The sequence below is a fragment of the Notolepis coatsorum genome (assembly GCF_963971535.1).
Source record: "Notolepis coatsorum genome assembly, chromosome: 1".
Classification (NCBI taxonomy): domain Eukaryota; kingdom Metazoa; phylum Chordata; class Actinopteri; order Aulopiformes; family Paralepididae; genus Notolepis; species Notolepis coatsorum.
This window is the reverse complement of record NC_140165.1, coordinates 293,788,185-293,903,735: the sequence shown is the minus strand read 5'-3', so window position 1 is coordinate 293,903,735 and position 115,551 is coordinate 293,788,185. Positions and strand designations below refer to the sequence as shown.

General features: G+C 41.8%; 3 protein-coding genes across 3 annotated transcripts; 1 reads left to right on the top strand and 2 right to left on the bottom strand.

Moving 5' to 3' along the window:
- Nucleotides 1–2,947: 2,947 nt before the first annotated feature.
- LOC311239814 (SR-related and CTD-associated factor 4-like) lies at nt 2,948–91,042 on the bottom strand. Its single transcript, XM_084328263.1, has 18 exons — nt 90,833–91,042; nt 87,100–87,183; nt 73,085–73,129; nt 72,796–72,957; nt 67,336–67,465; nt 64,064–64,200; nt 62,629–62,784; nt 61,761–61,834; nt 61,068–61,164; nt 60,137–60,220; nt 58,983–59,062; nt 49,041–49,228; nt 40,969–41,069; nt 40,386–40,499; nt 35,713–35,869; nt 35,516–35,610; nt 7,025–7,163; nt 2,948–4,494 (listed from the first exon to the last, which is right to left on the bottom strand). The coding sequence occupies exons 1-18, from the start codon at nt 90,860–90,862 to the stop codon at nt 3,959–3,961; spliced, it is 2,409 nt and encodes an 802-aa protein (XP_084184389.1). The 5' UTR covers nt 90,863–91,042; the 3' UTR covers nt 2,948–3,958.
- A 4,411-nt stretch (nt 91,043–95,453) lies between these two features.
- LOC311229187 (uncharacterized protein) lies at nt 95,454–101,648 on the top strand. Its single transcript, XM_084315247.1, has 3 exons — nt 95,454–95,899; nt 96,989–97,069; nt 97,164–101,648. Exons 1-3 carry the CDS (start codon nt 95,551–95,553, stop codon nt 97,460–97,462), a joined length of 729 nt encoding a protein of 242 aa, XP_084171373.1. The 5' UTR covers nt 95,454–95,550; the 3' UTR covers nt 97,463–101,648.
- A 3,693-nt stretch (nt 101,649–105,341) lies between these two features.
- On the bottom strand, nt 105,342–108,490 carry LOC311227504 (putative nuclease HARBI1). Its single transcript, XM_084313185.1, has 2 exons — nt 108,163–108,490; nt 105,342–107,390 (listed from the first exon to the last, which is right to left on the bottom strand). Exons 1-2 carry the CDS (start codon nt 108,403–108,405, stop codon nt 106,317–106,319), a joined length of 1,317 nt encoding a protein of 438 aa, XP_084169311.1. The 5' UTR covers nt 108,406–108,490; the 3' UTR covers nt 105,342–106,316.
- Between the last annotated feature and the right edge of the window lie 7,061 nt (nt 108,491–115,551).

Genomic DNA, 115,551 nt, shown 5'->3' with positions numbered 1-115,551 from the left:
TGTGTGTGTGTCATGTATGTCCCTATGTCATAAATGTCATGATGTCATATGTTGTGTATGTCATAAATGTCACTATGAATTGAAAATGGGGGACCCTGATGTAAATGTAACGGGGAAGCCCGTGGGTATGTCCACAGTCACGGAAACAGGTGTGTTGACGAGTGACTGTGGCAGTGCGGGCTGGTAAATTAAACTCACTTCCCCATAACAGGGTTAACAGACGCATAGGTACGGTAGTTAGGAGTGAATTCACTTCTTAGTGCAGCGGCCTGTGTCGTCGCCCGCGGACGCGGGAGCCCCCTGTTTGACTCCCCCTCGGGACATTAACATTTAACATCAAACACAACGCAGACCAGTATGATCCGTCACAGTGGTGCCCAGTGACCCGGATGTCCTGAGGGGCGTGAGTTTAGGGAAGTGAGTGTAACGGGGAAGCCCGTGGGTATGTCCACAGTCACGGAAACAGGTGTGTTGACAAGTGACTGTGGCAGTGCGGGCTGGTAAATTAAACTCACTTCCCCATAACAGGGTTAACAGACGCATAGGTACGGTAGTTAGGAGTGAATTCACTTCTTAGTGCAGCGGCCTGTGTTGTCGCCCGCGGACGCGGGAGCCCCCTGTTCGACTCCCCCTCGGGACATTAACATTTAACATCAAACACAACGCAGACCAGTATGATCCGTCACATAAACAAGACAAACGTCTTTCTCTGGTCTGCATTGTGTGTTTTGTGTGTATTGTGTGTATTGAGCCGTACTGTATTGTACCCATTCTGCAATCTGTAATGTATGTAAACTTAAACATTACGGATATAATTTGTTGGTGTAATTACTTAAAATTATGTCATTACTTACTACCCTGAGTAAGTAATAAGAATAAGAATACCCTGAAGACTAAACAGGAGCACTCATTCAAGGGTACTACGACTATGCTTGCACCTCAAAGGCGCTAAAAACAAGATTACAAACATCACAAAACAAACTGGTCAGACTACTGCTTGACCTTACTCCTAAAACCCACCTCACCCCTGCCCACTTTGACAACCTAGGATGGCTTAGAGTAGACGACAGGGTACAGCAACTTGCAATGGGCCTGGTCTACAAGATACACTACACCGCTATAAGGTACCCATGTTACATACATGTCGAAATACTTCCCAAAGGTCAGTGAATACCACGACCACAACACCAGAGGGAGTTCCACAATCATGTTCAACCCAGATTCGGCACAAACAAGGGTCTAAACACGTTTCGCAATTATGCCACATCAATGTGGAACGCCCTACACACAGCCGTAAAAAAAAAATTGAATCCCTACCCACCTTCAAAACCGCTCTCAAATAGCACCTACGGGAGGCTGCGATTTGAAACTGGCCCCCGTAAATGTCCAAACCCCCCCTCCTACTGTACAGTTTCCTCCCCCTCGTATGTATATATTATCTGATAGGATTTCTGTTTAACAGTACTGTATATTTGCATATCTTGTATGTCACAAATGTAACAGTACTGTATACCTGTATGTCATGTATTGTCATAAATGTCATGATATATATCTGTGGCCCCCGTAAATGTCCAAACCCCCCCTCCTAATGTACAGTTTCCTCCCCCTCGTATATGTATATATTTTCTGTTAGGATCTCTGTTCAACAGTACTGTATATTTGCATATCTTGTATGTCACAAATGTAACAGTACTGTATACCTGTATGTCATGTATGTCAGAAATGTCATGCTATATATCTGTATGTTGCGTATGTCATTAATAACACATTGACTGCCAGCCATTGTACTCATCAAAGTACCCAGTCTGCCACCATTGAAAGCCTATGGAGATGATTACTTTCTTTGCAGGGCTATAACTTTTTAAATTGTATTGCTATATTGACATTACTATGGCCCATTCAACATCGATTATCTATCGTTCAGGATGTGGGAATGTTATACTTTTTCATTCATACAAAAATACCGTCTAGAATATAAGTATGTTTTTATCGTTTTCTGCAGTAATTCCTAGAACGTGAGTTATAGGCCTAAACGCATAATTATCGATTGCCGTTTCTTCCCTAGACACGCTATATTAAAAAATTAAAATGCACATGATCTGTATAGTTATGCTTCATCATGCGTGAAGGAAAGGGGGGGAGGGGTCGTTTATAATTCCTTGATCGTCACTAACTGCTTTATGTAGTATGGGTTGATTTATTGATCAGATGGTTTGTAAATAAAGAAATATACAATTGGGCTGAAAATAACGTTAGTGTCCTCTTACCGTGCGTCAAAGAGACTGGCGGTGAAAGATCCCAAGTATAGGATGTCGATCGCCTAGGTCCATTTCCGGTTTGTGTCGCAATAAACGCCGAAATCATATCGATTATTAAGTTTAGAAAGCGATCCATTATGTACATTGTGTCTGTCGGGAGCCTTGCAACGATATCTGACGGCCGGATGAATTTAATCGACGCACAGCCCCCATATCCTGTTTGCCAGTGTAACTCACCCGACCATCCACCAGGTGGCGGTATTGAGCCGTCGTTGCCTTCACCTTTAGGGTCCAGCTGCAGCGTTGCGGGTGTATATATGAATTATGAAAAAATGTAATATTAATCTCAATAACGCTGTACAACGAGGTCTGGCGGTCAAAGCATGGCGGGCAATAACGCTTTAAAGCGTTTCCGGCGGTGGATGTGTTAATGTCATTATGAATTGAAAATGGGGGACCCTGATGTAAACAAGACGAAAGTCTTTCTCTGGTCTGCATCCCCTTAACTTGAGCCGTACTGTATTGTACCTATTCTGCAATCTGTTAATAAAGTTTTCAATCAATCAATCAATCAACCCCCCCCCCCCACACACACACACAGGCATTATCAACAACAGAAACAACAGGTTTATAACACAAGATAAACATTTATTTATCAATGTGTACACAAAATATGTGAATGAGGATTAACTTTTATTAGCCTATTAAAAGTTTACAAGAAAAGATAATTATACCAGATATCCTAATCATGCAGATTATGTACTGGATAAGAAATGGGACAGTGACATGTTGATCATTAAGATGCGAGTAGACTGCAAAGTAACATTCAATGCTTAACCCAAAGCAATGCAGGGTATTGAGCTGGCTGTGTAACCCTTGTAGTTACAGGCAGCTCAACATCACATCTGTCCTTTTTAATTTGTTATTTTATGACTCATGATTTCACTAGGTGAGACCTAGAATTATAATCATAGGGTGAGAACAGGCAGATACCCCATGGTGCAACAGTTAAAAAAAAAAAAAAAAAAAGTTGTTCTCGTGGTAACAGATGTCACACTACCCTCTACTGGTAGGATGTGGGATCTGTTCATCCGTGTCAACTGATTCAAATAAAATGCATTTTCCCCTCATGATGACAGGATGAATGAAAAATTTCTTTGTACGAAAATATTTTTTTTTATTACTTAAAACAAACTTAAATGCCAAAGTTATGAAGTAATAGGTTTTCACTCCAATATTTTATAAACACAAAATGTGTTAATGAACAATGTGTTAAAGAGCAACCATAAACATTTGACAGGTTTACTTTTTTCCCCCGACTAGGGCCTACTTACCGAAGTGACAGAGCGAAACGTAAAACTAAACAAGACCTCAAATATACAAAATTATATTGAACAGCTATAAGCCATAAACAGTATTTACATCAACAGCCTCCTCTGGCAGACATCAGGAAAAAAAAGTACTTCTATTGGCTGTTTCAGTTTATCACTTGAGAGACTGAAAAACAAAAAAGTTATTTGGTGGCGATTCAGGTCTCTGGGCCAGACCTTAACCCAAGTAGAGGCTGGGGACCCCGAGGCTTAGAGAGCCTTGACTTCTGCATCCCAACAGTCTTTGCAAACCAGGCATGTTCTTCCAAGACACAGTTCAAAACAGTCTTATCACAGTGGCTCCTCCGACTCTCCCCGACGAGCCGCCTCTCACCACCTGCCTCTTTGGTACGGCCCCCCGAACCCTGGCCTCCCGTTCCCGAACCCTGGCCTCCCTTCCCGGTTGTCCATGCCCTCCGGCCCCATGGGATGCCGCTGGGGGAAAGGGAACCCCCGGGGGGGGAACTGCATGGGCATCCTGAAGCGGTCGGGCGGGAACATTGGGCCCCCGGCCATCATGTGAGGGGGCATGTGTGGCATGTTGGGAGGCGGGAGGAAAGGACGTAGGTGAGGGTTCGGCATCCCGGGAGGATGCTGCATGCCGTGAGGGTGCTGCATGCCGTGAGGGTGCTGCATGGGCTGCATGCCGGGAGGGTGCTGCATGCCGGGAGGGTGCTGCATGCCGGGAGAGTGCTGCACGCCGGGCCTGGGACCCTGCAGTGCTCCCGGGCCGGGCGGGCTCATCACCGGGGCTCCCGGTGAGCCCAGCCGGTTGTCGCTGCCCGAATCCGACAACGCGCCGTTTGCTGCATCGCGGGACAGCTCCTCTTTAGGTTTGCCACTCGCTGCGGCGGCGGGAGGAAAGCCTGGAAAACGAGAACAGAAGCACCGACACGTCCAGTTCAGAACAAAGCATGCTGGGAAGTTCCTGGTGATACAAATATTTTTTAATATACTAGTACTTCCTAACCGCAAAGGGTTCATTTTGAGCAAACTTTGTCAAATCGGGTGGCAGGGTCCAATGCGTTATCTGTCTAAGGCTTATGTGGTAGAACAGCAAGTTCGGAACGCCCAATCCACATTGATATAATTTTTTTTAAACATAATACATGCAATTTCTTTTGTGTGGTGTTATAACAATAAATAACAAAATGTTCTAAAGAATTTTTTTTAGTTATTACAGAGAGAGTTAAGTACCGGAAAAAGGTACCGCTGGGTACCGATACGGAATTCCAGGAACCGGTATCGGTTCAAATGTGAACGGTACCCAACCCTAGTGATTACTACAGTTATGTGTTTGGTTTGCGCTTTAACTTGTTTACTGTCAAACAATTTTCCATTCTTGCAAACATATAAAATGTCTCCCTCTTTAGGCCATTTGTCTTGTAACACCCTAGATTGGTTCTGTGAGCTGGCTCCCAGCCACAACCGCCCAGCCACAACCCTTCACAATTTCCTCTTTCCTTCACACCACATCACACCAGACCTTCCACATCTTCAAGTAGTAAATCTTCCAGAGAACTCACTCAGTGATCGATCACACAAGCTTGTAACTTTCTATTTGCCAAAAAACCCTCTTTTCATCAGGCTACTTCATTCTAACATTAGTTCTGAGAAGAATGAGGTTTAATAATAACAATCAGTAGCACAATCATAATAGCGGTAATGCCTCCTTGTCTTGTGCGAGACTCTCGTTTCCTCGCGCTCTTGGACGATTCACATTCTCCTCTTAGTTGGTCAGGGTTCCCACACTTGCCTTGAAATTTGTTTCCATACTACCTCCTGATTTTCCAGGTACCATATTAAGTGATGATCTATAGGCCCCTGAAGTTTTCCGCCCTCATCCGCGCCCCCCTCCCCCTCACACACACAACCCCCTAGGACACCCGACTACTTACTTGATTTAAAAGATGTGCCAGTCAAGTCTACATTGTAAATGCTTAGAGATTATGTCATTGATAATATCAATGCATGAAATAATGCAACAAGCTGTAGATGAACAACAATTTATTGAACTGGAACACATGAGCACTGGGATTGATATATGTTCTCTCTTCCACTCCTCTCCTATCTCATCCTGTCCTCTTCTCTCTACACCTCCCCTCGTGTCCGCTCCTGTCTTCTCTTCCTACTCTTCTCAACTCCTCTCCACTGTTCTCCCTTTTCCTCTGTCATCCTCCTCTTCCATCTTCGCGGCCTCTTCTCTTCCTGGCTAACTGGCTCGTTATGAGAGCTAACGTTGGCTAGCTACTGTACCCGGCGCTGGCTAACTGGCTATCGTTATGAGAGCTAACGTTGGTAGCTACTGTACCTGGCGCTGGCTAACTGGGTCGTTATGAGAGCTAACGTTGGTAGCTACTGTACCTGGCGCTGGCTAACTGCCTCGTTATGAGAGCTAACGTTGGTAGCTACTGTACCTGGCGCTGGCTAACTGGCTCGTTATGAGAGCTAACGTTGGCTAGCTACTGTACCTGGCGCTGGCTAACTGGCTCGTTATGAGAGCTAACGTTGGCTAGCTACTGTACCTGGCGCTGGCTAACTGGCTCGTTATGAGAGCTAACATTGGCTAGCTAGTTTTTTTTTCTTCTTTTTTCTTTTTTTAATCGTTTTCCCCCTCCTTCTTTTTCCGATTTTTCTCCCATCCCACCCTTCCTGGTTGTTGCGCACTTTCCCCTACTGTTGGTCCGAGAGACCGGAGACTGTCACATGCTTTCCAGCCTGGCCGCGCAGATTCTCACTGGGAGAGTGTAACGTGTGGGAGGCCGCACTACCTCTCTCCGGATCCTACCTTCGCTGAGCAGGCGCCCCGACCGAACTGTAGGGGTCGCTGTCCAAACCCGCCAGCTTTCCCACCCTCTAATTTAGTGTGAACGGCCAGCCAAGCTGGTGACAACGCCGGGAGCTGGATTCGAACACGCGAATCCAGCATCTCCGGCGTTGGTGACGAACGCAATCTTGGCTAGCAAGTTAGCAAGATTGCACTGCTTACTAACCAACGTTGATAAACCCAGGTTTACCACACAGTTAAAACACAGCTACTTACATTTGAGGATAAACTTGCATAAGAAGTTTCACTCAAGTTTCACTGTAGATGCCAAGGCTCCCTTGGCTCACCAAGTTGCCTGCATCAAATTCCAACATCCAATATACCATATAGGATGCCAAGAGCATGCTCTACATCATGTTAATTCTGTGCTCAATAGTTAAATTGTATTACACATCATCCAATAAAATTTTCCAGGACAACTCTTTCTATTTCCATGTAATTGGTCACTTTTGCTCAGTTTCCATGCCTTTCCATACCTGGAAAATGAAAAAATTAATCCCATGTTTTCAATGTTTTCCAGGTACCGTGGGAACCCTGTTGGTGCTTGAACTCTCTCTCTCGCGTCTTACCTGGAGGCATCTTTGTAGGGTCAAATCCAGTGGGGATAAAAGGAGGTGCTCCTGGAGGTAGGGATGTGAGGGGCTGCACCATGGCTCCAGGGAAACCGGGTAAACCTCCAATGGGTCCTTTCTGTTGAACTGGGGACACCTAGAAGACAAAGACACAAAGAATGGCGTACCAATTAAAGCCAGTGTCTTTGTCGGAAACCGGAAACTACACGGAATTCAAACAAAATATAAATTTTACAATGTTATAGATAGCAGCTTTAAGTTTGAACTAAAAGCCAGGACAAACGCTTTCCTCGAGTCATGAACTGCTCATGGAAAATTAGCTCCAACTAGCTCCAATTAGCTCATGGTAGCTTCTCGATGTACAGATACACCCTGTGTGGAAGAGGCAGATTGTTTCAAATACCACAGGTTCACAGCTAGTTCTCCAGCTGGGGGTACCACAGGTTCACAGCTAGTCTCCCCAGCTGGGGGTACCACAGGTTCACAGCGGAGGCGGAAGATGATTTCCATTTTAAAAGAACAAGTTCACGGGGCCAAGCATTAATCCTGTCTGTACCCATTCTGTGTCACACGATGGGAAGTCTGTCAAAGATGCAGGATCGCCCAGGATATATAGGCTAGGGGAGAAAGGGACATTGCATCCAATAACTTGCTAAATTATTTCATGAATCTCCTACCAAAACTGTTGGACTTTGGGACATGTATTGTCCACAGTATATGGACCAATGTACCCTCATCATTTTGGCATCTCCAGCATGTCAGGGTTCATTTGAGTTAATTTTACCCTATGCAATTTGGATGGGGTCCAATGAATCATATTCAACATAATTGAATTGAATGCTTCGGGTTTTGAGTTCCCTGGACATCTTTTTAAAGTTATGCAGAATCCTGCTCCACCACCCCCTCTGTGAATGATACATTAAGATATATCTCCCAAAGTTAGCCTAAGATTGGATGAGTCCTTGTCTGAAATATTCAGAAGAGTCTGATAGTAGAGCGAGGCCTCATCTCCATTAATTGTGCCAGCAAGCCTACACTAGGGGGAGGTGTTGAGTGTCTATGCTGTAAATATTTCCCAAAAATTATGCTGTGGTTGGCCATATGGGGACCTTAGATCCAGATGAAAGGGTTTGAGTGCACCGACTTCATAGAGGTTCCCAAGCACTGTGATCCCCTTATCAACCCATGGCCAGTCCCCTATGCATAGCTTAGGGTTTAGCCACACCAAGGTTAACAGGTGGAGGTGAGGATTGAGATTGAACAAAAACATCACTCTTCCACACCCACTGCATGTGTAAGAGAATAGGATTAGTTTGTGCATCTTGCGAGAGTTTAAGGGAAATATAATGCATGGGGGTGAGCGTGTTAAACAGTGAGCTCTCGAGGTCAAACCATGGTGGGGGGGGGGGGGCTCTCTCGGGTGACAGGGTCCAATGCATTATCTGTCTAAGACCCAATCGACATTGATCTACTGGCCTTGCAGCCTACTCAGCTTTAGTCTGGGGTATTTATCATTCCAAAGAAATGTGTTACATAATAATGTAACATATTTAAGTGGAATCTTAATTTGGAGCGCTTGCAAAAATGTATTACATTTAGAGATGCAGATCATTTTTAGCACACTGGCTCTACCAGAGAGAGCGAGAGAGAGACCACCAATCTATAGGTCTTAAATGTATCTAGTAGAGGTAAAAAATTAACCCTAATAAGGTTAGGCAACAATGCAGGAAATGTAATACCTAGGTATTCAACACCAGACCATGGCTATTTAAAGTCAGTGGAATAGGGTGCTAGGACAATATGGGCTTAAAGAAAGCAATTATGATTTGACCCAATTTATTTTATATCCAAATATTTTAGAAAATAGGTTAATAGTTTTATAGAAATTATAATAATTTAAAAAAGTAATTGCAGGAAGGGAACATTGTGGTTCAGTTACAAAGACCAGAGCTTCATCAGCATAAAGCATAAGCTTGTGGACAGTACGGTCTATCTTACTAGGGAAATCAGGGTCTCTACGGATAGCTGCCAGCGGTTACAGTGCTAGCGCAAAGAGTAAAGGGCTCGCCGGGCAGCCTTGGCACTTGCCTCATGTAGCTCGAAAGGCTGTGAAATAACACAATTTGTTATAACTGAAACCCTGGGCTTGATATATAGGTACTTAATCCAGCAAATACACTTTGAGCTGAAACCAAACGCCTCCAAGGTGGAGAACAAATATTGCCACTACACCCTGTTGAAGGCCTTCTCTGCATCCAGAGAGGGCTGCTGAAGGGAATGACTCATTTCGGGAACACCACATGATATAAATTAGTCTTCATAGACTCAGATCTAAGCTTTAAGTCCCACATCAACAAGATGACAAAAACATAATTCTTCCATCTTAGAAAAATAGCTAAAGTACGACCATATATAAATCAAAAGGACGCTGTAAAACTGACCCTTGCCTTTATTTCAAGCAGACTTGACTACTGTAATGCACTCCTTACTGACCTCCCGTAAAAAATAAAAATAAAAAAACTCAGCTCATTCAAAACACTGCAGCTACAGCATTAACTAGAACAAAAAGGAGAGAGCATAGTAGTCCAGTTTTAGCTACTCTGCACTGGCTTCCGGTAACATTTAGAATTGGACATTAAGATCCTCCTCCTTATAGACAAAGCCCTAAATGGAACAGGCAGTTACATTGCCAATTATCTTGTCAACTACTGTATGTGCCATCAAGAACATTACGATCATCTACTACTGGTTTATTGAAGTTTCAGCCAAAAGAAAATCAGGGATGCAGCCATTGCTAACTATGCACCAAAGCTATGGAACACTTTACCTATGGACATTTTCAAATATTTTCAAAAGTACGCTAAAAATATATCTCTTCACCAGAGCGTTTTAATAGATTATATCACTTTACACTCATTACATCCACACTGTGATTATTGGATTGAAATTATAGCTATTTTATTGTTTATGTTGCTATTTTAATGCATCCTGCCACTTTGCACTCAACACTGATTATTGTATTGTAAATGAGAGCTATTCTATTGTATCAAACAGGGACTAAAGACTGCGTAGGCCTACAGTTTAAACTGTGGGTCATAAAAGGCAATCTAAACAGACAAATCTCAAAATGAATGTGTTTTTATGACCATCTAAAGGGGAAGACTCAGGTTTTAAACTGTAGGCCTACACATATGACAATTCAAATCCCTTTTCTTCTTGTATGGGTGGATACAAAAAATAAAAACAGTGTCAAGTTTCTAAATATACGTATGTACATTTATGTATGTATATGTATGTACGTATGCACAGTATGTGTGTATGTACGCATACATGTATGTATGGATGTGTGTATGTATCTGTGTATATGTGTGTGTATGTATGTACATATACTACACCTAAATGTAGTGACTTCATTGACACAATAAAGTATAAAAAGAAATAAAACAAAGGAGTGAATATTTGTATTATTACCTGCAGATTTTGACTTTTGCTCCATCTATTTAATGCACGTTATGTCTATTTTACTGCTGTGAAGCACTTTGAGCAGCAAGTCTTGTATGAAAGGTGCTATACAAATAAAGTGTATTATTATTATCAATGTAGCCACAGGATCTATCCCCTTGTCAAGCTGCACTGCTAAAATCCTGGAAATAATTTTACCCTGTCAGGCTAATTAGTCTGTAATTCTTGCATTCCAGCAGATCCTTGCCAGTCTTTAATATTAGAGAAATACAGGCCTCAGGCAGTGATGAAGGGATGCTCCCCTCACAATACACCAGCTCCTCAGCATACAGCTAGTAGAACTTTGCCATGAAGCCATCTGCACCTGAGGCTTTACCTGAAATAACCTCTATGATCTCCTCCTTAGTAATCAGCATGTCCAGCAATTCTGGTCCTCCGACAAGGTGGTGAGAGAGAGAGGAGTTAAGAATTCCTGTATCTCCTGCTGGTCCACCTGTGATTCCGACGAGTATAGGCCTGCATACAAATCCTTAAATCTCTTGTTTATGTCATTGGAATCAGACAATAAATCATTCTTCTCTGTTCTAACGGCTGGAATTGCGCTCAGTGCTTCCCTCTGCTCAATAGACCAAGCCAGTATGTTTCCTGCTTTATTGCCTTCTTCAAACAGTTTCTAACAAAACAAACAAAAAGGATTTCTAAGGCACTGCAAAATGTTGACTGCTTGAACTTGCACAATAAGTTAGACTTTAAGGTCATTACGCATTCAATTGACTTTTAACCCATTGCAACCGGGAAACACATGTGTGTGTATATAGAGGCTATATAATGCATTAGCAGCAGGCGTTTTAAGTCTAAATGGGTTCATTCAAAAACACATTCACAAACACACCTCTTCAAATCTGCTTTTAAACTGTAATACTGGTTGCTTTTTCCCCCCTCCTATGTTCCTTTGGTTTGATTTTGTTTGGTTGTAGTATTTTCCAAAATCTCAAAGCACACCTGAACTCATTCCATAGTTCAATAGTGTGCTTTGCCAACCTTGCCGAGAATTACTGGATGGTGGATATAACCTTATTTACAGAAAACTCTTTCCGAAGCAGCATTACAATCACCAGGTATGGAGTTCATATTTGTGATTTATTTTTTATTTATTGTACCTTCAGAATCTCACAGGCAATGAGTCTGCATACAGACGGGAGGTTGAGCAGCTGGTATCCTGTTGCAGCCAGAACAACCTAGAGCCATATGCTCAGAAGACGGTGGAGATGCTTGTGGAGCCCTGGAAGAGCCGTGAATCCTTGTGTTGTGTTAATTACAGCATCATGCAATGATGTAGATGTAAGACATAGCAATACCTCGTCTTATAGGGACTGCTACCTCATCATTTCATTGAGCTGTAATTGACACCACACAAGGATTCAATGTCCCAGATGAGACCACCACACCCATGGCTCATATTCAAACTAAACAAATGTGTGCAAAACTGTTTGGATGCATGTTGAGATTATGTGCAAAATAAATCAGCACAATATTTTTGGTGACGTGCCCCTTACAAAGAACGTATTGAACAGGCTCTATATACAGCAAATATATTCTTTGCACCCCTGCAAATACTAAATCATATTTATTACGCTCCTATTGCTGTATATTATATACAGTGACACTTCCCACATTGTATTTTTCCCACATAGCGTGCAGGACTGCTGGCCGCGGGCTATGAATGGCCACTCACAGAGAGTGATCTGCAGGGCTTCTCTAGCCCACGGATGCACAGGTAGCGCCATGGGTCTGTGCGGCTTCATGCGCGTTGACCCTTGATTGATTGATTGAAAAGTTTATTAACAGATTGCAGAATGGGTACAGTACAGTACAGCTCAATACATACAATTGTTAAGGGGATGCAGACCAGAGAAAGACTTTCGTCTTGTTTACATCAGGGTCCCCCATTTTCAATTCATCATAACATATATGACATACATGACATACAGATAGACAGTACTGCTACATCTATACATTTATGACATATCAGATTTGCAAATACAGTACTGTTTGTGATACAAAAGTGTCCAGAAAAAGAGTGTATATACATTTGGCGTAGAAACTGTACATTGGAGGAGGTTGGGTGGGTGGGGTGGGGTTGGGTGGGTGGGTGAGGGCTGTACATTGGAGGTGGGGGGGGGGGGGTTGGGTAGGGGACACACACATTTTACACTGTACATTGGAATACTGACAAATCCTTACTTGGTAATTTACTGTACAACTAGGTTAGGACATTTGTAGGGGCCAGTTTCGAATTGCAGTCTCACGTAGGTGTTTTTTGAGTGTTTTTGAAAGTGGGTAGTGATTCACATTCCTTTACAGCTTTGGGTAGGGCGTTCCACATTGATGTGGCATAATTGCGAAACGTGTTTAGTCCCTTGTTTGAGCCGAATCTGGGTTTTACATGATTTGTGGAGCTCCCTCTGGTGTTGTGATTCACTGACCTTTGGGAAGTATTTTGACATGTACATGGGTACCTTGGTCACGTAGTGTATCTTGTAGACCAGGCCCATTGCAAGTTGCTGTACTCTGTCGTCTACTCTAAGCCATCCTAGGTTGTCAAAGTGGGCAGGGGTGAGGTGGGTTCTAGGAGTCAGGTCAAGCAGTAGTCTGACTAGCTTGTTTTGAGATGTTTGTAATTTGTTTTTTAGTGCCTTTGAGGTGCTTTGGTACCATGAGGTGCAAGCATAGTCGTAGTACCCTTGAATGAGTGCTCCTGCTAGAGTCTTCAGGGTATTCTTGTTTACCAGAGAGGAGATCCGGTACAAGAATCGCGTTCGTTGGTTGACTTTTTTTTATTACATTGGATGCCATTTTGTCACAGGAAAGATTAGCCTCTAGGATGGAACCCAGGTAGGTAATTTCATCTTTCCTTGTGATAATATTGTCACCCACTGTAACCGAGAAGCCGTCGGTCTTGCTGAGTTTGTTATTTGAACCGAAGAGAATGGACTCTGTTTTGCCCATGTGTAATGATAGTTTGTTGTCGGCGAGCCATATGCAGATTTTGCCTAGTTCCGAGCTGAGGGCTTTTTCAACCTGTAACATGTTCTTGTCAGAGACCAGCAGGGCTGAGTCGTCCGCAAACAGGAACAAGTTGCAGTCACAAGCTGACGACATGTCATTTGCATAAATTGCGTTTGCACAATACCTGCTACAGTGCTTTTGTATTATACATCCGCTTGTTTAGCATTTACTTTTAAATACATTTTCAATTTGAATGCTCTATTTCTATATTCCTGATGTGTTGTTTTGTCTTCTTTGCGCAAGCAAGCGGCAAACCAAATTCCTTGTATGTGTAGATCATTGACTTAGTTAGTGAATACAGTATATTCAGGGCAGAGACGTGCACAGGTCAAGTCAGCGGTGAAACGATAGAGACAGTGAGTAGCAAAAGTATTTATTTATATATTGCTCAAAGCAGCCAAGGACAGCTATAGAGACAGACTGAAGGGGAGGCTACAGCCAACCAGAGAGGACAGCTATAGAGACAGACTGGAGGGCAGGCTACAGCCAACCAGAGAGGACAGCTATAGAGACAGACTGGAGGGGAGGCTACAGCCAACCAGAGAGGACAGCTATAGAGACAGACTGAAGGGGAGGCTACAGCCAACCAGAGAGGACAGCTATAGAGACAGACTGGAGGGCAGGCTACAGCCAACCAGAGAGGACAGCTATAGAGACAGACTGGAGGGCAGGCTACAGGCAACCAGAGAGGACAGCTATAGAGACAGACTGGAGGGCAGGCTACAGGCCAATAACACCAGAGAGGTGTGGGCGGGTGTCAGGAGGATCACAGGGTTTAAGCAGCAAGGCATGGCTGTGGAGGGTCACCCTGGAGCTATGTCCCCCTGGAGCTGCGCCCCCCTGGAGCTGTGTCCCCCTGGAGCTGTGTCCCCCTGGAGCTATGTCCCCCTCTGGAGCTATGTCCCCCTGGAACTGTGTCCCCCTGGAGCTGTGTCCCCCCTGGAGCTGTGTCCCCCTGGAGCTGCCCCCCCCCCTGGAGCTGCGTCCCCCTGGAGCTGCGTCCCCCAGGAGCTGTGTCCCCCTGGAGCTGCCCCCCCCCCCCCCCTGGAGCTGCGTCCCCCAGGAGCTGTGTCCCCGTGGAGCGTGCAAACGAGTTTAAGTTGTTTTTCAATAAGTTTGACCAGAGGAGCCTCTCGCCACTCCTCCCCCACCCTTCAACACTGGCACCCATCCGTGGCTGGGTGGCACAGCGGACATTGCGCTAGTCACCAACGCAAGAGACACCGGGTTCAAATCCGGCTGTCGGCGTTGCCTCCGGCTTGGGCCGCCGTCATACTAACTCAATTGGCAGAGTTAGCGGGTGGGAAGTCGAAGGGTGGTAGTCTGGTCATTGTGAACAGCGACTCCTACAGGTCGGTTGGGGCACCTGCACAGCAAAGTCAGGAAAATGGCGGGGGCAGTGTGAGCCTCCTACACGTTACTCCTCGCCAAATGAGTCCGTGCTGGCAGGTGAAAAGATGCGGCAGGCTGCCTCCACATGTATCGCCAGTGGGGGGCATATGCGAGCAACGGTCAGGACAGGACAGGGAGAATTGGCACGAGAGGTAAATTGGGATGGGGAGAAAAATCACAGAAAAAGGAGAAAAATAAAACACTGGCACCCATCCCCCAAGCACCCCACCGACACAACCCCCCCCCCCCCCATCACCCCAGTCACCAGCACACTACCTCTGGAGACAGCAGCATGGCTCCCACCCACCCTTGACCATCACTAACAGCCAAATGGTGAGGCAGCTCTCCAAGATCAGTGTAAACGAGGCCAGAGGACCAGACAACACCAAACCTAGGGTGCTCACGGCATAAGCTGGGAAGCTGGCTGCACCATTTCAGCACCATTTCAACCTCTCCCTGAGGCTGGATAGGGTGCCCCAGCTCTGGAAGACATCCTGCATTGTCCCAGTGTCCAAGAAGGGAAGCCCAAGTGCCCTCAATGATTACAGGCCAGTTGCTCTGATGTCACACGCCATGAAGACCTTTGGGAGAGACGGGTCCTGGTCCTGCAACACCTCAAGCCCCTGGTGCGTGACTCCCTCGACCCCCTGCAGTTTGAATACCAGGCAAACATTGAGGTGGAGGATGCCATCATCTACATCTACATGCTCCACAGAGCCTACATGCACCTGGAGAGCATGCAGCTCAGTGAGAATCATGTTGTTCGACTTCTTCAGCACCTTCAACACAATCCAGCGTTTGCAGCTAGTGGAGAAGGCTGGAGCATGGCCTGGTGGCCTGGATCACTGACTACCTCACCAACAGACCATGATATGTCAGATGTACTGGTGAGCAACACCGGCGTCCCCCAGGGAACTGTGCTGCAACCCTTCCTGTTCACCCTCCGACTTCTGACATAACTCGAGTGGGTGCCACCTACAGAAGTTCTCAGACGAGAAAGAGGACGAGTACAGGGCCCTGGTGGAGAGCTTTGTAGGGCGGAGCGACAGCAACCACCTCCAACCACAACATCAGCAAGATCAAGGAGCTGGTGGTGGACTACCAGAGAGGCAAGAAGACCCCCCCCCCCCCCTCACATCAACCATCCGAGGGGATGAGGTGAAGATGGTCAAATTAGACTGGTCGGACAACGCAGAGGCTCTCTACAAGAAAGGACAGAGCACAGGCTGTTCTTCCTGAGGAGACTCTGATCCTTCAATGTGTGCAATAGACTGCTGCTATAGAAATAGTCATTTTACCAGTCTGTAGTAGCTAGCGTCCTCTTTTTTGCCGCTGGGGGGGCTACAATCAAGGTACACTAACAAACTGCACAAGCTGGTGAGGAAGGCTAGCACGGTGGTGGTCGAGCTGGTCAAACTAGAGGTGTTGGCATAGAGGAGGAGAACCCCTCCACAAGGAGCTAGCCAAGATGTGGAGCATGTTCAGTCATACCCCGCACTCCACCAACCGTCTCGGCCGGTCCTTCGTGCCAGTGGCCATTAGGCTCCATAACAGCTGCAGAACTCGAGGACTATTAGGAATGTCTGGCCACTAAGTGACTCTGAAACCCACACAGACTATAACGTATGACACATATCATGCAAGTTAGGGTACAAACCATCACCTGCACCTTGTGTATAATGTTAATTGTTTTCATATTGTTATATTCAGAGCTAATTGTAGTGTTTATTTGTATTGCCTATATTTATGTCTTTCTTCTATTACACTGCCCATACCTGTACCTCCACTCCCCCATGCTGGTAGGACACCCACATTTCCCAAAGGGGATCAATAAAGGAATATCACATCTTATCTTATTTTATCTGATCTTATTTGCTTTGAAATATAGTAGAGCAAAAGCATAAGTTACTTAAAACTAAAATACTCAAGTACAGTACAAATCTAACATCTGAATCGGTCCTTCGCTGAGAACAATTCATCCGATCGACTTCACATTTGGTGGGTGTATTGCCGAGGACCCATGGGAGTGCAGTGTGAAGTTGATTGGATCAGCGGTTCTCGAGGACTCTGCAAGCAGCAATACCAAGGGGCCAAGCAATTGAGCCGTTCCGAACGGGCACTGCACTGGTACCTAACAATAAAAAATATACTTTTACAGTGCTTGAGTAAATGTACAGTTACCCCTGGAAACGATCCGGTATAAGCTGAGGAATGGTATTAGGAGGGCATGGTATTTCAGTTATAGTAACAGGAGGTGGACATTGGTCAGCCATCAAATCAATTGTACATCCACATTGTAGGAAAGAGTCCCTCTTGCAACTCTAATCTCTATGACGCCAACGGGCAATAAAAGGTATTTAAAATATTGTAAAAGGTATGTGAACAAGTAGCTATTGAGCTTGGATCTTTTTTCCTTGATTTTATCAGTGCATAGGATGCTTAGTTGAAATTGGGGGCAAATAAGATCACAATTAATAGCGGGACAGTGCTTATGCTTTCTATTTAAATCACAATCAGTTAAATGAGAATCTCAAGTATAGTGTATACTTGCCACTGACCAGTGGTGGAATAAGGAGGCCATTTGGAGAAACAATGACGATATATTTTGCTTTGCACAGAATCTCACATTATATCCCAAAACTCTGAACCATTTTGAATGCATTCATTTAGAGCTATCGAAACTCGATGATGAGGTTGCATGTCATCGGCGGGCAATGAATCCAATGTGTTGTGTTAATTACAGCCCAATGCTGTAATGAAATGAATGAAATGGAATGGAGATGAAATACCCAATGCTATCTACCGTTTAGAATAAAAAAGCACTATTTTTATGAATTGATGGCATGTCTTGAATGCAAAAGTCTTTTAGTTGTAAACCCATAAATAAATGTAATTGTGAGTAAAAAGATAATTGCCTCTAAAACATAAAGTCTAAAGTCCCTTGGCTACTTTCCACCCATGCTACTGACTGTATTTGGAGGGGGGGGGGGGGGAGCAGTTTATAATGACTCACATTTTATTCTTCCTGAGAGGAAATTATTCCTCTGCATTCGACACATCCTGAGCAATTAGGGGCTCAGTGTCTTGCTCAAGGACACGTCGACACGCTGCCGGGATCAAACCTGGAAACTTCAGATCACCAGACGACTGCTCTGCCGCACCATTAAAGTATCATTATACAATTATTAGCATAAACTTTTTTTGTAGATGAATTTTTTTTGCGGGGCCCTCAGGGCACCGGTCTATAAGAGTCTACACAGGTACAGACTAATGCCACCAAATCAGTGCTGTGAACGAGCACCGCATAGCGATGGTACAACTACACACAACTTTTAAGTGATATTGTGGCAGATGCTTAGAGCAAAGGGACCTCAATTCCCTTTTAGTGCCCATCTCTTAGTATGCATTTAATATCTTAAGTATGCATCTGTATATTCAATTCTGAACACTTGGAGAGTTCATTTAAAATCCTGTAGTAGTCAGGCTACTTTTAAAGTTGCACGTAGCACTTACACAACGGCGCACATCATCGTATCAAGATTCTTTTAAACACCCGGGGAACAGTTTGACCTTAAAGGATCACGCCGGGGGGACTCCAGTAGCACACCACATAGCGCGCTGAGTCACGAAAGCGGTCGTCCCGGGTTCGTTTCCCAGTCCCGGCGACCATTTGCCGCACGTCTTCCCTACCTCTCCTCCCGTTCTCTCTCTCTCGGTCCTGCGTGGCCAGAAAAAGCTGAAAATGCTATAAATAAAAGTTAAAAAAAATAAAATAAAAAAGGAACACGCCAACATTGGGAAATTAGCTTACCATCTTCTCCAGAGATAGACAAGAAGATAGATACCAGTTTCCTCTCTGTGCGTTCAGTAGAAAGCTATCTGGCCGTTAGCCTAGCTTAGCACAATGAATGGAAGCAGACAGTGCCGGTTAGCCATCGGGAGAGGTGTTAGTTGGACAATGCCTAGGCTAACCGGCCATATCCGCTTCCATTCATTGTGCTAAGCTAGGCTAACGTGCAGCCAGATCGCTTTCTACTAAACGCACAGAGAGGAAACTGGTATCTATCTTCTTGTCTCGCTCTGAAGAAGACAAGCCAATTTCCCAAAATGTTGGTGTGTTCCTTTAACACATTCAGAGCCGGCCGGATATGACCAAATTAGGGCTTGTAGGCCAGCGATTTAATCAATGGGAGGACGGGGATATTTGCGAACGCTTAAACTATATCTTAAATTATGGCTATGGGTCTAATACACCAGTCGCTTATCAATGACTTGCTTGCAGTCAACATGTACGAAACAGATTGTTTTTTTCATCTGTACATTTCCGTTTTATACCGTTTTGAATAAGAGTATAGTTTGAGATTTCTAGTAATTCCAGAGAAAGACGCGATAATAGCCCTTTAGTGGAATACACAGAAAACGTTGCAATTTTTCGGCCTATTTATGAATCGTTTTCAAATAAACGCTAGATTATCGATAGTACATGTGTACTTATGCACGCTAGAGAATCGAGCTGAAAAATCTATTCCCTCATTTCCTGATCAGCGGACACACACATATGGCACACGCTGATATCTCTGTGAAAACAGATCCGATTATCCTAAGACTGGTAAAATAGATTCCTTACCTCAGATCAGATGTTCTCCAAAAAGATTATTCCAATTCCTGATCGCCATTCCAAATATCGATCGCGTTTATTGATTCAGCGCTGGCTACTGGAAATACAGATTCCACGCAGTTCTGAGGGTCGGCGAAGACTTGAATCTCTTCGGCTGGCTTGCCGGATAATGATGACCTGTCCTGGGGGGTCAGCATTGCCTCTGCTGTGGGCAAAGCACAGCAGCGCCTTTTCTATCTTAGGAAGCTTAAATGGGCTAAACTCCCACAGGGACTGATGGCCAACTTCTACCACTGCGCAGTAGAGAGTGTACTCACGTACGGACTACTGGTGTGGTTTACTGGCTGCACCAGGGCAGAGAAGGAGGCCCTCCACAGAGTGGTCAAGGCTGCGAGGAGGATCACTGGAGCTAGCCTCCCAGATATCTCCACAGTCTTTACCTCCCGCTGCCTACGGCGTATAAATAACATCTTACTAGACCAGTACCACCCAGCAAACCATCCCTTTCAACTGCTGCCCTCTGGTCGAAGGTACAGATCCATCCAGTCCGGAACCAGCAGACTGACCAACAGCCTCTACCCACGGGCTGTCAGGCTGCTCAACGACGAACATCAACTTGCCCCCCCCCGCATCCCACCCCCGGTGACATAACTCCCACTCCCACATTACAACAATAACTGTGAACCGGACTTGCATTGCTGCACTATACAATACTTCATCCCTTGCAAGTCAACGCCCCTCCCCCCCCCCCTCCTTCCATCAACTCACTGGACTGAAATATTTATATTTATTAATTTATTTGCACAAGCACTAAATGCACTTGGGACAATGATGGTATGTTATATATTGGGACATTGGGACATTGATACTTTATTACTATATTACTATTATTATTGACATTATTATTTTGCACATGTTATATCTTATGTTGTATGCCAGTGGTGATGTTCCTAACAAATGTCGTTGTACCAACAATGACAAATAAAGATCTATTCTATTCTATTCTAAGTAAAATGAGGAAACTGGATTTTCCCCCACCCATCAGTCTAATCCAATGGGGTGCAGTACAACAGGGAGAGACGATAGGGGGCGGTATTTTCCCAATGGAGCTCAGAGAGAGGTTGAAGCACTAACGTGAGACTAGATTGATGAAATATGAAAACGACAAACAAACGCTATATGTCGTCGCTGGCATTCAACGGTCGGCATGAACTAAGGACATATATAACGTTGTTGGCACTCAAAGTGTTAAGAGGCGCCACATAGTATTTTAAAGGGTTTCCGTAGGTGGACCCTTTCATCCAAATCTCCTTTTTATACCTGGAGTGCATACGTTTATAGTGGGTTGGCCCCAATGGGAATCAAACCACTAACCCCAGCAGTATTAGTGCCATGCTCTAGTCTACCCATTACCAAAAAAACAGAACACCCACACCAATCCCCAGTCCTGACAGCAGGATGAAAGCCTGATGTGAGCGGCGAGTGACTGGAGCCAAGGCCACTCCAGGGTTACTGCACCTCTGATCTCCCTGCGGATATGTATAACGTAGAGTAATGCATTTATATGCCAATTGATAAAAGTATCTTCTTTTGTCATCACATCTTCAAGTCCACAAAATGTACCGTTAGCAGTATTACAGAACTTTGACATGTAGATTACTACGTCATGCCATTACTGCACCATTTCACCGCTTTACACAATGTGCATCTGTAACAGGTGTTGTGGCCGTGTGACGATATTGATATAGACTATTATTGCAGCCCCTGTAAAGTAAAATTATAGAATAGATCATTATCACCAGGCAGCAGCCTTAAGATGATTATGTTTGTCGTTTGTGATTTACTGATTTGAAATCTATGATATCAGCCCCCCCAATAATCTATAGGTATAGGGATATGACCCATAAATACCAACATGTAAATCTATGGCTCAAGAAATTGTTTTGCCTAATGGACATTTGCAAAATGGCCCAAATGAGAATATCGGCATGATGCATCCCACCGTTGCTTCATATCAACATACCTGACAATACTACAATATTTCTCCTTCCATTAATCCATCAGAAATGTTAGCCAGTCAGGGCAATCAATGAGAATCTTCTCAATCTTTTAGAACTACACATTTCCTAGGATCAAACTCTTTCCTACGACTCCCCGCTATACCACTTCCCTCTCAGCCACTGGCATAGTCAAAGCCAAGAGCAGCAGGCATCTTGAGAACATCGCTGCCCTCCCTTGAGATATAGACGTTTGATCATCAGCCTGCTTATCACTGGGTGACAGTAACCCACCTCCCAACACCATCACCACTCCTCTGCTTCCTGTTTCAGTATTCAAAGAAAAGATTGGAGGTGTATTACCCATTCTCCTATTAAACCATAATCATCACATCGAAGCTCATTTAATTTGATTTAAGAGCATACGTATGAATTACAATATTTGAATATAAAAAAAAACATCTATTTCCCCCTATGTTGGAATAGATCCCCGTTGAGCACAATCTCAGAATTTTGAGGTCTGACATTTCTAATGATGCCACAATGGTAACTGGCCATTGAAAGAAATATATGGTTTCAGTGACAACAGTAAGACTCTAAACTAAACTCCATTTCCTGTTGCAATGTTTGCTAATGCAATAGTTGACAGGAAATATGTTCCAAACTGTTTCCTAGCTAAATAATTCCAGTGAAACCGCCTATAAACTAATTCCAACCCTAAAATATAATTCTGAGAAAACAAAAAGATTGAAAACATACCCCTGAAAGAGATACGCTTAGATAAGCGGGCTTGTGATCACAAGCCTGCCAGTCCACTTCACAGCTTGGCTACAAAATCTGTGTGGGGGAAGTGAAAGAATAATGCTCTCCTCTTCTTAAACACCAACCTTTGGAGAGCCCATGAGCAAGTGACGTGGCTCCCTCCCTCCTTAAGGGTTAGATAATAGTGGAAGAGGGATGGGATCCAGAGATAAAAGGACAACAAAACTAAACTCAAAACACAAAGCCTTTCCAGTCTCAAGAAAGGTGTGCTTGTCGTGGTCAGAAGTATTTTCAATGTGTCGCGATTGTCAAAGGTGAATTCATAATTATGCAATTTAAAACAGATATGAAATGAAATTATATTTAGGTGCTGGTGGATATAATGACATAATATCCTCCTTGCCATTTGGCCAAGGTTTGAAGTCTTCAGATTAACAAGCTTTTAAGAACGATTGCCCTTTGCATTGTCACGAGGACACAAGCAATGAATGAGCCTTGATAAGAATTTCATATCAATAGAGGACTTGCATGGGATGTTTGTGTAGTCTTCCAACATGGCTGCCTGTAGCATAGCAACCATTACTTTATATATGGCAATGGAAGAGACAATGGTTGCTATGTGTTGATAATGTTGATAAATAACATAATTAACAAAAACTTACTTAACTTGGGTGTCTTACTACTGAATGAAGTCACAGTAGAACAGTAATATCATGCTTTTCCAATGTTTTACCTGCTCTACCACTGCACAGAAATTAGACATTTTCTTTTGAAAATGATACCAAACATTATGTGCAAGGCCTCTAGTAGATGTGCTTTTTGGAGCCAGGAAGTTTGTAAACGTTCTTTGTTTTACTTGTTTACTTTACTTTACTTATTTGTTGGGTGTGGGGTAGCCAGGCAGGGCAGGATACTGTTCACTTAAAATGTGGTGTGTGCTATACCCACCAAAAAAACACATGTTCAGTCAATAAAGGAAATGTTATACTTATTTTATTAGATTTAGATCTAAGCAAATCTAATTTAAATTAAACTAGAATTTAAAAACATTAAAGGTGGGAAATAACTCAAATGTGGTGCAAACAACTACAGAAAAGCTGTCATTTTCTAAATATTATATCAATAATAAAAGATAAAAATCTTTATTTTTTTGTCCTGTTACCCAGTGCCATCTGTCCATCCAGATCTGTGTGATTAGCAGAGTTTTGCCGATATCTGGCTTCACTTCAATACAATGGAGCTGAATACCTTGTGGCACTTGCAACACACCCAAGGCCAGTTACATCAACAATACAACAGCAAAGTCCCTTTCGAGAAATCAGTACACCGTTACTGGAGACAGACCTTGTTGGGAAGTTTCATTACATATTACACGGGTGTACTTCAGTATAGTTCTCGATGAAACTGCTCACAACAAAGTCTGTGGATTATCTTGAGGAACGTGTCATGATTTCGGTAAAGAGTTTTTAAAATGTGTATATATATTTTTTGGCAATCTATTGTATTGGAGTGAGAGCAAACATCTCTACAGCAGATATCTACAAAACTCAGCAAATCAATCAAAAACCATTCAGATGGATAGATAGCATTCTAGGTAAGAGAGTGTCATTTGATTTATTTTGGGTGAACTGCCTTTAAAATAAGATGATTCTACACTAGTATTGGGTTAGACCCACTTTTCACACAATCGGTTTCATGGCTTAAAATGGTTATGTTGTCTCCTCACCATCTACATCTTACCTTCATGACGAACCCGGGAAACACAGTTGTGTGTATATACAGGCTATATAATGCATTATTAGCAGGCGTTTTAGGTCTAAATGGGTTAAGTGGTCAAATCAATGTGGATTTTCTCCTAGTCAACATATATACCGGTAAGTAAAACTACAAATGTGTAAACTTTAAACCCAACATTTAGTAACCATTTACATCCTGGTATTCTAAAACGATGGACCCAGATCCAAAATTACTCGAAGGCCTTCTTGTGGTAGGTCCCCCCTCGAGGTAAGCAACCGTTGTGATTGGAGGATCAAGAGGGTAGGGTTTGCGATTAGGTCAATTGGGTCCCTGGCTTGAAAGGTTTAAGAAACCATGCTTTAAATAGTTAAGGGTTATAATAACCAGGATACCAAATTCTCCCTAGTCAGAAGCCTTTGTAGGTGGTGCTCGAGTTCTATACTCAGTATAAATCCTCACAACCTACAGAAAATGTGAAGAGCAAATTGAAGCAATGTAGTAGTAAACTCCTATAGTTTATGAGTGTTATACAGTACATTAATTTAAGTACTTTCATCGCACACAGAATCATCTTCAGACTATTTTCTTTAAATATGAATCTCTTATTTTCAGATAAGAGCAAAGCAGACATGTGAAATGTGTTGTTCGCTCCATCGTTTTACTTAATTTTTAAATAAAGATGTAATATATTATAAAGTCAGTCTGGAAACTTGTGTGCGCAGCAAAAGTACTTTTTATCCATGGATATGGATTATTCCTGCAACCACTAGTAGCAGACTGCTGTACACTGGACAGTAGATCTATATAAGGATGTAATAAGGATTAACAACAGTCCCATCACAGGTTTTGAATTTGGGAAAATACTATTCCTAGGTATACATGCATATTTTCTTTTCAACCGCTATAGGGACATGCACATTAACACGTTACACATTTCATACAACCTGGCTGCAGTACAACTACAGGTCTACTCTCTTACCCTGGTTTCTGACTCCATCGGCAGAGAATACAGGATACCCGCTACTCCAGTTTCCTGCAGGTGAGCTCCACTGAGGAAAGCCTGCGAGTCGCACACTGCATTCTTGGACCAGGACTCACATCAAATCAGTGCTTCCACTTTCCTTACTACCTTTTAAATGTTGCGTTTATATAGCAGCTTTTATCCAAAGCTCTTTACGATTTGTGCCTCACATTTAACCCATTCACTCACACACACCGACTGCAAGGTGCCAACCTGCTCATCAGGACTCGAGGCCACTTCGACACGCTGCCCGGGAGGAGTGGGAATCGAACCGGGAACCTCCGGATTACAGACGACTGCTCTACCTCCCGAGCCACAGTCGCACCATCTTTTGCCATGTTACATTGTGAAAATATTCTCAACTGTGTTTTAGGAGAAAACTGTTGTTCCTTTATATATACCTACCAATTATGTGACAAGGAGAGTGTGCTACATGAGAAGTGGCTCTACATGAAATTGGTCCTGGAGAAAAACCCAGGTTATGAAAAGTACTTATATCCAGGGTGCAAAAACGCAGAGGTATTCACAATCGAGTCAGTTTCCAAAGATCATGAGAGAGTGGTTACCTTTCAGCCATCGGAGGGTTCCTCAGTATTTTTTCGGAGAGGAAAATTCTGATATCCAAACCTAATTGTGTGTATTGAGCCGTACTGTATTGTACCCATTCTGCAATCGGTTAATAAAATGTTCAATCAATCAATCACTTCCAGACACACTCACCTGTGTGAGGCCTCATGAGAATCGGATGATCTCCACGCATGGATCAATTTACTGCTGTTGTACTTAAAGTAAATCGGAGCGCGTCATCACCTTTCTTCTCTGTAGGTCAAAATGTCAAGTTAACTTCATAGACTTAATAAAAAAGGAGAATGCCACTTAATTAAAATTATTATCTGTATTCCTGTGGTTTAGGATGGTACAATAAATATTTGGCAACATGAATCTGAAGCGAGACTTGTCTCGAATGTGGAATGTCGCCAGGTTGCAAGATCTGGAGCCAGTTTTCGATATGCAGAGGTTGTTTTGACTTTTTATATCCAAATGAGCTTTTCTCTCAAGTATACATTTTAAAAGAAATAATGTGCATTTATTCATAGAAATCCTGGGTTCCTAAATCCTAACATTCACCTTAAACATCTTTCCCATTTCACCCTCTATGTAGCAGCTCCACAGATGACATTGCATTGAGTCCTAGATCTCAAGTTAGTTCATGCACAAATATTAATTGAGCCATCCTAAGAATGAGCTGACCATGAGGATAACAAACAAAGCCTAAAACTGAGCGGTATTCCCCTTTACAAACAGAACCATGTCATACTATAAACTGTTCATATAGACTAGTAAGACTTTTTTTAATTTGTATTATTATTATTATTATTAATTAATTAATTTCATTTTGCATTGACGTTTTGGCTGTAATCTCTACTGCTTTCTTCAGAAGCATCAGTGTTGCTTCTGAAGTAGCTGCGATGCTTCTGGAGAAGAAAGTAGAGATTACAGCTGAAACATCAAGGTAAGAAAAAGTCTTAGCTCATAGTATCTTAAGACTGGCTTTCCTATTTGGAAAAGGTTAATCTAGAGTGTTTAACCAGAACAAATGTAGTGTGTTGAGTTTCTTTGATGTAATGTTAGCAGAAAGAACGGGTAGTGTGAGTTTCATTACTGTAACCAACAGTCATTGTTCTGACTGGAGGTCCTTGTGTGCCCCGCCCTTAATATTTACACTTTGCTGAGATTTAGGGCAACCCATTGGGTCAAATGGCAACTGAAATTGCTTGTCAGACCGACACCCTACAGCTCACGTGAGAAGGATGTATAGTTTGCTAAAAACTCATCTAGGTGAAAAACTAAATCTAAAATGGCCCGACACTGGGGGAAAAATACATTTAACTAGCAAGCGGAAAACTACAAATCCATAACATTGTCATGAATCCGGAGTCAAAACAGCACACTGACGTTCTTGTGCCATTGGCCCTTGGGTAACTCGTGTACTGTATGTGGCTGATAAATGAGTATGATTTAGAATTTCTAGTCTATTGTCAATTCGTGATTTAGAAAAGCCGATGCAGAGAATTGTTTTCAAAATATGACACATTGGGACTGAAGTTTCACTAAATCCACCCTGAAATAAAGGGTGATGGGAATATCCATCTTAGCCACACTTGCATTTCCCACTGGATGGAAATCTTAAGCAAAATCGTTTCTTCACTGCAATGAGAGATGTGGTTACAGAATGCTAAATGTCCCCATGAGGAATAGTCCTATTCACACAGGGCTAATATTACTTTTCATCCACTAAATGCTGCGTTAGCCATTTTACTCTCTTATAATTTATTTTATTGACAAATAAAGACGTCCCTTTAAATTTGGCTCCCTACCCTTGATATACTTATTTCATTGGCCATTTTGTCTTTTGCATGCTTGTTTGTCAGTCATTTAAACAATGTTTCCATAAATGTACTAACAAAAAATATTTGTAACATCACATATAATTGTATTATTATATATGAGCGTTACAAATTATCTAGTGCCTTGATGAATCAGTAACAAGATAAGGGCACATCATACTACAGCTCGAGGCATATCACAGCATATCATACCTCCAAAGAGGTCCTCTGAGGGCAGTGCGCAGTTAAAATATCAACCAGCAGGGCAGCAAAAGGACCATGAGTTTAGTTACTCTAAGAATTTGTCCCCACAAACATGACACTGGAACACAGATGCTGGGGGTGGGAGGGGCTAAATATCAATCCCCTGACCTCACATTGTCCCATACAGAGGATTCCCATGTCCACCTTTTAAAGTCATGTGTAATTGTTCATGTTCTATCAAGCTGAATGTTTGGTGAAAAGTAAAACATCACAATTGAGTGGAGACATTTCTTTTGCATCTAACCCCAACATTGTGCAACTACCATGTGTCATTCTTGAGCCTTTGGATAATTGGACGTGGAGACCCGAGACCTTTTGCCTCAGATCCTAATGTTCACTGTGGATAATACAAATGCAAAACTGACCCCAAGACCACAAAGTCCAGGGAGACTCACCCTAGTCCAAACCAATCTTCTTGGGACAGCTGAAGAAATGACGACTACTATGTGAAGTTCTTTGAAATCTGTTCTTCTGGAGGGTCGTTGATGGGTCCTGTGGTTTGTATTATTGTCAAGGGAGACAGACAGACGCGACGGTCTTCTCAAGCCCTTCGGCTGACATCATATTAGTTGCAAACTAAAACTGTTAAAAGATCCCATGAAATGAAAAACATTTAACCACGTTTGTCTGCACCTAGTTATCTATTCATCACAATGTGCCATACAAATTATTTCCTTCTTTATTTTCCGTCTAAAGAAAACGATTGTTTTCTCTTCTTGGAAGATTTACCTACTCCGTGAGTTACGTCACTCTGCACTTGAGGGCGAACACCAAAGAAAAGAAAAGATCCAATACATTTGAACCGATTCCTTCAATGCATGGGTAAAATGTACCTCCTGCCCCCACCCACCCACCCCAAGGTCGAAATCTCACGATGCTGTAAATTTCACTATTTCTTATTACTTACTATATCTTTTATCAGAAAATATGACTGAATGCTCAAGGGTTGATTAAGTCATACCATTTAAAGAACAGATATTCTTCAGCTTTGGCTCCATAATAATTAAAAAAGGAAAGTCCAATATCATCTGTGCAATTGACAAATGTTTACCATAAATAAATATATAATATTAGCCCACAACTAAATGTTAATTTGTTTGACCCTAAAATCAGGTGATTATAAATGTAGTGACCGCAACAGCAGTTTCTTCTTGAAATATAGCATGTTCAGTTATCACAAGCCAATGTGTGCACTACAAGAGCATTCACTTCTAGCTACACTCACACCTATGGTGGTCGGTTACTGTTGAGACAGTAGTTTAGTCTCAGTAGTTGAGACAGTAGTTGATTCTCAGTAGTTGAGACAACAGTAACAGACAAGGGAAGGGCTTCCAAGTCCTCCAGTGCCTGTCAACAGTGTTGTCATGGTCCAAGTGTTCAACCGGAAAAATGCCCATGGACCAACCTCAGGTGTGATTTTGGCAGCTGGCAATCTCCACTAAATGTGTATTTGTTACATCGTATCCATGAAATGAGTCAACATGGATTTCTGCGCTAAGAACATAGAGGTCACTGGCACTCTTTAAGACATGACCATAATCATGTAGCGTTTTTGGCTAAATGAAATGTTCTTTCTAAGGGTTTCTATTTTCTAATAATCAAATTAGAAAATTCTTAACTAATAGTTAAGAGTAATAGTCATAGGACTCTGTCAACTCATTTAATAGTTGACATGATCCATTTTTCCAACTCGACTAACAAAGTCTTGGGTTGACCAAGACCAAACCGACCACATAGCTGAGTTACTTGTTACTGAGTTACTCGTTTCTAGGTTTACAATGACCTCTAGGAATGTTTGAGACAAAGAATATTATCTATTTCCAGGACTGTAATTCAGGTGTAAGAAAACCATGCACTGTACACGTTAGGTGGTGTTTTAGGGACTTGTAGCCTATGAAGATGAATTAAGATATTTAGTTTTTCCTTCAATAAACTCAACAAACCTTATGACAAGACAATGATTTGCTTTAACCATATTTTGAAGATCTTGTGGATGACTTGGGGGTAAAAACACACAAATTAGGATTTTATTTTGAGGGGGCCATTATATCCACCTAAAATGTATTAGGCGACAATATAATTGAACTAGGCATACTTCTTAATCTGGGATAATTACTATGCACAGTGATACAGAAACCTCATCACTCATAAGTGATGACCACAAGTATCCTAAAAGCTTAATTCTTCTAATAATGATAATTGAAAATAAATCCATTGTTTAATTGATGACAGGACATCCTGTCCATTGTGAATGGCAGGCTCTATGTGACAGACACTGAATCACCAACAATGTTGTGAAACTTCCTGATCTTCTGAATATTTTGGTACCAGATGTGTGCATAATGCAGTGTCTCCGAACAGTGAATAGTTCATTCTGATACTACAGACACACTGCATAGATCAGACAACTTCATAATGTGGGTTTCATATTTGAGAAAATAATAATATAATAAATAACCATATTTATGACCATACAAATTGCTCATCCCTCTAACAGAATGACCTGCCTGACAGACTGAAGAATGTTCCTTAGACCATCTACCAGTTAGCATAATGTGCCACTAAACATGTTATTCAAACTCTTACCGCTGTATGAAGGATGACGACTATGCTTAGCTGATTCACATGCTGCAACAACAAAGTGCCCCTTTTAAAACACCACCTTCAATTATTTAGCTTCGTCTACAGGTGACAGAGAGAGTCTGTAGAACACCACCACCCTTTTGAAATGACCATACAAGAAATGTTCACTTTGTATTCAAAATATCAAATCCAACTGGTTTCACGTTTTATTCTCATGCAATGCTTTTTTTCTTTACCCGTGTAAGTGCGCCTCATAAAGGCCAAATGTTATCGAAAATGTGATGGTAACTTAGATAATGACAGAAGAAAACACAAGTGATGACCACAAACACTGCCTTCCATTTATTTGTCATTGTGACACAGAGGAAAGGCATCACGGCAGCAGAGGCGTCACACTGGCCTGTAACCGGCAACCTTTTCATACCTTCAACCACAGAATTCAAATGATAGAAAGGGCCTTCCCATTCCAATAAAACATTCCTGAACGGTGGTTTAGCTTGTGCAGAACCTTTGATAATGCCATCGTGTAAATAAAGATTTGAGATGTTCTGAAAGCGTATGTGTGTTGCCATGGCAACGTTGTCACCGCCATGTACCGTCCACACTTAAAGACGACGGGTCGTTCTCATGGTAACACGTCATCAAAAACCCACGGCAGGCGAAATAAAAGTGGCAGAGGAGATGACCAAAGCCCCTCGTACAGGAGGAGGAGAATATAATAAATATAATATGTGTACTTTCCCGCAATGATACTGTACGGATACTTTGATGCCAAGTGTTGATGTTTTATTCATATTTTAAGACTTTTAATTAAAGATAATTTTCTATCAAATGATGTTCTCGGGGGAAATAAAAATAAATACAATTACATTTACAATACCGTTAATCTAGTAACCAATACATAGCCGTTTATTCATATGCACAGCCTGATTTTGTATCGCTCCATTGGATATTATTTCAGCTTTTCATGGTGGTCGAAAAAAAATACGATCTATCTCAGTATATAATCACAACACCCAAGATATTGCGGAACATCTTAAGTTCAATGCACACGGCAGGCGATTTTTGCCAGGCAACAGATTTTTTTAAGCCAGGCGACCGATAGAATGCCATCACTTCCATTGTTATGAATGAGAGAACCCACACAGCAGGAGATTTTCAAGCGACAATCACGCAGCAAGTTCTGTCGCCTGGCTAAATATCGCCTCAATCCTATTTTTTTTTAAAGGCAGACAGGCGACACAGCAAGGACAATGAGGAAATAACATGACTTCTACTGGTGTATCATTTGTAATATAAGTAAATGTATCGATACATTCATTGATCAATAACCTACGTATTATTACCATACTATTTATGTTCATTATTAATTAACTAAGTCAGTTATTAATTTATATGTGCTGCTTAATATAGCCTACATTAACGACTTTGTCTATTTATCGATACTCTCATGAATCGACAATCATGACATTGCATTACTGCTGATCAGCACGTAATCAGGTTAACTGGTGGTGGGGGGGGGGTTAAACTTTTTTTGCTGCCGGTAGACCATCGCTGTACGAATAGGAAGAGCCGTAGCGTGTCGCGCCCCTTCCAGAAGCTTTGTGGTCCGGCCTTGAACTTTCCATAAATCCATTTAGTTAGATCCAGCACTGAATGCATTTTGTGATTATGATACATTTTCGACGACGACAACGTTAGTTATTTCCTGGTTTATTCAGTATGTGATGAATGCCAGGTTCATTCAGCCAATAGACTATTTGTTTTATAGTGTGAATGTATACTTTTATCCAGTGCGCATTTGGATAATAAACGGTCCTGAGCGGTCGTGTGCTGTAGGGTGCTAAATGATTGTTTTTGAGCGACCGCTGATCGCATCGCCAGGCGACGTCGCTCGCCTTCCGTCTGCTTTGGACTTTAGAAACGCAATGTTGCCTTGTTGCCATAGCATCATCACAATATTGCATCAGGAACTCTCCCACCACCATCTTACAGATATATACGTTTATTTATTTGTAAAGCTGTATCAAATGCAGTAACGCTGGTCTCTCGCGCACTCGCAGTGCCTCTTGAAAGCCTCTAAAAAGCTCGGCGTGTACCCTTTCACACTTAAAATAATTGCCTCCGTGGCAATGCATAGAATGGAGAGTACAGAAATGATGCGTCTTTTGCACAAAAAGGAGACGCTGTTGAGACGTTCGAAGGAGGCTTATTGATGCTCTCAAAGCACCGGCCTAACCACATCAACATCAAGCCACACAAAAGGAAACTTCAAGTCACACCTCTGCAGACACGTTGGAAGTGAGGGTGCCGGGACACCCCCCCTATCATCAGCTTCCCCTTACTTCACCTATCATTTCATTCACCCATCAGTTAATTTTCCCATAAATGTAACTGGGTTGAACATGTATCCGGCATATATTAAATCCTAATAAAAACAAAACAAAATGTTGTATTTGGCTATTGAAATCAGGCTTACAAATACTGCTCCTTTGTTTTCTTGGCACCTCATAGCAATGTTCAGCGAAAGCAATGAGTCATGTCTGTACTGTAGTGGGACCGGAGTTGACTTGAGGCACTTCAAAGCCTTTCCTCGAGAGACTATGACTGGTTTGAATACATACAGTATAGGAGATATGTGTATTCCTGTTTATGGATATCTATATTTTCATATTTAGTGTATGTAGCTCAAAGCTGAGAAAGTGGTTAGTCAATTCACGGACTACTAGCCAACTCACAGTCTGATGTCACTCTGGAGCTTTGAAATGAGGAATTCTGGAATGTATCCCTCTCAGACTTGATTAAATCAAGTTGAGATAACTGACAGCTAATCACTTTTGCTGCTTTGATTCCTGGACAATGCAGTGGTTTTCTAAGATGTTGGTAGTAGAAGATGTTCTCGAAGATATTCTCAGTACCCTTTGTTGTTTACAGTGCTGCTTCATGCTGTTATGCATAAAGAGGAGCTATACGTTATGCTGTCAGCTAACGTTATGCATGAAGAGTAGCTATATGTTATGCATGAAGAGTAGCTACGTGTTATGCTTCTAGCTAACGTTATGCATGAAGAGTAGCTACACGTTATGCTGTCAGCTAACGTTATGGATGAAGAGTAGCTACGTGTTATGCTTCTAGCTAACGTTATGCATGAAGAGTAGCTACGTGTTATGCTTCTAGCTAACGTTATGCATGAAGAGTAGCTACATGTTATGTATGAAGAGTAGCTACACATTATGCATGAAGAGTAGCTAGTAGCTACACGTTATGCATGAAGAGTAGCTATATGTTATGCATGAAGAGTAGCTATATGTTATGCATGAAGAGTAGCTACACGTTATGCATGAAGAGTAGCTACACATTATGCATGGAGTAGCTAGTAGCTACACGTTATGCATGAAGAGTAGCTATACGTTATGCATGAAGAGTAGCTACACGTTATGTATGAAGAGTAGCTATACGTTATGCATGAAGAGTAGCTACACATTATGCATGAAGAATAGCTACACGTTATGCATGAAGAGTAGCTAGTAGCTACACGTTATGCATGAAGAGTAGCTATACGTTATGCATGAAGAGTAGCTAGTAGCTACACGTTATGCATGAAGAGTAGCTATACGTTATGCATGAAGAGTAGCTAGTAGCTACACGTTATGTATGAAGAGTAGCTATATGTTATGCATGAAGAGTAGCTAGTAGCTACACGTTATGCATGAAGAGTAGCTATATGTTATGCATGAAGAGTAGCTAGTAGCTATACGTTATGCATGAAGAGTAGCTATACGTTATGCATGAAGAGTAGCTAGTAGCTACACGTTATGCATGAAGAGTAGCTATATGTTATGCATGAAGAGTAGCTAGTAGCTACACGTTATGCATGAAGAGAAGCTATATGTTATGCATGAAGAGTAGCTAGTAGCTACACGTTATGCATGAAGAGTAGCTATATGTTATGCATGAAGAGTAGCTAGTAGCTATACGTTATGCATGAAGAGTAGCTATACGTTATGCATGAAGAGTAGCTAGTAGCTACACGTTATGCATGAAGAGTAGCTATATGTTATGCATGAAGAGTAGCTATATGTTATGCATGAAGAGTAGCTAGTAGCTACACGTTATGCATGAAGAGTAGCTATGTTATGCATGAAGAGTAGCTAGTAGCTATACGTTATGCATGAAGAGTAGCTATACGTTATGCATGAAGAGTAGCTAGTAGCTACACGTTATGCATGAAGAGTAGCTATATGTTATGCATGAAGAGTAGCTAGTAGCTACACGTTATGCATGAAGAGAAGCTATACGTTATGCATGAAGAATAGCTATACGTTATGCATGAAGAGTAGCTATACGTTATGCATGAAGAGTAGCTATACATTATGCATGAAGAGTAGCTACATGTTATGCTGTCAGCTAACGTTATGCATGAAGAGTAGCTACATGTTATGCTGTCAGCTAACTTTATGCATGAAGAGTAGCTACACATTATGGCAGCAGCAAACTTCACCTAAACCATCTTCAGTTCCCGCTCTTATCTTGTTCTCTCTAGTGGTGCGATGAGCAGTATTTTGGTGATTTGTAGCTTAGTGATGTATTCACTAAGATGTGGTTTACATTAGGCCACTTCTGTAGCTTTACCAAGTGAGGTAAAAATCTAGCTAGCAGTTCAAGGCGATGTCTAACCAAGAGTGCAGTGGCTAGAATACATTGCTGGTGATGACAGTGTGTGTGGTGTGCGATTAAAGCCTCGGGTCTCATTCCTGCATTCACTGCCATGTTGCAACAGCGCTGGCCTGAGTGAAATTAGTGATATAGTCCAGCCGGGAAAATAGTTCCAACGTGCCTGCAGCTCAGTGTGAAAGAGGCTCAAGATACTGCTGGAAGTGTCCTTTCTATTTATTCAAACTCCACGTCTTGAACGCAGGTGAAATTCAACTGAACTACAGTGAGGGAACTAATCAAATCTATAACATGACTATACTTTCCAAAATATAAACTAACCAGATTTGCACTGGTCTAATACTAGTACATCTTACATGCAACTATGAATAATACGTTTTTTTTATTTTAAAAGACTCCGCACAACAACAGATAGTTGAGGCAAACTTCCAACGAGTAAAGATCCTTGAGCTTCGGCCAACACCACAAACAAGACATTGACTTATCAAAGAGGAGCTTCGTGTGAAACCCGGTTAGTATTACCTGAGTCTGAGCGGCGCCTGATCCGTCTGCCTGTACGCCGTCCGAGGCTCCGTTCATAGTTGGCTTATTAAGGGCCGTGAGAGCGTCACTCCACTCTGTGAACAAGGAAACAAAATCAGTGGATCTGGGGAAAATGAAACCACGCCATCAAGCCACAATATGGTTATGAGTCGGGGGGGAACGGAGCGGGCGTTTACCTGGATTAAGTGTATCTGCGTCCAGCATGCCTCCTTCCTGGAAGTTCTCCAGGTCGTCTACTTTCACTTTGTTCCAGGGTATGTAGGTGACTCCTCGCTCCACGTCCCAGAACTTTTTGTGCGTCGACTTAATACCTTTGTTCAAAGCCCAGGCGATCTAGGCAAGAATGAAATGTCTTATGATCATTCAGTTAAAAGAATGGCAACACAATATACATTTAGCAAGCGCCTTGCCCTTAAGTGAATGCATGAACCGGGAGTGCTGCCGTTTGGATATGGCAATGATGCTCAGATATTTCCTGCTCTTCAGATATAGCCCTGTCAGTATTTTTTTTAAACTACAACAGCAGCTCCGCCACTCTTGAGGTTTGGAGTTCACCTCGTCACACGGAAAATAATTTCGGTTAGTTATTTCCATGCAAAATTTGAATTCATGAAAATTACCATGATTTCATATACATTTTGTTTAGACGAATCAGTTAGGTTTTACAGTCGTTTTATAGCAATTAACGGAACGTAAACCAAATGAGTCCACATTTTTATAGGATTCTATCACATTTTCATAACAATAGCACCCTGCGCCGTTTTCATTGAGGTTTCTTACAAATTAACGGTGCTCTATGTTGTCCTTTATATGCCGATTATCATTAGAATCTTAAATTGTACCATATGTCCCCCTTTAGACAACATATGTAACGCTACCAGCGCACTTTTGGTAAGATAATTAGTTGACCATTCGCGGTCGCTATACCGAGGTCGCAGTATTAGTTTACCGCTGTTCAGATCACGTCGAAGAATATACACACATCCCAGTGACCTGCGACCTGTGCTAACGCTCTTGGGAAATGCAGTGTTGTAGTTTTCAACATTTTCACCTTTTAATTTTAAACCAATGCTGCCATCTACTGACAACATAAAGTGTTGTCTAATCGTCACCTTGAGAGCCACTTCCGTATACTAGCGTCGCCCCAAGTCGTCTTTTACACACATACGCATGTGTGGCAGGGTTCCCAGACATTGCAAAATGAAATTCAAGGACTTTCAATTACTTTTCCAAGCACTATTTTTCATTTTCAAGGATGTCACTCGAAGGATACAATTCACTTTAAATGCTGTTTTTTTAAAGCATCTTCTTGACCTGCTTGCCAGCTAGAGCAAGCTAGAGAATCGCATGCAAAGAAATGAGGAAAAGCAGTTGGAGCGAGCGAGACAGCGACTAGTCAGATTTGATACAAAACATTCAATGTGAATGGTTGGTTCATTTGAATTTCAATACTTTTTTTTTTTCTCTCCGATTTTCTCCCCGTCCCAATTAGTCGTTGTGCCAATTCCCCCCCCTCCCCTACCTGGCTGCTGTATGCATGTTCTCCTACGAGTCGGTACAAGGGCGTCCCGAGTCGACGCACGCTTCCTCCGAGACGTGCGCCGACAGCCAGTGACGTCTTTTCACTTGGCAGCGAGGACTCTCATTGGTGAAGTGTAACGCGTGGGAGGGCACGCTATCTCCACCAAGTCCTGCCCCGCTTAGCAAGCACCGAGACCTGACCTGTAGGCGTCGCTGTCCACAATGCCAGATTCCCACCCGCCAGCTTCCCCACCCCCTATAACTGCCAATTGTATTAGTGTGAACGGCCAGCCAAGCTGGTGACAACGCCGAGAGCTGGGCTCGAACCCAGCATGTCCTGCGTTGGTGACGAGCGCAATCTCCGCTACGCCACCTGACCGCCTCAGATTTTCAAGACTTTTTAATCACCTTGTTTAAAAATGTTTGCCGTTTTCAAGGAATTCCAGGCCTCTACCTTTTTCTTTTCTTTTTTTAGTCAAGCACTTTAAGCACTTGAAGGACCTTGTGCGAACCCTGGTGTGGTGAACTGCTCAGAGAATTGCAAATTAATTGGTTTGGATTTTAAGCTCATCAATCAACAGTCAATAGAAATAAAGTTAGCCAATGCATATTCTGAGTGCATTCCAAAATTATTTGAGATTACTTTACCGTGAGCACTGGTAACTTGATTGAGTCACGAACATTTGTGGTTAGAACACGCGTTATGTCATTCACAGTAATCGCAGTATGCACACAGTACTCACTACACACACAACCTATGTACTGAGCTATTCCTTAAAATAGCAACAATACTTGTATAACAAGTGCTTATTGGTAGATACAATTTTTATGTAGAGTAATCATTTAAAACAAATACATCGACAGAGCTTTTAGAAAGGATGCGGAATAAAAGTATTGCTTTTCCCCCAAAATAATTAAGGTGCTGTAATTCATGAAATTCATGGTATTTGTTAAAACAAGTAGTCCACACTCTACAGCAATCACTGATGAGATTGTCTGGTCAGGCCCTCCGCTCTGTAGTGGACATAAAATACATGTTCTGGTATCCCGTTCCCACTTCATCCAATCAAAAGAGCTCCAGACTGCAAAATTGGTCGGAAAAAAAGAAAAATACGTTTTAAGCAAATGTGATTGATTGATTGATTGAAAAGTTTATTAACAGATTGCAGAATGGGTACAGTACAGTACAGCTCAATACATACAATTGTTAAGAGGATGCAGACCTGAGAAAGACTTTCGTCTTGTTTCCATCAGGGTCCCCCATTTTCAATTCATCATATGTGTCGTGGAAACAAGTTAAATAATCTGCCAGTGAAGTAAGCAAATTTGGCTTGGCAAGATTTCTTGAAATAAAAATATCTAGGGTTCTCTCCTGATTGGATAACGTGGGAAGGGATACCGGAAACATTTATTTTGTATTTTCCATTTACTGCAGAGTGGAGGGACTGGGAGACCCATGTTACTGACCAAGCACTCTATATCAGTGATAGCTGTTGGAATGTAGAGCCATTTAACACTTATTTTAACAAAGAAACACCACTTACAGCCCCTTTAATGAAATTATAATTTAAAATGTCTTTGCGGGTCCAAAGTGAATGTTGTTTACATGTTGCATGCATGTATCCCCTCCCTACTTCCCTTAAAATGAATGATGAATAATGAATGATCATTACATTTATATAGCGCTTTTCTAGACACTCAAAGCGCTCCCCACAATGTAGGGTGCCTCCTTCACCACCACTGGTAGCACCCAACCTTGGGCAACGCAGGCTCAATGGCTGCCATACACTGCCATACATCACAATACACAATGGCTGAACGGCTCAGGAGACAGGGATTGAGGGGGAAGGGATGATTAGGTGGCCTTGATGTCAGAGACCTGATTGGGAATTTGACCAGGAACATCGTGGAACCCCCTACCACCACCACAATGGATTTGAAATGAAACAATCAATATGTGCTTTAAGTGCATACTTTCAGCTTTAAATGTGAGGGTATTTACATACTAATCGGGTGAATGGTGTAGGAATTACAAGAATTTCTATATGCGATTCCCTATTTTTAAAAGGGGACCAAAAGTAATTAGACTGCTCAGCTGTTCCATGGCCAGGTGTGTATTCCCTCATTATATCATTCACAAAGAGCACATTAAAGGTCTAGAGTTAATTTCAAGAGTGGTATTTCCAAGAAAGCAAGCCATCATTAGGCTGAAATCTAAACAAACCCATCAGAGAGATAGCAAAAACATTACATGTGGCCAAACCAACTGTTGGTACATTCTTAAAAAGAAAGAACGCACTGGTGAACTCGGAAACACCAAAAGACCCAGAAGACCATGGAAAACAACTGTGATGGATGACAGAAGTATTCTTTCCCTGGTGAAGAAAAACTCCTTCACAACAGTTGACCAGATCAAGAACGTTCTCCAAGAGGTAGGTGTATCTGTGTCAAAGTCAAATACTTCAACAGAGTGAATACAGAGGGTTCACCACAAGATATAAACCATTGGTGAGCCTCAAAAACATGAAGACCAGATTAGAGTTAGCCAAAAAACATCTAGTAAAGCATGTACAGTTCTGAAACAACATCCTATGGACATATGAGACAAAGATCAACTAGAGATAAAGATAATAATATGGAGAAGGAAAGGAACTGCTCATGATGCAAAGCATACCACCTCATCAGTGAAGCATGGTGGTGGTAGTGTTATGGCATGGGCATGTATGGTTCGCTTATATGTATTGATGATTGATGTTGCGACTGTTGAGAAAAGCAGCATGGTGAATTCTGAAGTGTTTCGGGCAATATCATCTGCTCATATTCAGCCAAATGCTTCAGAACACATTGGACGGCGCTTCACAGTGCATATGGACAAAGAGTTTTTAAGGCAAAAAAGTGGAATGTTATGCAATGGCCAAGTCAATCACCTGACCTGAATCCAATTGAGAATGCATTTCACTTGCTGAAGACAAAACTGAAGGGAAAATGCCCCAAGAACAAGCAGGAACTGAAGACAGTTGCAGTAGAGACCTGGCAGAGAATCACCAGGGATGAAACGCAGCAGGTTCCAGACTGTAGGGCTGTCATTGAAGATTTCCAACCAAGTATTAAAAGTGACAATTTGATTTATGATTGTTAGTTTGTCCATTTACTTTTGATCACCTGACTTCTAAATACCCTCAAATTAAATCTGAAAGTCTTCACTTAAAGCACATCTTGATTATTTCTTTTCAAGTCCATTGTGGTAGTGTACAGACCGAGAATTGTGAAAATTGAGTCAATGTCCAAATATGTATGGACCTGACTGTATCTCCTGAGAGCTATGTACCTTGATGGGTTTCTGGTTGACTTTAAATGACCCACTACCGAGTTTGTGTAAGGCTGTAAAGGCATCTTGTCTGTGAACCATAACAATATAGGCACACCCCCTGGGAGGAATCATCTGGACAAAGTAAATATGAGAGAGGAGAGAGAGAGAGAGAGAGAGAGAGAGAGAGAGAGAGAGAGAGAGAGAGAGAGAGAGAGAGAGGGAGAAAGAGGAAAACAGACAGATGCAAGAATCATTAGTTCCAAGCAAGGTTATTATATTTAACTAAAACTAGACTTTAAAAAAACAAATAAATAATCAAACTACCGGTAACTGAAACGATAGTGTAATAATTCATTTGGTAAAATCTGTCACCATAGTAAACACGAGGAGGCAATCAGTGCATACTGCGTTTCTATAGCAAAATAGCTATTCTGACATTAAAAAAAATTAAATAAAAGATTTGCCCCAGACAAATATTATAATGAAGAAAAAAAAACATAATACTGAAACTAATAAAAACTAAACTGAAACAAGCAAACCCACTCTGGAAAATAACTGAAATTAAACTGAATTGAAAGTGCTTTTGAAATGTCAAACTCACATTAATGTTATCAATCTGACCAAACTCTTCCAGAAGGGACATCACATCAGCCTGGTTCGTTCTCTTGTCTAGTTGTCCCACCCACAACGTAGTGCTGCAAACTGCAAATGAAACAACATTAGCAACAACTCAGAATATAGGAGGGAATGGAGTAGGGCTGCTGCAATAATCAAATAACTTTGTGATGGCGATTATACGAGACAATCGCAATTATTTCGTATGATCAAGATCAATTGAATTTTCCTTTTTAGACATGTTCCTCTTCCACATTAACTCTCAAGTTAAAGATCTCGTGTTGTCTCCCCCTGTTGGTTACTGGCAAAAACTGCACTCTGCTGCATATAAATTCGTCTGGAATAACAAACCCCCACGCTTAAAGAGATCCACTGCACAGAGGAGTAAACTAGACGGGGGTTTGGCATTTCCAGACTTCAAGTATTATTTTCAAGCTTACTCTCGGAGACCTTGGTTTGACGCTCAAGCGGCTGTGTCCTGGCGCCCATTGGAGGAGGAGATGGTGTCCCCACATAGACTTCAAGATGTCGTGTATACCAACATTTCAATTAAGCAATGCAAATTACGATTTGGCCCTCTGATCACACATGTGATCCAGATTTGGCGTGACACCCAGAAACCATGCACTAAGCGCCATAAATGGCACACGCATTCCCCACTATTCAATAACAATTTGCTCCTTATTGGACAACCCATTAGATATCCTAGATGGGAAGGGAAAGGCATACATACATTGGGGGATATTTTCAATGACTCGGGTATCCGGTCTTTTCAGGACCTATCCAACGGATTTGATCTCCCCCTCTCTCACTCTGAAACTATACAATATTCACCACGGGATAACACGCGAATTATAAAAAAATTTTACATGTTGGACGAAAGATAGTGACTGGGTTATTACACCTTTTCCAAAGCAAAATTCAAGCTTTTTCAAGGTGCATTTTCAAGCTTTTCCAGCATCTTATGCGGCTGTGGTAAATAAAATATTTACTCAAAATGATAATTTTACTTCTTCCATCACATTAAATCAGATGTTATTGTGCTATAAAGAAACCAAAAGGATGTAGACTTGGCATCCTATATAACCTGGCTGATCCAATCACTCAAATAATCACCAGATAAAACTTTAATTTCAATCAAATATTTACTGAAAATGTGCAAAATAAGAGAACAGTCAATCAGCTCCTTGAACCTTAAAATGTATACAAAATCAAATCAACCTAGGATTTTATATATATAGTGGTGTGTTCAGTTGGTACATCCCAGCAGGGACCAGGATGTAAGCTATATGATGCCCATGTTATTGGTTGCAATACAGACGCACAGTTGACGCACGTTCTAGTCTCCTCTCTTGTTATTTCACACAAACAGCTACCCCTTGTAGCTGGCTTCTTATGTTGCCGACATATCCTACAGAACATTCCTTAAAATAGAAAGAATTGATTTGCTTGTTGTTAGCCATGTTGATCACAGCGAAACCACAGCTCCGATGCATAATGGCGTTAGCTAAACGAAACTTGTTTGAAGGTAAATTGGCTTTCAGTGTGTCAGAGCGAGCGCACTCAAGTTATGCACACTGGACGCTCTGACCAAAGAGTCAGTTTATCAGACCGGAGCAGATTCTTCAGAGTGAATTTATTAACTCACCTTAACACTTTGATTGCCGTTCACGTAGAATTACGTTTCTGTCGCCCGATCGTTGAGTGCCGGAAACGTAGATCTACGTTTGTGTCACGGTATTTCTTTTATTATCTATTGCCATTCATAATTCAGCGGGGCACCTTGTGCATACTGTTCCGAGTGTGTCTGTGCTGGCAGACGGTCTTATACCGCCCTCTAACGCCTTCCGGCATTATTGCACCCCGTTAGAAACGGGTTAGTTTATTTTCTCTACCGAGCTATGGCATGGGGGCGGGTCCTACACACTCCGGCAAAACACACGCTTGTAGGGATGGTTTGGACTACTGACCCCGCCCGCCCGTTGAAGTGCAATGCCCAACAACGTCGGGGACAGGATCGCTGTGGATAACAGAAATGGCGATGAGATTATTGGATTATTTTCTTTGCATTACTTCAGAGACCAGGTAAGGACACCATATATGAAAGCTTGCGTTGATCTGATATTTATTTTCTACAGCTATTGAAGCTATCTGTGTTCTATGTGTATGACTGTGTGCCGTTGGGTGACTGTTTATTGAATTACACAAAAACGCTGTTTGTGTATTTTCCCTGGAATTGCTCAGAAGCGGCCGGACTATGTTCATATTCAAAACGGTATAAAACGGAAATGTACGGATGAAAAAAAGAATCCGTTTTTTGCATGTTGACCAGAAGCAGCTCAATGAGACTCGACAGCGTTATTAGACCCATAGCTATACTATAAAATATAGGTTTAGCTCTACAAAGTACAACTACGTTTACATGGGGTTAATGGGCGGCAAGGCCAGGTCACTTCCCGGAAGGGGCCGGGCACTCAATGTGTTAATATACGGTGTCGCTTGTCGTTGTCAACATGAACAATAAACATAGCCGTCTGTGGCAACGCTAGCTCAGTAGCTTGCTGCTAACGTCTTAAAAAATTAAATAAGAAGCTTGCTAACGTTCAGTTCAGTTATTTTTTTATTCTGGCTTTGGACACATACAGTAACAACGGTCATTCCATAAATCACCAACGTTTTACCAGCTGCTATTGCAGCATTGTCCAATTGTCCGAAAAGGGCTAGGGAGAAGCACTAGGCTTGTCGGGCCCTACCCCTCGCTAACGTTACTGGGATTAAAGCAAGCTTTGAGGAGGGGCAGGGGGTGCCGTTGGCGGGGCGGGCACGCGAGTGGCGAGGCTCGAGAGAGGACTCCTCTTCATTTTGAAGGCAATCTCAGATTTTTTTTTCTTTATCTAAAAACCTAACGATTCAGTCAGATAGCGATTTATTATGAAAGTATATACAGTGCAATTACAATTTCAATAACTTTCCAGCACTTTATACACAATTCAAGCACCTTTCAAACCTTGAAAACACCACATTGAAATACAAGCATTTCCAAGGATTTCCAGCACCCGTACGAACCCTCACTGTCAAATGAGCCATAGTATCGTCTCCATAGCTATAATATAGAATATAGATTATAGCTCTGCAAACATTGTGACGCACAGTGAAAATAGGCAATGGAAAGCTGGTGCATTGACTACATGGATGAGGGTAATAGCTGGTGCTGAATGAGTTAATACTGATAACAATATCGATATCGAGTGATATGATAACATTATCATATCGTTATCGTGATAAAATGTTTGGCCATATCGCCCAGCCCTAATCTGTAGAGTACTTCATTTAACATTTAGGTCGCTTTCACACAGGGGCTGTTTGGTCCGGACTTTCGGACCAGAATTCGATAGTCCGGTTTTTCGGGTTTGTGTGAATGCGTGTCGAACTCGGTTCGTGGACCAAACAGGCGAACTCTAGTCCGCCTGAAAACGTCGGTCTCGGTTCGGCTTCATCGAACCAAATATAGGAAGTGATTATTATTACCACTGCTCGCAGCATTCATTCACTGCAAAACAAGCACACTGCATCCATCTCTCTATCTATCTATCTATCTGTGCATCTTGGGAAGAAGGAAGAAAAAACGCGGCTTATTATATTATTAATAAAACAGCTGCTTGTGGGCACTCATAAAAACACCGTGGTCTACAAGTTGTTTAGCGAGAGGATGGTGGTAATGTGCTTCAATAGAACAATGGATCAATGCCATGTCAAAACTCGCCTCCGCTGACCACGGCTCGCAGACAGTCCACACACAGACACACACACACGGGCTCGCAGGCCACACACACATTTCCACTGTCCAATAGACAAGCACCCTTTTCGACCGCGTGACATTGTTCAGAAGGACTCGGTCCGCCTCACAGATTTCTATGTGAACGCAGGCGAACCAAATGAAGAATGCAACAATGTTGCAACTTCACCCCCAGAACCGCACCGAGTCCACCAAAACTATATGTGAAAGCGACCTTAACACTTTGATTGCCTAAGGCTAAATTCATGATATACCATCCCTTGCCAGCTCTATTTGTCTATGGAAAAGTTCCCCTTCTTTGCAGGGCTATAACTTTTTAAATTCTATTGCTAAATTGCCATTATTAGGGCCCATTCAAGGTCCTATATGTATTGTTCATCGTGTAGCAACGTTAAACTTTTTCATTCACATATTCATAGTAAAATATGGTCTAAAGTATAAGTATGTTTTCATCTTTTTCTGCAGCTTTCTCCAGAACGTGATCTATAGCCCCAAATGCATTATATTGATGATGAAATACAGTTTGATGGCAATCGGCGCGATATAAAAAATTTCAATTGGACGTACTTCTAGAAGTTTCTACGTATCATCCGATGATGACCGGATGGGCGGGGGATCGTTTATAATTCCGTGGGCAGCGTTATATCATTCATCTAGTGTGGGTCATATGTTCATCAGAGCAGTTTATATCGAACACGTTCAAAAATAACGCTGAATCTTACCGTATCTTCCTCGCGCCGTTGGGCGATGAGCGTGGAACAGACATTTGCCTATTATGGGATGTAGAAATATCGGGTCCATTTCCAGCTTGTATAATAGTATATACGTCCAAATCATGTTGTTTATCGAGTTATTGGCAACGGATCGCTATGTATTGTGAAGAGCTAGAGTGCCGGAACCTATAGCGAGTGCCCGGAAGTAATATGGGTGAATAGCACATTGTCCAAGTAACTTCCTCTTTGGCGATTGCGCCGATCGGCCACCAGATGGCGCTCTTGAACCGCTAGAGGGTTCAGTGGGGCTTTTTGGTGGGTCTCAGGCCAGCGGATGGGAAATATGAATCCGATCACAGATTTTTGAAATATTGATATCAAAGACAAGTTACGGCGTCCTCTGCAACTTGAGCATGGCGGGGAAGGACCCCTAAACACGTTTTCGGCACTTAAAGTGTTAATGTTATGTGGCTACATCGATCTAAGGTCTGTCCGTCTGTGTCCGTTTTTAATACATTTAATTCTTGTCAACCAAGAATTGCTAAATTGCAAGTGTGAAAGCGCCCCGAGAGTATGGAAAGCTGGATAGTAAGGTGTATGGTGCCTATATTATCGTTAAGAGAAGCCGATTGTGCAAGTGGTTATTGAGGCTGTGACAAATGAGAGGGACAAAGGAATAACAATATATCATGGGATTTTTTTCACCAAAAATCAAGTTTGTTGGGAGATTTGGGAATAAACACTGGGAAGTGTTCAAGACTTCATGCTAGAACACACCAAGGTATGTAAAGATATGGATGTGGTCATAATTGTGACCAGAAGCCTATATAGTCTGGATGCAAGTCAGCCACGATGCAATAATCAATGGCTATGTTTCCATGCACAAAGTAATGCACCTATTGACCTTACTGCGATCAAGGCATAGTTCTGTAGGTCTGTAGCACTTGAAAGAATCTTCCTTTTAGGTGCTACTTTTAGGAAACCTGTTGGAAAGCAGGAGACAACATATATAACAACATATCCAACAAACTATTTTTATTTTACTTATAATTATACTATATTCCATAGTGCTTCTATTTAATTTAGTTTATATACCATTTTATTCCACCTTTTTTATTTTACAGTTGTACAGCCCTGGCCTTTTTTTACTTGATAATTCTATTCTATTGTGCTTCCATCTTGATTTAGTTCATATTCCATTTAATTTTATTCCACCTTTTTATTTTATCTGTCCGTTATTGTCTGTCCGTTAATGTCGCACTGAAAACTACCACATTTCTTGTATGTCAAAACTGCTTGGCAATAACGGCCTTTCTGATTCTAATTCATCTAAACTGCAAGGTGGCTTTCCCTGTAAATGTAACCGCCCTGTACAAGTCTGTGCTTTTCTAGAGTAGCGAGAAATGTATGTAGAATGGGCTTGACGATGCGCAAACCAGTCAACTGCCATCACATTATATTATCACCGCAGGTGCGACTCATGCATAAATCGTTACGCATAAATGCGTGTCATGCCTTCCACGAACAGAGCAGTGGCTATAGATTATGTTAAGCCACCAACACACGGCGTGTGTAATAGAGGCCTTGCGTGTAAAGTTTGTGTAGCCGTCTCTCTTCCAACATGGCTGCCTGTTACCATTGGCAACCACTTTAGAAAGAAAATGCCTAATTTCTGTGCAGTGGTAGTCTAGTAGAGTAGGTGAAACATTGGAAAACCATGATATTATCGTTTCACCGTTACTTGTTTAGATACATTTTGTTGATATACCGTAATTCCTCTAATAGTAACCGGGTCCCAAATACAAGCCGGGTCTCTATTAATGGCCGGGTGCGCTCTTGAGCTAAGCAATTATAAGCCGGCCTCTTAATACAAGCCGGGTTACTAATATACTGAGCTGCATACTGAGCTAGTTACTTGATTTCACTTTGAAAACGTTGAAATGACCAGTGACCACCTGTAATTGCACTGTTTACTATTTCATACAGTACTTGGTTTCAATAAATGAACCCAGTACATTTTACTGGGTTCAAACTGACACAAAATGTTGATTTATTCATTATGATCCGTTTGAAAATTTGAAATATAGGCCTCCCTCTTATACAGGCCTCCTCCTAATACAAGCCTGGTACCCGCTACAGTTGAAACAAATACAAGCCGGGGTTACTATTAGAGGAATTACGGTATTTCACATGCAAGAGTTATCTTACCACATTGTTGATGCGGCTATATATAGCCTACTCATTTGATTGTGATCGCAAAGCAGCATCTCAACTCACTCAGGGTCCCACAAGGTTGTGTGATGCAAATAATTCTGGGAACCCATCATGGTTGCTATTGCCCAGCTGGCCACGCTGTCATCCAGGAAATGCAAACGTGAAACTTGTATTATAAGTTAATACATCTAAGTGATATATGCACTTTTTACCGTAGTTTACATTTTGTAGTTCAGAGCTAGGAGGCTACCGTAGGAGGGTCTCAAGAGTTCAGTGTAAAAGTGAAAGTAACACGTAAACACTGAACACTGCAGTGCGTTCACTTATCCTGATGGACCCTTACATGTTTTTATGCGTCTATGTTATGTATATGTGACATGTGTTGTGATGTCATGTCTGTATGATGCATGTCTAAGCATTTCGTTCCCCTACAAGGACCACAATGGAAATAAGCTCTGAGCTTTTTTGTGTCCATCCTTGGCAGTATTTTCCTGACTGTACTTCTGCCACATGTTATTTTTATATATTGTCAAATAAAGTCATTCATTCATTCATCATTCATATCATGATTTGGAACGGCCATTCCATCAGCAAACAACCTGACTGGATTCAAGAGATATAGGCTATGCCTACCAGTGACCACATTAAGTAAAAAATAAAAACAGGTCAAATGGGTTTAGAGAAAAATTATATGAGCTTTGCTACACCTGCATTATTGTCTTAACTCACATTACAATATGTTGGTGTACATGTAAACGTGGCAAATGTCCAAGAGATAAGGGATAGTAATGGAAAAAGTAACACAGGAAAGGTGGGGAAAAAGTAATGCAGACACACAAATGTTAACCAAATGCAGCTAAACCTGATACACAACATTTCCAGGTCACCTATGGATGTACAACAGCAATGCGATCACATCATAATCAAACTTTAAAAAGATCACTTTGAAATGACAACGATACTTCATTGATTTTCTCAGTGTAGACTACCATTCAATATTGCAGTCCAGTTGTGGCCGGATATATAGATGGGTTCCTTGTTTGTAAACCCGCAGTCAGGGCTCTATGGCGAAACTCCTCTGACTGGATGTCATTTAGCCAAATAAGCATGGCTGTGAGTACGAGTCTTTCACCTTTTACATATCTAGCTTTGGCATGGACTGATTGTTTAGATCGCTAGCATGGCGAAACAAATGCAAGTATATACGTTCAATTTTGCCTGCTTGATGCGAGTTCAGTGTACAGAGTCTAGCGTGGATGAGAAACCCGTCTATAAGCATTCACTGTGCAATACCACGAGAAAGCCTTATATTTCATGACATTCACAGGTACATACCACTGAGTGTCTGGCCCTTAACGCTGGGGAGACCCTTCCGCCTGCGCTCCCTCTGCTTCTCCCGGTCGTTCCTGTCCTGAGAGGAGGAGCGAGAACGGACGCGTCGCTCTTTGGAGCGTGAGCGAGAGCGCCGATGCCGGGGCCTCCTGGAGTTAGAGTTGGACCTCGATCGTCTCCTCCTGGGGGACCTGAAAAACACAATGAGCGCAGGCGTCATCAAAACCCGCCCTCTTTCCTTGATCCTCCAATCACAACTGTTGCTTTGAGGGAAGACATGTACGGTAGTATTTTTTGGGGGCTTCTGAAAGTTGTCAAGTAAAGAACTGATTATCAAGAGGTTTATAGATTACTATTCCTGTAAGCTATTGCATATGCATGCACATTTTTGGAGTGGTAAAATTCTTTATAAATAAAATAAAAACCTGGGCCCTCATTCATCAACGTGAATTACGCACAGATATGTGCTTAAGCTGTGCGTACGACCATTTTTAAGCAGAGTGTGGGATTCATCAATTTCAACTTGAACTTGACTTCGTGCTTATGTTTACGCACAGCTCGGACCATGCGTACCTGGCGCCCGTTGGTAGAATATATTATTACAACAAGGAAATGAGCTTCTGTGCATTAGTTTCAACACTGGCACGTTCTGTATGAACCGTAATTCATTATAGTTAATTGTAAAATAGCAACAGTAGTGTAATTATGGTCAAAACCCTATAAATAGCATTTGGAATAATAGATCTCTCTCAGAATGAATGCAGCATGGTTTATATAGCGTTATCGGAATATACGGGGTGTACTGACTGACTGCGCTCCGCGTAGCTCAACTCGTTATTATTTTGCGCACAGACCGCAGAAACACGGGAACGTTTTGATTATATTTAAAAGGCTTTACGTTAAACGAAACAAGTGGAATTTCGAAGCTGTAAGCAGAATACAAGTCATATGAACACCCACGATATAGTGTTCTTCCCCCTTTTTACTGTATAAGAAAGAATAAAAAACACATTGCAATGACACCAGATAGTGGACAGACTATGTAAATATGATGATGGGATTCAAGTTCGCGTTTTTGTTGATCATAGGCATGCTGTCAGAGTATGATATCTTAATCAAACATTCTAGAACATTTGTCGTCACAGATCATGTCATAATAGAACATAGGCTATGGCATGGTCCATCGTGATATTGTGTAGACTGTTATTACTGTACCGGTACCACCCATTGTGACAACAGCCTTGTGAGTCCCGCACACAAACATGATGGAATTCAAGTTCATGTATTGAAAGGCAGGCTACATCATACATGCAGTGATATTCATTGTTCTTGTATATGCTCTCGTATTATTGTTTATATAGGCTACCCAATACTGACATCAAAATAGATTGTAGTATGCCTCTAGAAATCATATGCAGCAGGTAGAAAATTGACGGAAAATCCATCGCGATTTGGAATAAAATTGAGGAGAACTTTAATCCCTGGGTATTAATCAAACAACACGGGAAAAGGCAGTCATATTCCAGCACGGTCTTTATTAGTGTTTGCGCTGCCCAGGCAGCAATGGTTAATAGATATCATATCCGACATCACCGTACGTGTACACGTCTGTCAGCCTGTCTCATAACACGCTTCCCTCGGCTTAGTCCATTTTTCCACATTTCATGGGGGTATTCCATTACCGTATATGGTTAATCGGGGCGGTTCTGGTATGCAAATACTTAAAACAGTGCACAAGCTCAAACGTAGGATCAAAGTCATATTTATCAAGACAGGTGTGCGTAGAACCTGTGTACGCACGTGTGATAAATCCAGTTTTTTTTGTGCGTGCACAGATTCTAAATTCCGTGCTTAAGTATGGAAATAGAACACTTTCTACGTCACGTTGATGAATGAGGGCCCTGAAGCATTTGAAAGTTGATTTAGGCATAGAATACCATGGCAGTGACTAGGGGTGGGAATCACCAGTTTCATCACGATATGATATAGATTATTTGGACAACAATACGATATTTGCCGATATCACAAAGTCTGCCACGATACGATTCAGGTGCCTGCGATCGATATGAGACGATATCATATGCCCATCAACTCAAAAAAGGCAAAGAAAATATCATGACATTTTAATTTTTGTGCTCTTCCAGACATTTAAATGAAAAACAATCTATTGTTTTTAATACAAATAGACCTCCTGTTCACTGTAAAGTGCCACATTTTGATATATTGAGCTTTAAACTCCAAGTTCCATTTTTTGGAACTCACAACACACAACCTAAAACTGCTCCCTACCTCCCTCTCCAAAACCGTTCCTAGAACAATTGTTTTATGTTGTATGATGATCATGTATCCTTTATTATGTATTATATTTTTTATGTTTAAAATATCACCATTATCTGTACATCCTCAGTAAATACCATCAATATAATATACTCCTCATCAGGGCCCTGTTCCTCGTACCTGGCTAACTGAGTTAGCCGGATAATTTTCAGCATAGCTTGTTACGGACGGTGTCCTTATGTATGTATATGTAAGGGATAATGTATAGCTACGACCTACCATTGTCGCAAAATAATTGACAGACAGAGTTTAAAATACCGAGCCGCCTCGGCGAGGTGTTTTAAACGTCAGTGAAGGTCAATTATTTTGCGACAATGATCGAGTATAGCTATACATTATCCCGCTTATTACATGGCTAACTTACTAACAATATACCCAATTCATTTTACATCGACTCGCAACACTGGTTCTGGCTCCGCTCGTCGCTCCGCCCCGTCATCGCCGGCAGCTTCCCCGGCAGCAGTACACCGGCAGTGTCTGATTGCACTGATGTCAGTGGGCTTGATTGCGAACAGCTGCGCACAGCGGTCATTATTGTCTGATAACGGACCTCTGACGCGCGCTATTGACCAATCACAAGCAAGCATTTCGGCGAATGTGAAAACGCCATGTAATAAAGAGGGAGTAATGCATGTTATCTGTTGTATATATAGGCATGTTTTGTTTCTTGTTGTCTTGTCTCCCTCTTGTGTCTACATATCCCATTCTCAGGTGTCTCCCAGTCCCAGTTGCAGCAGCAGCAGCTGGTCAATCAGCAACTCACCCCAGTGCAACGGCAGGTGAAACTGATTCTGCAATCAACATCCACTCTCTCTTCATATACCCTTTTTGTTTCAGTGTTAGTGAGCTCCCTGGTTCGTTTGGTCTGTGTGTGGTGGTAACTATACTTGGTCTGTGTCTGTGTGGGAGCTCATTTTGGTATGTCTTCGGTATAGAGCTGGTGAAGGCTCTGGCACTTTGTGCTGTCAGTTAGTTTAGGTCTTTAGTATAGTTTTGTGCCGTTTGTGTTCTGTAGAGCTGTGGCCTGTTTGGCATTAGTTTAGTATTTGTACATTTCTGTTTTGTTTCTAACGTGTGTATTTATTCCTCGTCACCCAGCCTATAGTGATTGCTTTGCTTTGTATTAATCTTTCGTTTCGCACACAGGGACATTGAGGACAGGAAGATACCCTGGGTCTACATTTTGGGTCTACATGACGTAGGTGACCTACTGTTAAAGACACCAGCCTTAGAAGTGAGCACCACCACCTGTACTTTGGGGCGTCCGCGCCTGTAAAGGGGGGGGGGTGGGCTTTTATTTCTTTTTGATATTTCATTTGGTGCTCACTGGTAAGTCCTCTTTGCTCTCTGTTGCCGTTGTGTGTTTGTAAAATAAATATTATTTTGCAAATAGTTTCTTGTGTTTTGTGTCACTGCACCCTCACCTATCCTGTCTGTGGCCTAGAGTTTAGTCTCCCCACTGGGGTACGTAACACTTGACTTAAGCCAGACCTTTCCGTTCCGTTTAATAACTGCATTGCAAATGTGAATCCCGCTGGGATATTTTTTATGAATGAAACCTCCGATTCGTTTCATATTCTCCGCTGTGGATGTATTTGCTTAACGGAGCGCCGGATTGTGTTTCATTCAAGCATAAATTGAAGCGTCTTCATGCGTGGACTGTGGATATGAATTACAAGGAATCTGAATAAGTGGATTGTTGAATTGTATCACTGTCACTCACACGTTATTTACATTTTACATTTACATTTAGCGGACTCTTATCCAAAGCGACTTACATGTTCTGTACGACAAGCCATCAGGAAGGGCACAACTCATCAGCTAAGCAACAATGTTCATCAAAGTGTTGAGTGCTACAGTGTAGGTTAGTTTAATAGGACAAGTGCATGACCGTACGGTTAGTTAGGTTTCGATTATTATTTTTTTAATTCAGATAATGGTTGAAGAAGTGAGTCTTTAGTCGACGGCGAAAGATTGGACGTGTTTCGGCTGTCCTAACTGGGGTGGGTAGTTCATTCCACCATTGTGGGGCAAGGACTGAGAATAGGCGACTTCTCTTTGATGACCCTCCCGGAGCTTGGATAGGAGTAGGTCTGAGGCGGCCAGAAGATGCAGAGCGTAGGGGTCTTGAGGGTGTATAGTTAGAGACCATTGACCGGAGGTAGGCGGGAGCGGTTCCCTTTGCCGCACGGTATGCTAGGTTATTGTGATATTGTAACTGGGATTAAAATGTCTGAGATGCGCTGTTTGACGGATTTGACAAATGAATTTGAGAAAATGCATTAAGAACTGTTAGTGTTATCTGATGATGAACATGTCACTGGTATAAACCAATCTTGACTTGACAAGATTAATCAATTCAATGCATGTATGGATGATGTCCGAAAAACAGATTAAAACCTGATTAATAGTGAAACTGTATAGCCTCCCTCCAAGCCTCTCTGACACCGTTATTTCGGGGGTCGCGCCTTGAAAACTTTGTTTATATATAGAGTACATGATACCTAAGTCGAGCGCATAAAGTACAGATATCCTCATAAGTATCTATTAATTCATATCAATTAGATACTCTTTGGGCTTGTTTGTATCTACTTATTCTGAAATTATTTTCACTAGCAATAGATCTCATTCGATTATTCATTCCATTAAGCCTACTGCCAGCAGGCACATTTAAAGAAATATAATCGGATTGATTTGGGTAATGAGGGACTTAACATTAGCCTATAGATTATACATTTAACTCGTCGGCGAGGCTATTGAGCCGTACTGTATTGTACCCATTCTGCAATCTGTTAATAAAGTTTTCAATCAATCAATCAATACCGTTAGAAAATCAGGATTTCTGCGATCGACACCTGCTGTCTTTTCAGGTGAGGCGGCCGCGCGCAATTATCCTGAGTATCAAGTCTGGTTCGAATTAACGAGACGTTCGAGGAACAGGGAAAGCCCGGATTCAAACATCGGGTTAATTTAATCTGGATAATGGGACTTTTGATCGACTTAGTTGAACCAGGTACGTGGAATAGGGCCCTGGGCCCTCATTTATCAATGGTGCGTATGCACAGATATGTGTGTAACCCGTGCGTACGATAATTTCTAAGCAAAGTGTGGGACTTATCGATTTGAACGTGTGCTTGACTTTGTGCGTATATATATATGCACAGCTCTGCTGCTCTGACCATGCGTACCTGGCGCCCAGCGGTAGAATATGAAGACTGCAGACGGACGGCATTATGCTTTCATTAGTTCATGCATTAGTTTCAACAATGACGTGTTCTGTATGACCCGTAATTCACTATAGTTCATTGTAAAATAGCGACATTAGTGTAATTATTGTCAAACCCTAAATAGCATTTGGAATAGGTACGGTATTTCCGAATGAATTCAGTCTGGTTCATAGCGTTATTATAGGAATACTTCTCGCGGTGTGCGCTCAGATGTTTTCAGAGATATAGGGCAGTCTATTTGCAGAGAGAGAACATAATAATATTAAGTATAGTCCCCTAACCGAGACACATTCTCCTTGATTTGTACCGCAATTTGAGACCCAAATTGGAGCGTGGAGAAAAATGCAGTGTTGGATGTCGATGTCGTAATTTCCCCCCAACTACATACAATATCATTAACAGGAGGCCAAGAGAGGATTTTACGCCAGGTTACCCAACATCATCGGAGCAATAGACTGTACCCATGTAGCTTTCAAAGCTCCATCAATAAACAAATCCAGTAATGTGAACGGGATTCCACTCTGTCAATGTACAGATAATCTGCGATGGGCATTTTGGCTGATAATGTCGTTGCCGGTGGCTGGGAGGAACACGACTCATTCAGGCCTAATTATATTTAATTCAATTGTATGTTATTACTGGGGTATCTATAATTAAAACATCACTTAAATGCAGATCAGGGTTATCCACTGAAGCCATAATGACTCTGACCAAAACCACAGGCTCACGAGCGCACAATAGGCATTGTAGAGCGCAGAGTTGGCCTGCTGAAATTGATTTCATTTCAGTCATTACAGTGCTTAATGTCGGGTCAGCTTGTCATTTATTTTTTGTCAATGTGCTGGTTCTGTAGCAGGACTGGGTCAGTCAACATCCTTGGCTCCCGGCGCACCGAAGATAGTCTGCACGCTCCCTCCTCCTCAGCGGATTTGTCTGTGAACTTGACAACTTCATTGGATTTATTTATTCTCTAAAAATATCTATAAGCATACGATTAAATATTGTTTGAAATAAAACGCTAAATACTATTATTCTGTGTGTCATGTTTCCAAATAAGATTGTTCACAACGGGAAATGCTGTATACGTTGAATCAGTTTGTTAGACCTCGGTGATCAATCTCGCTCTCAGTGAAGTTTCTCAGAGTTCGCTCGGGTAAGACCATTATTTCACATCCCATGGGGATGTTTCATGACCATATATGGATAATCGTGCACGAGCATAGACGGTAAGAACAAATGGTATTTATCAACACGGAGTGTGCGTAGGACCTGTGCACGCACGGTTGATAAATCCCGATTTTTCTGTGCTTAAGAATGAAAATAGAACACTTTCTAAGCATTGTTGATAAATGAGGGCCCTGGTCTTTCCAAAGACCAGAGATGGGACGCGAACGTGCACACACACACAGAAAGGGAGAATGCCCCTTCACCCCACTTTGTTGAAACTCTGAGCTTTCTGTTGATCCCTTTGAAAACACAATGCAAACTTGCAATAATGTCAGAATCCGCGGCAGTTCGTTATAAAGCTTTGTATATACATACAAAGCTCGTCAATAGAGCTAGAGAGGTAGCAGAATTCACATGGCACCCAATGAAACATGTAGAACAATGTAGAACTGGGCAATATGAATGAATGATTTAATTTCGGTCTTATTTTTACAAAGCAATAGAATAGTAGTAGAACATTTATAAAAGAAAGAAAATGACCGAAAAGGTGTAGGCTGAAGCAATATGCAGCAGAAACGAGCTCCAAAATCCATGAAAAAAAAAGTACAAATGAAAACATTTCCTCTCAGAAGTGTGCTAATGAGTGACAGAAATGTAATCATTGTTTGTATATATTTCCATTTTAACCTGGCAACCTGCGGCTTAGCCACTCTGCTGTGGCTCCCAGTTACAAAAAATTTAAAATACATTTTTTTTTCATCAGTCTTATTTTGGAGATCGAGGTCATACTGTGACACTGAAATGAAGATATTTCATCAACTAAAATATTTCATCAACTAAAATATATACGTCACACCCTGCGCCTCTCCCTGCAGTCTGTAAGTGGCTAATCTTGAGTTTCTGACCCCCCAGTAAACGAACCATGGATAAATCCAAAAAAAGAAGGAAAGTCCGAGGAAAATAGAGGGTTTAATTCAGCATGGACTAATTTGCTTTCACGACTAACGATGCAGGCTTACCTGTATGCCTGATATGTGGTGGGAAATTTGCGAACAACAAAATATTTACATTTTATTTTATAAATTTTCCACAAATAAGGGAAGGACTCAAATAGAGATGCATAGTTCTGTGTTTTATTTCAAAGTAGGTCTACAGATGCCAGTCTTTTTTCAAAGTAGACTACTTTTCATTTGATACATTTTCCACAAATAAGGAAAGGACTCAAATATACCTGCATAGTTCAGGGTTTTATTTCAAAGTCGGTCTACAGATGCCAGTGTTTTGTCTCCTCTTCTGTGTTTTATTTAAAAGTAGGTCTACACATGCCAGTCTTTTTTCTCCTCTTCATAAGAGTTTGAGGTTTTCCTTTGTTATAACAGGTAAAAACAGCAATAAAATGTCAAACATTTTCTTTTTGTTGTTTTATAATTCCATGAACTCATTCAGCGCCATACCCTAGTAAAGTCGGGTTATCTCGCCAGCGGTTATTCGTTTTTTTAATTCATTACAGGCTCACAGACCTCCGTGTTACCATTGGAACTCATTCTGAGACCCCGAGAGTGCAATACCGGCTGAATCCTGCTAGGTGGCACCCTTTGAAACCTTATTTCACACTGTGTCACATCTAATGCCGCCCGGGCCGGAGAATTTAGACCAAGCCAAGTAAATCGCTTCATCCAAGCACTTCGAAGCTCGTTCAGCACACTTGAGGCATATCTTGTGCCACTTCATGTCAGGGACCCGATCGACATCAATACTGGAAATCGCGATCAGACAATTGGAATATTCTTTTTGGAATAACCCCAATCAAAGGTAAGGACTATCTGACGTCAATTCCACCTTGATCCTACAATGATTTTATATCGATCCAGCCAATCAACGTATATAGTATTCAAAACGAATGCCGTTGCTGGCGATCAAAGCATAAAAAAAACGTGTCATAATCACGGCGAGAGCGTACTTCACTCCCCCTGTCATAATCACGGCGAGAGCGTACTTCACTCCCCCTCCTTCTCCTCACATTCACCACGCACTCCTCTTCATCCTCCCTTCCATCCACCTCTTCATCCTCCCTTCCTCCCACCACGCACTCCTCTTCATCCTCCCTTCCTTCCACCACGGAAGCCTCACGCCCTTATATGGTCAGCATCCCTTCACCTCCCGTCACTCAACCCAGCTGCACTTCATCCCCTGATTCACACGCTATCAGGCACCTCACTCCTCACAGCTGTATCCCATCCCCTGATGATGAGGACCCTACTTCAACCGGACGACGCTGACCAGAAGTCATCGTGGTGTTAGTATCATTACCTAGGACCTCGGTGCCAGCGTGTTCCTGTCTGGACCCCCCTGGAGCTTACCGAGGAGTTCCAGCTCCCTCTCTCAAACACGAAACAGTGTCTCCCGTCTGCAGTGGCACTGGAGTGCGCCTGCCCCCGTTATCCCCCTATTCATACCTGTTGTACATTTCTGGATGCAATTCTTGCCTGCTTGGGAATACCATTAAAACCCCTTGAAACGCTCCATTCTCCTCTCCTGTGTTCAGCGATTGGGCTCTGCTTAAGACCCACTCTCAGAGATTGATTGCGTGTTTTTTTTTTTTTTTTTGAAATAGTAGCGTGTCCAGGCGAGCAACGCGAACGCTTTTAGCAAAATTCACATATCGCCCCATAACGCAGTTACCAGGAATTAGCCAGGATCACTCTGAAACTATACAATATTCACCACGGTATAACACGCAAATGTATACATGAAAAAATTCTTTTTCACGTTGGACGAGGGATAGGTACTGTCAAATGAGCCATAGTATTGTCTCCATAGCTATAATATAGAATATAGCCCTGCAAACAATGCGACGCACAGTGAAAATCCCTATCTTTTAAAGCGGTGGCCCATTGAGTACAAGGATGGATATGAGTGAATGAGTTAATGCAACAAACTGTGTATAAAGTATAAAGTATAATAAATCGCCAATTACTTTGGGTATGTAATCATCAGGCGTTTTATGCTAAATGTGGGGTATGCTTGGGGATAAGTATATATAAAACATTATACACTGTTATCTTCATTTTAAGGGTAAATTGGTTTTGCGGCTCCAGATGAATTTTATTTTGTGGGAGGGGGGGAAATGGCTCTTTTGATAGTAAAGGTTGCTGACCCCTGGTGTAACCAATTGAACCAGAATACTGTATGAACCAGGAGCACAGTTTCTCACCTGGAGCCAGATCTGGATCTTGATCTTCTGCCTTTGTGCCTGCCTTCCCTCCTTACAGATGCATCTTCTCTTGAATCTCCCTATAAAAGACAATTATGAGAAAAGGACACATTGGTACTATATACGATATGTAATCAACTAGCAGGTGATTATAATTAAATGACAACCGTGGGCCAATGAGCTGTGGGCACTGCCCCATATTGATGGGCAAGTCACATCCTGAGAATACTAGGTAGTACCTACTAATCAATAGACTGTTCCAGTATAATGGATTTAAAACTGAAGTATCTACTACTCAATGGACTGTTCCAGTATACTGGATTTAAAATGGCTTGTTAGGCCACAGGCATCAGAGCTTTGGCTTCTGCCTGGTTTCCATGTAGCATGTTGGTGTTAGTACACATACTCCATGCTGGTGTAGAATGAACAGTACTGGGCGGTTAGGTGGCGTAGCGGAGATTGCGTTCGTCACCAACCCCGGAGCTGTGAGCTGGATTCGCCTGTTCGAGTCCAGCTCACAGCTCCAGCGTTGTCACCAGCTTGGCTGGCCGTTCACACTAATACAATTGGCTGTATTAGAGGGTGGGAGAAGCTGGCGGGGTGGGTCCGGGTCGCTGTAAACAGCGACTCCTACAGTTCGGTCGGGGCGCCTGCTAAGCGCGGATAGGACCCGAGTGGGATAGTGTGATCCTTCCACACGCTACGCCCTCTCAGGGAGGATCCGCGCTGCCAGGTGAAAAGAAGCGGTTGATTGGCTGGACGTGTGTCGGAGGAAGCACGTGATAGCCTCCACTCTCCCAGATGATCTGACTGTGGGGGGTAAGTGTGCAGCGACCAGGAAGGGGATTGGGAATTGGCATACGACTAACATTGGGATGGGAGAAAATCGAAGGAAAATGGAGGGGGAAAAAGACCAAAAAAAAAAATGGACACATTAACCAGGGATAGTCATTTTGACTACTTAAGAAATAAGGTACTCTTGACATTAAAAAAATTTAGTCCGGATGACACAGATGCATGTTGTCGTACTGCAGGCCCCAAAAGAAGTGCATCGACAGTGCCACCGTATGGATTCAATTGTAAATGTGAGATACAGTTGAGGGAACATATTTTATCCTCGTCCTGAAACAGTCGGCCTAAATGGAGAGATTTACCCGCGAGTGTGAATATCCCTCGTCCATGGGAGGGTTTCCACCTGCCGCCATCTGAGGCCCACCCTGCATCATACCTCCGTGGGGCTGGGTGGAAATAAAGTGACAGATACAGAAATATTACAATATAGATGGGACATCACAAAGAGACTAGATTCAACACATCCAGAGGTAGAGTGTAGTAGTTTTTTATATTAGGGCATCCGGCTACATTGATCCATCACTAAAAGGAGACGAACCAGACGTACAGTACTGCTGTCCATTATGTTTGTTTTTAAATTAGAAGCTAATAACCTAATTAGCGTTTTCAGAAACAGATTTGCTAACAACCAGTGGCATATCCGTCAGTTCCAAAAGTTCATCCTCTCCAGACTTTTCTATCCGCCAAAATGGACACAGATCTGGCAGAGACGGACACATCATCAGCCCTGTCGATCAAATGGATACTCCTCATTGAAAAATAACTAAAAACAGACGTAGACAAACAGAACGGATCAATGTATGTTGTGCCGGGCTGATTACATTCTACTCTATTGGCCAGTTAGATATTACTATAAGACAATAACTATAAAGACACAGTTTCTCAAGTATCCACAATGTCGGTTTTGACTCCGTTTATAATTATGGTTGTGGTGGGAAGGCAGACATTTCACATACTTTGACCGATTTTAATCTTTTTATGAATTATAGTTGTCTTGTTAGTTGTGGTTCTAGGTGTGAAAGGGGTTTTAGCCAAAGTGTCTTTTCAGCGCTGGCTTCTTTTTCATTTCAAATGAAACACAGAGCTAGTGCGCATTCCTGATAGAGCTCAGAGCCGAGCAATCGAGCATGTGTTTAGTGTTTAGTGCTCAAAGTGTTTTCAGCACACACAAAAAAGAGATGTTTCCCATTTCCTATGGACATGCCACTTCAAAAAGACACAAAGGTTGGATACCTGGTTACCAGCACCCTCTTCCATCATATGGGGATGGCAATGCTCCATGTTGGGCATCTGACCGGGAAACTGGTTGTACGCATTGCCCGGAACGCCTCTGCAATGATGAGAGAGCGAAGACACAGAAGAGAAATGTCTAGGATTTGCAGACATGTACAAAAAATAAGCACAATGACTAGTCACATAGGACGGACACACTGGAGTGAAGGTCATGAAACTGTGAGTGAAGTGAATCTGCCAATAAGGATTTTCTTTGCCGAGGCCGTCCAGCCATCTTTTCTCCTTTTTGGCATTTTTAATACTCATTAAATGTGCAATTCTTATCAAAAAGATAGCCATGAGATAAGAAACACAGAACAGCAGGTGTTGACTATAAGATTGCTTCCATGTTAAAATGTTCCTCCATCTTTCACATTATTTATCAAAGGAAATACCAGTGGGCTCGGCAGTACTGGCAAATTTGAGCTTTTCTTTTTACTACTTACATACTGGACTTAAATTTTTATAAACAGCTACTTTTAGTTGATGTTTGAACAGCACCATGATAAATGCAAAGTTGATCATAATAAACATTCTGCTAGCCATCAAAAACCAGATTGTTACTCAAATCTTCAGCATACATGACTGCACAGTGCTAGCCACGGGTTACATGTGTGATGTGTCTAAAGGATCAAATGTATATTCTGAACTTACACAGATTGGGCGTTGATGTCTTTTTTTTTTCCGTCCTCCGGTTCGTCATCATAATCAAAATGATCGAGGAGTTTCTAAGGAAAAGCCAATGAATACATAAAAAATAAACAATGAAAAAGTTACTCAAAGTCAAACAAGCGCATATATAAAATACAAAATTATTGAATTCGACAATTACGTTTTCTAAGCAAATATACTCGGAACTATTTTTTGCCTAACCACTCCTCTCTGGGCGCAGTGATTTCAGTGCTACTTTCTAACGTGACGCCGTGTTTGTTTACATTCTCATTTCATTCAAATGATCCGAACCGATTGAAGTTTATGGATACCATGACTTAAAATCCTCTTACCTTGACGATTAAAAGCCTCCATCCATAAACTTCAATCGGTTCGGATCATTTGAATGAAATGAGAATGTAAACAAACACAGCGTCACGTTAGAAAGTAGCACTGAAATCACTGCGCCCAGAGAGGAGTGGTTAGGCAAAAAATAGTTCGAGTATATTTGCTTAGAAAACGTAATTGTCGAATTCAATAATTTTTTATTTCTCCACGTGGTAAATACACAGGTCACAACATGTTTACAGGAACGTTTTGGAGTTGTATTTGGAGTGTATTTCGTGACTGTAGGGCACTGTAGGGAACGTCAGGGTACAAGTCTGACCAACTTCCAGTGATGAAGCTAAGCTACACTAATGGAGCGGCTGTTCCCTAAGCCTAATGCATGCACAAAGACAAAAAAGGTATGCATCTTCTTGTCTAACTCCAGGGAAGATGTTAAATAAGCGAATTTCCCAAAATGTTGGCGTTTTCCTTTAAGAGGACGTTCTCATTACGAGGCGGTAATGTTAGAGGACGTTCCTGTTACCTTGGCTAACGCGCTCTTCTGCTCAGTGGGAGCGTCGTATGGGTTGAGCTGAACAGCAGGCGCCTGGGGATGATGGGCTTGAACGCTGTTGGGAACCGTGGCAGCCTGGGTTTTGGCTCTGTCCTCCTTTTGGAAGTTCTGTAGCATCTTCTGCAGCTATTGGTAGGGGGAAGGGGTTGGTGCAGAGGTCAGTCAGGAGTAAAACCTTCTCCTACTGTTTTTTTTTTTTTTTTTACTATTACTCTTATTACCTCATCACCTACAAATCCCTTCACTACCTTGCCCCCCGGTACCTAGCTGACCTCCCTCCATCCCACCCTGGAAGCTGCGGTCCTCTGACTCCGGTCTCCTCTACATCCCCACCACCAGCATGTTGGTGTTAGTACACATACTCCATGCTGGTGTAGAATGGACAGTACTACAGTGCATCCATGTTGGACACATTAACAAGGGATATCAGTCATTTTGACTACTTAAGAAATAAGGTACTCTTGACACATTAAAAAAATGTAGTCCGGATGACACATGATTTTAAATTATGATTTTTCTTTGCATATTTGGCGGAGATAACACCATGGTAAAAATGACCAGACATGAAAAACTGCCACTGAGCTCGTTCAGCACCTTCTTGAGATCACGTTTACAAAAAAATCTAAGCAAATTAATAAAGAGAAGATTATTAAACAGAAGGTTTTATAGATACAGTAGTGAATTCTGCCATCCGGACATATAGAATATAGAATATCAGGCCTATAAATTACATTATTATAGCCAAGTTGCACATCTATGGATCGGACCAAATCTACTCTTTCCAATGGCAGAGTTCAATTTGGATTTAGTATCACCAGGCGTGAAGCAAGAACCGTGAATGAAATCTACTGTAAATACAGTTCGTTTTTTTTATTATATAGACCGGTCCGCCATTTTGAATCGGATTGCAACCAGGATTTTTGCTAAACATTCACAGAAAGGTAGCTAAACTAACTGTGTTCTAATTTATGCCAATAACGTTCAGTTTTGTGGTAGATAATCCCGAAAAATGAGAAAAATTCATCCACAAATAATTTGCTTGACAGAAGCTGACATGAGCTGGGTAATGTCGTTTTAAAAAATGTCAACACTCATTGAGAGCTCTGGATGTCCTCTCCTCATATGACTACAAACAAAATGGCGTTGCAGAGATTTTAGCGTCTATATTCACTCGTTTATGATATTTCACTAATAACACTTTAACCTATTGGTAAACAAACGTATTGCTGAAAATATACACTAGGACTGCTGTTTTGACAGGATTAGGGTCTTTACTCTTGGCTACACTTGAAAAAAAAAAAAAAAAACATTAATCCATACAGTCTGTAGACATGGATGTATGACGTGATGTCATTTTGGGTCCAGTACCGGACCCGTCGGCTTAAGAGGTTAATGTCCGTCTCACCTCCTGACCCTGTGAGGACTGAAACAGCTGTGCCACAGCGGCTAAGGCGTCCGGGTTGGGAAGCTGAGGCAGAGCGGCAGCGGCATCCGAGGGGCTGGAGACAGCAGGTTCTGACTGGGCCTGAGGGGCGGCTGGGCCTACAAGCACACAGGACAGACAGATCAGTTACCTGACCCAGTAAGACTGGCGAGTACAGTAGCAATTTATTTCTCAAGTAAGAAAGAAAATTATGGCCAATTATCCGTGAGCCCGATAATTCACCCATTTTTATTTTTTTGACCAAATCTTTTTTATTTTAAGTTTTTAACACTTTGCCGCCCAACCACAAGTTAACTCGGGTTTCGGTGCCATGCGTTGAGGACCAGAGCCACGAGTTAACTCGTGGCAAGTTGTTATTGTTTTATTCCATATTAATAAACGGATCAAGATCCCCGATCGACTCTGCAGATTTACCCGCCTCTGTGAAATCGGCGACATGCAATACCGGCGAGATCCTCTTAGGGGCGCCATCGCTCCACTGCAGTATCATTGTAAAAAATTGTTTACAGTCTATGGCGTTTCATTTTAGCCTGATCCCAAGCGAACAGCATGCACCGTTGATCACGGTTCGAAGCACAGATTTCAGCCTGGAATAATGGGATTTATGATCAGCCAATGGACATATCGATCTACCAGATGCCGATGAATAATGGGGAAATGCTGCCGGCGATCACATGGGCTGACGGTAGGATCCTCTTCACCCAAATTACAGCCGGATCAGACATTTTTGTAAAACGCAAGCAATCGATCAGTGAATGTGGCTACTTGCACAGACACTTTATTGCTAATCAATAATACTAATCGGCGTCCCCCGTTGCCCCCATTTCATCCATAGATGATCTGTAATAGTCTGGATGATAAGCAGTTTGTTTTATTTCATTCAAATATATACAACAGAAATGCCGTTCAATATAACGTTAGTAGCCTTTAGCCCTATATCTAGCTTCCCAGAAAATATTTGAGACGAAAAGTGCGATAAACCTTATATTCACGACGCTATAAAATGACAACCAACCGATAGGTTTTTTTTCTTTAAGCCATTATGAAGGCACGGTTTATGCACTCAAGTGACAATGATAATGGACAGATAGCAATACTATAAAGTATAGATATAGCTCTCCAAAAGTACATCGGTTTGTTTACAAAGCTTTGTCCTCCAGCCACATATTAGACGGTGACGGCCAGTCCTCAATGTGTTAAACACGAAACAACACAACACAATAATAACAATAATACATAAAAGACATCCAAGAACCTAAACTAACACAACAATGATTAGACAATAAAATTGTCAAAAAGTAAAAGTACATTAAAATAAAATAAAATATATACTATAAAAGTGCTTACCGATCTTCCTCCACCTCCAGGCCCGGCAACCGCGAGCCACAGTCCCGGAGGACCCACAGCCCGGCCCCCCCGCACTGCCCTCTTTTCTTAACCCTCCAATCACAACTTGCTTTCCTCAGTCAAAACACAAAAAACATGTGTTTTTTTTCTCTACCTTCCCATTACAAGCGTTGCTTTCCTCGTTCAAGGGCAGAGCTCCAGATTGGTTAATTGACCCAGATACATGTCATTTTTCTCAGCATTTGATGTTTATAAAAATGTTAAACAAAGTTCCTTCCCTCTTAATGTGATTACATGGGAGCATGGAGTAATGTTCCTTCACTTGAGCGGCCTGGTCGTCTGCTACTTGTGCCAGTGATAATTGTTTGTTGAGCGAAATTACAATTGAAATAGTTTCTCTGCGCCTGTTCGAATCCAGCTCACAGCTCCGGGGTTGTCACCAGCTTGGCTGGCCGTCTGCACTAATACAATTGGCTGTATTAGAGGGTGGGAGAAGCTGGCGGGGTGGGTCCGGGTCGTTGTAAACAGCGACTCCTACAGTTCGGTCGGGGCGCCTGCTAAGCGCGGATTGGACTTGAGGGGGATAGTGTGGTCCTCCCACACGCTACGCCCTCTCAATGAGAATCCGCGCTGCCAGGTGAAAAGAAGCGGTGATTGGCTGGACGTGTGTCGGAGGAAGCACGTGGTAGCCTCCACTCTCCCAGATGATCTGACTGTGGGGGGTAAGTGCGCAGCGACCAGGAAGGGACTGGGAATTGGCATACGACTAACATTGGGATGGGAGAAAATCGGAGGAAAATGGAGGGGGAAAAAGAATTATAAAAAAAAAAAAAAAAAAAAGTTTCTCTGAAAACTTTGTTTTCCCCAAAACGCAAAACAAATGGAATCAAAACTAAAGTAAATTGACATCAACTGGCTATCGAATGAGCGATCAGATCAACTATCCATCAAAGGCACAGCAAAAAAACACGTCTTGTATTTATTCACCTTATAAAAGACGTTTTCCTATCAAACTTCTTATAATCAGGCCACATCACTCGATGCGCTCTTAAATGTATTGTCCAAATATTTTTGGATTTACATATTATTTGACTTAACATGTTTATTTGGCAGCCTTGTTATAGGGTTTTAGTTACTGTAAATTACACTAAAACGTTCACATTCACTGCAATTGAATATCGGCACCAAATAACAGTTATGATGGCCTCTTAACACATTGTTTGCCAAAAACGTAGATCTACGGTTCTGTCGCCCGATCGTTGAGTGCCGGAAACGTAGATTCTGTTTCTGTCACGGTATTTCTTTTATTAGCTATTGCCATTCATAATTCAGCGGGGCACCATGTGCATACTGTTCTGAGTGTGTCTGAGCTGGCAGACGGTCTTATACCGCCCTCTAACGCCTTCCGGCATTATTGCACCCCATTAGAAACGGGTTAGTTTATTTATTTATTTATAATGTACAGATGAAAAAATTATCCGTTTTTTGCACGTTGACCAGAAGCAGCTCACTGAGACTCGAGGGCGTTATTATACCCATAGCTATACTATAAAATATAGGTTTAGCTCTACAAACTACAACTACGCTTACATGGGTTTAATGGGCGGCACGGAAGGGGTCACTTCCCGGAAGGGGCGTGGCACTCAATGTGTTAATTAACTTAACTAATAAATATGTTTCTGCCCTGAAGAAATAAACATATCTGTCACCCCCTATTACATACCATATAAAATTTGTTCTTAGAACCATCCAAATAACTATTCACGTTTAGCAGGAAATACAACCTCTTCAAACAAGGATCTTCACAAGTTTAACTGTGCAAAAGTATGTTTAGACATACCGGTAGATAATAAGCATGTTGGAGAAAATAATTCTGTTTACAATACCTTGCAATGAAGGGGCAGGGTCATAGGGGGCAGGGTCAAAGGAGCCAGCCATATCCAACAGAGGCTGAATGATGTCCATCTCAAACACACCGTTCTTCTGCCACATGTTTAGAACTCGCACAATTTTGCACTGAAAGATACAACAGCAAACAGACATCAGTTTGGCTTGAAAGGGATAGTTTGGACATTAAGTGGTATGAAACAATTTCTGGCATTCGTTAATAATAATAATGGCCTAGGGGTGGACGGTATAAACGGTATGAATTTGCTCTACGGTATGGATTTTGACTATACCTAGTAACTCTAAAATAGCAATGACGTCATGTAACCACAGCGAGACTATTTCACTCGCATTTGCCCCTAAAAATAGATAGAATTAGTTAGTGATGCACGATATAATATCGGCCGATATGGCCGTTTTTTTACACATCGGTATCGGTCCGATATCAAGATAGGGCCGATATATATAAAAAAAATATATATATATATATTTTTTTTTTTCCTTCTTTTTACATGTTTTGGCCTTAAATAGTTTCAAAATATCAGTCATTTCTGAAAATAAGTTACAAAGGTAAAAAAAAGTATGCGTTTTGGAAAATAGCTCTTTATTTGATTATCATAAAAAAGTGTTTTCTATACAGAGATATCGACATCGGTAAATATCGGTATCGGCCAGAACAGCAATATTAATATCGGTTATCGGTATCGGCCACAATTTTCACATCGGTGCATCACTAGAATTAGTCATAGATAATAGATATGTGCAAACTGGAAAAAGTTATTTAGGAGGCTTCGCGCAGTGGGCGTGTCAACACGCAATTGTCATTTCATAATAAACATATCACTGCGGCGCACAGCAAGTTTCAATTTCAGTTCCTGGCATTTTTAACCAGTGGAGAAAGGTAAGAGATTTCTAGGGCTGACCTTCGAAGCTTTTTTTGGCAATCGAAGCTTCGGGGCCGAGCTTCGATTTTAATTCGAATCTTCGATTTTTTTTTTTTTTTATATATATATATATATATATATATATTTTTTTTTTTTTATCTTATGTTGTGGGACTTGTACAGCACTTTCGTAAACGTTGTTGTTTTTAAATGTGCTCTATACATAAAGTGGGTTGGATTAATTAATTAAGTAGCCCCTTTCGTGACTGACGCATCCAACAAGGTTTCACTCGGCTGTGTGATTTAATTCAAGGTGGATCGCTGTTGTCGTTTGAACAACTTCAGATTTCATGGGAACTACCAATCCCCCAAATCAAGAATGTTTAAGATGAATGAAGTAAGATTTTGATTATTTGAAATATGGCCTGTGTAGACTAAACTATGCACAGAATTATGTCAGTCTACAAGGTCCGGCAATGTAGACCTTGTAGACTCCACTACAGACCAATTATCAGTGAATGTTCATGCATTTTTAAGAAGGGCAACTTCCACAAAAAAACAAAGAACTCACCAAAACATCTCAGTAGCACCTTATCTAAATGTTATATTTCATATATGGAGATTCATATTTATTTATGTATTTCATGCATTTCTACATTTTATTTCCTATTTTGTTTATTCATCCCAGTATCTTTCTTTCTTATGTGTGGAATTCTACAAGGTGCGCACACACACACACACACACACACACACACACTTACATTTAGTCATTTAGCTGACACTTTTATCCAAAGCGACTTACAAGTTCTGTACGACAAGACAGCAAGAAGGGTACAACTCTATCAGCTGAGTAACAATGTTCATCAAAGTGTTGCGTGTTACAGTGTAGGTTAGTTTATTAGGACAAGTGCATGACAGTAAGGTTAGTCACGGTTAGATTTTTTATTTTATTTTTTTATCATCATTTCAGATAATGGTTGAAGAAGTGAGTCTTTAGTCGACGGCGAAAGATTGGACGGGATTCGGCTGTCCTAACTGGGATGGGTAGTTCACACACACACCTACACAAATCGAAGTAAAAAAAAAAAAAATTTTTTAATGTTCGAAGCTTGTGCCATCGAATCGAACGTTCGAAGCTTCGAAGCATTTAAGACAGCCCTAGAGATTTCCCTATCGTTTTTCTTATATGAATTATTCTACGTTAATAAAACATACCTGGTGATCAACTAGTTTGCTGTGAACATTATGATATGTGTGTAGTGTTCTGATAACGACGGCTGGGCAGCGGGGCTGGATGCTGGATTTTGCGAGAAGCATATGCAGCTGCAGAGCCGCAGAATCCACCATAACCCACCCATCTGTACCGGCACAGTGCAGTTCTCCAATTCAGCCATTGGCAATTCAGCCGTTGGGTGGGGGGGCGCTGTTGAGCCGGGCCTGTGACCGGACCTGAAAGCGCCCCTACTCTGCGGCTCTGCAGTTGCATACTATTGGGATTCGTTGGGAGCAGCACGGAGTCTCAACTCGGGACTTATTTTATTTGGAATATAATGACTGTATACGCAAAAGTAGCCTAGTTTTAAGTTAAAATATTATAAATCTACATGCCTTGAGGATGTCATTATTTATATAGCCTGCCTATCAGGCAAAACAAATTATTCTAACGGAAACAGTGATACCGTGATATATACCGTTACCGTCTATGCTTCAAATTATACCGTGATATAAATTTTAGACCATACCGTCCACCCCTATAATGGCCCCCAAAATTGGCCATTTTTGTTTTCATTTTTGAGGACTGCATACTTTTTTTGCAAACCAAAATACTATATTTTATACTTATACCACATGAGAGCCTGGTCTCTTTTGAAAGATGACATTCTGAATTGTCCGATACAATAAGAAAAACTCATCTTTAGTGGTAATGAAATAGAGTAACATAGGTCTGAACTTGAGTTGTAGATACACTTGTTACTCAAGTTTTTCTGTAGTAGTTAGTAGTCCAGAAGTAGTATTTCCCGAGAAATTCGTATGGCTTAAAAAAAAAAACGAGATCCATAGCCTGAAGTCTTATGTAGTACATGCAGGGCACGAAATAAACGTTTTGACTCACCGGCCAGTGGCGGGTAGATGGGAAAATTCTACCCGCCAAGCATATTTCTTACCGGCCAAAAAATATATACGCATTTTTGTGTCACATAGGCTATATATAAAAAATGTTCAGTGCATTTCAAGTAGATAAGCTATTACGTTGAAGAATACACACTTAAAGAGGCCAGAGTTAAATTTGTACTCTCCCTCTCTGAAGTCTAAACTTCCCAACACACAATCTAAAACCCCTCCCTACCTCCCTCTCCCAAACCGTTCCTACAACAATTTTTTTTATGTTGCATGATCATGTACATTTATATTGTATTATTTTTTTAACATTTAAATATCAACATTATCTGGCAATCCTCAGTAAATACTCCAATTTCGTGCCCAGAGTACATGTCCAAATTTCATAAAGATTCGTTCAAAAATGAGTGATTTTGGTAAACAGTGTACAAAAGAAAAGCTCTGTTTTCTCAGACTTCAATTCATTTGGGGTTTTTTCTCCATCTGTTTTTGCTCGTAACTTTTCACCTAGATCCCCGATTCGTACATCCCCAGGTGGGGTATCATTGGAAAGCCACACTGATTGGCTATAAGCCTGTCCAATAATTTTCCAAATGATTGACGGAACTAGAGCCCCAAGAGTCGGGAGTAGTATTTGCACAATACCGTGTAGGGCTGGGCGATATATCGAGTATACTCGATGTATCGCAGCTTGTTCTACATGAGATGTAGTAAATTACTATATCGTGAACATCGAGTATATGTTGTCACGTTGCGGCTCAGATGAGACTTGCTTTTGCGCAGAGCTGTCCTCTCATTTCATTATAGACACATGACCAGCGCGGACCTTAAATGACATGCAATTGTAATTTCATTAGACAGACCAGCGCGGACCTTTAATGACATGCAATTTAATTGACACGAGCAATGGGCTAACGTTAGCTGCTAACCAAGATATCCATGAGGACTATGCTAAGCTAACTAGCGTTAGCTGCTAACCCTGGAAAACACTCAAAGCGGACTCCAAAACACTAGTTCAATTCGTGAGGAAAGGGGGTGGGTTATATTGACAACGCTTGACAACAGAAGTTTAAACATAACTTCATATTTATTGGTTATTTGTTTCTTTATATCATCCAGTTTCCATCTCCGTGTGTTAAACTCTTCCTGTTTACATTAGAGTGTGACATCATCACCTACGGCAGCTTAGACGATCAAAACGCAAACCTAGAACAAAACCCGAGGGGGGGGGGGCTGGCTCTCTCTCTCTTGCCCTCTCTCTACATTCAATGATTTAAAGTAGCCAAACGTTACAGTATAAATACTAACTGGATAGTTGATGATAAACATTTAATTCAATTATCTGAAATATTCTAAAATCATTAAGTCTGCTATAAGCCGTTATCCCTGTGTGTGATTATTATTTTCTCACAGTAGTGTGTGTGTGTATATATATATATATGTGTGTGTGTGTGTTTGGCTAAAGTGGATAGAAAACACTACTGTGCAAAAGTCTTAGGCACCCAAGAGTTTTTATATAAATTGTCTTAGATGTAAATAATTTTTTTTATTAGTGTGTCAGTAGACTACTCTTAGTACATTTTCATTAAATTATTTTTTAAAGCATCTTCATGGTTTAATAATGAGGCTTGACAAGAGGTTCAAAGATAACTTCACATTTATTGGCTATTGGTTTATAGTATATCGATTTTTTTTATATTGATCTCAAAAACGCTGTACAGCGATCCTGGCAGACAACGCATGGCGGCCAATAACGCTGGACAGCATTTTTGGCGCTGGATGTGTTAAGGTAAACTTTTTTTTTACCAAATAAATGAGAAGCATGTTTAAATCAGCAATGCCTCCCCTCTCTCTCCTAGCTCTAACCGCCACTGTCAAAATAATGTGCCTGATGTAAAACTGCCTCATTCTTTCAGTTTTTGCATGACTACGTCCTTGAGAATAACTGAAAAGTTGGATTATCTTTAGGCTATATATCTTATGCTGGTGTATATGGTATTCTTGGAGTGTTACATTTTCTTTTTAATAAAAAAAACAACGTATCGAACCGAACCGAAAACCGTGAAACCAAAACCGTGATACGAACAGAACCGTAGATTTTGTGAACCGTTCCACCCCTAGGAGATACACTCATTCGAAAATGTATAGTTTAGTCTGATGGTAGCGCTACAGGAAAGGTCATGGGGTCACCAAAATCTATATATTTATACCGCTTGGGGTCATGATTGTGCCCAGCAAAAAAAATCTATTTTGAGATATCTTGCAAAACCATAACCTTCAGAGGTAATAAATACCACAAAATGTTAAATTACAATGAGGCCTTACATAACATGTGTTTAATGTGTGTTAGGCTCTGACAGACATATTCAACATGCTTTTGGTGCAATTCCCAAACGTTAACAAGTCCTGGAAGTTTAGTAACACTGCTTTGATCACCCAAAGTGCATAAACAGACTACCTTATCGTCCTCAGGACAGAGGTAAAGATTCCGGAAGGTCTCTGTGTAGTTCTTCAAGAACCTGGGTCCAAAAACGTCCTTCTCAATGCCAAACTGATGACGCGACTGTCGAACAATCGAGTCCACCACATACAAACCAGGGACTTTTACTTCTGGCTTGCACTGTTGGAAAAAGATAATAACAAAAAACAATGACCGTTGATTCCCATTGTCTCATGGTACATTTGTATGTTGCATGTTTTACTCAAAAAAGGTGAAATGTGATGATATAGGCCACCGTTAGACATACCTTCTTGATGAACTTTTCGACAATCTGGACAACATGCTTGTAAAGCTAGTGAAAGAGAAAAACTAAGATCAATGTCAGAATTTGATATTTGTGCCATCAAGATATATAGTCTAGCTATAAGGGTCAAGAAAATGTCATTTACATTCAACTTTGTGAAGGATCCCAAATTGTAATCAATCTTTGCAGTCTAATCATAATTTTAGGCATCAGTAGAACATCTCGTATTTACATACAGTACTTCTCTAATGAACACTCAACTAAACTACTAAAGCACATTGTTTTTCACAGATAACGTGACATTTAAGATAAGAGAAAGCAACAAAAAAAGAATCAGATTGTGAGATTGGGCCTCATACATGAACCTTTACTCCTCGATGTGTTCCATGCTCAATTAAATAAAAAAGAACTAAAAAACTAAAGTGTAATTAGGTTCCAACGTTAACGCCATTTGCTATGAGAAAATGACATAGGAATTGTGAAACAATAGATGCATTGAACAAACTGCAACCAGCTTTCAGATCCTGACTGCGAAGCTATCGTGGGGACATGCACATGGATTCCCCACAGATACACCATGCATCTTTTAGTTGGGTTTTGCTAGCCGCAACATACCTGAGCTACAGATGTCATACAATTTCACTATGTAAGTTACTTGCAAGTTCGCTAATATTCACTCAAACTCACAACAATAACCTAATCACACCATACTTTAACATGGCACTGTAAAGTCCCCAAAAACTTTTATAAAGTTTGGGTTTTTTTGTTTGCAGACCAGAATATATATACCACCATGCTACAATAGACAAGTATGTGTGCTGGTGGTGGGTTGGTATGTTGAGAGTTTGAGTGAATGTGGGTGAACTCGCCGGGACATATTAACTCTTTAATTGCCAACGACAAGTATACTCGTTATAGCCAGCCAATCGTTGGACGTCAACAATGAGTATACTCGTTATTATGATCGCTATTTCTTTTATTCGATATTTCCATTCATAAACATGCAGGCAGCTGTGTTATCACTGGGGATGGGTCTGAGATCACAAAAGTCCAATACCGCTGCCTGCCGCCGCTATTGCACTCCATTTGAAACGAGGTAGCTTGGTGTCTGGGCCGATCTGCGGCCAGCAGGCGGGGTCTAACTACTCGGGCAGGGCAAGCGCTTATAACACATGCATTGACGAGGGTCGGGCCCCCCGGGTTCATGTTCATTGCTGGATTACGTTGGAAACATGATCGCGATCAGTACTTGGAATATTCTTTTCGGGACAGATCCTGGTCAAGGTAAGGGCTAAATGGTATCAACATAGCGTTGATCAAAAAATTCCTTCATGCGATCTGGAGCGTGTGTGTGTGTGGCGTGTTCCGTTGGTAGCGATCAAAGCACGGAATGGGCGCGCGCGCGCGCCCCCCCCCCCCCCCCCCCCCTTTCATGCATCCATGATGACACATAATACCGATAATCTAAATTTGATTTGAGAACAGTAGCTAGTCCAGGGAAGAAACGATAACACGTTTACTAAGAAACTCAATGACAATCGACTATATTATTAGATCCATAGCTATAATATAGCTTTAGGCCTGCAAACACAGCCACGTATCCCCATATTAAAAGGCAATGGCATTTCAACGGTAAGGTAAACAGCGACCCCTGGCGCTGAATGAGACAAACGAACAAAAGAAAACATCAAGTCAGCAGTCGTTTGAAAGACAAATTGCTTATTTATGAGAAATTCAAGGAGAACGATGAATGAATGAATGAATGAATGAATGAATGACCTTTATTTATATAGCACCCTTCACAGCACGAATGCACAGGGTGCTTTACACTACAGCTTAATATAAAAACACAATAAAAACAAAATCAGAAATAAATGACAACAGACAAACAGCAGTTAAAAACAGTGAAACCAGATAGAAAAAGTAGAATAAAATAATTTGGATAAAATCATGAGTCACTAATTAAAACAACACTATAGAACAGTGAGGACAAGAAAAAGGTGCCTATGTGTGATCAAAAGCCTGCCTGAACAAATGTGTTTTTAGTTGTTTTTTAAAAGAGTTCTCAGAGGGGGCAGTTCGCAGGTCTAGGGGGAGAGCGTTCCAGAGCCTTGGTGCTGTCACCTCGAAGGCTCGATCACCCCTTGTTTTTAGCCTGGTCCTGGGGATCACTAGGAGGTGCTGATCGGCAGATAAGAAATGTGCAAGCTAGCAGCCAGGCCAGAAACAGGTAAATAGCAGAGTGCAGCACAACAGTAGCATTAGTGATGCACCGATGTGAAAATTGTGGCCGATACAGATAACCGATATTAATATTGCTGTTCTGGCCGATACCGATATTTACCGATGTCGATATCTCTGTATAGAATTTTTTTATGATAATCAAATAAAGCGCTATTTTCCAAAAAGCAACTTTTGTAACTTATTTACAGAAATGACTGACATTTTGAAAATATTTAAGGCCAAAACATGTCTCTTGATATCGGACCTGTAAAAAAACGGGCCATATCGGCCGATATTATATCGGCGGCAGATATATCGTGCATCACTAAAGAACATCTCATAAAGCAGAACTCCTCCTTCCATGTCATGGATGGGCTACAGCAGCCATAGCTCATCTAATATACAGACTCAATTGTAGAAATAAAGCTGGTCAAGATTCTAGTGTGAGCAATCGTGCATTGATCCTCCTATTGTCTGGAATAAGCAAGTAATTCCTTCCTACATACCATGCATATTTGAAATATTATGAAAAGTTCCGTTTTTGCTGCCATTAAATAAATGGCCAACACTATGAGATAGGCTCTCGACCCATTTGAAAACCGTACTAATGCCCTAGGAGGCTCAGTTAGGTCTCCCAAGTCAATATTTTAATGAGATAACAGAGTTGATTAACAGCCTCTGTGCATGGTTCACTCCAACCGTTACAATATCCCATCTGGTACAGACATTAGACAACGCTGACGTGCTCAAAAGCACTATAGTCACCAAAGAGGGAGGAATTTGGCTTTAGCTTGTTGGGGAATTTGGCTTAAATTGATAAATAAAAAGTCTCAAATGTCGCTTTAAGATTTTGTGAAATCTGCTACGATTTGAAATAAAAATATAGGCTGTGTTTATAATATGGTATTGTGCAACAATGCATATTTGCAGTCAATTTCCTCCAATCTAATTGAGTGAAAGTGGCTGAAAAGGGAAAGTAATTCATGGTTTGGTATCATCCCTTTGTTGTTTGGAGCCATGAGGCAAAAAGTTTGGAAACAACGATTATAGCTCCAAGTTGTGCGTGTCCTCAAGTGGTCTCAAGCGCACATCGATTTTGTGCTTAAAGGAACACGCCAACATTTTGGGAAATTATCTTATCATCTTCTCCAGAGAGACAAGAAGATGGATACCAGTTTGAATGGAAGCGGACAGTGCCGATTAGCCTAGGCATTGTCCAACGAACACCTCTCCTGAAGGCTAACCGGCACTGTCCACTTCCATTCATTGTGCTAAGCTAGGCTAACGTGCAGCCAGATAGCTTTCTACTGAACGCACAGAGAGGAAACTGGTATATCCATCTTCTGGTATGTCCCTCTCTGGAGAAGACTGTAAGCTAATTTCCTTTCCTAAAGCTGTAAAGCCCTAACCCAGAATATTTTGACCATTTACCGGTACTTTGTGGGGTATATTTACATTCATTGTTTAACCCATTCAGTGCCAACCACGAGTATAGTCGGGTTAACTCGCCATCGCTTGAGTGCCAATCACGAGTATAGTGGGGTTTTAATAGTCATTTCTTTTATTAGCGATATCCATTCATTTTTCATCCATCCAGCCTGACGTTATCATTGGGAATAGTCTGAGCTTGCAAAGGGCAAATACCGCCGCCTATCGTCTCCCGGATGGTATTGCACATCATTGGATTGGATTGGCTGGGACTGTGCATCAAAAAAAAAAAGTCCGGTCCAGGTTTTACTTCTCGGGCATGAAGCATTGACTGGGGGGACTGGGAGCATCGTGGATTATGTGTTTTGGACAATAACGTTGGATCAATGGACGCGATCGATATTTGGAATGGCGATCAGGAATTGGATTAATCTTTTTGCATGACATCAGATGTGAGGTAAGGCCTTTATGTTACGAATCTTGGGGTAATCAGATGTTCCTTTCTCCGCCATCGGAGCGTGTGTGAGGTTCGCGCCGACCAAAGTACAGAGAAGCGATTCTTCAGACCCTGCTTCTCTTCGTGCATGAGGACACATATACTATCGATAATCTAGCGTTTATTTGAAAAAGATTCATAAATCAGCCAAAAAATGACAACGTATTTTCCACTAAAGGGCTATTATCTAGGGATGCACAGTGCAATACTCCAATTCAGCCATTGGCAATTCAGCCGTTGTGTGGGGGGGCGCTGTTGAGCGGGCCTGTGACCGGACCTGAAAGCGCCCCTGGCTCTGCGGCTCTGCAGCTGCATGCTATTCGCAAATCCAGCATGAGCCAGCTCCCGCTGCAGCTGTCGTTATCAGAACACAACACACATATCATAATATTTACAGCAAACTGTAGTTGATCACCAGGTATGTTTTATTAACATAGAATAATTCATATATATATGCGCGCACTGACAGTCGGCTAATTGACATTTCCTGTGAAAAAAATAAAATCCTCTCGTCCCGTTTGCGTCCCAAAAAAGATTTCTGTTCGTCCCAAATCAATATTTGATCGTCCCCGGGACGACGGGACATCGTTAGTCTCTAGCCCTGCCGTCTAGATGGCGCCGTCTATCTAACTATGGGCCATCTAGTGAAGACGCATTCACATGCAATGATGACCACTTTGCCTTAAAAGCACCCACTTATATTAACAATAGTGTGATGCTGATGAGGAGCAATGCCTGTCCTTGTATCATTAAAAAAAAGAAATACATTTAGGGGTAGGGATGGGAATTGATAGGATTTTATCGATACGATTCCATTATCGATTCTGCTTATCGATTCGATTCTTTATCGATTCCCTTAGGACTGAGAATAGGCGACTTCTCTTTGATGACCCTCCCGGAGTTCGGATAGGAGTAGGTCTGAGGCGGCCAGAAGATGCAGAGCGTAGGGGTCTAAGCTGGTTAGAATAACAACATGCAACTTGACATTTCTGATTGTCATTTATTGTTGAGCCCCCATGTCAGAAAAATACAAAAACTGTAAAAAAATAAAACATTAACTATAGCCTACACTTAAATAAAATAATGTATTTGAGATTCTCTTAAAATGTATATATTTTTTATTCTTAAACTAATTTAATCTATTGAATAACAGGTCGTTATTGCTCTGACTTCTGTCTCTCACTCACACTCTCTCTCACACACACACACACAGAGAGAGAGAGAGAGAGAGAGAGAGAGAGCTCCCTCCCCGGGCCCCTGTCCTATAAGGTATTGGCTTGTGTTGCTACACGGACACATTTGTATGTTGCACCACTGTACTTCCTGGCTTACAGACTTGTAAACAAACATTCCGTCTCTCATTATATGTAAACTAAAGAGTACAAGGTTTACACAACAGCCCACGCCTGCTGTTTTATTGTATTTGTACCTGTACTATCCGCTGTCAGCTGTTTATCTCTCTTTGTGAGCTTGATTAAATAGCGTTAGCTCACGTTAGCTCCGCGGCAAATTTTAGCTCACCCTGATCTAAATCAATGACTAGGTTCTAAAGCATTCAAGTAGTTTTCACTGCACATAGAAGTAGCCAAACAGCGGGAGCATTTCGGGAGCATATGACCAAAACCCAGGCAATTTCGAGCCCTTAAGGAATCAAATAGAGTCTGCCATGGCTACATGCTAACGCTAACATTATTGGGCAACTGTAGGCAGCGATAAGGGAATCGAAAGTCACGGGAGCCACACGGTTCCAGGCCAGGGCTGTACGTTAACTATTTTTGCACATAGCACTGGTGCTACAGAGGTTGATAGTTTTGTAACAGTCACAAATGTGCCTATTGTATTTGTGTTATTTAGTTGCAGTGCCATGTTTGGCTGTCATTTAGTATATCGCCATGTGTTATTATTACTATGATACTCTCATATGCTATTTTCAATTAATATCATAAACAACATAAGGAATATTAGCATAATTTTGAGTGGACTGAAGGAATGAGTCAGCGTTAATAGTTTTAAATGCAAATAATTTATTGAAACATAGAAGTGGGGTCGGTTGGGACACACACACACACACACAATGGGGGACCCTGATGTAAACAAGACAAACGTCTTTCTCTGGTCTGCATCCCCTTAACAATTGTGTGTATTGAGCCGTACTGTACTGTACCCATTCTGCAATCTGTTAAATAAAGTTCTCATTCATTCACACACACTGTTTCAACTCACCACCCCCGCATCATATTGTAGTCTAGTCTGTCTTCAAACTTTCACTCCTCTCGAAACTTGTTTATATTTGAATATCAACATTATCTGTCCATCCTCAGTTTACTATAATGTACTCCTGTCCTGAGTCCTGACTAGTGACTTCATCGTCTTTCCAAACGCACGCACACACACACACAGGGAAGGGGAGAGAGTGCCCCCCCATTTCCCTTTCCCCAGTCCACACTGTGTCTGCTGGCTCTGCCTCTGATCAGGATTAGCTTGTTAGCTTGCTAACGTTGTAGTGATTGTAATGGTACATAAACGTTAATTTCGGGCGATGTGCGCATAAAGGAATGGCGACGGTGCAAAGCATGTAGATGCAAAAAAAACACCACGGACTTATTTCGGGACGTGTAGGCGCACTGCTGCGCACCAACCTCTGCTTGCAAAAGCACGGATAGGGCGGATATGACTCGTCGAGTTGTCACAAGAGTTTTTTTCAAAATAAGAGTATCATATGCACCTGAACGTTGCTAGCTTTCGGAGCCTAGCTGGAGCTGCGCGTGGGCAGAAATGAGACCCGCTACAGGATTTTCAAAATAAGAGTATCTATATGAACCGAATCCCTATCGCACCAGTGCTATTGAAGTAAATCCATCCATCGCACAGACCGCTGTTGCTGTAGCACGTGCGATATATATGTCGCACTGTACTGCCCTGCAGGTTCCCAACGGGAACCGGTTTTCGATTCCCATCCCTATTTAGGGGTGGGCTCTACAACTCGGCTGAATGATTATTTTTAACTGTAGTAGAATCCCAATTTAGGCAAAGTGTAACAAATAGAGTCTGCCGTACTTTGTTAAAATTACATTTGAAATAATAGCTTATTTAATGACTTGTTGTCTAATGTTAGTTCCTGTATCAAAGGAGCTCAATCAATTAACTAGGAGGAAAACATGTAATTTAATCATTTGTGGTGGTGGGGCCACCATTTGTTTACATTTGGATCACTAATTTGGCAACAAATACCACTTTTCTTTTTGGCTGTTCATGTTATCTTTTAAATGTGGTCAATATCAGATTCCAGTGTGAACTGGCCACGCTGCTGAGCTGGCCTGCATGTGCAAATGAACAATAACAAAGATGGACATAAATATGGAGAACACTTCATTTACAAGTTGATGTGCAGTGGAGGTCAGCTCATTCGTGAGCACATGAAAATGGGGGTGAGGAGGAGGTGAAAGAGAGCCATTTCTTCTTTCAATATGCTTTCAAACAGTTATTATATGTCCCCTCAAGTTTTGCTTTGAAGAAGTATCACCCAAAATACTAATGTAAGGTAAACAGTACACTAAACACCTCACTAGCCCTCTACTAACCACCTCCATCACAGCAGTCTTTCATGTTTGTATTCACTGAGTGACTCCTGCCAGCGCAGAATTATGATTAATATCAATCTAGAGCAGGGGTTCTCAAACTTTTTTATACCACAACCCCATTTTATTTAAGATTGTTTTTGGCGACCCCACACTTAATGTATCGCGCAATTTTAACGTGGAAATAAGGAATATCTAAATAAAAGCACACGTTGTTGAACTTGATCATGCATATTTATTAAGAAATGAAATTACAGCATGTTATCAATGAAATTAATGAATATTATCAACAAAAGCAACGGAATTGTTTCTGTATACACATTTATAAAACGAGGCATATTTAGCCTAAATGTGTTGCCAGAACATGCGCTTTGCGCTCACATGCACTTTGGTGAAGATCCGCTTCTACTCTGAAAATCTGGCCTCACAGAGAGAGGTATGTTGATGCGAAGGGGACACGCTTTCTCAGCGCAGCATTACACAACACTGGGTACTCGTTCCGGACTGATATCCAGAACTTTGCGAGGGCCTGTCCAGTGAACTTGACTTTCAGTAGCTTGGCACACAAAAGATCATTGAGCACTTCCTGCTAGTGTTGTCAAAAATATCAAAAAATCAATGCATATCGATTCTGAATATTTAAAACGGTTTAAATATTAATTTCCCGAAATATCGATATTTAATTATTGATAAAAAAGGGAAGTTGCATTGTTAATTTCAATACCTGTAATAGTACAGTAGTCCACACACACATGTGCATTCAGTTAAGTCGGAATATGACTGTAATTAGAGATGTTCCGATACCATTTTTTCCTTTCCGATCCGATTCCGATACCTAAGCTTTGGGTATCGGCCGATACCGATCCTTATCCGATACCAGTGCATACATTAAAAAAACGATTTTATATAAATTATACTTTTATTTAATTTTTTTTAAACATACCGTTTTATATATACTGTTTTTTTTGTAATAACTAGAAAGTAATGGTATTTATTCAACAACAGGTGATTGTATAGATTTGTATTAGTATCATTAATCAATGAGTATGGGGCTGCAGCACTGCAGATATACCCTACTCCAATGATCCACACGGACATTATACATTGCTGCACTCGCTACCCAGTGGCTCTGCAGATATACCCTACTCAGTCTACAAGGCTCCGTTTCAGTAGCAGAGGATCTGTTGTGATTTTTGCACAATAAATATTCAACATTCTCTTTTGAGACTCCGCCTCAGACTCTTATCATTTGGCACTAAAAGCTAAACATTGTCACCGATATGGCTGTCCGCAACATGTCATTAATTGTGTACGCGAGGTGGTCTCAATGACGACGTCAACGTGAGCTAGGTTAGCTAGCATGAGCTACCGGTATATGGAAAGACTGCAACGTTACTCGTGACATTGTGATTTAACGAATACTCCTTTGCCAACTTGCTGTACTTTGCTTGCAGGTCTGCAGCCATTATTGCTGGATTATGAATAGCCCCAACTTTAGCCAAGGTAACGTTAAAGCTAGCTTTCGGTTAGCTGTTCAATGCTAATAACACCAGCCACCAAGCGAACCCATGAGCTCCCCGTCAACACCGCTCTGTCGGGACGATGACATTTAAGAAAGTATCTGCTGTTAAAATGACAAATGGCATTGACACTTTAATTCACGGTCGATTAAGCACACGTTTGTTTTACAATGCTCACTCAACAGACCGCAGTGTTGTTGATAAATTACGTCATATGGTATCGGAGCGCAGCATTAGAGCAGCATCGGCCGATACCGATACCAGCATTTTAGGCATTTTAGGCAGTATCGGCGGCTTTTCCGATACTGGTATCGGAACAACTCTAACTGTAATACAAACAGTTCAGTTTGTCAGGTACATGCAACACAGATTACAGTGTTTACATCCGTCTGCTTGAGAAAATACCATGTTCTGCAATAAAGATTATTGAACTGATTGAAGTGAGATGAACAGTTATTTTTAAATGTGTGATCTAAAGATAAACAAAGGGTTTTAAAAACGTTATATTAATCTTCTCTTATAGTACCAGAGAGAAGCTGAGGAGAATCAACCAGCAACAAAAGCAAAATGTATTAAAAAGATTTTTTTTAATGCCCAGCACGACAATTATAGTTTTATTTTTTTATTCGCAATCTGAATTCATATTTCATCAACCGAGTTTACTGTTGGAAAACCAACCCCATCAGGAGCTCAGATGTGAAAAAAGCGCCCCCTATCGTCTCCCAGATGGTAATGCACCCTTTTGGAATGGACTCAATGAAAATGGATGAGAAAAAAAAGTCTGGAATCCACATTTTACGTACCCCGAGCCGATCGGATTCATTGTGGAGCATCAGAACAGCATGGAATATGTGTTTACAGTATGTAGCATTGGATCAATAAAAGGATCGATTTTTGGAATGGCGATCAGGAATTGGAATAATCTTTTTGGATACCATCTGATCTCAGGTAAGGAATCTATTTTACCAGTCTTAGGATAATCAGACCTGTTTTCACGGAGATATAAGCTTTTCCCCTATGTGTGTGTGTGGCTGTGTGGCTGTGCGAGCGAGCAGGAACTAAGAGAATCGATTTTCAGCTCGCCTATATAGCGTGCATACGTATATACTATCGATAATCTAGCGTTTATTTGAAAACGATTCATAAATAGGCCGAAAAATGACAACGTTCTAGAATATTCCAGTACAGGGCGTTTATCACATAATCTTTTTATTTTCCTTGAAAACGAGGGCTTTTCAAAATGCTATAAAACGGAAATGAAGCGATAAAAAAACAATCCGCTTCGACAATGTTGACTGGAAAATGAGTCATTGATAAGCGACGGGCAGATTAGACACATAGCCATAATTTAAAACATAGATTAGGCGATATTAACGCCAACATTGAAGTGGATGATGGGCACTCAAGGGGGTTCTGGGGCACCCCCTGGTGGGCGCTGAAAGTGTTAAGATTGAACCTTTCCCCCGTGGTATCAAAAATGGTATCGAATATTGATACCTTTCAAGGTATCGTATCGAAGTTCGAAATTCCAGTATCGTGACAACTAGGGGTGGGACGGTTCACAAAATGGACGGTTCGGTTCGTATCACGGTTTTGGGGTCACGGTTTTCGGTTCGGTTTGATATACGTTAATTTGTATTAAAAAAATATTTAACACTCAAATCTAAACATGCTTCATTTATTAAAAAAAATTAAAAAGGTTTACAGTGTTACAGTGTAAAATAATGTTTGGCACACAAAGACCGAACTGACTGAAAAATATAGGCTACATTTGTCAAAGTATTAACTGGCAGCATACATCAAACTAACACACACACACTGTACTGTTTAAAAACAACACTGCTCTGTTCATTCTATTTTTAAAATACGTACATTATCTGTCTACATTTATTTAGACTAACATTATTTAAATATTGAGTGCAACTGTGGTGGATTACGTAATTCGGTGAGTTGGAACTATCTATGGGTTGGCGGGTCCCCACGCCCACGGACATTTTAGCGTGTGGGACCTTCAGCTTAGGAGGAGTTCATAACATCAACAAGCAGCACGAAAGCAGCAATAGTCCCGGTTGGAGTTAGTAAAACACAGTTGTATGTTAGCCTTCTTGGATGTTGAATAAACGCCTATCATTGTCTTTAAACACCCCGCCTCTCAGACTCTCATTTCCTCCTCTGCTAGCTAGTAGCTACGGTAACATTAGCTGGGGCTAGTGCTACCATAGTTAAAACGTGCGTTGTGTTGTACAAACTGCTAACGCTATGGCAAGATGTGTGTAGGCCTATGTAATGTTAATGGCTATGTTTTTAAAGTCGTAATGAAGATTGATTTATATTGTGCTTGCCATTTTTACACAAACTGACTAGCACCTGGCTGCAGTGCTGCTGCTGCTGCTGCTGCCGCCTGCAGCCAGTGATCACCTCTCCCGGCTCCGCCAAATGATTTTTTTTTTATTTGCGCGTCATCTGAACCGTACGATACACAGACGCCCCGAACCGTGGGGGTCATACCGTACGGTACACGATTCGGATGCGTACCGTCCCACCCCTAGTGACAACACTACTTCCTGCTCACAGTGTGAGGCCTGCTGCGTCATGCGTAATTAACAGATCTTTGATCCAGTTGTCCAAATTGTCCACGCTCTCTCCAAAATTGTTCAATGAGCCCTTCTAGTGGCTACAGATGATGCGCTTCAAATCAAATCAAATCCAGCTCATTATCAGCACATTTCTCTGGCAATGGGTTGTTTTTGTCCGCAAGGAAAATCTGCGCTTCTTCTCAGAGTTAAAAAAGGCGATTTAATACTCTGCCTCGAGATAACCAGAGCTGGTTATGCGCAGAGCCCATTTCATTGCGACCAACCGGCACCGCCTCCGACAACAAACCTATCCATTGCGAGTCCAGGTTGCGTGAATACTTTCGGCAACCAACATGCCCTTCCGCGTTGCTCTGATTGGCCAGCGATCGGCCAGCCCTCTACGCTCGTTTTCCCCCTACGCCGGTAACGCGCGCATGCGCATTTTCTTTTTGACGGCACTCACACGCCAAGCAGGTTTTCGCCACACAGCCACAAGCTGTGCAGGTTTTAATAGGTTTTGCCGCAGCAGGTTTTAATAGGTTTTGCCGCAGCGGCGGTAGATAATAATAATAGCAATACTTAGAATAATAATACTTAGACAAACGCACGCAATTGGCACAAGTGTAAATTATGCATTCGTCACTACTCTATATTGCAAACAATTCCTAGTTAAAACAATTACATTCAAAAACATTATGCATCATAAGCATATTTTTTAAATGTCCCAATGCTATCAGGGAATCAATATTTAAAGTGCATCGAAGGGTATTCCTTAAGAGTCCAGAGCACAAAATCGAAAAGCAGTCTCCGGATTCGGAATTGACAAGAGGAACATGTAGTATAATACAGTCCTGAGAGTGGGTTTGATAAGCTCCTACGTTGAGGAACATGTAGTGTAATCGAGTCCTGAGAGCAGGTTTGACTTGACTTGAGGTTTGATAAACCCCTACATTGAGGTCTAATACTGGAGTATTTGGTCATTTGTGTTAGAGCACTTTGTAAATAAATATATACCAATGTTGATCTCGCCTCACAGAGTGAGAGGGCCAGTACAATGATGGGTACTGTAGCTATCACCAGTAATACATCTAAGAGCAGAGTGAGATATGTACTGTAGGTATCACCACTAAGAGTAGAGTGATATATATACTGTAGTTATCACCAATACATCTAAGAGCAGAGTGAGATATGTAGTGTAGTTATCACCAATACATCTAAGAGCAGAGTGAGATATAGCATCCAAGTAACATGTCTACATATCATGTCATCATAATCCAGAGTTAATATAGTTACAACAACTGTTTTTCTACTAAACATGGGAAAGCAGGTTCTAGCAAGTTTCGTCCGCAGCTTTTTAACCAGATTATTATTAAGATGAACATTAAAAGGGAATTCATCATCAATCCAGACACCTAAATATCAGTAGGAGTTAGATCATTTTGTGTCCGCTTATTATTATTAACCAGCGTTGCTAATATGGCGTGTTCTGTGATGCCCATTTATTATTATTAACCAGGGGGATTATCGCGTTGTGTATTAACCTGGGGGAGCCTCATGCGCATGCGCGGCGTAGCGTGTAAACAAGCACCTAGGGGGAGCCTCATGCGCGGCGTAGGGGGTAAACGAGCGTAGAGCGCTGGTATTCACACAGGAGAGCGCTGGCCAATCAGAGCAACGCAGAAGGGCATGTTGGTTGCCGAAAGTATTCACGCGTCCAGGTTACACACAAAAGTCCAGACCCCCGGCCCCCTCCTGCGATTATACATGCGCAGGATGTAGTGAGATGTGTATTGGAATACTGTGTGTCGGCCTCCGTTGATGAAGGGGCGAGACATGGTAACTAAATACACACAGCTTCCGGGTGGAAAACTCAATCCGAGTATTTCTTTGCCAATCCACTGTAACCTACCCGCAACCCCAATTTGGGTCGCGATCCGTAGTTTGAGAACCGCTGATCTAGTGACTTAAAAGGTGAATTCTGATAAGACTGTTTAGGCTGAGGTCACATTGCAAAAAAACAGACTTGTATGATTCAGGACCACATATGAAAGTGGAACACTTTTGCCCGCATGCTGAACTTAGCCTTAGGATCAAAACATCCTTGCCGATGCCCATCCCTCAAATTAACTACAATTACCTAATGTAACTTCTGACGGATAAATCTTCAAATCAATCAATTAATAAGTCTTTATTTTACCTTTATAGCTTTTATGGCAGCCTTTGTTACAGACATCATCTTTGCTCTGGATATTGGAGGCTTTATGTCAATCATGGAGAATAACTGTTGAAGAGAGAGAAATTGTAATTGTCAATTAACGTTGCTTAAAAAACATTTTCCTTTGATGAGCAGCAAGATTGGACAACAATAATTTACTGGCCAGCAATATTATCACAAATAATCCTCAGCATTGCAGGATGCTAACCAAACTAATCTTCAAGAAAGCAACGTCACCCAAATATTTACTTTAAGGGGAATCTAGGCTCAGGTTATGAAACTACAAGGCACTAGCCGGTAGATCCTCCTGTATATGCCAGTCCCTGACAATATATACAGTCAGGAATAAATCCATAGAGAAATCTTAGGTCCAGAGATTGAAAGCACCTTGCAACATAGATGCAACCTGCTTAGGTCTCTAGATGGGTGAGGTTATGAATTTAACACACAAGGATCAATTTATTCTCACTCGCCTCTGAAGTAGCGCTGTAGACTTTATGGTGGTTATGTTCTTTTCCCATAATGTCTCATTTCTTCTTCTAATCTATAGGCTGTAGGCTCTGCCTCAAAAGTAGACAAGAGTAGGGCATAAAAGAAAATAGTTTGTTTCCTGTTGGTTGTCAGTTAAGGCAGTTAAGTAGGTAGGTAGGGAATTTATTTTATTTAATTTTTTATTTTATTCTTTCCCACAGCGACTATGGATAGGGAATTTCTTTATTTAATTAAAATGTTCACAACAACATGGATGCATGTACTCTGCCAGGATGTTTAATATCCATAATACTAAAGGTTTGACTAACATTTTTTAATCATAAAATAAATTGGGTTGCACCTAAATCGGCAGGGTCGGTCGGCAACCGGAAACAAACAATTTTTTCTTTTAGGCCTAGCCGATGCAGCCAGGCAAGCAAGCCTCAAGCGGGACAGCTGGAGAGTTGACTACACCAGCAGCGGCAGACGTCACGTTTATTAGACAGGATGTGTACGACATGATGCAGAATTGTTTCACCCGACTACTGAATCAACTGTCTGTCTTCATCTTTACTTTTTAATTAAAATGTATTCATATAAAATAATATTAAGATCTGTATGCAGGGCATTGAGTAGCCTACCAAGACCTTCAGGTTTTTGATATACATTTATTTTGATATAGACATTGTGTTTATTAAGGCAGCATCGTGATATAAGGCATTCAATTATGAATGTCAGCTACTCTAAATCATTTGGTGTCTGCCTGACAGTTAATGAAGTGTAACATATATTGGAATAACTAAGAAAAAATAAGAAGAAACAGATCAAGTTCAAGTTTCCTTTATTGCCACGCAACCAGGTTGGTGGTATTCTTGTTCGGTACAGGCCAGGGTGGATACATAATACAGTACAACATGACACAATAAATACATAAATACAGCACAACATGGCACAACATAGCACAACATAAACACACAGAAGAATCTAGTGACAGTCCATCGGTCAGGAGCTTGGTTAGTGTGGGGGCGGAAGAGGGGTCTCTTCATTTCCTTGCCGGCGGCGACATAAGGCTTTTCTGAGCCAATAGACTCATGAGAAATGAGAAAGACCATGGCTCATGAGAAATGAGAAAGACCATGGCTCATGAGAAATGAGAAAGACCATGGCTCCGACAGTACTAGACATAAAAAAAACAATGGGTTGATAATGTGTATCTGCCAATTTCATGTCTATTTTATGTGCATCAGTGACAATCAAACCGTAAACAAAGAGAGACCTATTAAGATGTTAGATCATAATATGACAGATGTTCGATGCCTTATTTTAGTAGTCTATTTTGCTGGTGTCCATTTCATGCATTGTTCTTGATCTGCCAATTTTTTGCTCATTGTATGCCTATGTCTTGGTTTACTGCTGTGAAGCACTTTTGAGCTGCAATTCTTGTATGAAAGGTGCTATACAAATAACGTTGATTATTTTTAACTATAACAAGTCGTTTCCCATGATTCATGAGGTTCTGGTCCTGTGAGGTCCGAGGCCCATGCAGTCAGGTCTACAGAGCAAGTTGGACAGCATTTCCAACCATTGTGTAATGTGGTTTAGTAAGGCGGTAGCCCCTTTCGTGACTGTGATGCACGCCAACAAGGTTTGGCCGAGTGAATCCAGTCCCTTGCTCCTCAATAGGAAACCAACCTAGACTTACCCTGAAGAACTGGTCCGACGCGATCCGTTCATTATACAAGTATCGCAGAGAAATGTCAAAGGTACTCGCAGTTGCACAAGGGTCTTGGTCCTGGACAGAGAATCGCAATGGTTTGAAAGCTCGGCGTTGCTAATAAACATTTTAAATCATTTTTATGAACTGGTCAACACAGCTTTATTTCCAGAATTGGGTGCCTGATGCGCATGGGCTGTGATCACAGCGTAGGCACATCAGGCAGCTAAAGCCGTTTTAAGCAGTGTTGACCAGTTTATAAAAATTATTTAAAATGTTTATTAGCAACGCCGAGCTTTCAAACCATTGCCGTTCTGTCGACAACCCTTGTGCAACTGTGAGTACCTTTGACATTTTCTGCGATACTTGTATAACGAACGGTTCACGTCGGCCAAGTTCTTCAGGGTAAATCTAGGTTGGTTTCCTATTGAGCAAGGGACTGTGGATTCACTCGGCCAAACCTTGTTGGCATGCATCAGTTACGAAAGGGGCTAGTAAGGCGGGGGCCAATCATGTGCAGATCTGACTCATGTCAAAAGGTGCCTTATCGTGAGTTCGGAAGGTCCCAATCAACTCATGACATCGGAAATCTATCACGTGGCTGAATCAATATATAGACAGGTGATGGCGTTCGAGTGCGTTGGGCCAGTCAGAAGAACCAATCAGATCCAAGGTAGACGATTCAATCAGATTATTATGGAGGACCCTGATGTAAACAAGACGACTTTTTCTGGTCTGGATCCTCTTAGCAGTCGTTTGTATTGAGCCATACTGTATTGTACCCATTCTGCAATAGGTTAATAAAGTTTATCAATCAATTCAACCTTTCCTTCTTGATTGATGGAAATTGTATTAACACATTGCAGAATGGGTACAATACAGTACAGCTCAATACAGGTGCAGGTGGTTTGATTTTTTTTCTTTAGGAATCAGCATCACATTTTTCTGACGACAACTGTTGATCTAGTTTAAATGTTGAATCAATGTTTAATCACTGATATAAACAATGGGAATAATAATTGGATGCAAGCCGAAATATCCAGTGTCTTGCAATGTCTATAACGTAGAGCTATAGCCAATGCTCTGCATATATTGCACAGTGCAGCTAAATAAACACCAGCCATAATACAACTGGTCCCTGAATACCACATCACGTGCTAGAAATAATCAACATATACATTATGAATAAATTGAAACTTTTAGAATAAAAGGTTTACATCAATCCACATAGCAATAACACGCCGTCAACATAAAGGCCTTGTGTTCAAAACGAATAGGGTGACATTGGCTAACAAATGACATTTAACCACATTTGCGGTGCAAGCCATGTTACTTCATCGTTTTAAATACCGACTACTAGTGCCGATTTCGTTGCATATTGCACCCAATGAGTTGACATCACACTACAATAAAAACGCATCCACAAACCGTTTGTTCCGTTAACTGTTATGTTAAACTGAAGTTAGCATTATTCCTAACCGTTTACGACCTAGCTAAAACAGCTAGCTAACCTACTTAGCATTAGCTTACCTCCATGTTGAACGCGTTGACCGCATCCATACTTGTTGTGTGATGCTAAAAAAAAGCCGAGCCACAAATGTCTATATTGTTGTTATTACAACATAGGTCGGCGCCGCCAAGATACAGCTTAGCGACAACAAATATATTTCTAGAAAAATAACACGTTACTTTAGTAAATAACGTAAGCAGCTGAGAGGTCCTGCTGTGTGGCGATCTGTCTGTTCTTCTCGCTGTTCAGCAACTGGTTCCTCCCCGCGCTGCTGACGTCACCGTCTGACCTCACAGAATGGTGCGTTCGACGATCCTCGTCAAATTGGATGATGTAACATGTGGTAAATACGGTTAAATACTAGTTCAATTTTTATTGATTGATTGATTGATTGATTGATTGATTGATTGAAACAGACATATTGCAGAATGGGTACAATACAGTACGGCTCAATACACACAATTGTTAAGGGGATGCAGACCAGATAAATACTTTCGTCTTGTTTACATCAGGGTCCCCCATTTTCAATTCATCATAACATATATGACAGATACATGACATACAGATAGACAGTACTGTTGTTACATCTAGACATTTATGACATACCAGATCTACAAATACAAAAATGACACAAATGTGATACAAAAATGGTCTAAAAAAGAGAGTATATACATTTGAGGGGGAAGAAACTGTACATTGGAGGAGGTTGGGTGGGTGGGGTGGGGGGGGGGGGGGGGGGCTGTACATTGGAGGTGGTTGGTTGGCGTAGGTGGGGTGGGGGGGGGGGGACTGTACATTGGAGGTGGTTTGGTGGGTGAGGTGGGGGGTTGGGTAGGCGGGGTCGGGTGGGGTAACTGTACATTGGATTATCCGCGAAACCTTACTTGGTCCCAAGAAGAGGGTCTTGTGTATTACTGGGTTAGGACATTTACTGTACATTGGAGATTGATTGATTGAATTGATTGATTGAAAACTTTATTAACAGATTGCAGAATGGGTACAATACAGTACAGCTCAATACACACAATTGTTAAGGGGATGCAGACCAGAGAAAGACTTTCGTCTTGTTTACATCAGAGTCCCCCATTTCAGGAGGGGGTTGGGTTAGGACATTTACAGGGGCCAGTTTCAAATTGCCACTCTTTGAGAGTGGTTTTGAAAGTGGGTAGTGATTCACATTCCTTTACAGCTTTAGGTAGGGTGTTCCACATTGATGTGGCATAATTGCGAAACGTGTTTAGTCCCTTGTTTGAGCCGAATCTGGGTTTAACATGATTTGTGGAGCTCCCTCTGGTGTTGTGTGGTTGTGGTAATCGTAAAATTAGGACCATTAGCCTTAGCCTAATTCGGAGAAAAGTAGATCCTTTGGCTGTGGATATGGCCAGGATCGAAACCAACCAGGTGGAACTGTATAAGAAGCTCGCTGTCTATCAATCTAAGGAACAATCGAGCTCAAAGGCCATGCTGGAGAGCATTGCGATCTACCACTCTGACGATGTGTGCAACAGACTGCTGCAGTCTTTTTACCAGTCTGTTGTGGCCAGCATCCTCTTCTATGCTGTGGCATGCTGGGGAGGCTACATCAACTCAAGGGACACCAACAAGCTCAACAAGCTGGTGAGGAAGGCTAGCTCCGTGGTGGGAGTCGAGCTACCTAGACTTGAGGTGATGGCAGAGAGGGGGATGATAAGGAAGCTGGCTGCCATCATGGAGAACCCCTACCACCCCCTCTACGACGAGCTAGTCAAGATGAGAAGCTCGTTCAGCCACAGACTCATTCCCCCACGACACTCAACTAACCGCCTCGGACAGTCCTTCATACCAGCGGCCATCAGGCTCCACAACAGTGGGCAGCGACTAGCAGCCTCCAGGCTCCACAACAGGGGGCAGCGACAGCGACTGCTACCAGACATTGACCTGGGACTTATAGGAACCCAAGGAGGACAACCTACACTACCATAGGCTTACTGCACCTTATGTGGACACTGTGATACTGTGAATAATGTATATTTCAGTGGATACCGTGATACTGTGAATAATGTATACTCAGTAGATAGTAAATTATAACACTACCTCACGCATACTGCACCTTATGTGACACTGTGAATAATGTGAATATTTCTTCAGCTAGTCAGATAGTAAATTATATTGACCATATTGACCAAATTGTTTACACTGCCTGTGTTGTTTTTACTACCTGTACACTGTGTTGTTTACTACCTGTACCCCCCCCCCCCCCACTCCCCCCCCCCCCCCCCCCATGCTGCTATGATGCCTGAATTTCCCCAAGGGGATCAATAAAGGAATATCTTATCTTATCTTATCTTAACAATCAAGCTCAAAGGCTATTCTGGAGACTCGTTGCCTACCACTCAGATGAACAATCGAGGTAAAAAGCCATTCTGGACATCGCGAAGGAAATTAAGGACGTGATATATCATTAAACTAAATTGGAGCAGCATTTGAGCAGCAAATTGGTCAGGCTGCATGCTGCATCCCCTGCATTGATGCAGGTGGTTTTGGGAGATTTGAAGGAATCCCGGCATCTCAACATCATATTTCTGACGATGTATCATGATACTCCATGTTTATATAATAAAGTATGTTTGCACCAGAGCGGTTTGCACCACAAAAGATGAAATGTCACAGTGATGATACGTCACAACTTGTAAACTCGGGTATCGTGGAACCTCCCCGAGTTTACATCACAAAACAAACTGGTCAGACTACTACTTGACCTTACCCCCAGAACCCACCTCACCCCTGCCCACTTTGACAACCTAGGATGGCTTAGAGTAGACGACAGAGTACAGCAACTTGCAATGGGCCTGGTCTACAAGATACACTATACGACTAAGGTACCCATGTACATGTCAAAATACAAGGTCAGTGAATACCACAACCACTACACCAGAGGAAGCTCAACAAATCATGTTAAACCCAGATTCGGCTCAAACAAGGGACTAAACACGTTTCGCAATTATGCCACATCAATGTGGAACGCCCTACCCAAAGCTGTAAAGGAATGTGAATCCCTACCCACATTCAAAACCGCTCTTAAAGAGCACCTACGGGAGGCTGCAATTCGAAACTGGCCACCGTAAATGCCCAAAACACCCACCACCTCCTAATAGACAGTCTCCTCCCCACAGCAGGTATATATTCCCTCCCCGCTGTATGTATATTTCTCTCCCACCCACCCACCCCCTCCTAATGTACAGTCCCCTCCCCATCATATGTATATACTCTGTCAGGATCTAGGGGTAACAGTACTGTATATTTGAATACCGTTTATGTCACAAATGTATCAGTACTAAATACCTATATGTCCCTATGCCATAAATGTCATGTATGTTGTGTATGTCATAAATGTCCATATGAATTGAAAATGGGGGACCCTGATGGAAACAAGACAAACGTCTTTCTCAGGTCTGCATCCCCTTAACAATTGTGTGTATTGAGCCGTACTGTATTGTACCCATTCTGCAATCTGTTAAATAAAGTTTTCATTCATTCATTCACCACTGGCAGAAACTGGCCCCTACAAATGTCCTAACCCAGTTGTACAATAAAGACCAAGCATGGCTTTGTCAGTATTCCAATGTACAGTGCCCCCCCCCCCCCCTACCCACCCCCCACACCCCCCACCTCCAATGTACAGCCCCACCCAACCCCACCCCACCTACCCAACCTCCTCCAATGTACAGTTTCTATGTCAAATGTATGTCAGTATTCCAATGTACAGTGTGTGTCCCCCCCTACCCACCCCCCCCCCCCCCCCCCCACCTCCAATGTACAGCCCCACCCCACCTACCCAACCTCCTCCAATGCACAGTTTCTATGTCAAATGTATATACACTCTTTTTCTGGATTTTTTTACTATCACAAACAGTACTGTATTTGCAAATCTGGTATGTCATAAATGTATAGATGTAGCAGTACTGTCTATCTGTATGTCGTGTGTGTCATATATGATGAATTGAAAATGGGGGACCCTGATGGAAACAAGACGAAAGTCTTTCTCAGGTCTGCATCCTCTTAACAATTGTATGTATTGAGCTGTACTGTACTGTACCCATTCTGCAATCTGTTAATAAACTTTTCAATCAATCAATCAATCAATCAATCAATCAATCAAAGTCGTACTGGTAGTCTCGAAGTCAACTTCCTGTCTTTTTAACTTTCTGTCTACGTGCATGTCTATGGGGGGGAACATGCACTTAGAATCACCAGAAAGGCTTTCGAAATAGTGAAATGCCATGTTGCCATGTGCCAGTGAAATACCATGTTGCCATGTTTCATATCAAAACAAATGATATGAAAAGCTTATGAAATGAACAAGAATGTGATAAAATATGTAATAAAAACGGAGCTCAACGCATACATTTGATGGTAGACATCCGTTTGTTTCCCCAATACCAAAATGGCGGCGGTCTCGTGACGTCAGAGTGTCTTCGAGAATTTACTACTTGGTCGGTCCATAGATGGATGGGTCGGCCTGTCGGCTGGGTTCGAGTGCAACAACTTCCTGGTAGTAAACTCGGAATATTCCGACTTTACAATTTAACGGGGACCGACGGAACGCGCCTTAGTGCGTGCCAGTGCGTTCCCGTGCGTGCCTGTGGCGTCTCCACTGATCGAGCTGGAGCTAGCTTATAGCTTCTTGCCACCATTTTCCGGGTGCATCTGGGGCTTTCTCGGTGCTTGAACTCCAGGCAGTCAGTGCAAGTCACTAACCATGGCCGGTAACAGTCGTCAGTATTGGTCCATGGGGGAAACAAAAGCCCTGCTCAGCATCTGGGCCGACGACAACGTGCAGCAACAAATGGAGGGTGTTTGTCGTAATGAAGAAGTGATTCAATTTATGGTGGGCGAGTTGGCCAAGTTGGGCATCCAACGCACAACCACCCAGGTGCGGGAGAAACTGAAGAAGATGAGACACCTGTACAAGACGGTCAAGAGGGACGGGAGGAAGAATTTCCCCTTCTTTGATTTGATGGACGGTGTCCTCGGGAAAGCAGACGGACCTTTGGAGACGGATCTCTGTGATCTACCCAAATCCATCAGGACTTTGACCCAACCAGCAGGTACGTTAGGCCTACTGAAAATAGTTTGATCGTATGTTAAAATAATATAAAAACCGGAGTGAAGGTTAGTAAATAAATGCTAGTAGATTCCCGGGATTATGTATAATTATTATTATTATTTTTAAACATGATCTTGTTGGTCCTGTGTATATTAACCAATCGTCACCTGTTAACTGCCATGCATCATCCGTTATTTCCACAGTAAGGCCAAGGCATAGTGCGTGCCTATGGCACGGGGAAGGCCAGCTGGTGCTTTGAGTTCAGGGACTGGCCTAAAGCCCTCTCTGAGCAAGGCTGGCTACATTCAAGTTCAAGTTTTGTTTTATTTGCCACATAGAAGGTACATTATTATTACAGTGAAATGCTTGGTTCTGTATGAGCCCCCTGAGAATGTGCTTCATAATACAGTAAAAATAATAAAGGCCAAACACTATATAAAATAATACAAACGTTCCTCATGATCAGCTTCAAATGGGTGCATCTGGATAACTAGCCCCTTTCGTGACTTCGAAAGTCACGAAAGGGGCTACTGGATAACCAACATTACTCGAAACCTTCATGATTTAAATATATATTTTTTTAATTATATTTATTTTTGGGCTTACTGTATTTTTTCACCCATCCCAATTGTTTGTCGTTATGCCAATTCCCTTCCTGGTCGTTGCACGCATTGCCCCACTGTCGGCCTGGGGAGGGTGTGGAACTACCACATGCCTCCTCCGATACATGTGGAGTCGCCAGCGGCTTCTTTTCACCTGACAGCGAGGAGTTTCACTGGGGGAACGTAACGCGTGCAGAGGTTCACGCTATCTCCCCCAGATCCCCTCCCTGCTGAACAGACCGACCAGTAGGAGTTGCAGTTTATAACGACCAGGATACATACATACCCCACCGGCTTCCCACCTGCTAACACTGCCAATTGTGTTAGGTAGGGACGACTGACCAAGCCGGAGGTACCGCTGACAGCTGGATTCGATCCCAGAGTCTCTGCGGTGGTAGGCGAGTGCTTAGTCCACTGCGCTACCCAGCCGCACCTAAACCTTCATGATTTTAACCAGATGCCAATGTGTTTTGTGTGCTATGTTCCAGACAAATCAAACCCCCTAGAAAGTGGTGGAACTCCTGCTGTCAGAAGAGGGGCTCATCTGATTCTTCCGAGAATGAGACCCGGTAAGTCATTTTAGTAAGTTAATTTCAATAAGCAAAAACAAAAAAAGGAATGTGTAAAACAGTCAAATATTTAACCGCTGTCATTTGTTTGCAGATACTCGTAAACGTAGGACCGATAGCGACACTACGAAGGAGTTTTTAAATGCAATGGCTGAATGCCACAAGCAGTGGTTGGAGAAGGAGCAAGAGCTGAGGAGAGAAGAGTGGGAGAGGGAAGCCCAACTGAGGCGCGAGGAGATGCAACAGGAGCTGGCTTTAAGGCGGGAGGAAGGAGAGCGAGAGGAGAGCTTGAGACGTGAGGAGATGGAAGCCAGAAGCAAGGACAATGAACTGTTTACCTCTTGTTTTGCACAAATCGCAAAGCTTATCACAAAGGAGCCTGTCAGTTTGTAAGGGCACAACAGGGTTGCAAAATTACAGCAGTTATTTCAAAATGCATTTATTTGGGATTGACCCGTTATTAGTTAAAGTAAAGGTGCTATAAAGATGTTTATGCAACCATAAAAAACGAATACATCTACAGAGCTTTTACAAAAGGTGTGGAATAAAAGTATTGTCCACATCTAAAAACAAATGTACGGGTCCAAATGAATTTTGCATGCCTGTATCTCTTTCCTACTTCCCATTTGGAATGCACCCGATTGGATAAATTACATGCTGGTGCTCTAGTGCATCTAGTGGCTGAATGTTATCTATAGCACCTTTTAAATATGGCCTGTCTCGCTAGCAAAGCAGGTCCCTTCACTATCTTGACGTACAGTGGACTCTCCTTCACAACACTGGAGCACTGCAAGGAGTATGACTGGTAGTCTAGTCCCAAAGAAAACATACGGTAATTCATCACCCTGCCTTTGCTGTATGCAAAATACAGAGCAATTTCAGTGATTTCCTTTCCTCTCGGGACAGGAATTTAAAGTGCCCCTCTCTGTATCTTTGCACAGTGATGGGAGGGTGATTCATATTTACAGAATAGAAGGACTCCCTTGTGCTTCTGCCTCGTGACATTTGGAGGTCGGTGCTCGTCACCAATGCGAGAGACTCCGGTCTCGAATCCAGGTGTCAGCATTGCCTCCGGCTTGGGCCAGCCGTCATACTAACCCGTTTGGCTGAGTTAGCGGGAGGGAAGTTGATGGGTGGTAATCTGGCGTTGTGGACAGCGACTCCTACAGGTCAGGTCTGGGTGCCTGCACAGCAAAAGACAGGAAGTGGTGAAGGCAGCGTGACCTCCCAGGCGTTACACTTCACCAATGAGAGTCCGCGCTGTCGGGTGAAAAGAGAGCCGCTGGCTGTCTCTGCATGTGTCGGAGGAAGCATGTGGTAGACCTCAGGGCTCCCTAGACTGACCAGTAGGGGGCACATGCGCACAACGACCAGGTAGGGGAGGGGGGAATTGGCATAACGACTAAATTGGGATGGGAGGAAAAAGCACAGAAAATCAGGTGGAGAAAAAGAGGATACAAAAACAAATAATAGGGCAATATACTAAAACAGTTCTATGGGTCACTTCTCCACGACTCAACCCAAAGAAGATACTGGAGAAGAAGATACACAATTCACTTTGACATCAGGTACAACCAAACGACTAACATTGTCGATGCACGCTGTCTTTTTAGGAGACCTCAAGAAGACGTAGTGTTCGTCGAAACATTGGTCGTTTGTTTGTACCTGATCATTAAAATGTCAAGTGAATCGTGTGCGTTTTCTTTGGGTCCAGGTTGTGGACAAGTGACCCCATAGAACTGTTTTAGTGATTTATATTTACTTTGAAACTGCAGGGACTGGACTAGAATGCACTTCACAAGTCAACTGCATATCCCAACCTATGCTTAAGTGAAGTGATGGAGAGTCACAGTAAGATGTATTGAAGGGGACTGCTCTTGACTTTGCTATCACAAAATAACGATTGTACAATAAAATAGTGTTCAAAACCCTTTAATACAAATCTGACAATTAGGTCCAAATGACATGTGAATGTTGAACAAATTGTTGCCAGTGTGGTAATTTTGCTCAAATGAAGCAAATGTTTTATATATATATATATATATATTAGTGCTGTCAGGCGATTAAAAGAATTAATCTAATTAATTACAGGATTTGTAATTAATCGCATAACCATTTTATGCCTGATATTCTATATTCTATAATCATATTTCAAATTGCATGTGTCCGGATGGCAGAATTCAGTACTGTATCTACAAAAGCTTCTGTTTAATCATCTTCCATCTATTTGCTTAGATTTTTCAGGTCTGGTCAATTTGAGCATGGTGTTATTCACAGTCAAAGATTACAAAAATAATTTATTGATATTCTCATTTGGTTCATTACAATTTACTCAAAATAAAAATTTCATTCAATCAATCACTGCGCAGATTGATTGATTGAATGAAAATGTTATTAACAGATTGCAGAATGGGTACAATACAGTACGGCTCAATAAACACAATTGTTAAGGGGATGCAGACCAGAGAAAGACTCGTCTTGTTTACATCAGGGTCCCCCATTTTCAATTCATAATAAATTGTAAGTAAGGGTGCAACTTGCACCGTGCAATCCATTCTTTGTGGATCTAGCCCACAGTATTTCTGACACTGGGAATACATTCCCTGAGATTCATAGATGTCCGTAGAATCAGATACCAAGAACATGCAAATGGACCATATTAAAAAAAAAAAGTCTAAATGTGTATTGTATTCTACATTCTTATGGAATGAATGAGATACTGTAGGATAATACCATTTAGATAAGCATTGAGTCAAATGGCTTACTCACTCAGTGGATCCAGTTAAGATAAGATAAGATATTCCTTTATTGATCCCCTTGGGGAAATTCCAGTGACACACACATACAGCTCATCGTCTCATTAACAACAACATATCACAATCATTACATTTTACAGTAACAACGGCACAACATAAATTCAAACAGACATGTACATTTGTTGACACATGTCGACTACAGAATGCCTGAGACACCATATGCGATAGTCGGCTGCAACAACACTGGGGTGTCGTTGCGCCAGGTGGTGGGAGGGAGGGTGGAAAGATTGTCCAGCAGGAGGGGCTTTGGTGATGAGACAGTCTTAGGCTCCCCCCCCTCCAGCACGCGTACTAGTCGGCTGCCGTCACGTGGTAGTGGCGCCGGGCGTACACGCGGGAGGGGGGATTGGGTAGGGATTGTGGGTGGGGGAGGAGGCCGCTTGCCACTCTTATCTCCCAGAGGGCCTTCGACTCCAGCAGCTCCCTGGTTCGACCTTGGTCCAGGAATTTGTTTTGGCTGACTGACTGGCACATTTATCCCAGCCACGTCACTTTAAATTTGATTTGAATAGAGTGAAATATAACTATTGATTTGAGTGGAGTGAGTTTTAACAACTCCGTCCAAATGACTGAATGCATTATTAGTCCAAGTGTCTTAATCAGTTCATTTGGGTAGGTCCTGTGCGCGGTAAACAGATCCAAAATCTTCTTATTGCAGTCCAAAAGCTTCGATAATCCAAAAATGACCACGTCTTCAAGTTGGTAGCCCGATTTATGATGTCCCAAGAGGCAAAGAGGGTTAGCCTTATTCTGCTTCTTGACGAAAATATGCAATCCACTGATTAGATCCATTTAGAGTTGATTTGACCGGAGTGTTGAATGTCCCGTGATTAAGACGGGGAGGACGCGACCCTCTCTGCGCCGCCCCTGTGCCTCAAATAGATTCGCTATCAGCTCTATCTTCAATCTTTCAAAATGTTCAGTTGCTATCGCTATCAGCTCTATCTTTAAATCTTTCAAAATGTTCAGTTGCTATTGCATGTACTCATCTGTGTTTCACTACACACTTGAGTGCATGCTTACCAACTGTTAGTCTGCAACACTACTATCACCGACATCTAAGAAGGGAGATCCCCCCTTGAATGGCCCTTCTAAGGTTTCTCTCCTCCACACTGCCTGTGGAGCATTTTTACCTATTGTTAGGTTTTAGTGAGTTTTTCCTTACCTTCGTGTGGGGTATGTCTGGGAGTGCTTGCATTCTTTCATTTATTTGCATTTATTTTAAATTTGTTGGACCTTATGGTGTCCTTGTTCTGTTCTTGACTTATTGTTATGTTTTCTTCTTGACTTGTTTAAAGAAGACCTGTATGGCCCTATTAACGTGTGTTGTTGGGCCTTATAAATAAATTTGATTTGATTTGATTTGAGTATAGTCCGGCAACCGGCACGAAGCAGAGCATAGCAGCGTCGGGCTCCATGGAGCAGTAGAGGCGGCGGTAGGAACGGCCTTGCGGAGCCTGGGGAGAGGAGAGAAATGCGACTGACTCTGGGAAGGGCTGGGAAGGAGGTTAGTTAGTAAGGTTTATTAACCAGATCAATCAAATCATTACAACAATAGAGAATATGGCTGGAGATCTCACCTAAACAGACCAGCTCCGTCAGTCAGGTAAAAAGATCCCGCTCCCCAGTTGGGGGAACGATTAAGTACCAGGTGAACAATTGAACAGGTGAATAATAAAAAATATTAATATATATATATATTTGTTTGTAATTATTTTTGAGTTAATTTCCATAACGCGATAATTTGCTGTGTAATTAATTAATCTAATTAACGCGATTAACTGACAGCCCTAATATATATACACAGTATATATTTTTGGATAATTTTCTGTTATGAAATTTTGTTAAAAGGAGAACCTCCCTGCTTCATTGTGTAACTGTTAACAGATTTAATCTGTTTTGATTGTATTTAATTGTTTCCTCATTTAAAAAATAAATAATCATATTCTATTGCAAACTGGCAGTAATGAACCTCAATTCCAAAATGACAGACTGAAAATATTAGATAGTTGTGTTTATTAGGCTTTTATTTTGTCTGTGTGTTTGTCCTTCCTCCACAACTAATTAACACAATGCATTTTCCTTCCAACATGTTATTTTTAATTATTACTATTTTCTAAATTACTAATTAAGTTTGTGTTTCAAAGTTGTTCACCTTCTCATATGCAATATTATGTTAATGTTCAAATGGAACTTCAAGTTGAAACTGATCGCAGCCACTTATGTTAAATGGCACTTCACCAAAAAACAATGCAGATTTGTTTTGCACATAATCTCACACACATCCAAAAACTAAACAGTGTTGCACATATTAATTTAGTTTGACAGTTATTGAGTAAATGAGTTTGAATATGGCCACCAGTGATGTCATCGGGGACATTGAAACCCTGTGTTAATTACAAAATAAAACAGCATTTTGTGAAGTGCCCCGTTAAGTTACCTCACCAAATATTATGCAGTTAATTCTTACCATTTGTTTTAAACTTGAGTATATACCAGATACAGTGATTTGAGTGATGCTTTCACTTGATCCATGTTTTTAGATTCAAACACGTTGCGTGAGATCTGGACACGAGATGACCAGGAAAGGAAATGGCACAAATTACTCAATTTGGGGATTTTTTAAATTATATCGATCTAGGGATTTATGAATCGATAATCGCTCATTCAAATGAAGATCGATTCAGAATCGGGAAATCTATTTTTTGAACCCAGCCCTCCATGTACAGTAGCCGAACCGAAGACACACAACAACAGACAGACAGCTCAGTGATTGAAACCTACGTGTTTGTGCGACCATGTCGACCTGAACAATGGGGGATAATAATAAGAACGAGCCGCCTCGGGGGCCTGGAGGGAGGATACTGCAGGCGGAAGACGGCCGCTGCTGCTGGAGCTGGACCGAGTCATGTGAGACAAGCCGGCGGCAGCAAGGCGCACGGAGGCGGGGGGAAACCACCGCCTCGCCCCGCTGGTGCTTCACAGCGCGTCTCAGGCGAGAGCGTAAAGGGGGGCGTAATAGCATAGGTCAGTGGCCAATCAGAGCGCAAAACGGGAACCCGGAAACACGAACGCGTTGGTAAAAGCGTTGGGCGTGCTTAATGTCTTATTTAACTTAAGACAGCCATTAAATCAGACATTAAGTACCCCCAACAGCCCAAATGGAATGATAATAAAAAAATAAATATTTAACCCTTTAAAACACTTTGGATGCCAGCCACGACAATTGTCGTCTTATCAGACCCCTCATTGAGTGCCGACGATGACAAATGTTGTTTGTTTGCCGTATTTTTTTTTATTGGCAATTTGAATTCATATTTCATCAATCGAGCCTCGGGTTAGTGCTGCAGAGTCTCTCTGAGCTCAATTGGGAAGATACCGCCCCCTATCGTCTCCCTGTGTAACTGCACCCCATCAGCTCAGATTGATGCAGGGGGAGTGGTTAGTTTGCTCATTTTATTTTTCCGTCAAGGCATCTGAAGAGACCAAGTGATCGCCGGCCCTCAGAACAGCGACGATTATGTATTTACAGTACCAACACTGTAATCAATAAGCGTGATCGATATTTGGAATGGCGATCAGGAATTGGAATAATCTTTTTGGATAACATCTGATCTCAGGTAAGGAATCTATTTTACCAGTCTTAGGATAATCAGACCTGTTTTCACGGAGATATAAGCGTTTGCCCTATGCTGTGTGTGGCTGTGATCGCTGATGAGGAAATAAGAGAATCGATATTTTCAGCCCGCCAACATTAACGCTAACATTGACGCTAACATTGAAGTGGATGATGGCATTCAACGGGGTAAAAAGGTAAACAAGGTCGGCACTGATAGTGTTTAATAGTCTGCTCGACCATTTGGAATAGCACATTTTGAGTCACTATCTCTCATTGAAAAGTGAGCCATTTCTACCGCTCGGTTCAGGTATGCTATGCTAGAGAAATCCACTAGAGGTCACTTTGCTTTTTGACAGTAAGCCTTCTCACTCAGTCTGCTACCAGCAAGTTAGAAACTGAAAATCTCTCCTGACATGTGAACTATTTTTGTCTGGATTTTCAAAGGTAAACTTAGTTTCTTCAACATATTATATCATCCAACACATTACTTAACAGAATTATGAAGACGTTATGCTAATCTCATTAAAATTGACTTTTATATGGAATAAAACACTTCTGTTCATGCGTTACATTTATAGTGTTATTATACTGAATATGTATGATTTTACATATTCTGACATTTATATATAATTCTGTTTCTGCATTTTACAAATAATAGATGGATGTAAAATAATTGTATGGTTCAAGGCCACTCGGTTTTCTGGCCCTTGTACCAGAAGATCCTCAAAACTGGCTGATCTGAGTTATGATAATGACATATGGGATCCTGATTATCTGCCCAAACAAGCAGGGGTTATTGTGGATCTTTCCTTGAATCTATAGATGAGGAGATGCCCTCAACAAGCACATCTGCTAAGAAGAAGAAAAAAGGGAAAAGCACCCTATAAACAGTCAACATGGAAGAGCCGAATGACACCCCTGACCCAAGGTCACCCCCAGGCTCATAAGAAGAAAATGACAGAAAAGAAAGAAAAAGAGGTCAGGAGAATCTGGAAGCATGTAGATATTGAGGAATTCCAGGTTCCTGACTCAAGTTGTGTAACCCATGATGCTGTCAAGACACCCTTCCAGTACTTCAACACGCTCTTCACTGATGAGATGATTCATCATATTGCTCACCACACCAATCAGTTTTTCCCCTAGTGTTACAGCCATTTACTGTTCCCCATAGGCTACTTTGATTTTTTTTAAGAGTTGTTTCCTATTGTTCACTGCTGTTTTCATCTATGTAAAGGGATGATCAACTGTATCAAAAGCTTTTGACAGGTCAATGAACAGTCTTGAGTTGATCATTTACTAATGATTCAAGTATTTTAGACCGGCAGAACCATTTAGAGAATAGAGATTGGACGATAGTTGATCACTATTATCTCCTCCCTTATGCAATGGAGTAATGTGACCTTCCACACTTAGCTCTCACTGACAATGTGAATTTATTTCTTAACTGCCTAAAATAAAGCCAATGGGGTCTAAAAAAATTTATTTGAACAAAGATGACAGTTCAGTGGTGAACCAAGGACTAGATCTATATTTAAATTGTTGAAAGCATTCATAAAATAATCAACGTCAAACATTTAAAATGTATTTGAAATGTCACTATAAAGCCCATGTAAGGCCTGCTCGTAAGAATTTCTCTTGACAACTCCAGGATGATTGTCAGAGTTACTATATTGAGAAAACAAATCAGCTGATTTATCAATAGCACCAGATTCAGCAGAGGGAGGTCTATGAATCCCAATCAGAACAACGGAATTACTAGGCCCTAAATTGACCTTCAAAGCAATAAATTCAACACCCCTTTTCAAAATGTTCACATATTGCCTTACAGCCTGAAATTAATATGAAATTTGATGTTTATTTACACATTGCACCCTACAAATTCCAAGTGAAAAAAACAAGTCTCAAAATGTCTTGTAGTTTAATAATAAAAAATAAAAAAAGATTCACTAGTGTACACCACACTGAGTTTGTACTTGAATTAACCCTTTCACTACCACACTACAGAAGGTTAACATTTCACTACAGACTGTTTCGTGTGGCAGTGAAAGGGTTATCATTCTGTAGTATAGAGGTTTGGTTATCTGGCCGGACTCGAGACCGGACCATGGGTCAGGGCTGGGTTCGGGTTGGAAGTTCACTCCATTTCCTCCGGCCAGGCCGGTCTCGTCGTATATAACGTCAACAAAACTATAATATAACTAAATATAATTTGGTGTGCTGATAACCAGAACGTTATGTGTATTATAACAATGTAACTCTTATGTATCAATCACACAAAAAAAAAAGTCTTAATCCACATGTCGACATTTTAACCGTCCACAACAGAAAACAGCCGTCCTTGCACATTTCCTGTGCTTCAGACCAAAATGACCAATAGGTCATCTTGGAACTCGCCCCAGTGCATAGTAACCACATGACAGCATGTTGTGTGTGTGTGTGTATTATGTTTTGAGACCTTGTTGTTTGCTGCTCGTTTTAGGAGTAGCTATAAAAATCTATGCAACATAGTATCATGATATTTTGCATGACAATATATTGTATTGTTTTTTTTTATGCAATAAACATTATTGAAGTGAGATGAACAGACAGAAAACTTGTATCTTCCATATGATTGGGGACGTAATTTGCAATAAAAAAAAGGGTAATATATCACAAAATCGCAATACTGTCGTATCGTGATCATATTGTATCGGGCTTCTGGTGATTCCCACCCCTACAAAATAACATTTTAGACAGCCAAATCCATACAAAAACACGAGGCAAAAAAAACTAAAAAGAAACATGTCCTGACCCTTTAGTGGCAGTAAAGAAACTATTGAACATGATCCCCTATAAGCTGCTGCAGAGTAAGCCATGAATCAGCCTCCTCACCGTCCATTTGCGGTGTTCCATTAACCGGCTGCCGTTGCTCGTGACCGATCCATTCTGGGAGGAATGCGTCCATGTTTTTCTCACAGAGATTATGAAGGACGCAGCACGTCTCCAACATGTCCATAACGACCTCGACATTGCAGTCATTCCGTTTAGTGAGACACTTCCACCTCCCCTTCAACCTGTCACATGCATGCTGGGCCACACAGTGCGCCTGGCTGATCTGACTGTTAAACAATTCTTGCTCAGCCGTCAGCCAGCCGGTGTTTGGGTATGGTTTGAGGAGCCAGTTTTGGGACGGACACCCCGGGTCGCCGAGAATGAAGTGGCCGCCATCGGTCCCGCAGATGTCTCGCATCCTGCCGGGGAAATCGTCACACGCCCACGATGGCGGGGGGCGACTGGAGTCGTTCACCCACCTTGGACAGCCCGTGTTCAAATCCCAGAACATCCCTCTGCCATCTACAACCACTTGTAGGAAGATGGCGAGATATCCCTCTCTGTTGGCCTGATCAGACTGGTAGTGTGGCGGTCTGATGATCGGAACGTGAAAACTGTCCATTACACCGATGCACTGTGGAATGCCGTACGTGTGATAGAAATGGTCTGCCATCTCGGCGAGGTCGGAGTGACTAGGAGCCACGACGAGCTCCGGCTTGAGCACTTGGATAACCGCCGTGCAGAACTCGTGCACGCAACGGCAAACGGAGGCCACGCCGACGGCGAAAAGTTCTGCCACGGTTTTGTAGTCACAAGGGTTAGCTAGTTTGTAGAGCGCTAAAGCCACTCTCTTTTGCAGGGGTATGCACAGGCGATACGTGGTGTCCTGTCTCTTAAGATGAAGCTTCAGCATTCTGCAGAGATATGAGAAAGTCTCTCTTGACACTCTGAAATGCTGCAGCCACTGGTGGTCTGTAAACTCTGCAGCGCTGCTCTCCCACCAGTCACTGGTCCTGGGGTAGAACCACACCTTGGGTCTCCTTCGCATTGTATCCCTCAAAAACTGATGAGTGATCTATTTCAAATGAAGAAAAAAGCATTAGCAAAAGGTATAGGCTAAATAACTGCAATACAGGATACAGGAAACCTTTACCTCTGATTTCATCTTTTTTTACTTTTGCCTTTTGAAACTAAAATGTGTAAACTGAAGGCTACTTTGTGCTCGTTTATGAATGTCATTCAAACGCAATAATAGTTTTCTGACCACTAGAGGGCAGCAAGCCTATGTAAAGACAGCTTTCTCCCAAAACAAAAGCCTCTTCCTGTTTTGCCAAAGTGATCATTCTAAATATAAATGACAATACTGTTCTGACAGCACAATATTAATGTAATTAAAAGAGTCACTGAAACGTTTTAAATGCATGGGTTTATAAAAATAGGCGGAGCTAAAGCTCTGGCCGGATTTTGTGAACAAAGAAAATAAATGATGGAATAAGAGCAGACTGGCCGCTGGTGGCTAGTTTAGTTATCCAAAAGCAGAAACTGTGTTATCCCTATCCACTTGCTCAATACACTCAATATGTTGGGTGATAGCGGTCACTTTTCTCAGGTAGCTAGCTAGCCTTATTTATGGACTGATTGATTGACATTTTTATTTAACAGATTGCAGAATGGGTACAATACAGTACGGCTCAATACATACAATTGTTAAGGGGATGCAGACCTGAGAAAGACTTTAGTCTTGTTTACATCAGGGTCCCCCATTTTTATTTAGGCGCCTTTGTTTATATTATTCCAAGGCTATGTTGATAGCGTTATATTGCCGTCTTTGCGTAAGGGGCACTTACTGCTTTCATCCAATGTCCATGTTTATAGTAGCGCTGCAGGCGGAAGTGTTTGTTGCATGTCTCCCTGTGTCTCCACGCTTCATGGAGCTGTTTGAGACGCAGACGCCGCTCTGCCCGCAGCAGCTTGTGGCGCGTCTGTCGCCCGGTCTGGAGGTGCGAGTCTCGCCGCAGCTGCCCGGCGCGGTACCAGGCGATCATGGCAAGAAGTACACTTTCACAAACGTCCCTTACGTCCGCTTCCATGTTGTTCTATTACTCGACGCAACACGGAGGAGTTATTTATCTTTGAAGATTAGAAGAAAAAAGGTGCTCGACTGCTCGTCCTCCCTCCATGTGTCTTCTCTTCTTTTGAGTAGGGTATATCTGCAGAGCCGCAAGCCCAACGTCTGGGCGGGGCTTCGGGCCCAGACGTTGGACTTGCGGCTCTGCAGATATCCCCTATTGCTTCTTTTGAGTTTCTTGGCAGATCACAAACAGTGTATTACCGCCGCCTATGTACCGGAATGGCTACTACTACGATGGAGTAGTGACAGGAGAAATGCATGCAGCCAAAGAGGCCCAATTAAAAGGTGCATTTCTGCAGTACAAATAGAAATAGAAAATGGTTAAAAAAATCAGTGATATTCTTATCACTTACCATTTACTGCTGGCCCGGGTAGTGTGTGTGTGCGCGTGCATGCGTGTGGGGGGGGGGGGGGGGGGGGGCGTTTCTTTTCACCCAATTCTGTTGTATTTTCAGAATTCAATAAAAAGTGTGTTTACCTTATTAAAGGACAAGTTCAGAACGTTGGGCCCCTAGCCCTACTCATCACGAGATTGATGTAACTTGAGTCTGTTATCAGCACAAACCCATGCTGTTCCTCACACTAGTCAATGGGGTCGAGCTCCAAGCTGACTGGAGGCAACTTAAATCTACGCCACAGCACACACAGAAGTAGATTGATGGTGGGATATTTTTTTTACTTGAACTGGCTAAATAGGAACTCGGATCACCTAAAGGAAGTCAGTGGTAACCTAAACCTAACCCTGTTGATAACAGAACCAAGTTGAAAGACTTCTCAAAATCCACACTAATTAGATCTTGTATTTTCCAATAGAATTGACAAAATTGTGGCCACTGGTGTTTTTGATATAGGTAATAGTGATCACTGTCCTGCTGCATGTGTGAGGAGTATGAAAATGGAAAAAACTAGGTCACATACGGTCATGAAAAGGAATTTGAAATGTTTAAATGAACAAGCTTTCATGAATGATATGCATAGCAACATCCTCTTTAAGGCAGAGTCCGCCAAGGTGACCCTTGACCTCTTCACAAATACTCTTATTTCTCTGATCAATAAACATGCTCCTCTCAAGAGACTCAGAATTAAAGATAGAATAGCACCCTGGTTCTCGCATGAGTTGTCAACTCTGCTTAATGACAGGAATAAGGCCTGGTCATGTGCTAGACGCTCAGGCGATCTACAACACTGGCTTTAAACAGCTCAGTATAAGATGTACCACAGCTATGAGAAAGTAAAAATCAGATTACTACTTAGATTGAATTACAAGTTCCTACACAAACCTGGCTCAGTTTTGGAAGGCAGTTAACTTCTAATGTACTACCCGCTCATATTAGTGTTGACGATTGTGATATTTCTAGCCAAAACTAAAATGGTCTTGCATTTAATACTTTGCAGTTGCTGGGAACCTGTTTGAGATAGAGTATATATCAGACTTCTTCCTGTTGATCTTAATGTTGATATAGACACTGATTGTGTGAGTTCCGTGGAGGTTATTTTCATGCTGATGTCGCAGGTGCCACCTAGCACCTGCCACGAAATTCGACCGTGCCTCGAGTGGGAGTCGAACCCCGGGCGTCTGCACCGGGGCCGACATAACAAACCGTTGCGCCAAGAAGGGAATTCCCTCCTAAGCGCTCAGTTTGTATGCCTCTGGGGAGTGAGTTTTACACACTTCTATGTGCCGTAGTCACACTATCGCGGCACATATCCGTTACACTGACAAGTTGACATCACACAGCCAGAGACGTTACAGTGGATCACACCTCTCAATTCTCCTTTAGTCCCTTTTCACATGATGAAGTATTAGACACTCTCCAATCCATATATCTCAGGACCTCTACTGGTGAGGATAATTTGGACAATTATTCTTCTCAAACTGGCTGCTCCTTTAATTACTGAGCAATTGGCGCATTTTTTTTTTTATCTTTCTATCTCAACAGGAAGATTTCCCAGTGTCTGGAAATCTGCCCATTTGATCCCATTACATAAAGGTGGTGTTAGAGATTATTTAAATAACTACTGTCCTATCTCCAAGTTACCCTGCTTAGCGAAAGTCTTGGAGTCTTTAGTGAATAATCAACTTAAGTCCTTTCTCTCAAATCACTCTGTACTAAACCCACACCAATCCAGGTTCAGAGCCTGGCCTTCAATAAACCCTGATTCTCCCACACCCTAACTCACACACTCCCATGTAATTTTATCCTGCCCCCTCCCTCTTGTATCTCTTCTTATGCTCCTCTGTCCCCTGTGCTACTGTACTTTGTGTTCCCCTATTCGTGTGTTGTCCTACTGTCCTACTCTCTGAATGTACTGTCTTGTCCTGCTGTGCCTTTTTGTATTTTTGTATTTGTGTATTTTATATTAGGACATTGATTTTAAGCTTTGATTGTACAGCACTTTGGTTGGCTCTTGTGCTTTTAAACGTGCTATATAAATAAATTACTTGACTTGAGCCAATCATAGCACATTATCAGCCATCTCCTTAGTTACTAATGACATAATATCAGCTTCAGACAAGAAGAAATACTGTGCTGCCCTCTTTATTGATCCGTGAAAAACTTTTGATACAGTCGATCACCATTTACTCTTAAAAAGATGAGCTACTATTGGTTTGGATAGAAATGCATGTGATTGGTTCCAAGATTATCTGTCAGGGAGACGTCAGTGTGTGAAGTCAGGTTATGCCCAATCAAAATTGTATCAATAACTAAACTTGTGCCACAGGGTTCAATTCTAGGTATTGTCCTCTTCACTATTTATATAAATGATATTGTGTCTTCTCTGAATGGTTGTCAAGTCCATCTGTATGCAGATGATACTGTTGTATATTGTATTGCTGACTCTGTACAATTGGCCATTGAGAACATACAACTTTCCTTTAGTACCCTCCAGGAAGCTCTTATTAAACTTAAATTGGTTCTTAATGCTAGTAAAAGTAAATGTATGCTGTTTCCTAGAGCCAGAAACATTGAATATGGTGGTTTACACATATCTACAGTGAGTGATTCTAGCATTGAGAGAGTCACTGGATATAAATATCTTGGTGTGTGGCTCGATGAGAAATTTACATTTTAATTCCATGTGGACAACCTTGCCTCCAAATTGCGACAGGAAATTGGCTTCCTATACAGAAACAGAACCAGCTTTCCTATATAATATTATTATATTTTATTATAGTAATTATATTGACTTATTTGTTTACACTGCTTGTGTTGTTTTTACTACCTGTACCCCCCCCCCCCCATGCTGCCTGAATTTCCCCAAGGGGATCAATAAAGGAATATCTTATCTTATTAGTAGGAAGTGAGTTGTCAAAGCAGTTTTCTGGACTATGGTAATGGTAATTTATAGGCATGCTGCGGCCTCAACCCTTAAATCATTGGACTCTGTATATCACTCTGCCCTCAGATTCATCACTAATGATAGATACGACACTCATCACGGTGTCCTTTATGAGAAGGTTGGTTGGTCCTCGCTGATGGAGAGGCGCAACAAACACTGGTATTTGTTAATGTTTACCCTAACCTATGGAACCCGTTCTAGTGACTGGCTGGTCCCTATGGTCCCTTGAGTTTGCTCTGAACAGGGTAAATCTGCATTTTGCTATGATGCCTCTAGCTCATGGAATGAACTCCAACAGTCCTTAAAGCTTGAGATTCTCCCCTCTGTTGCAGTTTAAAACATCGATCTCCAACCATTGTCAATCAAGTTGTACATGTTTTAATTGATTGTTATCCTTAATTGTCTCATTGTTATGATTTTATATGCCTTTTCTTTTCTTTTTTTACATTCGACGTGACTGTAAATGAGGGAAACCTCAGTTGCCTTTTGAGTTTAAATAAAGGTTTGAAATGAAATGAAACAATTGTGATTGGAGGATCGAGAAAATAGGGCGGGGTTTAACATAGGTCCCTTCCATAACTGTACACTGTAGGTGGGGAGACAACAGAGGAGCGAGTGGAACCTATGATCAGATTAGTCATTCTTATGCATTCTCTTTGTTGTGACAACTTCTAGTGAAATTAAACTACTCCCAACATTGCTGGGGACCCCCTTGAACCTCCTCTGACCCCTGGACCACACTTTGAGAACCATCAGTTTTGATGACAAAGATGCAGTCGACAAACTTGGGATGGATCGTCCTTGATCTTCTAAAATATAATCAACATTGCTAATGTTGGCTGTGCATATGAGTGGGATTGTATCATGGCTCATGGATAGAATATCTAACTAATTCCTGCTATAATTCCACAACCACAAGTGAAACCGTCTCCAAAACAGAGCCACAGTTGGGCAGCAGTACCAAAATATGCGTGGAGATGAATTCCTCGTCATTCTCTCATAGTCATTCTCTCATAATCTACATACTTTGATTGTTCCCAGTCTCAGCTGAACATATCTTGCCTCTCAAGCTCTCCTGGCTCAGTGGCTCTGAACAATTTATGACAGACTGACTCCATACAAATCTGGGAAATACATTTTTAAAAGAGATTATAACTAAAGTATAAGGTTGTGAGAAACGGACCCCAGGAGACAAAGCAGTCCTCAGGCAAAGATGACACAAAGAAACGCCCCTGAGTTCTGGGAGAATAGAGGTTTATTCCAGCCAAGTTTCAAGGAGCAGAAAGATGGTACAATCTCTGCAAACTGCTGAAACTTTACATTGGGTGTATAGCCCTTTTATAGGAAGAAACAGTCAAACACATTCACAGGGCTATGCAAATGGTAAATGGTGCATTTTATATAGCGCTTTACAATTCTGTTCACCACATTCACTCACACACTGACGGCGGAGGCAACCATGCAAGGTGCCAACCTGCTCATCAGGAGGGGGTTAAGTGTCTTGCTTAAGGACACTTCTGACACATGACGCAAGCAGACACATACAGTGAACAGGTATAGTAGTAGAATGGACTTATTATAGCAAATATAATTAAGACTATTATTTGTGGCATAAACGTATACTTTGATTATGAGGTATATTACATTAAACTAAATGCATAAATGTAAGGAACGTAAGTTTAATGACTTTCACCATGTAGTGCTTTACCGACCTTCATGGAGGAGTTTAATGACTTTCACCATGTAGTGCTTTACCGACCTTCATGGAGGAGTTTAATGACCTTCACTATGTGGTCCTTCGCCGACCTTCATGGTGGCCTCTATAAACACCATCCATCACCGTTCATCTGGCCCTCAGGCAGCAGAAGCTATGCTCCTCCCTCCGTTGTCTCTAGCAGGCCACTCTTGTCACCCTATGGTCACAGCTGTAAACTGCACGGATAGGGTGGAACTAAACAGAACTCTCTGGGTGGAAACGAGTAGAAGAGTCGAGTTGCAGTAGAACGGATGTGAACGATTACCTAGTAGAACAGATACATATATGCGGGTCAAGGTTCCAAGGCTGCCTGGGGGCCATAAGAAGCTTAAAGCAGTAACCTATCTCTGGGGACTTTTATTCTTGGATTGAGAGACTATGAACAACTCCCAGATAACATTAGGAATCACGCCGACTATTCAATATGAATATTATTATGACTACATTCAACCCCCATTTGTGGACCAGAGCAAGCTGAAATACAACAAATGTAAGTATCACAATTAATGAAAGAACGTTTCTTTCCCATCGTTGTAAACAGAACATTAATTAACACAGATATCATCCTTTGCAGACTTAATTGTTATAATATTCTGGATAAGTCTGGCTGTTTTTGTGGGATGCCTTTTCCTCGTTTTGACTTTCATGTCTCACAGCGGAAGCCTGCAGAGGTAAGCAGCACATCCATCTTTAAAATCCCTTTGTTTAGATCCAACGAATGAAATAACTACAATAACTACATTTATACTTATATTTATATTATCAAACATGGATGTGAAAATACAGGCCCTTCTACTTCTCTCTTTTGTACAGGTCCTCAGGTCAGAGGTCCTCAGCTACAAGGAATCCAAGGACCTCTGCTGCTTGACCTGTGACCTCTTACGAATGTGAGGGTGAAAATAACTACATTTAAATGATGAAAATCGAGGCGATAAAAATACAAACTCAAGTGTAATGAAAAGACGTGATGTGGAGACTGTGGGGGGGAGAATGCCTCTTTTCATTTTACTGTACTTGTGCTGTATAATGACAATACATTTGAATCTAATCTAATCCTGAACACATGGTCTTGATCAGGACAAATAATTGCAGGCTAAAGGCAGTATTTCACTTAATAAGCCAGTCTGACACATAATAAATGATGGGTAATTGGAACGAGTGACTTCTGGTCAGCCGTGACCGATGCCCCACATTCATTCTGCAGCTGATGTTCGTGCTCTTGATTTGATATAGCGGGGCTGTCAAATCCCCTCTAACTCAGACCCTTGGGATGCACACATTTGAGAACACAGAGATAATGTCAGCCAAGTCCATAAGAGCTCTGTCCTTAAGTCCAGAGTCTCAACGTTGACATTCAGCCAAACATTCTTCTCTACACTGGGACAGCATCAGAAACAGCATCAGAAACATCCAGCTCTGGGTTAACAGAGGAAAGGAACTAGGAGCAATGCCGAAGAATTGCAATATAGAATCAGATCTTCAATTCTGGACATCGAAACAAAACAAAAACAATGTAGTCTTCCACACTTTACCCAGTTCTGCTGAAGACTGAGTGAACATGTACCTTGTTACGTCATGCACGATGCAGCAATGTGTAAAAGTACAAAAAGCAATCAAGCAAACTCGCTGACTTTGTAAAACAAGATATTTTCTTTTATAGCCAAGGTTTTACAAATACTGTAATTACAAAACATCTTACAAATGTTTACAAAAATCAAATACCTCAGGAAACCGACGAGCTCGAGCCCTTCTCATAATTCAGTCACCTTGAGAGAAAAAACTATAGATTCATAGTTAACCCTTTCCCCGCCAATAACGTCGTACAACGGGTTTCAAGTTCATGCGAATTCTGCCAATAACGGAGTACGACGTGATTCTGATAATAATTTCATATTTTCGCCATGGTATTCATATTTCACTCACGGAGCCTTGTCGGATCCCGGTGCGTCTCCCTATTCCGTCCGGCCACTCGTTTATCGTCGCGGGACTCAATACACACACCGTGGA

Coding starts and splice junctions, on each gene's coding strand:
- LOC311239814 (XM_084328263.1), bottom strand. CDS start 90,862: ATGGATGCGGTCAACGCGTTCAACATGGAG. Junction 49,229..58,982: donor AGATCCAGATCTGGCTCCAG/GTGAGAAACTGT, acceptor TGTGTTTTTCAG/GTCCCCCAGGAGGAGACGAT. Junction 4,495..7,024: donor CCCTACAAAGATGCCTCCAG/GTAAGACGCGAG, acceptor CTCGTTTTCCAG/GCTTTCCTCCCGCCGCCGCA.
- LOC311229187 (XM_084315247.1), top strand. CDS start 95,551: ATGGCCGGTAACAGTCGTCAGTATTGGTCCATGGGGGAAACAAAAGCC. Junction 95,900..96,988: donor GACTTTGACCCAACCAGCAG/GTACGTTAGGCC, acceptor GCTATGTTCCAG/ACAAATCAAACCCCCTAGAA. Junction 97,070..97,163: donor TCTTCCGAGAATGAGACCCG/GTAAGTCATTTT, acceptor ATTTGTTTGCAG/ATACTCGTAAACGTAGGACC.
- LOC311227504 (XM_084313185.1), bottom strand. CDS start 108,405: ATGGAAGCGGACGTAAGGGACGTTTGTGAAAGTGTACTTCTTGCCATG. Junction 107,391..108,162: donor ATGGACATTGGATGAAAGCA/GTAAGTGCCCCT, acceptor CATTTGAAATAG/ATCACTCATCAGTTTTTGAG.